General features: G+C 41.1%; 2 protein-coding genes across 2 annotated transcripts; one reads left to right on the top strand and one right to left on the bottom strand.

The window, feature by feature from the left end:
* The first annotated feature begins 23,858 nt into the window (after positions 1–23,858).
* On the top strand, positions 23,859–53,377 carry LOC133115457 (beta-1,4 N-acetylgalactosaminyltransferase 2-like). Its single transcript, XM_061225364.1, has 11 exons — positions 23,859–24,021; positions 28,413–28,469; positions 33,314–33,463; positions 42,891–42,997; positions 43,895–43,932; positions 44,239–44,419; positions 44,569–44,655; positions 47,314–47,495; positions 49,816–49,959; positions 50,380–50,602; positions 51,928–53,377. The coding sequence occupies exons 1-11, from the start codon at positions 23,897–23,899 to the stop codon at positions 52,116–52,118; spliced, it is 1,485 nt and encodes a 494-aa protein (XP_061081348.1). The 5' UTR covers positions 23,859–23,896; the 3' UTR covers positions 52,119–53,377.
* Positions 53,378–58,899: 5,522 nt separating this feature from the next.
* On the bottom strand, positions 58,900–109,775 carry LOC133114205 (beta-1,4 N-acetylgalactosaminyltransferase 2-like). The gene is made up of 10 exons (XM_061223374.1): positions 109,675–109,775; positions 105,532–105,681; positions 105,173–105,279; positions 101,013–101,050; positions 91,159–91,339; positions 90,828–90,914; positions 71,822–72,003; positions 71,186–71,329; positions 65,450–65,672; positions 58,900–59,081 (listed from the first exon to the last, which is right to left on the bottom strand). Exons 1-10 carry the CDS (start codon positions 109,773–109,775, stop codon positions 58,900–58,902), a joined length of 1,395 nt encoding a protein of 464 aa, XP_061079358.1.
* Between the last annotated feature and the right edge of the window lie 24,055 nt (positions 109,776–133,830).

Genomic DNA, 133,830 nt, shown 5'->3' with positions numbered 1-133,830 from the left:
ATTTGATATGATGTTATTACATTTCAACTTAATATTTCCAATATTTTGATATGTTATTATATTTCAACTTAATATTTGCAACACATCATGTGTGATGGTAGCCAAAGAGCTAAACAAACCATTGCTTTCCCCAAAGAATGGAAGCTACCACTGTAGGATATAATTCAAGCAATGCTAAGGATTTAATATTGCCTGGAAAACTTCTAATTCTCTTGGCCAGTCATCAGCAAACCATTGGTTTTTGAAGATATCGCCGAAACCAATCAGTGAAAGATTCCAATTTAACTGATGTTTCTACACAATCGTGTAAGCATACCTCAAAGCCTGTCGTAAACGCACACTGTTGGGAGAAAACATATTGTTCAACACTGAAACCATATCAGAACCATTTCAGATTTTAGTTATTTAGTAGAATCCAGCACGGTGCTTCAGAAATGGTATTGAAGCAACCAAAAGTAAGCCTAATAGCAAAATAAAATGTATGACGTATGATTTAATACATTGTCGTGGTCTTCTGTAGCATAGAAGACTGAAAAAGGTTCTAAGTGAATGAGGTTATTAATGTTTTGGGGAGCATGGATCTATGACAAGGCGTTTCTCGCCAGAATATTACCGAGTGGCGAAGATGGTTAGATTTTTTGTAAGTCTGGGATACCTCTCCTGAAACAATAACACAAAAAAACCCGGGGGCAGTTTTTTTCTTTTGGTGGTTGCTTTCTGCCAAGTGGCTGGAGGGGAAGATATAATCTCTGGTGGACATGAAACATGCTCTCCGAAACTGGAAAAGCTCTAGGTGCAAAAGATCCCAGGGAGGTGAATGCTGCTGCCATATACGGCAGAGAGATTTTTCTCGGTGGGCCAGTCGCGGATTGAGACATGTTGTCTAGCTGCTGACCTGGAGCTGCGTTGAGAGGGAAGAGGACCTACGCTGGTGGCCCTTCAGGACATAGCTGGGTGTCTTCCAGGAAATTGTGTTTAGCAGCAGGCTTTGCTCAAGATCAATGCTTGACATGATGATGACAAGGAAAGGGGTGAGAAACGTTTTAAATATACGATTATTTGGTAAACGCATATCGTATCGGGAGAGATAGCTGTTGTTCTCGCAAGCTCAGCAGCGAGAACAACTCTGATTCAAACACAGGAATGCTTTGATTCACAGAAAGGTATGATCTGATTCAAACACAGGAATTCTTTGATTCACAGACAGGTGGGATCTGTTAAAGAGCCAGGTATGCTCTGATTCATACATCACAAACAAGTATGATCTGATTGACACACAGGTATGATCTGATTGACACACAGGATTGATCTGACTCACACAGATATGAGCTGATTCTGTCACAGCTATGATGTGATTTACACACAGCTATGATCTGATTCTCACACAGGAATGCTCTGATATACACATAGGTATGATCTGATTTAGAAACAAAAATGATCTGATTAACAAAGGTATGCACTGATTCTGGAACAGGTATGATCTGATTCGCACAAAGGTACGATCTGATTCGCACAAAGGTACGATCTGATTCGCACACAGGTATGCTCTGATTAAGACACAGGAATGGTCTGATATTCACACAGGTATGATCTGATTCAGACACAGGTATGATCTGATTTACACAAGTATGATATGATTAAGATAGATGTATGATCTCCTAATTAAAAGACAGGAATGATATGTTACAGACACAGGAATGCTCTGATTCATACACAAGGATGATCTGATTAAGACACAGGTATGATCTGATTTCAACACAGGTATGATTTGATTTGCACACAGGTATGATCTGATTCACACACAGGTACGATCTGATTTGCATACAGGAATGATCTAATTAACACACAGGTACGATCTGATTCAGACACAGGTATGATGTGATTCACACACACGTATGCACTGATTTCAACAGAGGTATGATTTGATTCACACACAGGTATGATCTGATTCAGGCACAGGTTTGATCAGATTCATACACAGATATGATCTGATTAACACAGGTATGCACTCTTTCTGGCACAGGTATGATCTGAGATACACATGTATGATCTGATTCCCAGTGGTATGATCTGATTCAGAAACATGTATGATCTGACTGATTCACACACAGGTATGCTCTGATTCACACACAGGTATGATATGATTCAGTTAGACCTATGTTCTGATTCACACACAAGTATGATCTGATTCACACTCAGGTATGATCTGATTCATTGGGATTGGGATGATTTGATTCACACAAAGGAATGATCTGATTCAGGCACAAGTATGATCTGATTCACACACAGCTTTGATCTGATTGATAAACAGGTATAATCTGATACACACAGGTATGCTCTGATTCAGGCACAGGTTTGATCAGATTCATACACAGGTATGATCTGATTAACACAGGTATGCACTCTTTCTGGCACAGGTATGATCTGAATCAGACCCAGGTATGATCTGAGATACACATGTATGATCTGATTCCCAGTGGTATGATCTGATTCAGAAACATGTATGATCTGACTGAGACACAGCTATAATCTGATTTGCACACAGGTTTGATCTGACTCAGACACAGGTATAATCTGATTCAGAAACAGGTATGATCTGATTCTCACACAGGTATAATCTGATTCTCACACAAGTATGATCTGATTCGCTCACAGGTTTGATCTGATTCACACTGGTATGATCTGATTCTGGCTGAGGTATGATCTGATTCACACCCAGGTTATGATCTGATTCACACAAAGGTATGATCTGATTCAGACACAGTTATGCTCTGATTCAGACACAGGTATTATCTGATTTAGACATAGGAATGCTCTGATAAACACACAGGTATGATCTGATTCAGACACGGGTATGATCTGATTTAGCCACAGGAATGCTCTGATATACACACAGGAATGATCTGATTCAGATACAAGTATGATCTGATTCACATACAGTTATGCTCTGATTCTGGCACAGATATGATCTGATTCACACACAGGAACTATGATTCTGGTATAGACATGCTCTGATTCTGGCACAGTAATGATCTGATTCAAACACAGGAACTATGATTCTGGTATAGACATGCTCTGATTCTTGCACAGTAATGATCTGATTCACACACAGGTATGATCTGTTTGAGACAAGGGATTGATCTGCTGCACAAACAGGTTTGATCTGATTCACACAAAGGAATGCTCTGATTCACACACAGGTATGATCTGTGGGGCGGCCTGTAGTAGTGGTTAAGGTAAATGACTGGGACACGGAAGGTCGGTGGTTCTAATCCCGGTGTTGCCACAATAAGATCCGCACAGCCGCTGGGCCCTTGAGCAAGGCTTAATCCTTAATCCTGCATTGCTCCAGGGGAGGATTGTCTCCCACTTAATCTAATCAACTGTACGTCGCTCTGGATAAGAGCGTCTGCCAAATGCCAATAATGTAATGTAATCTGATTAACACAGGTATGATCAGATTCACACACAGGTATGCGCTCTTTCTGGCACAGATATGATGAGAATCTGATATACACACGTATGATTTGATTCACAGCGGTATGGTCTGATTCAGAAACAGGTATGATCTGATTCACACACAGGTATGATATGATTCAGTTAGACCTATGTTCTGATTCACACACAGGTATGCTCTGATTCACACACAGGTATGATATGATTCAGTTAGACCTATGTTCTGATTCACACACAAGTATGATCTGATTAACACACAGGTATGATCTGATTAAGACACAGGTATGATATGATTCACACACAGGTACGATCTGATTCACACAGGTACAATCTGATTCATGCACAGGTATGATCTGATTAACAGAGCAATGATCAGATTTGCACACAAGTATGCTCTGATTCACACACAGGTATGATCTGATTAACACAGGTATGATCTGATTCACTCACAGGTATGATTTGATTTGCGCACAGGTATGCTCTAATTCACACACAGGTATAATCTGAATTTTGTACTGTCATGATCCTCGAGTAGTCATCACCAGAAACATGATCCTGAGGGGCAAAAGGGGTTCCATCTACAGCCCTACCCTGCCATGAAGGGGCAAATCTACAGCCCCACCCTGCCATAAAGGGGCAAATCTACAGCACCACCCTGACATAAAGGAGTTCCATCTACAGCACTACCCTGCCATAAAGGGGTTCCATCTACAGCACTACCCTGCCATAAAGGGGTTCCATCTACAGCACTACCCTGCCATAAAGGGGTTCCATCTACAGCCCCTACCCTGCCATGAAGATTTTGATTTACTATGTATCATGTTTTATGTTTTGCTGCTTGTGTGAATTTGGACCCCAAATTCTCTTGATGTCACAGATTTTCCTGAGATTTTCCACAAATAAACTTCCTGTGAGAATTGGAATCAAAGTTCCCATTTCTGGGCATTTTTTATCCTCTCGATGGTTCCTTTCATGAGAAGCTACAATGTCTAAATGATACATTGTAACATAAATAAATAACAGTCATACGTCTGCACAATACTCTTATACAATAATTATTCCTTCTGAAAAGTACAAATTGAATATTTAAAGTACAATTTTGCCTCTGCTCGTATTTTGGAATGTTTCTTTTCATGGAAAAAATTCTCTGGACCTGGAAATATAACCCACACACAACACCCACCATATAATATGGCCTCAAAGGCAAAGCAGCTGAACTTTCTGTGCCCTTCTCAATGAGGTGAGAATACTCTCGGTCAGGGGTGTCAAACTCCTTTGAGAACAAGGTGTGTGGACTCTTTAACCAATTAAAGACTTTGAAATGTATCTCTCATGCTGAAACACACCAAAAACCAGTTGACCCCCCTGCTCTAGGCTGTGATTAGACCACTTGATATTTTTCTCTAAGTCTGAGCAGTAAATGATCATCATATAGATCTGCATATTTGAACCACACACGTGGGCCGAAATATGATAAATATCAGGTACCTGACCATGCAAATGTTGTTGGTTCAAATCAAATTTTTTCCCCTTGCATTTTGGTACTTGCATTTCTCAAAAGTACCAGGAGGGGGCAACAAGGCCTTTTCCTGCAAACATTGGGTGTGTTTCATTGCTCGGAAAAACATGGTAATGTACCATGGTACTACAATTAAAAATACCATTTTCTTGTTACTATCTTGGAAAAAGCTTGAGCACAGATGGAGTGAATACAATGAGATTGTTCTTGCAGTGAACATGTAAGCACGGTACAGCATGTATAAGATGCTGCTTGTCCACATCATTTTTTGGGTTTGGTGACTCGGCAGTTTTACTACTCATGTAATTACATTACATTACATTCATGGCATTTGGCAGACGCTCTTATTCAGAGCGACGTACAACAAAGTGCATACCCATAGCCAGAAAAGTGTGGACTGAATGCACTCATAAACGGAGAATGATTGGATTTAATACCTATGTAACATTATAAGCACAACACCAGCCGCATGAAATTGTTGATCACATAAATTCAAATACAAATACATTTCCCCTGGTTGAATGCCAAGCCTCCACAGGCCGCTTGGCACCTCCTCCTCTCCAAACCTCCACCTCATGCTCACGACTACTGTCTGTTCTGGCTCCACGGTGGTGGAATGAACTCCCCGTTGAGGTCAGAACTGTACAATATCTCCCCACCTTCAAGCGCAAACTGAAGACGCACCTCTTCAAGCAGCACCTCTCCCCATCCCTCCCTACCTCCCTGTGATCCTTAATTGTTGTCTTTGTGATTTACGTAGTGTTTCGGTATTTTTAGTTGGCTAGATAAGCAGTATTTGGATAGTTAAGTTTAGTCACTTTTTCTTTGTTGTTTGTTTATTTGTTATAAAAAAAAATAATAAAAAAATGGCCCTGGTCCTTATCTTTGTTGTACGGGTAGCAATTGAAATTGTACTTCCCTCTAGGGTCTTTCAGCGCACTTAGCCCTGGTTATGTGTATGCACTTTGTTGTACGTCGCTCTGGATAAGAGGGTCTGCCAAATGCCAATAATGTAATGTAATGTAATGAATGGAGAATGATCAGGATCATCCACCAGAAATTCAGGCAGCAAGCAATGATGCAGTCCTGAAACAGGAAAGAGCATTCATACACATTTCTCACTTCGTCGGAGTCCAGCGGAGGTCTTCTGTAGAACCGGTGAAAATGTTATTTTAATGTATTTTTAAGATGTTTTTTAAACAGTGGGGTGGCTCAGTTGGAAAGCTCAACAGCAATATCTGTTGGTATGTGAACGTACTATAGGACAACAGCAGGTCTGAGATCAGTTTGCGTGGAATGACGTTCAACACGACACTTCCAATGAACGGAAACTCGACCGTGTTCCAAACAGAACATGGGGAAGCGGCCACTTCCACCAGAAGTTAACGTCCATTCAATGGTAGTGTTTCTCCTGAGGAACGATTATGGTTGCTTATTGACTATCTCAGACAGTAAAATACGTCAATTGATGTGAATTGGACCAGTAATTATAGAGAAAATGACAAACAACTGCACAGCATCCCTGTATTTGGAAGACCTTGTTAGCTCACCATGGTCCAAACACCGCCATATAAGCCTGCCCGGTTTGTAGTCTCTTGTTAGCAACAGCTTCCCCACCACAATGTCACAGTGGAGCACTATTAACATGTATGCTGAATGGATCATACCAAGTTTTATGAAAATGGAAGGAATTAGACTTTACACGCACATACAGAAGAACAAAAACAAAGATTATAATTTTATCACTTAGTAATTCATCATGACAGTTGCACTGTTTGGAACATGGTGAGCTAACTTGGTGCTCAGAAAATGGCGAGTGTACATTATCACAAGCTAATGTTACCTAGCAAGCCACCATTTCTTATTTAGCAGGCTAACTACCCTAATTACGAAATATGTTATCACCTCATCTTGTCGGTTAGTACATTATCTTTATATTAACTTAAGCAGTGTTAACGTTAAACTTAAACGTTAAATATGAATGTAACGTTCAATACATTATAAAATTACATTACTTATTAATTGGCATCAAAATAATGACTTCACTTGTTTATTAATAACGTTCAGTTGATGACATTGACTGGATAGTTCAATGCAACGTGGTAGCAATACTACTTTGGGAGCTTTCACCTACACAGTCTTTTATTGAGTGCTCATGAAGAAGAGAACACAATTATAAGCAAATGGAATGCAATGGATATTATTTATATAAGTGTTATGGAACGAGAACCCATGGTATATCGTGGATATTGGCACAACTAGCGGTTAGGCACGATGTGAAGCGGAGTGCTGTAACACCCCCTAACTGTGCCATATCCATGAGGTTTTAGTTCCATAACGCTTTTATACAACGGTTATCACATTTATCTTTAAATATTTCAGAAAAGAAAGACAAGAAAAACTTGAATGCATTTTTAATGGAACTATGTTTTATGGTAAATGTATGCTTCCGCTGAACAGTTGTTTATTGGTTGCCAAGCAATGGTATTGCTAAGGTTAGTATCCCCACTAGTGAAGCAATGGTACTAACATTAGCTACTTGCAATAATGTATGCCCACTGCACTAAAGTTAGCTAGCTAGCTTGTTTATGTTACACCTGACAACACTGACATACAAGTGCAGTTATTGAAAGAACTCATAGCGTCTTTATGACTGAGTTATCATTTGCTTCGCCGGCATTTGGCGGTCTTGCTGGTATTTAGATCCAAGGATGTTGCCTTAGTTGTTAGTTATTTTCTTCATTCCTACTCCTTTCCAAATCCCCGAGAAGGTCAAAGAACACTTTAAAATCAGTCATTGTGTTTAACTTTGGTGACATTAGGGTACTTGCGGCAAAATGATTATAACGTTAATTTTGGTTACAAGGTAGATAACAGTCATCTACAAACGGGGAGAAATATTAAAAGATGTGTGAACATTCCAACTAGCGTACGTATATCATGGATATTGGCATGGCTGGAATGCAAATTGACCAATAGAGACAATAAACCAGACCTATCCGTTATATAATTCAATTACATTTTTTTTGTTGTTGTTGAAAACACAGCATTCTAAGACTGTACACTGTTGTCAGATTCTTTGTAAGACTCTGCTATGCTGTAAACAGTTGTTGATTTTTTAAAATATGTGTTGAACAAATTACTTATTTATAACAATATTCACATCACATAGGCATATTTTCAAATCTCCAGTCAGCTTTTAGCACTGACAATGTAGGGCCCTGTGGAATCTGTGTTATAGCTTTTTTAAACTCTGAATTCCACGTTATCACAGAAAGTGTAGGGTTATACCTTAATGCTGCCACCAGTCTGTCACTGGCCTGTGCTGGCCCACGCTGGCCCCTGTCAAAAGATACTTGTCACCAGGCCTAATCAGAAGGTAAGCTGGTTTTTCAGAATTAATACAATTTGACAGTAAAATACATGGAACATGTGACACATTTAACATGTAGCACCAGCGTGTAAAACCTAAAGGCAGGTGATCATTTTTGTTCTCTACAACATGTCCATGTGTTAAAAAGTGTTACCTAAGTGCTTAGTTGTATTCAAAATTTAAACATTTGCTTTTGCAGTATAGACCAAATATTGCTTAATTGATAGGCCTAAAAATAAAAGGTCACTACAATGGTTTGATTTTTATAATTTATTTATAGATGAACTCCCAATGAGGCAGCCACCCTCTGAGGCAGAACCTGGCACCTCGCAGCCAACACCTTCCTGTAGCAGTACCTTCATGCAGCCAACACCTTCCTGAAGCAGTACCTTCATGTAGCCAACACCTTCATGTAGCTAACACCTTCTTGTAGCCAACACCTTCCTGTAGCCAACACCTTCCTGTAGCCAACACCTTCCTGTAGCCAACACCTTCATGTAGCAGTACCTTCATGTAGCCAACACCTTCCTGTAGCAGTACCTTCATGTAGCCAACACCTTCATGGTGCTAAAACCTTCATGTAGCCAACACCTTCCTGTAGCCAACACCTTCATGTAGCAGTACCTTCATGTAGCCAACACCTTCCTGTAGCAGTACCTTCATGTAGCCAACACCTTCATGTAGCTAACACCTTCCTGTAGCCAACACCTTCCTGTAGCATTACCTTCATGTAGCCAACACCTGCATGTAGCCAACACCTTCATGTAGCCAACACCTTCATGTAGCTAACACCTTCATGTAGCTAACACCTTCCTGTAGCCAACACCTTCCTGTAGCTAACACCTTCCTGTAGCCAACACCTTCATGTAGCAGTACCTTCATGTAGCAGTACCTTCATGTAGCTAACACCTTCCTGTAGCCAACACCTTCCTGTAGCTAACACCTTCCTGTAGCCAACACCTTCATGTAGCAGTACCTTCATGTAGCCAACACCTTCCTGTAGCAGTACCTTCATGTAGCCAACACCTTCATGTAGCTAACACCTTCCTGTAGCCAACACCTTCCTGTAGCATTACCTTCATGTGGCCAACACCTTCATGTAGCCAACACCTTCATGTAGCCAACACCTTCATGTAGCTAACACCTTCATGTAGCTAACACCTTCCTGTAGCCAACACCTTCCTGTAGCAGTACCTTCATGTAGTCAACACCGTCCTGTAGCCAACACCTTCCAGTCGCTAACACCTCCCTGTAGCTAACACCTTCCTGTAGCCAACACCTTCCTGTAGCAGTACCTTCATGTAGCCAACACCTTCCTGTAGCCAACACCTTCATGTAGCCAGTACCTCATGTAGCCAACACCTTCCTGTAGCATTACTTTCATGTAGCCAACGCCTTCATGTAGCCAATACCTTCCTGTAGCCAACACCTTCATGTAGCCAACACCTTCCTGTAGCTAACACCTTCCTGTAGCCAACACCTTCATGTAGCAAACACCTTCCTGTAGCCAAAACCTTCCTGTAGCCAACACCTTCCTGTAGCAGTACCTTCATGTAGCCAACACCTTCATGTAGCCAACACCTTCCTGTAGCTAACACCTTCCTGTAGTAGTACCTTCATGCCGCCAACACCTTCCTGTAGCAGTACCTTCCTGCAGCCAGTACCTTCCTGTACCAGTACCTTCATGCAGCCAACACCTTCCTGCAGCCAGTACCTTCCTGTACCAGTACCTTCATGCAGCCAACACCTTCCTCCAGCCAGTACCTTCCTGTAGCTGTATCTTCATGCAGCAATACCTTCATGCAGCCAGTACCTTCCTGTAGCTGTATCTTCATGCAGCAATACCTTCATGCAGCCAGTACCTTCCTGTAGCTGTATCTTCATGCAGCCAACACCTTCCTGTACCAGTACCTTCCTGTAGCTGTATCTTCATGCAGCCAACACCTTCCTGTACCAGTACCTTCCTGTAGCTGTATCTTCATGCAGCAATACCTTCATGCAGCCAGTACCTTCATGCATGCACCCAGGTCCCGTTCAACTGCCCCACGTCTGATCTCAGATATGGTCCTGAGGCTTGTTTCACGAGTGATTTCAAAGTGATTTGCGAGGATTTTCACTTTCATTTTCACAATATCTTATCAAAACGCATTCCACAAAAATTCGTCACTTGCGAATTACAAATAAACCTGCGACGACTACATCTCGCAAGACCAATTTCCTCCCACACAAATATGCAATTTCCTCGGATAGTGCAGATACACTGCAGAGACAGGCTCCAGAAAGAATGCATTTCTATGATCTGCATGGCAGGCTATTTTTAAACCATTTACTTATGGTGAGTACAAAGAAAGTGCATTTTAAATAGTCTCTACTCTCTGGGATTTTGTTCAGAAGAAGTTCATCTTTTTTTGTAAGGGTTGACAGCTCCAAGCAACCATTTTCTTGGGATTTTCAGGCAATGGAGTATTAGTACCTCCCATCCAGATGCGTCAGTAAGGGGCCAATGTGTAAAAACTTAATTCAGTTATCACCGTCAACACAGTCAAGTGAAATCTCGCAGTACTTAGTCTCCCAAAAGACCTTCATGCTATTGGTAGTTTACAAATTCCCATCAATGCATTGACTGAGAATGCACACATGGTTGTGTGTAGAAATAGGTAGGCTACCACTCTGTAAAAATCAGCATCAGAAAAGTCATAGCATATGTGATGCCACTTATAGAGTAGGCTATGCTATTAGATGTGGTTTCAAACAATAAAAAATGTATTTTACAACATAGCTAGATATTCTTTTAATCTGACTGCAAGATTCATTTTCCACCCTTTGGATGCCCTTTATCGATGTCACCCATGACCAGCCCACTTTGCTGAGGCACGTAAATGCTGTGCACAAATGCAAAAATCCAATAGAAAATGAGGCAGACGGATGAGAACGTTAGCCAATTTACGGATTGCCTCCATGGATACGCTTGCAAAATGCATTTAAGGCTTGCAATTTCTATGTGAATCGCTCCAAAAAGTGCAGGAGAAATCTGTCACATCCCACAGATCTCAGCTCGCAAGTGGCAACTTTCGTGAAACGAGCACCTGGACAACCCAGAGCGAATGGCCCAAACGTTTATACAGATAGTCTCAACACTGGCCACAATCTCCCAGAAATTAATAAAAAATTAAAAGACAAGAAACAGACAAGGTGGCTTGAGTATATCAGAAGCCGCTGATCTCCTGGGATTTTCACACACACACACTAGTCTCTAGAGTTTGCGAAGAATGGTGCAAAAAAATAATTCTAAATCCACTGAGCAGCAGTACTGCAGAAATGCCTTGTTATTGAGAGGCGTCAGAGGAGAATGGCCAGACTGGTCAAAGCTGCCAGGAAGGTGACGGTAATGCAAATAACCAGACATTACAACAGTGGTATGCAGAAGAGCATCTCTGAACACAGAACACATCATAACAAGTGGACAGAATACAACATCTGAATAAAAAAGAAAAAAGAAAAAGAAAATAAAAAATACCTAATAAAGTGCTCACTGAGTGTATATCTAGTATCTGGCAGGGTCCCTTTTGCCGCAAAAACAGCATGAATTGTTTGTAGCTTGGATTCAAAAAGGCACCTCCAAGTTGACTTGATAGCATCATGCAGTTCCTTCAGTTTATTTGGCCACACATCCATGCTGCAAACCTTCTATTCCACCTCAACTCAAAGGTAACATTGAGATCTTGGCTTGAGATGCAAGCCATTGGTGTCATGGAACTATCTTGGGATGGTACATACTTTATGACATTGTGCATTACCTACCATTCAGCAATGGAATGGCAAGAAAGAACAACCTACACCAGGTATATTAATTGCAAGAACTTCCTGGATTGAAAGTCCCTTTCAAAAAACCATACACTCAACATGAGGAAAGGTGTGGAGAGACAAGTGGCAGAACCAAATAGAATAGACCTCAGGCAAGAACTTCTGATACAAACAGATGTGTTCTTCAATCGCTTGAATGAGCAATTTCATTAAAAGGTACTGATTTGAGAAGCTATAGCAACTGCGACTGACCGTGTGGAAATCCATCCATCCATTATCTTAACCCGCTTATCCTGATCAGGGTCGCAGGGGGGCTGGAGCCTATCCCAGCATACATTGGGCGAAAGGCAGGAATACACCCTGGACAGGTCGCCAGTCTATCTCAGGGCACACACACCATTCACTCACACACTCATACCTACGGGCAATTTAGACTCTCCAATCAGCCTAACGTGCATGTCTTTGGACTGTGGGAGGAAACCGGAGTACCCGGAGGAAACCCACGCAGACACGGGGAGAACATGCAAACTCCGCACAGAGAGGCCCCGGCCGACGGGGATTCGAACCCAGGACCTCCTTGCTGTGAGGCGGCAGTGCTACTCACTGCGCCATCCGTGCCGCCCGAGTGCAAATTAATGGACGATAAAATAGAAAGATTAAAATCAGAGCGTAAAGAGAGAGGTCAAATGTTGTTTGCAGCACAGACTGAAATTAAGCATCTAAATTGGGTATTCATTTTGAACAGCACCAGTTAGAAACTTTTGGCCATATTTCATTCCAGGGCAGCTGGATTTAAAATGATTTACCTTCTTTACCCATTCTGTTCTGTTCTATGTTCTATGAAGGTGTTTTTTACAGTATTTAAGCCATCTTTGTTCCATAGTGTGAAATGCCCAATGATGACGACAGTACCATGCAGCCAATCATGTGATTGCCAAGAGCATGTATCAATGAGGTCAAAGACCTATGACTTGTTTTCTAAGGGCAAATTTAATTTTACTTACATTTTACTGAAATCTAGTAGTAGTAGTAGTAGTAGTAGTAGTAGTAGTAGTAGTAGTAGTAGTAATTAGTGCAAGGAGCATTAGCTTAGCCGTGTTAATGATTTTATGCATTCCAATATAGTATCGACATTTGCATTGGCCAGTTTTACCTTTTCGTTCTCTCATTCTCATGTATCATAAGCTTGGATAATAGCATAGCTATCTTCTTTTCTAAAGGCAAGAAACTGCTCGAAATTGCGTATGCCATTTTACCCCTTGCACGTGATCGAATAAATCCAATAAGATGTAAGCAAATTCAACTATTCTGATTGGTTGGACATGACTGTAGGGCAGTTTTTTTTTGTTAGCTGTCCACTCAACAGTAATTTTTTGAAAGCGGGCGGGAAATGTGATATTTAAACTGGGTTTGTGTTCGTCGTCAATTACTTACGATGTCTTCTATGCACTTTGCTCCAGATGTTCCTCGGCCATTTGTGCGTGGAGGGCAGGAGGTCAGGGTAATAATGGTAGAATTCTAATTAGAGTACGGCTAAATATATCATTTAACTAAATTTATATTATTGTATACTGTAATCATATTACCAGCGTAGCGTCTCGGAACACCGCAGAGGTAGCAACAGGCCACGCTAGGTTGTCAGAAAGATTTTTTATTGTTGGCTTATGTAGCCTAATGTGGATTTTGCTTTCTCTCTTCCCCAACAGCCAGAAAAGTGTGTGTGCTCTCCGACAGCATGCTGAGGGGCTTGGAGGAGTCGATGCCCGGTGTGACCCTGTGGTTACACCCAGGCACGACCCTCTAAAGAACCATGCACCAGCACCTGCATCACTTCGCTCACGTTCAGGAGAATATCTTGCTGCTGGTGCATATTGGAAGGAACAACATCGCAAGCGGGGACTCCCCTTACGACATCCTCAGGGGAATGCTGGAGCTGATAGATAGGATAAGTGGAGTATGTCAGTATTGCTATATGTTACATTTTACCCTGGCCGGTGGACGATGCCTCTACAAAAATTACCGTAAGAGAAGCAAATCGGCTACTGGTGCATCTGTCCTTGGGTGTCATTTATCTTATGACCAGTCGATTATTTCTGAAGCAATTAGGTCACTTTACTGCCCTGACCGGCTACATCTCAGTGATGAGGGCAAACGTAGACTTTTTAATTATTTAAATAGTTTTTTATTTCTGTATTTTTATAGATAGGGCAAAATGTTTAGGTCTTAATTTTTTTTTACGAGTTGCTTCAGAATTTTAATTAGTTTTATTTTTTAGCATTTAGAATAATGCTTATCGATGTCTTGCCCCGGCGAAGCTTTGTGTCATCCATTTCAAATGAATGAATTACGTGTATTTTAAAATAATCTTCCCTATTTTAATATGCATCGCAGACCTGCATTCACACAAGGAACGCAGACCTGCATTCACACCCAGCAGATTTTAAAACTGATAAGCACTCTCCCTTAAATCAGCAATATACGTCATTAAACTAACCCCGGAAGATCTTAGCTCTTCATGTTTGATAGCCACTTTCCTTAGCTAAGGAAAGGAAGCCTGTTGTAATCATTGCATTAGTAATTGCACTGATTATTTAAAAAAAGCATTTGTTTACATGCACGCAAACAGAAGTTCCAGAATACTAATAATTCTCAAATGGAACACTTGATTGCTGTTTTCACTGCCATCGGAGTCCTACTCTTATCATTGATAGAACGCTAAGAAAATTTGCTGTTTGAAAGTCACTAAAACAGTGTGTATATCACATTAAAATGCCAAAATAAATCGGTTTTGTCCTCCCTAGTAAAAGGCACTAGTCCATTTAAAAGTAGCATGTGTTCTAATTGGGTGAGAAACTGTACAATGCTTAAAAAAAAAAAAAAAATTATATAATATACTCATTTTTGTTTACTTAATAAAAACAAACAAACAGATTTCTATGAGATTTTCAGGATTTGAATAGTGCATTTGCCTTACCAAAACCATTTTTCATGTATACTGGTCCCAGAGCCACAAAACAACGAGGCTGGTGATTTTCGTGTTTTGAATGCAAGTGTGGTTCGGACATTACGACCGTGCCTCTGTTAATACACATACACACACACACACCCACACAAACATACACAAACATTCCACTCTTGCTTCACACCTATGGTGCCGACCCATTTACAAAGAAACATAGCCAGACACATATGTGAATCTAGTCCCACCCCCCAGTTCCCATAGTGATCCATTCAAATGCAAAGGGATTTTTGTATCACTTGAACGACAACCTTAACATATGATATCCATATTCTGGTGATGTTGATAGGTAACAGAGTTCAAGAAGTCACGGCATGCAAACAATATGCAACCAACAAAACATGACTATTTTATTTGACATTATGTTAATTTGTCTCAAACATTGGAATGCGGGGCTCTGTATAAAAAGTACTGTAGATACTACACGGTGAAACCAATATGTACAAAAATATCCTTTAATAAAAGCTGACAATCTGCACTTCGACCACGTATGAATTGTTTGATTACAAACTGGAAATAAAACATTAATAGGAAAAAGCAGAAAGAGGCAAGGTGTGTTCAAACTTTTGACTGGTACTGTACACACACATAGACATGCACTAAACACAAAAAACATGCAAACTCCATATCTTGTCACCATGAATTCACTTAAGTTTATAACTTGGAACATTTGTGGAATTGGTGGACAGGCAAAAAACATAAAGGTACTTAATCATATAAACAAATTACAAGCAGGTATATGCCTTCTATAAGAAACTCATTTATCAGAATCTGACTATCATACACAATTTAATAAAATATTCAACTCTAGGCTAAGAGCGGTAGCCATTTTAATACACAAAAAAATCTAATTTGTTCGTAACAACACAATTACAGATCCTGATTATTTATCATAATAAATATCACAATAACAACCCAATCACTATTGCATGTAAATGGTAAAATGGTAAATGGTTGGCGTGTATACATTACATTACATTAATGGCATTTGGCAGACGCTCTTATCCACAGCGATGTACAACAAATGCAAAGTGCATACCCATGACCAGGGATAAGTGCGCTGAAGGACCTTTGAGGGAAGTACAATTTCAACTGCTATCTGTACAACAAAGATAAGGACTAGGGCCTATTTGATCATTGGAATTGATTTCATTGAATTGATTAATTTAAAAAATGCAACATGCAAATGTATGAATAAACTGCTGACCTAGCCAAACAAAACTAGCAAAGGTATCATCCTAATGACACAAGTAAATAACACAGGTAAAGACAACAGTTAAAGTTTACAGGGAGGTAGGGAGGGTTGCAGCTTGACGAGCCTGTGTCTTCAGTCTGCGCTTGAAGATGGCAAGAGATTGGAGCTAGAACAGACAGTAGTCGAGCAGGAGGTAGAAGCGTGGGAGAGGGGGATGTGCCAGGCATCTTGTGGTGGCCGAACAAAGAGGTCTGGCAGGCATGTAGGGTCTGATGATCTTTTGGAGGTAAGCTGGGGCTGACCCCTTAACTGCTTGGAATGGTAGCACCAATGTTTTGAATTTGATGTGAGCCATGACAGGCAGCCAGTGGAAGGAAGTAAGCAGGGGGGTGAGGTGTTTGGGAAGGTTGAAGACCAGACAAGCTGCTGCATTCTGGGTAAGTTGGAGGGGTCTGGATAACAGGGCAAGGGATCTAGTGTAAAGAGAAAAAAGAAGCGGGCCCAGGACTGAGCCCTGGGGAACTCCTGTGGCAAGGGGCCGAAGTGTCGATACTGTACCAGCCCAGGCAACCTGGAAGGAGCGACCAGAGAGGTAGGACTCGATCCAGTTCAGGGCTGTGCTGCAGACAGGGAGGACAGGAGGATGGAGTGATCCACAGTGTTGAAGGTAGCAAGAAGAATAAGGACTGAGGAGAGGGAGGCTGCTTGTGCGGCATGGAGTGATTCACTGATGGAGAGGAGCGTGGTCTCCATTGAGTGGCCAGGTCTGAAGCCAGACTGATGGGGGTCTAGCAGGTTGTTTTTAGAAAAGAAAGAAGAAAGTTGATTAGAAGCAGCTCGTTTGATTGTTTTTGATAGAAAAGGAAGGAGAGATACCAATGGTAGTTCTGGATGACAGAGGGGTCCAGGGTAGGCTTTTTTAACAGCAGTGTGATTGGGCCCTCTTGGAGGATGATGGAAAACAGCCAGGAGACAGGGAGGAGTTCACGAGGGATGAAGTCAATATGAGAGTATTGAGCCTTTATCCAAAGCGCTGTGGAATGGTCTCAGGATAGTCCTGATACTAAATTGAAAGGATATTTATGATATCGCAAACGGTACGGCCATGGCGAGGCGTACAATTTTATGGCTCGCCACGCCAAAAGGAAGTGGCCGTAATTTCAATCTAGATCGTCTGATCTGGCTGATATTTCACACATATGTTCGTTGTTGGAGTGTAATCACATCTATATACAAAAACGGCTCAAAGTTATAGCGATAGATCTGGCGATAGGAAGTGGCCTTAATTTCACTCTGCATCTTCCGATGTGACTTAGAATTTAGAAATAGGTTTATTGTTGGAGTGTAATCAAATCCGTACACCAAAAACAGCTCAATGTCATAGCACCACCATCTGGCAATAGGAAGTGAGGCTTATATTACAGTTTTATGCATTCCTCTGCTAGGGCGTTCATGACATTCACACAGAATGTAGTCAGCATGATATTATAGCCGACACACAACTATGAACTGATTTTTGATATCTTGGAATGGTATGGCTATGGTCAGGCTTACAATTAACATGTCATGCAGCGCAAACAGGAAATGGTCTTACTTAAATTCTACATTGCCTGATGTGACTACAACTTTACACACATGTTCATTGTTGGAGTGTCATCATATCCATATAGGCTCACTATTTTTGCTGGAGACTCATTATATCCAGTCTTAAAACTTCAATGCAAGTCGCAGCTGATGACTATTACTTTCCCCCATTTCTAATATGCTAATGCCATCTATTGGCAAAGGGTGATTTGTCAACGATAGGTTTTTTTATAGCGAGCCAGTATGCATAACGATGTATGAGTAACAGCGCCAGCCTACATGACAAAATGTACTGACCCAGCCCCCAGCGACGTTTTTTCTCATCTACCTTAATTATATGGATTGAATAACTAAAAAAAAAAGACAGCCTTTTACTCGCAGGAAAGTATCATATATTTAAAAGACGAACACATATAATGCATATCTTGCATTGACGTTAAATATTTTAGTTTTTTTAAACGTATTGTAGCATTTTAAGGACTATATACAAAACAGCTGTTCGGAAAGTTAGCTTGAAAACCAAGGAGCCTTATTAAGGAATTTGAGGCATTTCTATTTGACTTCATTCGAGAGAAGTGAATTCCGTAACCCATTAAAATGTAATTTGCGTCGGAATACACATAATAGCCTAAACTGTCAACGTGAAATAAAAATATATAGAGGTTTAAATCGATCCTGTATTGGGACATTTGTTTTGATGGCTGGTGCAACGGGCATTTTTGGTACCGTTGACCATAATCGAATGCTGACATTCATATCGTTCCACTGACCAAGTACCATTAAAAAGCACATTGTAGGCTCCCTTGTGGAAACAGTGAAGCTGACTACACAATCTATTCTACTCACAGACTAACTGCGTCACTGTAACTTCCCCCCATTTCTGATACGTGTATTCCATCTAGTGGTACTTTTATTTTTTTCTTGCTTCAAGTAATTTGTCAACGACAGGATTTTGTCAATATGCATAACGACGTAAGATTTACAGCTGTAGCCTACGGGACAAAATGTATTGACAATACCCAGCCCAACGTTTCTTTTTTATCTATCTTCATTAGGATATGAATGGAATAACTAAAATTAATATTAAAGACTTAAAGACAGGCTTTTACTGGCGGGAGAGTATCATATATTTAAAAGATTAACACATAGGCTATAATGCATATCTTGCATTGATATGAACTGTTCTTTTGTTTCTAAATCGTATTGTAGCATTTTAAGGACTATGAAAAACAGCCCTTAGGACAGTTTGGTTGCAAACCAAGAAGTATTTTTGTTGCGCTGAATGAATTAACTGTCAAAAAGAAACATTAACGCCTGAGGTGGATCATATCAGCTGCTCAAACGCTATGTTAACATGAGACTGTTATGTTCAACAACGGTATCGCATGCAGGTCGTTGCGAGATGACACGCACGGGCTAACATCAGCCTGTCCATTGTCCAAACTCAAACGCAAGCAATCAGTTTGTGAAAACATGAGTCAGCTACGTTGGCTTTATGAATCTAAAACTTTCAGTTAAATCGCCAGCTATGTTAGTTTATTAGGCTAGTCATTAAACACCAACTAAGAGAACATACAATCTCGCTAGAAAAGGTAATGCAAATACCGTATTGAGGGCAGAGAGTTGGCATCTCCTTTAGATTTGGCTGAACAAATCAGTTTCAGGCAGCATAATTATTGTTGAAATGGAAAAGAATGACGCTGGCTAACTAGACGTTTAAATCATGCAATATTATCTGACCCTTCGTTGAGAAATTATTTAACCAAGAAAAAAGAAACATACAACCTTTGGCCAAGAGATGGCACCCACGTATAAGAAATAGGGCAGTGTAGCCTAGTGGTTAAAGTATTTTTATGCATTCCAATAGCGGCACCAACATCTTCATTGATCAAAGGGGAATTCCTGTGCACACTATACATTGTCCTAGGAAGTAGATTCTTTCCAACTATGTCACCAAGGCGGCTGCGCCCTTGGTGCTTGGGCCTGCTCATTGCTGCTTGTAGCTATATTTATTATTGAATTTTCTTTTTTTTGTCCTCTCTCTACTGGTTTGTTTTATTTAGTTTGGTTCTGTTCTGCTTTGAATGTCTGCTTATTTTGTTACCATATGTCACCATGTCCAACACTTTATTGTATTTTATTGCACAATAAAAAAAAAAATTTTTTAATAAAGAGAAAATAAAAAGACTGAGATTAACTAAATTAAAATAAAATTGTATTGCCAAGTTCACTTTGATTCATTTTATTTCCAATAATTGTTAGGGGTGATAATAATTTAGAAACCTGTGGTTTTAGGTCCCAACTGCACACTTCCTGGGAAACTCCAAGCGGATGAACTAAGCAGTATTACACGTGTAAAGCAGGTCAAAGTTTGGCTGCTGTGCTCCAAGATATCAGCCCACAGGAGGCAGGCCCTCTGTTTCATGCACTGGGTTCCTCAGATGCATTGCGAAGCTAGCTTTTCAGCCTTTTCTGCCAAAGGAAACTATTTTTTTGAATGCGTACTAGAGTGATTATCTTGATTTACTTCAAGAGAGTGTCCTTACACTATAATAATAACAACAAGCAGTGACTCAGGCTGTTTAAATGCCAAAGGGCAAAGGCAAACTCTGGCATGTCTGAGGAATCTCAATAAAAAAACAGGCATACACAGAATTGGCACTGAAATGATGATCAGCATTCTGACAAAGTTACTAGCAGAGACTGGGGTTTAAATACGTGAGGGGAAATGACATAATAAGCGGGGCACTGAAGTGAGGAGAGCTTAAAAATAAGCAACAGGTGAAGAATATAATTGGATAATTGGGTATACAATAACAAGGGGGGAAACGAAAACGCGGACTGAATACACAAATACCGACACGTAAAACATATGGCTCCGGATTAGGCAGTGAACAATTGCACAGAGTTAGGAGACGAGCTAGGAGACGCAGAGGCAGGTATGAACACTTTGCTGAATCAAAGTAAGTCATCAGCAAACAAAGTACATTTATTAAGGACAGCAGCAATCAGCACCACACCAGTAATAAGACATAGCAAGTTGGTTTAAAATGTCGACATGATCAGACAATAATTGACTAATTATTCAAATACAGCAGAATAGAACATTGCCGAGGCCTTACCAGCATCTCATCCAAGACAGAGAAGGATCCCTGGCGGGGGCACCTCTCCAGTATTCTCACCTGGTAATACATCAGCTATGAATAGCATCAATAAACATTTTGTCTTCCGCAGCTTCATTTCAGGTTTCATAAGAAATTGTAGGCTACGAAACATTGGGAATAGTGGAAACAGTAGAAGAGCGTAGAATCATTGAAAAAAATCTGAATACTGTCACAAAAAGAAAAATTGGAATTATAATATACTGTGGGTTGTTTCAGTTTTTTTACAATTGCAAACAAGCAGTTTTTGATACTCTTTAGAACATTTTTTTTACTTTTCACAGTTAGCACAAGAGCACTGTATGTGGACCAAACTGAATAATTTTTTCCTTGCTTTTACAAAAAGTCAGGCTGAACCACCAAAAACTAGCTTCTTACAGTCAAGAGATATTAGCCCAATTAGGTCCCAACTGCACACTTTCTGGGAAACTCCAAGCGGATGAACTAAGCAGTATTACACGTGTAATGCAGGTCAAAGTTTGGCTGCTGTGCTCCAAGATATTAGCCCACAGGAGGCAGGCCCTCTGTTTCACGCACTGGGTTCCTCAGATGCATTGCGAAGCTAGCTTTTCAGCTTTTTCTTGAGCGTACTTGTGTGATTTACTTTGAGGAAGTGTCCTTACTATAATTATAACAGCGAGCATGTCTCAGGCTCCAGGGTACACTCATTCAATGTAATGAACTATTCTGGGTGGCAGAACTGGCTCTGCAACCTCACCCACACCTCCTAAATGCCAATCCCAATCAGTGAGTGGGCGAGGGAGCGGAGGACCGGCATGCCCTGGGGATGGTGTATGGTGGACTGACCGAAGAGTGACTGAGCATGGGCAAGGGAGCGGCGGACTTCGCTGGAGCGGTACAATATTAAAATTTTATTATAATATTGTACAACCCACCATCTCATGATGTTTCATTCTATCATGATTTAGATGAACAGCTAAAACTGCTAAATAGTCGCACTGAATCTCTCTTCTTTGGAGATTTTAATATTAACTGATTAGAGAGAAGTTGCAAACAAAAGTTAAAAAGGACAATGTCAAAACACAATTTTCAACAGATGGTGAAGGGTCCAACAAGAATCACCCGAACAAGTAAAACCATGATTGATCTGATCGTCCCAAACAGACCCGAACAAGTCACAAGGACGTATAATCTACTAACGGGGCTCTCTGGCCACAACATGACCCTGATAGTCAGAAAACTAACAAAACAGTGTCAACCAAATTTATTGATGAACATAAACCAGGGAATGCAGTCATTCCCAAAAATAAAATGGCATAATTTGAAAATGACCTAAATAATATTGACTGGAATGGCGTTTTAAAAAACAATGAGATAACTGTCGCAACTCCCTGATGAAAACGTTCACAGACATTTTATCCTACAGATATTTTATCGCCATGAATCAGTGACGCATATGTGTGATATAATTGTTAATGTGATGTAATTATTGTACAATGTAACTGTAATTGCTGTAACATTTGTATAGAACCTTTTATTTTTAGAAAAGCCTAACCAGGGACAGGGGTCGCAAATTAGCCTTGGCTAGAAACCCTACATGCAACACATCTGTTTCATGGTGTTTTTCAGTTGCAACCATAGCAACACCCTACACTGCATAGCTAACATTACAGTTCCACATGTTGTGACCTTTGAGTTTAAAGAATTCAGGCTCATTGAGCCAAACAAAATTATTGCAACTTTTTCTTTTTTTTTAAATTATTGCAAGATTTGCAGCATAAAAATAAAAGATGCAGGAGCAACCACGTCAATTTTCATCAGACATTCGAAAACTCATCAGGAAAGATCAGTTTACTGGCACAGGAGCTGACGCCACCGCTTTACCCTGTTGCCCTAACGTTAGTTAGCTAAACTGTTGTGTTGACAAAATAACACATTTCATTACATTACATTACATTAATGGCATTTTTTTATCCAGAGCGATGTACAACAATGTGAAAAGTGCATACCCATAACCAGGGATAAGTGCGCTGAAAGACCCTAGAGGGAAGTACAATTTAAACAATTTCTATTTCTGACCATTTAGTCAGCATCACGGGAGCGCAAAATCTCAAAATCAATATTTTGTTGATGTCAAGTTGTAGTGATGATGGCATTTCAAATGTTTTTTTAAAGGTGACAGTGAGTCATTTTGAATGTCATTAGGTGACGTTATGTTGTGGGCACATCGTTATTCCAATATGAACTGTATGTACTTTAGCTTGTTTGTAATAAAACCTGTAATTCAAAGCTGTAGAACCTGGGTTTGGCATGTACTGTAGTTGCATGCCGTTTGATGGCATTCCTTAGGATTCTAGGTTGATTTTCCGATAGCATAGAAGTAAATGCTTAACACTTACCTTTCATTTAAAATAAAAAAGTAAGAGCATATTAATTAACCAAAATAATTGGATTCAACACTGTAATTCTGTTTACAAATAAAGTTATAGTTATTATTATTAAGCCTGTTCGGGGGGTAAAAAAATTATCATCACAAAAAACCACTGTGGAGCTCCTATCTGGGTCGGAAAAAGCAAAGATATTATGTATGAGTGCATGTTTATGAATAAATGCTCAATCAAATGTAAGAAATGATCAATTCATGCCACCCATTATACGTGTTGTGTTGATCTTCTAACCAAAAAGTGCACTGAGGCCATGACTTAACAGGAACAACATTCAGCAAATAACTCTCAAGAACCCACCCCCCTTCTGTCAGGTAAATACTGTCATCCGAAGATATAGAAGGTTACTCCTGTGTGTCACCTCGGTCAAAACCACAGTTATGTCTTGTTTTAAATTCATGAGTTACAGCTGCCTGTTGAAATTCCTATTCACTCTTTCTTTATTAGCACTGTTTGCTTTATTTCAACGGGAAATAACACATTTTCCATTATCACCTCTTCAAAGGTAGGAATGGGTCTATATTTTTTTATCCACTATAACCTCCTTTTCCTTTTCCTTTTTCCATTCATTAATCTCTGAAAATACTTTAAGCTCTCTAGTAGCAGTTGTAATGCATTCTATTATGTTTTCTGTTTATTTCGAACACTGGCTTTATGTAGATCAGGCATGTGGCTAAGATCATTAAACTATTCAGGAATTATTGTTGAAGAAAATTGTTATGTATACAATTATACTGTACATATAAGTTTATATATCATTTTATATACAGTACGCAAAGGTCTTAGGCACCTACATAACATTCTGTACAGATAAGATTCTTTAAAAAATAATTAAATGAAAGTGAACAGTATGCAGTACTATACAGTAATATGTTACTTTTTTAAATTTAAATCTATCTATTTAAATTTATCTCTGTCAAATGAAATCTTTAGGAAAAAGAATATTTGGAAATCTCAAATGTGTTCTTTTATACAAACACACACACAAAAAAACAAACATATATATATATATATATAATAAAGTCTAGGGTGCACAGTACTATAACTACAGAAACTACATTTTCCGCATTCTTGTGTACATATCAGATGTCATGCCCGGGGTCCTATTTCATACGTCACTAACTGGGTTAGCCCGATTACAAGTGAAACTCGAAGTATTAGAATATCGTGCAAAAGTTAATTTATTTCAATAACTCAACTTTGAATGGCCTTTTCCTGACAATCCTCTCCAGGATGCGGTCATCCCTGCTGCTTGTGCACCTTTTTCTTCCACACTTTTTCCTTCCACTTAACTTTCTATTAATGTGCTTTGATATAGCACTTTGAGAACATCCAACTTCTCTTGCAATTACCTTTTGAGGCTTTCCCTCCTTGTGGAGGGTGTCGATGATGGTTTTCTGCACAACAGTCAGGTCAGCAGTCTTCCCCATGATTGTGAATTCTACTGAACCATAATGAGAGACAATTTAAAGGCTCAGGAACCCTTTGCAGGTGTTTTGGATTAATTAGCTGATTAGAGTGTGACACTTTGAGCCTACAATATTGAACCTTTCCACAATATTCTAATTTTCTGAGATTTTGAATTTGGGGTTTTCATAAGCTTTAAGCCATAATCATCAAAAATATAAGAAATAAAGGCTTGGAATATCTCACTTTGCATGTAATGAGTCTATATGATATATTAGTTTCACCTTTTTAGTTGAATTACTGAAATAAATGAACTTTTGCATAATAGTTTCACTTGTAGATTGTGGATGTTTTGGGATAAAGCCAAGTCATTAGGTTTCATGAAAGTATTTCACAACTTAGATGAGCTTGTTGCTGGGACAATAGTGCCTTGAGCACAAACATCCCATACCTTCAAATGCACGTCACCACAGTCACTCTGTTTTCCCCACTCTATTTACATTTCCTTTTAAATGCCTTGATTTGAGGACTAGGTGCCGATAACCATTTGTCTTTGGCCTAACCAGGAAACCTGTCAATATGAATGATCATATCTAAAGGAGTGTTTTGTCACAGAGGATGAAGCACTTCCTTTCAGCTAGTTTCCATTTGTTCAGATACTGCATATAAACTGTGTCATTCCCTATAAGGATTGTGTAAGATTGGAGAAAGCTCTGGAGAACGGAGCTCAGGAGCTTATGATTATCAATTTAATATGTACGTTGACACACAAGTATTAACTGAAACAGAAACAGCTGTGTAGGAGGGTTAAAACTGGGTGAGGAACAGCCAAACTCTGCCTCCAAGGTGAGGTTGCTGAAGAAGTTTAATGTCAGAAGTCATACACCATGGCAAGCAAAAAGACCACAGCAAAAAGACCCAAGGAAAAAGACCCTTCACCACAACAGTCCGGTGCAATGCCCGCATTACTGCTGACACTGCACTGATCCGCCTGTCGATCTCACGCTCCCTTGTACCCTCGTGAACAAGACCCCAAGATACTTGAACTCCTTCACTTGGGGCAATGACTCATTCCCAACCTGGAGGGAGCAATCCACCGTTTTCTGGCAGAGAACCAAGGCCTCGGACTTGGAGGTGCTGACTCTCATCCCGGCCGTTTCACACTTGGCTGCAAACCGCTCCAGTGCATGCTGAAGGTCACCGTCCGATGAAGCCAGCAGAACCACGTCATCCGCAAAAAGCAGAGACGCAATTCTGAGGTCACCAAACCGGACACTCTCCTCACCTCGGCTGCGCCTTGAGATCCTGTCCGTGAATATCACAAACAGGACCGGTGACAAGGGGCAACCTTGGCGGAGTCCAACCCCCACTGGAAACGTGCATGACTTTGTGCCGAGGATGCGGACACAGCTCTCACTTTGGTTATACAGGGACCGGATGGCTCGTAACAATGGCCCCGGTACCCCATACTCCCGCAGTACCCCCCACAGGGTTCCCCGGGGGACACGGTTGAAAGCCTTCTCCAAGTCCACGAAGCACATGTGGACTGGATGGGCAAACTCCCATGACCCCGCCAGCAACCCTGCCAAGGTAAAGATCTGGTCCACTGTTCCACGACCAGAGTAAGCTTTCCCGGGGAGGCTGAGGAGTGTGATACCCCGATAATTGGAGCACACCCACCAGTCCCCCTGCCAGAGATAGTTATTATTGTGTTAAAAAAAACTATTAGGGGTGGTGTCTCGGTGGCGCAGCCTGCAGAGCACTGACCGCGTGCTCATTGTGAGCCGCGATGTCAACGGTTCGAATCCGACTGTCTGACAATTTGTCGCATGTCTTTCCCTCTCTCTCGCCCCCATCCTTCCTGTCTCTATATACTGTCCAATAAAGCTGAAAAAGGCCTAAAAAATATCTATAAGAAAAAAAAACTATTAGATGTAACATGATAGCTATACACATTGTTTTATATTCGCTTCTATTTAGTAAGTATTATATTTCATTCAAAAAGACATTCAGAATGAAAATGTCTATAGTTTAATGACAACGCAATATGTTGTCACATTTTGAACACTTCATTTGTGAAACTTAACATTGATTACATTACATTACATTACGTGGTATTTAGCAGACGCTCTTATCCAGAGCGACGTACAACAAAGTGCAAATCAATCACAAGAACAAGTGCAAAAGTAGACCTGAGAGGACAGTACAGTTCCGAGTCCTAGTGTAAACATACAGAAATTCAGAACCCTTGAAGAGTACAATCAACATTCAAACTAGCATACCACTGTTGGCAGCTAGAATACAACAACAGCCAATAAAAACAACAATACCTATACAAGTAAAAATATCTATACATAAGGCCAATCACAGTGATTGTGAGTTGGGGAGGGAAAGGTGTAGCCTGAAGAGATGGGTCTTCAGTCTGCGCTTGAAGGAGGTCAGAGACTCTGCCGTTCTGACATTCACCGGGAGGTCATTCCACCACCGTGGGACCAGGACAGACAGCAGTCGTGAGCGTGAAGAGCAGGTGTGGCGAGGGGGAGGCGCCAGACGGCACAAAGTGGCAGAACGAAGGGTCTTGTTGGTGTATAGGTCTTGATAAGGGATTGAATATACATAGGGGCTGATCCTTTAACTGCCTGGTATGTGAGCACCAAAGTTTTAAATTTGATGCGAGCCATAACAGGCAGCCAGTGGAGGTTGCTGAGCAGGGGGGTGACATGTGAATGTCTGGGAACCAGACGGGCTGCAGCATTCTGGATGAGTTGTAGGGGTCTGATGGCAGATGCTGGAAGGCATGATTGATTGATCTCTCATGCCTTTAACCTTGCAAAGAAGCTCATTGTTAAGTTCCTCATAATGTCTGTCTAATGAATGTCTTTGGGAAACATTACATTACATTACATTATTGGCATTTGGCAGAAGCTCTTATCCAGAGCGACGTAGACTAAGACTGATTAGTCGATTAGACTAAGCAGGAGACAATCCTCTCCAGGAGCAATGCAGGGTTAAGGGCCTTGCTCAAGGGCCCAACGGCTGTGCGGATTTTATAGTGGCTACACCAGGATTAGAACCACTGACCTTGCATGTCCCAGTCATTTACCTTAACCACTACGCTACAGGCCGCCCCACCCATGTAATAAGAGAACGCTCTTTGATTAAGAACCTTGGTAACACTCGTTACTCTGAAGATTACACACCTCGACTTTTCACTGATTTAATAATTTTAATAAAATAAATATTATATAATATAAAGTTGCCCCAGAATTTTTCACTGTCAGTTTTCAGAACCATATTGTTTTATATTAAAATGCGCACATGTATTTTTTGTCCTTTTTGTGTTGTTTACTAGATCATTTTGGCCAAGTGCTTATTGATGTGTTGCCCGTGTGCAATTCTTGTGCTCACCATCATATTAAACATCCAATTCCAATTAGGCTAATTATTGGCAATTAGTACTTTAATATATGGTTTTCATTATTTCAACAGGTACAACAACATTATAAGACACGAAGATCTGGATGAACTTACTTCAGAAGCAGAATGGTAAGTATATATAAAATATTTAATATCAAAACTATGTATTGTTCATGTCATGTAGCAACAACTATGCTATGACTTCAAAGTGCTCGATACAATCCTTTAATGTTTATAATATTAACTTAATGAATAGCAGTTAGGTATGTCTGTTCAGATGCTGAACTAACATTTAGGACGGTTTGTTATCTTTGTTATTTTAGCTGTAACATGAATTTAAATGAAATAGTTTTCTGCCAGCGATTCTCCGTGGGTGCATCCCAAAATGTATTCTCATTTCCTCCACTTCATATTACATTACGTGGTATTTAGCAGACGCTCTTATCCAGAGCGACGTACAACAAAGTGCAAATATTGATGGAGCAGACGACGAGAGGAGGAAAAGAGGAAAAGAGGAAACATTTATGGGGACGCACCCCCATATCTACACAGTTAGCGCACTTCACGTGACAATAGCAGAAAGCTGTGTAAAACACCAAGTAGGCTAAAAGAACTAGAAATGCAGATGTGTGTATCAGCTCACTGGTACTTGAAAAAATAATATACATTTAAAGGCAGACTATGCAGAACTTCGCACTGTTGTGTTTACATACAAAAAACATATACGCCCCATTTTCAACCCCTCCTCTTCATTGCAGACTACCATGTGCCACGATAGCGATGAGCTAAAAAACCGCAGCCCATATGATTCGTAAAACTTCGCTTCAGTAGTCGCTTTCCACACGAACTTTTTAGCTAGCTAATTAACTGACATTACTCGCGTTTGCATTTAGTTAACAAACTTTAGTTAGCAAAATTTTGCTAAACATTGTGGGGGTGATTTGAATGAAACGGCAACTGTGGTTAATGTTAACACCAGTGAATTTCTAGCCTGCCTGGAAGGAAGCGTTGCACAATTCTGTAACATAATATGCATACTTTCAAACTAAGTCGTCACTTTCCACACAGGGCTTTTAGTTCGCTGTTTAACTGATATTGCTTCTGGCGATGCTTGTGGATTTCAGTCTGCTCAACCTGCACAATTATAAACATAAGCATGCATACTCACAAACGCATCAATTCATTGTTGCTTTTATTTTTATCAGACATCTCCAGTGTTCTGAAAGGCTGAGCTCTCTGCCTAGGGCTGCAACTAGGGTTGCCACATTTGATTTGTAAAGAACCGGGACATCTGACGCGCCATAATCCCTTAAGAAAAGTTATCTTTTTGCCCAGTCTGAGTTGTACGTTGTATATCGTTTTTTTTTTTTTGCTGCTGGTTGCTTGTCTGATTTTGTTCTCACGTAATAATACTGCACCCCCCAGTGGAATTACATACAAAACAGTACAGCCTGACACAATCTTTCTGTAACAACTGAGGACACATGTGAACACTTACTCTTAACAAGAACAATCCCGGGAAAACCAGAACGTGTGGAAAACCCTAGCTGCAACTAACGATTATTTTGTCATCAATGAATCCGTGTCTATTATTTTTATCGATTAGTCGATTAATGTAAAGGATTAATTTACTTGGGGTAATTTACAATTTGCAGTTGAACCTTTCAAAATGTATTGACGTAATTGAAGTACGATGTCTTACTGCTTTTAATGTATGGACTCATTATAGCTACATCTCTTTAAATAATATAATTCCCCACCAGTTACTTTGAAATTGTTTTTCATTATATACAATTTATCTATGCCTGTAGCTACATGCTGAAAAAAATTAATGAGATAATCCGATGGAGGGTATGATTACAGATTACTTGCGGAAGCTTGTATTTTTGTTTGTCTGTGCACTACGCAGTGTGCACATGGCTACTTGGCATAAGACCAATCAAAAAAAGGATTTATAATACAGAAATGTCGACCTTCTGAAAAGTATGTTCATTTATGCACTCAATACTTGGTCAGGGCTCCTTTTGCACAAATTACTGCATCAATGCGGCGTGGCATGGAGGCAGTCAGCCTGTGGCACTGCTGAGGTGTTATGAAGCCCAGGTCAGCCTGTGGCACTGCTGAGGTGTTATGGAGGCCCAGGTCAGCCTGTGGCACTGCTGAGGTGTTATGGAGGCCCAGGTCAGCCTGTGGCACTGCTGAGGTGTTATGGAGGCCCAGTCAGCCTGTGGCACTGCTGAGGTGTTATGGAGGCCCAGGTCAGCCTGTGGCACTGCTGAGGTGTTATGGAGGCCCAGGTCAGCCTGTGGCACTGCTGAGGTGTTATGAAGCCCAGGTCAGCCTGTGGCACTGCTGAGGTGTTATGGAGGCCCAGGTCAGCCTGTGGCACTGCTGAGGTGTTATGGAGGCCCAAGTCAGCCTGTGGCACTGCTGAGGTGTTATGGAGGCCCAGGTTGCTTTGATAGCGGCCTTCAGCTCGTCTGTATTGTTGGGTCTGGCATCTCTCATCTTCCTCTTGACAATACCCCATAGATTCTCTTCACCCCGCACCTGCTCTTGGCAAACAACCAGACCTCAAGTTCTGGATGCCCTCCCTCTAACACGTCATCCATACACGTCACTCTGTATCTTTCGCTTTTATAAGACGAACTAAACAGCAGTAATCATTGAAAATATACAGACAAACTAAACATTTCATTAATATTCACTTCTAATATACTTTTCTAATATACAGACATACTAAACATTTGATTAATTATTCTCTTCTAAGGGAGTAAATGTACGTAGCATTCTTTGCTCTCATTTCAACAGTTTTCACTGTGGTTTCTTGCGTTTTCATAAGCTCAGCTATAATTAAGGTTCTAGGTCAAATAGATACACTTCTGGCATAAAACACAGAGAGTCCCGGAGAAATCAGCTGTACAGTCATATCTTGCTCTGCCTGTGTCTTTGACAGCTGGCTGCTGTGTAATTCTAGCACAATTTAGCAGTTAATCAGTTTGAAACTATACAGGGTACATATCATACTTTAATACAGATATATTGATAAACTTTTAGCACACATCGTCGAGAGTTTTGGAGGAACCAGCCTGCTCACTAAGGTCACTTGTGATTTTTTATCATGCTTTTAGGAGGGAGATCTTTTGTTCTGTGAATTTTCCCCTACAAAACCAGTTACTTGCAGTTGCTGGAAGTCTTGCTGGAAAAGGAAATCAGCATCTCCATAAAGCTTGTCAGCAGACGGAAGCATGAAGTGCTCCAAAATTGGCTTTGCTTGACAATCCTGTCAAGGCTGCGGGCATCTCTGTTGCTTGTGCAACCTTTCCTACGACACCTTTCCCTTCCACTCAACTTTCCATGATACAGCACTCTGCGAACAGCCAGCCCTTTCAGCAATGACCTTCTGTGGTTTCCCTCCTTGTGGAGGATGTCAATGAGTGTCTTCTGGACAACTATCAAGTCGTCCTATCAAGTAGTCTTCCTATGATTGCCCGACCAAGTATTGAGTGCATAAATGAACATACTTTTCAGAAGGTCGACATTTCTGTATTATAAATCCTTTTTTTAAAATATTTTTTCTTATGTAATATTCTAATATTTTGAGATACTGGATTTGAGCTGTAAGCCGTAATCATCAAGATTAAAGCAAAAAAAGGATTTAAATATTTTATTTTCTCTATAATGAATCTAGAATATATGAAAGTTTCACTTTTTAAATTAAATTACGGGAAGAAAAAAAAACTTTTCCACGATATTCTAATTTTTTGAGATGCACCTGTACATAACAACAGCAAGCTAGATAACCTAGCATCACAGCTACTGGATCCTTTCTTTTAAGGCGTTCGTGCAAGGCCGTCATGCTGCTGTGATCTGCCGCTTCGTCTTTGCACAACACAGTGTGCAAAGCACCACATTATTGGGTTTTTGCTTCAAGAATTCCCACACTTTGGATGCTCTGATTTTTTGGATAAACTCTCTTTCAGCTGGTTTTGCCGCCACCATGTTCAAAACAATACGATGCGTCGGTTATGAATATCCTAATTGACCAAATTATATGGTCGACGTCATTGACAACGACATTGACATCTCTGCCTAGGAGAAGAAATACGCTGGTAGAATCTCCCGAAAATATAAGCAGTAATGTTAGTTATGTGCAGTGGGACCCAGCTGTCATGGCCAGCCAGCTGATGTACAAAGCTGAATTGAACTTGGCGATAGAGCAAGTGCAATGGAGACTGCCGCAGGAGTTAAACAAAGCTGTCGTTCACAAAAACTACTCATCATAAAAATATGAATTTGGTATGGAAATTATCAAAATACTTTCAGCTTGTCGGACATATAATAAAAATATATTGTTTTCAAAAGATATAGCTAAATTCGGTAAAATATCTTATTCCCGCAATATTATACTTAACCCCAAGAAGGAGCGTGTACTTCAAAGTACCCGGATTCCCCGGTCTGGTCTATACAGTTGCCCAGAAGAGGCCTGAACAGTTTTTCGAATAACAGATACAAATAGACAAGGAAGGTACTGAGCAGAAGTGAACACAGATTCAGGCTTCCAGTGCATCATAGTAATAACTGAGCATGTTTGTTCCATAATATCTGTAATATGAAAATCTTGCATAGTATGCCTTTAAATAACTTTTTCATTCAAATGCATTTTCAGTATATTACATTTCTGTATTGCGGAATATACTGGCAATCAATCTCTACTCCCCTTGTTTGCACCAGACAATTAATTTATCTTGTATTACTTTGACACCACAGTAGATATGTGAACCTCAAATATTCATTCAGATTACAAATATCATGTTACATGCTATGAGGCAACAAAATTGGAAAACTGTTCAAGGGGAACCATACTTAAGAAATAGGAAATATTTAGTGTATGCCATCATGAATGACGAGATGTTGTTTCTCTGAACTTTGTCACATTCAGTCAAGTTCTAATACATGCTGTGTTTTTGTAGGATCTACAACCCCATGCCTAATATCACCTATCAGCAAAAGGCATGCTCCTGTCCGAAGGGAACCTTAAATTTGAGCAGTTTCTTGAACCCAGATGAGCTGGATGTCATTATTAGACAGAGAGCTGAGCAGTACAAAAGCTATCAGACCAGGTGAGTGAGCTTTAATGTGATTGGTAGGAATAAAACAAGGTGCCCAACAGTATAAAATAGTAATGGAGAGCATTTATATAAAAGCACAGGTGAGCGGACCTGTAGAGGGCTGGGTGGTACGATGACAATAGGCCTCAAAAGTCACGTTGTCATTCCCTTTGGAAATACCTACGGTTCATCAGCATTTTCTCAACTTCCGGATCAGAAAATCTGAGGAGAAATTAATAGGAGAATCTATAGGAGAAATTAATAGTTTTTTTTTTTATCCCTGAAAATAAATGTATATGAAAAAAAGAATGCTTTTTTAAGTCTATTTTTATAGTGGTTGCTGATGGCTATTACTTGTTTGTGTAATACATTATAAGTTGTCTACTTAATGCAGTTGTATATATCGTGTGGAAGTAAGCAATGTAGGATTATGTAAAAAAAAAAAAAAAAAAAAAACTTCAGCTGTGCAATACTGAAGGACTGAAAGTAGGTGAACGGAGATACCTTCCCAGGCCAAGCTGAAGGACATTCCCATCACATAGACTGGGAACTGGTCATAACAACCCAGGGGAAGCTGGGAAAGTGAATAACAGGACATGTTCATTCAGTGGTTAGCAGAATATGGAAATGAACAACCTTGAAACTTCATCATAAGTGCCTTCTAGCATATGTGATAGGAACTGAGTATAAAGCAAGCAGAATTTCATCGGAATTGTTCACTGACCATAAGAATGCATAAGTAGAAGGGTGTCACTGTGGGTCATTGGTTCATTAGTAAGAAGGAGGAGAAGATATGATACTATATATATGTTTGTCTGTCTTTGTTCGGGGAACTCCTGAAGCCTCTGCATAGGTGAACGGACTTTCCAGGGTACCTTGTTCCATAAATGGTTAACTGGTATTCAGATAATTTCCTTCATCATCTTCACCTTCATCCTTCATCTTCATTAAATTGAACTTAATGAGGAGAAATTTAAGACCTTACATCCGCAGTCGCTGCAAGTGTTGTTAGTCTTGTTATAGCTGGTATTCTCGTTTGTAATTTTTATTGTATTGTATTTTATTGTTTATTTTAATTGTCGTAGCTTTACATTTATTTTCTGGTAGCAGTAGCATTGACTAGCCTGGGATCCCTTCACACAGAACCGCTAGCTGTGACGCATAAAACATGTGCTGTGCTGTTAGCTTTTGGTTATTGGTTAATAAAAATTTCGGTTGAAAAGTGGCATTGGAGTTATTGCTGAATGGTACGGAATGAGTTCATCTTCACTGTGACTTTAAAAGCACAGGCATTAACAATACATAGGCCACGTTAGCACGTTTTGTGATGCTACAACGCACGTTTAACTAGGGTAGCGTGCCGGTTCCAATACAGCCATGTCAAATAAGACATCAGTGAGATCATAGCTAGCTGAGGAGAAAATGTACAAAACACTGCCGTTATGAAAATCTACAAGAAAGCTTCGAAACAGCAATTTGAGCGCAGGGCAGAGCAGTATCCGGGAGATTACCATGAATCAGGTGGAATATTAATTTGCAAATGGGTCATACTAAGAAAACGTGCCATTTTGCATTCTGAAAATCAGATTTTCAAAGTATTGTTTTTGTTGTGTTTAAGGATTTATTTGGATTAAGTAGACCCTTACCTGTCAGAAAAATATGTGGTGCTATCTCAGGCTATCTTACTTATTTATTTTCTTAAAATAATCAACATGCACAAGTGTGTTTTGTCAACCCTGTTACACACATCAAATTGTATTTAAAATTATTTGAATCATACTCATAATAAATCTGGTATATTATGAAAGATACATCATCCCTGTTGACATTAAGAGTGTTTATCAATTAAAATAATGAGGAATATGTTTTTTTTTACATGGATGAATACATCCAATCTGCCCAGTCACTGTATCTTAGTTTTTAGGAAAAAATCGTGAAAACAAACTAATGTGTTTATAATCATATCCTAACTACTTAAGGGGGGTATTGTTATATTTTACTTAACATATGCAAAATGTTAAGCAAAAAAGATATATAAGGAATAAGCTTTTAGACCTTAGGATAGCATCTTAGAATTTAGCTTCACAAGATATCTATGGGCTGTTGAGGAGAGAGTAACGCAAGACAGCTGTAGTCAAGCTGGAGTGGCGCGCTCCCTCTGCGCGCCACTCCAGGATATGGATATGGAGAGAGGAGTGACGTACGCGGTGCGGACTCAGCCCAAGAGTTGTGGCAGCGGGACTGATGTCGAAGAGGTGTTCATGCGCATCCCTCATCATACAGAAAAGCTGGTGAAAGAGTTAAAGGGCTTTTACGACATGCTTGGAGCCGTGAACTGCACCTGGAGGCCAACAGACGGGACGCGGGGTTCCTCCACGCTACAGAACACCTTCCTGCTGGACCCACGCAAGAACCTGAAGCCTCCCCCCCTAACCTCAGTGTCAGTGAGGAGAGGCATATGCTGCGGCTGCACTGCAAAACCCCCGACGTGTTCGAAGACATACCAGTGCACATCCCATACAACAGGCAGGAGAAGTACGAAGTGCAAAGTCACGTCTTTCGAAAGTCTGGGTCCTGATCCTGCCCCAGATTCCCAAACCAATGCAGCTATTCAAAGAGCTCATCAACAGCAAGGAGGAGGGATCAAATCCCGCAGAAAACGAGATGGCTATATTTAGGGCATGGGTGGTAATTATAATCTATATTACTTGTAAAAGTAGGAAAAGTAGTACATAGAAGTAATACATTTTAAGTTTCCTTTCATTTTTATGTCTTTTATTTTTTAGTAAGATACTATATACGATATAAATAAGTAGTAGACTTTAGGGGTGTTCGTACCCATTGTATTAATGGAAGTTCAGTAGCTTTTATCTCCGTGATGGGGGAGCCATAAGATAAGGTAAAGGCCAAAGAGGATGATGGGTATTTGAGGGGTGTACCTTGACTTTTAAACATCATGGTGGAAAGGTAAAATTAGAAAGAGCTAAAGGGGTATATGTAACTTGCATGTGATCAGCAAACTGAAAGATGATATTTACACTGTAATCTGTATAACTCTATTCTTTTGATTGATTATAATAAAGTATATCTTACTATAATCATATGTGATAAAGATTCTTTAGAGGAATACATTGAATACAGGACATCGAATACCAGATTTGCATCACACCCTTCACTTCGAGACTGGGTTGGAAGTTCAGTAGAACTTACCAGGGCTCCAGAACGTTCGGAGTACTTGAGTTCGTCCCCGAGACACCTCATGGTGAGGTACTGCTCGTGGGAACGTGAGGTCTGAGCTTGGCAAGGGGTCCGTGGCTCACGACATCATCTTCATAAAAGGCAGAGGATATTACTTCCTGAAAATTATGTCACTTTTGGGATAGTCCATTGTCCCTGAGGGGGGTGTTTATCCAAAGTAACAGGGTTGACGCAAAACGCAGGGACAGCACTAAAATGTTATTTTTTTCAATATTCCAAAAAGGTGAAGAATGAAATAGATGCATTATAGGTTAACTGACAATTGAAGATAATTTGATTTCATCCTCCTTAAAAGCCTGTTGTGAAGACTGTTTATTTACCAAATGATACCAACTAAATTTATAAATGTTTTGTTGTTTATATAGCTTTATGAGGTAGTTTTTGTGTCAGGGATATGAAATGGCACGTTTTCGTAGAATGACCCCAATACTGCCAGTATTCGGTAGACTGGACCAGAAAAGATACGTGCAGCAACCACATTAGATCCTTGGCTCACAAAAGGAACAAAGACAAAATAACTTCAGACAACACTCCGCAGTAGCCTGAAATCATCTGATGTAAGGAGAGAATTTGGTGAAATGTGTGAGGCCAATATCCCATTACAGAAATTGCGAAAAATCCGGCCATTTATGGTGAAGCTCTGCCGGCAGGGGGGAGCGTTGCCCGCAAATGAATCCTCACTACGGCAGATTCATTTACCCAGGGTGTTACACATGGAGCAGTTTCTGACAAATGTCCGTTGTTGTTGACGAAATGACAGACGACAGAGACTACAGTGTTCTGAACATCGTCATCGGTAAATTTGCTATTCAAACTACTGTAAGTTACTACAGTGTAACATGCGTTTCAGAATTACTGTGTTGCACTCAAGATTTAAATAGTGTTGGTCAAAATAAATGTATCACAATGGTAATGTCAGTCAGAGATGTCATGTAATGTCAGTAGAAGCATGAACTTTTAAAGGACATCCCTTTCAGTTTTTCTGATTTCTTTTAAATAAATAATAAAAAAATATAATTTAACTATTGAATTATTTCGTTATTGCACTGCACTGCACTGCATAGAACTGAACTGCACTGCCACTGTTTGCAGATGTACGGTTGTTAAAAACATACTTTTGTATTATTTTTTTGTAAATCCATATGAAAAAAATATGAAATCCGAAAACGAGAAAATTCTAATCCGAGAAATACGAAAACAGGAAAATTCAAATTCAAATTCAAAAGATAAAACGGATTTCATAGGGCCCTACTTAAGAGAGAAATAAGTCTGGATAAAAACATCGAAATGCCATTTTAAATCACAAACTGTGACAGAAATGGTTATGCGAAAAGGTCATACATTTTTCAAAGGTCATCAAGTAATGTGGATGTCCCGCTGAATTGCATTTCCAGTATACTGCTAAATGCTATGCTAGTGCATTTCATCATAGATGGCAGCAGCGGCAGCTTCATATAAGCAAACAAAGCATTAAATCATTCTGCAACCACAAAATTATGTACCATCAGCAAATGATCAATATGCAGCTTTTCATTGCTTAAAAATAATAATATTGTATTATGAGTGTGCGGTCAGATTTGTGTTCTAAATGCAACAGCAAAGAGGATGTTATATATCACCGGCTGCCCAGTCTCATAGGACGTACGTGTTATGTACCGTTCTGAGAACCCAAACGCAGACCACAGGATAATCCAAAATCGTGTTTAATAGTCCAAAATCATAGCCAGGAGATCCAATACAATGACAAAAACGAAAGGCAAAAGAATAGTCGAAAAACAGGCGAGAAAATCCAGAAAATCAAAAGGCTAAAGTACAGAGGGACGAAGGCAAGAATCAAAACCAGAAAACAAAGCAGAATGTCGAAAAGCAGAAAAGCAGAAAGGCAAACAAAACAAAAGGGCAAGGCAGGCTCGGAAATCAAAAGGCAAAGGGGTGTCTATCAAGAATGTCAAGAGTTAGGCTTACGAATTATTCGGCACTAAAACTGATCAACGTTCTGACATGCACAATGGAGAGCCAAAAACACCCATAGACTGGAATGCACAATGGAGAGCCAAAAACACCTATAGACTGGAATGCACAATGGAGAGCCAAAAACACCCATAGACCGGAATGCACAATGTCTATTTGTCTATTTGTTTAGCCCACCTTTCTCCCGAGTCCTAGATTGTCACCTTCCCTCATGTATTTAAACCTCAGTCTCTGCTGTGTACTTTGTCAGAACGTTGATCATTTTCAGTGCTGAGTTCTTTGTATTATTGAGATTTCTTATGACACCCCATTTGTTTTCCGAGTTTGCCTTGCCCTCTTGTTTTGGTTACCCATCTGTTAATTTGGTTTTTGATTATTTGCTTGGTTTTTTCGACTCTGATTTTTGCCTCAGCCCTTTTGTATCTTCGCCTTTCTGACTCCCTGGATTTTGACCTTTTGCTTGTTTTATTGTACTACTGTTTTGGGCATTGTCTGTGGATCTCTTGGCTTTGAACTTGGACTCATTAAACATCTTTTGGATAATACCTTGGTCTGCTTTTGGGTTCTCAGTGTCGTACATAAGAGTTTCATGATAGGCCAGTTCCTCCCTGGTTCCTCCCCCTTAGATTACTAAAAAGGTACTGCCTGCTGCTTTTTTCCTCACTTCTCTCTTGTGCATAGCAAGAGACTGTTGACTGAACGTGTTCTGAACATAGATTAAGGATATATCTACTTAACTAGTATCATGTCATGGTGTGATTGGGGTGCATTCAAGATTGCAAACATTAGCGAATATATTCAAACTTTTTTATGTTTGCCACAAACAATTTTAAAAGGTAGTGCGCCGTGAACTGAAATGGCACCCAATGGGGAAGATACAGAGAGAACTAAAGTTGACAATTATTTTGCTGTTATAATACACATACTATAATCGCTCTGGATAAGAGCGTCTGCAAAATGCCATTAATTTAATGTACACTTTAATGAATGTAATAGTTGTTCTTACCTTAAAAAATAAATCACAAATCAGCAACGAATCAGCTAGTTGGCATCGTAAGATCTAAATTGCATTCATTTTTATTTGAAATGCGTTGGTGGCACACCAAATGAAATGTTCATTTAAAATCATTCAACTGTAACTTTGCTACAAACATAGTTTTCCTTGAATGTTTGCTGTCTTGAACGCACCTCTGGTAGGAACTATCGTGACTGGGTATTCCAGACTGAACTTTATCAGGTGTTTGTTCTGGGTTGCTACCGATAGGTTTATTAGATAGACATGCCCCAATCATTTCAAAGCATGAATGGTGGAACTACCTGGAGCTTTCTACATGGGTCAGAATTACGTAAAAAACTGTAATATCATACTTTCTACATCTGTTTGCAAATGATTAGAATTTTTAGGACTACATTTTGAAATAGCTAAAAAACATTGTATTACTGTTGTTGGTTGCTTCTGCCATCGTACTGTGACTTGTTGATTAATTCAACCACCTGGCCAAATCTTAAATACCCCTAGAAAGCGACTGTCATTGACTTAAAAGTACAATAGGTCATTTCAGTGCAACAACAGACACCCTAAAACACTGACTTTCCATGAATATCAACCCAAGAACTTCGTTTTAAAGAAGAGATAATGATTGGCAAAAGCCGAAAAAGACAGGAAATTCACATAAGCTGTAATGTTTCTGATTTTAGTCTGTTAGTTTATTTGTTCTTCTTGTTATTTATTATTATTCATATCTGGTTATCTGTCATCCACTACAGTTCATTGCATTTGTCTTCCTCTGTTATGTCTGTGTTTGTATGTTTCTGACCCCAATCACTCCCCTGTCTGCGTGCTGCACTATTCGGGTGGTTTTGGAATTTTCCGGGTTTTTGACGATTCCTTCTCAGCCTCGCTTTTTCTTACTTCTTGCATTTTCACTAGTTCATGTTGTAGATAGCACTAATTTACTAATAACAACTAATATAGATATTGCACAGTACTAATTATATTAACACACTAACTGACTAATTAGATTTAATTACGTAAACTAACACACTAACGATATCTCCAGTTTCAATTCTGCTCTGTAACTCCGCCTCTCTGTTCTATCACTGATTACTTGCATTGATTCAGCGAAGTGTTCCGGGACGGTATGTAACAGAAGCACCGAGAACATTATCTTGACCTATGCATTGACAAGGCTTCCAACACACAATGCATGAATACCTGCTATGGGTACTGTAACTATGGTGGTCTACTTCAAACAACATGTACCACTGGGCGGGATGCTGAAGAATCAATCAAATATTCTCTTTGAATCAACAACCAAATAGATTCTTTTAATTATTTAAATTTAAATAAAACAATTACTATGAAGTTAAATTGCAGACTTTTAGCTTTTGTTTTAGGGATTTTACATCCATATAGTGCAGGAATTGTTGCCATTTTACAGGACCAAAAGTAATTGGACAACTGGTTGCTCAAATGTTCATGAATAAAAGAGCTACATTTGGAGTCAACATGAGGCAACAACAGTAAATATCAGAGACATAGGCAAAAAATGAGGTGTGTCAAAACCTACTGTTTGGTAGATTGTTAAGCGAGAACACACTGGTGAGCTCAGCACTGGCAAACGACCTGGTAGGCCAGGGAAGACCAGTGTAGTGGATGACAGAAGAATCCTTTGAATGGTGAATGAAAATCCCTTTGTAACAGATCAATAGCACTCTCCAGCATGTAGGCATAGATGTGTCAAAGACGACAATCAAGAGAAGATTGCTTCAGCTTAACATCAAGGCGTTCACCACAAGATGAAGCCAGCTGGCAAGCCTCAAGGACAATTAATAATAATTTAATTAATTTCTAACTGTGTTATGGACAGATGAGACGCAGATCAACCTCTACCAGAGTGATGGAAAGAGGAAAGTGAACGAGTCATGATCCAAAGCACTTCATCTGTCAAACATGGTGGAGGTAGTGTTATGGCTAGGGCATGTTTAGTTCCCACTGACACTGTCTGTGTTCATTGATGATGTCATTGCTGATGGCATGTACAGAAATATCTTGTCTGCTCAGATCCAAGCACAAGCCTCAAATCTTTTGGATGACGTGTCATCATGAGAGCAGGATAGTGATCAAAAACATACAGCCAAAGCAAGCAAGAAGTTTTTTTTAGGGACAAAAACTGGCATGTTCTTGATGGGAAAAGTCAAATCACCTATCTTCAATCCAACTGAACATGCATTTCACTTGCTGAAGGCCAGACTGAAGGCAAATAGCCCCTGAAACAACCAGGAGATGTGATGTCTCCAGGCAATCATTAATTGCAAAATGAAATATTGAATATGATGACTTTGTGGATGTAAAAACCCTTAAAGCTGAATGTCTGCACTTTAACAACATGGTGATTACTATATTTCAAGTGTTTGCTGGAGTACAGAGCGAAACAACAACAAAAATGTGTCACTGTCCAAATACTTATGGACTGCACTGTAAATCAGGTTCATGTCTTTGTTTCCCAACATTGCAAGGAGGGGAGTTTCTATGTTGTCTTGGCACAATTTCACTAACTAATATTCACAGCTGGCTAATGTACACTTTATATGGTATTTCGATATGCAAGCCAAGCTCAGCAAACAGCTTGCTAAAGCACTGATCGAAACAATTACACTTTGCCCCAGAATACTGGTGTGCTTTGGCGGAACCTTATGCTGACACAGTGAGTCCTGACAATAAAATAAATAGTTCTGGATCAAAATGCCTTTTTGAGATACTATAAATGTTATGATTAACTATAAATTGGCACATTGATTAGCAGAAAAGGAGAGGTCCATAGAGGTCCGTTATATAATAGCGAACTGCATCTAAAAATTTGGCAAATCTACAACATACATCATATCTCAGCAAAACTATCCAGATGGATAGATTGTATTCTGGGTAAGTGGAAATATAAGATACTTTAATTTTTAAATCAGATCCTAACAAGTAACTGGCTACATGAGTAACTTTTTCAGTACATACTTTCTTAATCTTCCTCAAGTAGCGATTTGAATGACTACTTCTACTTTTAATTACTTTTTGTAATTAAAAGTAATTCATTTATGCTTATACTTGAGTACACTTTTTGTCGACTCTACCCAAGTCTGTCCAGTTTATACATTACATTGGTATATAAAACTGTATATGTTCAGGTGTAACAAAATAATTTTCTGTCTCTTACAGGAAAAAGTCAATGCTAAACCAGTTTCTGTTGGCTCCACCAAACTCCCCTCTGCAATATCCAATCCAAGGATTTGTTGTCAGTCCTCTCAAAAAGAGTGTCATTCCAGGTACTGCAACCTAATCTTTTAAGCAGGGCTACTCAAATTCACAAAGTTCAGGGAGGATGGTTCAGCTGTGTCAAAGGGCCACAACCCAATTTCTTTGTCCATTTTTGTTTGTCATAAAAGAAACTAGGCGGCACAGATGGTGCAGTGGGTAGCACTGCCGCCTCACAGCAAGGAGGGTTCAAATCCCCGTCGGCCGGGGCCTCTCTGTGTGAAGTTTGCATGTTCTCCCCGTGTCTGCGTGGGTTTCCTCCGGGTACTCCGGTTTCCTCCCACAGTCCAAAGACATGCAGGTTAGGCTGATTGGAGAGTCTAAATTGCCCGTAGGTATGAGTGTATGAGTGTATGAGTGAATGGTGTGTGTGCCCTGCGATGGACTGGCGACCTGTCCAGGGTGTATTCCTGCCTTTCGCCCAATGTATGCTGGGATAGGCTCCAGCCCCCCTGCAACCCTGTTCAGGATAAGCGGGTTAAGATAATGGATGGATGGATGGATGGATATAAGAAACTATTGTTATTTCCATGGTTGTAGGTCATCAAACTGAATTTAAAGTTTGAGTGTTGCTTGTAAATATATCTATGTCTATCATAATCTGTGCTTAATGAATGGCAATTACTTATTGAGGTTGTGTCAATTGGGATCATTGTTTGAGAAGGGACTTGATAAAGAGATTATTGTGTTCAATAATGCAACTCTAATTCAAATGATATCTGAGGACTAAAACCTTTTAGGACAGTAAACACAGTAAACATTGTAACATTTACATCACCAGCTATCAGGGTAATTTCACAATCATCAGCTAGATCTCCATTACACACTTAAACATGTATTATTTTGTACAGTGCCTGAAGCTCTTTCTCCAAGATTTAGGAAACGTATTTACATTTTCTTTGTTACAGGTTTAAGTGTAAATTCTGTACAAAAACAAAATTACCAGGTAAGCAGAAACCATCTTACTTAGTCTCATATTTGATTTTTTGGGAAAACTTGGCTAATATCATATTTAGTTGAATAGGCATTCCAACTCATGGTCATGCATGTGTCAATAATATTTTGGCTTTGAAAAGCCACATGACCTCTCAATTCAGACAATGCAGTTACTTTTGTTGAATCATAATTTGACATACAAATATAAAATGTATATTATTAACACATGTGATGATTGGAATGCTATTGTATGCCACCACATTGATTGAGACATTCATAAATTGTTAAAAATATAAACTTCTTTCTCAACGTGCAGGTGACACTGAGTGTGAGCAGTGGGGTCCTGGCAGTGGAAAGTCTTCAGGAAAAGGGCAAAGTGAAGGGGCAGGGTGAGAAGGCGCTCTCCATTTCTGCCTCCAGCCTGCAGTCTCTCAATGACCTGCTGGGTCGGGTCTCCTACAGAAGCACTGTGTACAGCATCAAGTCTGGAGATCTGGGTAAGCCACTCTCCATAACAAATCTTTGAGTATACTATTTGGATTTGGATCAATGCACTGGGTGTTTGCAACTATTGATAATCCAAAATGCTTGCTTTCAGTGTTCATCTAATTTATTAAAATAACAATTTCTAAAAATTCTTTACCAGTACACTTCACGTTTGGGCAGTACAAGGCCATCTTCCCTGTTGTGATCCAGCAGCCGACAGTACCAGTTCTGTACGCCTTCGGGGAGGGTAAGGCAATCCAACTTTACTCCTTTGCAATTAATTACAGTAATAAGAATACACAGTTCGTAAACACATTCACTTATGATTACAGATGACGTTATCAGTCAACATTGGCATTCTAAATAAAATATTCATTTAAAATAACTTGGCTTGTTTAAGGAAAATGAGGTGAATCTAGGTCGACATTTGCCATCCTCCATTTCCAGTGCCAGTGGGAAAGTAAGAGCTAAGATGGCAGCCTTCTGCCAGGCAGGAGTGGAGTGTGATAGGCTGTTTCCAATGCTGTCAGGCAGGAGTGGAGTGTGATAGGCTGTTTCCAATGCTGTCAGGCAGGAGTGGAGTATGATAGGCTGTTTCCAATGCTGTCAGGCAGGAGTGGAGTGTGATAGGCTGTTTCCAATGCTGTCAGGCAGGAGTGGAGTGTGATAGGCTGTTTCCAATGCTGCCAGGCAGGAGTGGAGTGTGATAGGCTGTTTCCAATGCTGTCAGGCAGGAGTGGAGTGTGATAGGCTGTTTCCAATGCTGTCAGGCAGGAGTGGAGTATGATAGGCTGTTTCCAATGCTGTCAGGCAGGAGTGGAGTGTGATAGGCTGTTTCCAATGCTGTCAGGCAGGAGTGGAGTGTGATAGGCTGTTTCCAATGCTGCCAGGCAGGAGTGGAGTGTGATAGGCTGTTTCCAATGCTGTCAGGCAGGAGTGGAGTGTGATAGGCTGTTTCCAATCACTAATTTTTACCTCCTTGCATCCTTCACTCATGCCTAGCTCCACCCATCGGAGGTTGCAAGTAGAGGATGCAAGGACAATGTGCCAGGACAGGTCGATCATTTCTACGTCACATGTTCCGTGTTTCCTTGCTGAAGAATCCTTTGGGAGCCGCCAAACTCCTGGCTCATTTCACGGGTTGGAATGTCGTGAAAGATGGCAGACATCTATTGATCAGGGTCAGTTATGTACCAAAGAGACAAGGACAGATAAAATAAGCCACTGCAATTCAAATTCGGCGGATGCAGTTGACAGGCCGGCACTACTGTGTGAATATCCCAGGAGATCAGCAGTTTCTGAGATACTCAAATCACCCTGTCACCCAACAATCATTCTACGGTCGAAGTCACTTTTCCCCCATTCTGTTAGTTGATGTGAACATTTAACTGAAGCTCCTGAGCCCTATCTACATGATTGTATGCCTGGCCGGTCTCCTAGTTTGTGCCATCAAGCCCCTCCAGCTGGTCCAGAATGATGCAGCCCGCCTGACCACCAGTCAGCCCAGGTCACTCCTCATTGGCCACCACTGGCTTCCTATTGCTCCTCAAGGCCCTAGTGTTGGCCTTCCAGGCTGCTAAGGGGAATGCCCCTCCTTACATACAATCCTTAATCACTCCCTACTCCCCAGCTAGACCACTCCGGTCTGCCAGCTCGTTGCTTTGTGGTTCCCTCACTACGAGCACCAGGCGGTTGAGCTGCACGTTCATGCCTGTTTTCCATTCTGGTTCCTCAGTGGTGGAATGACTTGCCTACCACTGTCAGGACAGCAGAATCCTTCCCCATATTTCGACTCAGGCTTAAAACACACTTTTTCATACCTTAGTCCTCCCTCCTGATTCCTCCCCCCTTCCGATATCCCTTTTGTCTAACCCTTAATAATAATTTTACAAATAAAGAAATAAAAAATTGCACTTATGATGACTGTTGTCTTTTTGTTTTGAATAACTCTTGTTTTACTAGTTATGGATTTGATGCTTTCAACCTGTGGAAGGCCCTATCCGCTTTTCAGTCACTTTGGATTAAAAGCGTCTGCCAAATGACAAAAAATGTAAATTGTATGCTGCCACACAATTGGCTGATTAGATAATCAAAGTAATACGTAGGTGTAATAAAGTAAAAATCCTAATATGCCCATGAGTGTATTGGAGCTTTTCTGTTCTTTTCAGAGCGTGTCGGTTGGAGCATACGCTGCTCAGTTTTTTTGTCACTGTCTTTAATTTGTTCTCTCAGATCAGTGCATTCATTCATGGCATTTTGAATAATCTCAGCAGTGTCCTCAGGTTTTGTTACGGTGCGGCCTGAACGCAACAACCTTGTTGGATTCAAAGTCAGTATTTGCTGGAACGTGTTTCAAACAATCCTTTTATTAATACTGCACTTGGTGTGCTTCCTTTATTTATTTTAAAGCATAGATTTTATATCAACAATAATTTTGCTGTTTGGAAGAGTTGGAGGCACCCAGCGGCGTGGCACCATTGTCACCCTACAATCCTCTGCTTTGTTTGTTTGAGTAAAAAACTTTTCTTTGCATTGGAAGCCTAATTTCACTTCACTGTAATTTGGGAAGTAAATAACAACAAAATAATAAACTATCTTTTTCTTACAGAACCTTGGAAAAAAACTGTTGTGTTGTTCTTCAAGGGTTCCGATTGTATCTGTATGGTCACACTAGGACTCGGAACCGTACTGTCCTCTCAGGTCCTCTTCGCACCTATACTTGTGTTTGATCTGCACTTTGTTGTACGTCGCTCTGGATAAGAGCGTCTGCTAAATGCCTTGTAATGTAATGTAATGTAATGTTCTGAAATCCTATTCAAAAGCTCCATGTTGGTAAATGAGGAAATGCTTGGCTCGTTCTCCATATTGTGTTTTTATAGAATGCAGATCTTGATTCTTGTTACAGATATCCAGTCGCAAGTAACCATCACAACAAAGACCTTCCTGAGGTACCCTGAACTGAACCATCTCATCAGAAGTATTAGAAAGTTTTACAAAAACATCACAATCATCATTGCGGATGACAGCTTCAACCCACAGAAAGTGAACGGCACCAACATTGAGCAGTACTTCATGCCACCTGCCCAGGTACAGATTTTAGAAGAGATGCTGGAAGGGTTTATACATTTAATTATGTGTGTTGCAGTTCTCTCTTTACATGCTGACAAATGTAGACCTCATTTTTATTATGCTTCCTTCATAGCATTATTTCTATTAGTCAAGTCACCTAATATGTTTTACTGTTTTATCAATACCCCAAGTTGGGAAGTTTAACATACAATACCATAACACTTCCAATAGCCCAAATAATGGTTATTTGAGCGGTTGTTTGAGCGGTTGTTTGAGCGGTTGTTTGAGTGGTTGTTTGAGCGGTTGTTTGAGTGGTTATTTGAGCGGTTGTTTGAGCAGTTGTTTGAGCGGTTATTTGAGCAGTTGTTTGAGTGGTTGTTTGAGTGGTTGTTTGAGCGGTTATTTGAGCGGTTGTTTGAGTGGTTGTTTGAGTGGTTGTTTGAGCAGTTATTTGAACGATTGTTTGAGCGGTTAATTGAACGGTTATTTGAGTGGTTATTTGAGTGGTTATTTGTGTGGTTATTTGCGTTACTGTCTCCTTCCTGCTGTGAACAGTCTGGTCCTTCCTTAAAAAGGCATTTTTGCCTGTTGAACTGCTTCTCACTGGATGTTTTTCGCACCATTCTCTGCAAACTCTAAATACTGTTGTGCATGAAAATCCCAGGAGATCAGCAGTTTCTGAGAAACTCAAACCACCCAGTCTGGCACCGACAACCATTCTACGGTCAAAGTCACTTTGATCACATTTATTCCCCATTTTGACATTTGATCTGAAAAACAGCTGAAGCGCTTGACCACATCTGCATGCTTTTAGTTGCTGCCACATGATTGGATCATTAAATATTTGCATTGACAAGCTGGTCTACAGGTCATAGAAATGTCTATGGCAAAAATGAATGGGAAAATCTCTTTCGGAACCATTGGAGTGGGCAATGACTACATCGGTACTCTATGAAGTGGATTTATTTAGCCTTGCTGAATATTATAAAAGTGATAACACATGAGCATCGCACCAAATTGGTACCCTTCAATGCAAGCTATAATCAATATATTATGGGTATTTATTTAGAAATTGTACTTTGGTTCTCGGTCACTCTATAATTATGTGCACTGATGTTTTCACGTTAGGCTACTCCTGGGTGTGGGGATGTTACGGGCTGCTGTATTGCACATACCGATCAGGTGTAATTGGCATATGCATTAGTCGGCCCCACCCAGAGCAACATACATTGTACATTGTTGTGCATCACTCTGGATAGGTCTGCTACATAAAGGTCATTCAATTAAGTCAATCAATTTTTATTTGTATAGCGCTTTTTACAAAGGGCCTTTGTCGCAAAGCAGCTTTACAGAGAAACCCGGCCCCACGAGTACGCCTAGGGCAACAGTGGCAAGGAAAAACTCCCTGGCGACAGGAAGAAACCTTGAGCAGAACCTGACTCAGTCGGGGAACCCATCTGCTGCTGGACACCGGTTTGTAGAAACAATGGTTTTAAACGAAACCAGATTAATAAAACTACATAAATGTCCAATAACTTGAAGCCCAGATGAGGTTGAGGGATGGCAGGAACACCAATGGGTGGCACTGTCAGGCAAGGGGACAGGCTTGATGCTACAGCTGAATCAGCAGTGGCAGGAGGGATTTGTACGGCTGGTCTTAGGCTGGAGCTCCGGGCCAGGAGGGGGTGCGCAGGAAAAGTTGGGCTAGTGCTCCGGGCAGACGCCCAGAGTGGGGAGAAGAGGAAAGTAACATTGTTAGGGGGTCCAGAAGGTAATTGGTCAATCAAAGGTAACGTCAGCTGTGAAGTAAACTCTTACCCTATGTAGGCAAATTAAATGTTCATTTAGGTTTGGATTGTGCTGTCCAATATGCTGCAAGATGACTTTGCCATGTTCTGTGATCTCCAACATGGCATTTTTCAACGGCAAATGCCGCTGTTCCAGTTTTTTGTAACAGTGTCGTGCAATTTTAGCTGACTACTTCATGTTAGACTACCGTTTGTCAATTTAAAAGCTTAGCTTCTTGCTTTTTTTTTCAACAAAGGGATGCAAAGCAGTAACTATGTCATTGTATCTACAAATAAAATACCACTTGTTCATTATAAGTTTTATTAAAATGCACTGTTGTTTGACTTATGTAAAATCTTTATAAACATCACCTTTCACATCACAATGTCTCAACCATTTTTAATGGCTGTCATTCATTGCCAACCCTAATTTGAGTGAATGCATACAGTATATTAGTTTTACTGTAAGGATACCCCAAATATTGGTTCATGTTGTTGAAGAAATAAAGACAACCCCCATCCTAATGCAGTTCTCTGTTTTTACGCTGTAGGGTTGGTTTGCTGGAAGGAACCTTGTCATTTCTCAGGTCACCACAAAGTACTTTCTGTGGGTGGATGACGACTTTGAGTTCACAGACAAAACCAAGATTGAGAAATTTGTAGAAATCATGGAGTCTATGCCTGAACTGGATGTGGTAAGAAATACATTTCTGCCAAAGAATGAAGTAGTGGACATCTATTCTCTTCAAACAGTGATAACAAGTACTGCTATAACAATGACATAACAATTAACCATCTTTTGCCTACAGTTGCCATATAGCATACAGTTGCCAGTTGAGATACCTGGGATGTACAGTGATAATGAGATACAGTACAGTGATAATGAGATACTGTACAGTGATAATGAGATACAGTACAGTGATAATGAGATACTGTACAGTGATAATGACATACAGTACAGTGATAGAGATACCTGGGCTGTACAGTGATAATGAGATACAGTACAGTGATAATGAGATACTGTACAGTGAATGCATTTGAAAAAAAATTACATACCTGAGCTGTGCAGTGATAATGAGATAAAAATATTTTTTAATCCTTTCCTATTTCGGCAGGTGGGTGGTTCAGTACGCTCAACCACGTTTTCTCACATGTTGGTCCTCGAGGATGGAGATGAGGAAGGTGGCTGTTTGCGTAAAGTGAAAGGGACCTACCAGCCAATTCCAGGATTCCCAGATTGCTTCTTCACTTCTGTGGTGATCAACTTCTTCCTGGCTCGGACTGACGCGGTGCGGAAGGTGGGCTTCGACCCACTGCTGAAAAGAGTGGGTCACTCAGGTAAGGCCAAGCGTCAGGTAATCTGTAAAATTTGCTTTAGTTGGGAGCCAGGGGTGTATTTGAATCTGGAAACAGCAGAGACCCTGGGCTCATTTTCTCCTTTTTCTAATCAAAACTCCACCCATTGGCAGATGCTAGGAAAAGTGGCAAGAAAAAGAAAAGAATTAGGCAGATGGAATGTCCTTGTTCCTGTAAATGTCAGTTTGAAGCCACATCAGTTACAAATGTGGCTGATGCCTAGCAGATGGGAAGAGGTGGATCCACAGGTCAATCATTTATATGTAAGGCTTTCCGGAAATTTTTTTTCAGAATGGATCCGCTGATGTTTTCTTGCTCAAGAAAATTCAGCTTTTCAGGCATTCAGGTTTTGTGTCCTTTCCGAAGCCTTGTCATTCCCTCCTGGCATTGCAAGCATGTGACAAAGGACTTCCATCTGTTGTATTTACTGTCCGCCAGTCCAGTATTTTGGATGATGTCTTCTCAGGGGCTGCATAGGCCAATCATAGCATGGCATTTCTTTTGGCTGCTTGGCACCAGCAGAAAGAGAAAGGGGTATTGATTGAGGGGTATTGATTGAGATGAATCCAGGCAATGGAGGACCTCTCGCTTGTTATGCCAATGCCACTCACTGATTAGTTGGACAAAAAGAAAAATTAAATATGTTAGTATTCACTACCTCTGTCGTAAGCTTTGGTGTTTGCAGTTATGCCTCTTTGGTGGATGTACAATTATCTTTGTTTTACTTCCAGTTTGCCAGAAATTGAATTATTTTAAAAGCTGGTTGTACTGATCTCGGTAGACTAGCTCTGCGAACCCTTGGATTTTGTGTATGGCCATTGCTAATTCGACTCTTGCCTAACCACTTTTCATGTTTGGTTTTGCTCACCCCAGTGCATCACTCGAGCCAGACCCAGTCCACCCACCCTGACTCTGCTTTGCCCCTCTGCTTGCCATGTAGTGCCTCTAGTCAGTTAGTGTATCCAGCTGAATTGCATCCTTCGATTGAGTCATCATTTGTTATTTTGCTTCATTATTTTTCCTTTAATACTTTTGAAGCCGATCCCGGACAAGCCAAAATGTATGTTACGACCCAGTCTAGGTCTAGATGTGCATAAATTGTGCAGATATTTAATTCCTGTATTTATATTTCATGTTTATATTTAACACTCAGACCACAAGAGGTAATGCTGACCATCTCTGTGGCAGACTGAGTCTGATCTTCATCTTTTTTCAGATGAGGGACCTTTCCCTACTCTTCACCACAAATAATCTCCCTTGTTTCTTTTTCCCCATCTCCTTACTCCTCTGCTGTCTTTGTTTGGCAGACTTCTTCATCGATGGACTGGGACAGCTGCTTGTGGCAAGTTGTCCCATAATCTCCACCGGCCACCAGTTTAAACGAGGGCAGATGCAACATCCCCAATATCACAAATACCGATATCCACCCAAGAGTGAGACCACCAAGAAAATGTACCTCCACTTTGTCAAGAATCACCTGAAATGCATCAAGTACTGAAAATCTGCAGAAATGATATATTTAGGACCTACACTCAATGAGCACTTTATTAGGTATTTATTCGGACTTATGGGTCGTATGCTGCTGTAGCCTATGCCAGAGGTTTGACACATTGTATGTTTAGAGGTGCTCTTCTGCATACCACTGTTACAATGCGTTACTGTCACCTTCCTGTCAGCTTTCACCAGTCTGGCCATTCTCCACTGACCTCTCTCATTAACAAGGTGTTTTTGCCTGCAGAAAAAAAGAATGCTGTTCACTGGATGCCTTTTTTTCTGCAAACTCTAGATAATGTGTGTGAAAATCCCAGGAAATCAGCAGTTTCGGAGATACTCAAACCACCCTGTCTGGCACCAACAATCATTCCATGGTCAAAGTTACTTAGATCAGATTTATTCGCCATTCTGATGGTTGATCTGAACATTAACTGAAGCTCCTGACCCATATCTACATGATTGTATCATTGCACTGTTGCCACACATTTGGCTATTTATATAATCACATGAATTAGTAGGTGTAATTAAGTAAAAATGTTCCTTATAAAGTGCTTGGTGAGTGTAGAAACCACAGAACATATTTTTTTCCGCTTGTGACCGTATAAAATTCAATGTAGTAAATGGGAACAGCTATTTGGAATAGCTATTTGGAAGAAAATGTAAAAGTTTTTTTCTCTTTGCTTTTACTTTATGTTTGTATTTTTCTTTATTTTTCTTGTGTATGTTTGTTGTCTTACCCCCAACTGAAAAGATGAGCGGTCATATTTTGTTTGTTTTTCTCAGTTGAACATAGGCAGCTTACATCGCAATATTTAATCTGTCCGGGACGTTCCTTGATCGATACCATATGATGTCATCTCTCATTGGCCAAAATAATCTGTTGGGGCCACCGGAGCTCATTGTGTTGATGAGAGCATGTTCTGCATCAATATCAATGATTTTCTTGGATTTGCAAGTTTTCTATAGGGACATGACTGGTGAGGTAAAGCATCTAGTCATTTCCACCACATCCTGGCATTACCATCACAGCCAAATTTGTGTTGGGAATGCCTGTTGTGGGAATGACAAATGTATAGTATTTGGCTAATAATGTCAAGGTACTCGTGCCGCCACCTGGGACGACTGTAGAGGGCAGGTGTCATTTGTTTTTGGAGAAAAAAGCCATTGCTTGTTTTTAGTTGGGAAAATATGAATTTCCTTGTCTTTTGTCTTTTGCTTTTTGTTGTTTTGGCTAAATATGATCAAATAAACCATTCAAATAATTTTCTTGAAACCTTTCTTGAAAGGTTTGAGTGAAATTATTGTTAATTTATGGGCAATTCCACAGTAATGTCAGTCTGAGCATGAAAATCACATCCATAACGCTGGTATCTTCTCATAAAAATGAAAGTGTATAGTCTCCCTGAAATACCTGTCTTTTTCCACCTCCATAACACAATATATTTTGTCACATTTATTCTGGCACCAATGCAGTTCGTACGCTTGAACAATGTTGTTAATTAAGAAATTTGTGTAGACTGACTATTCCTGAACTCAGTGTCATGAAAAATGGAATTTATAATGTGATGTGTGAAGAGTTTCATATCCTACCAACATTTTATATGTTAATTTAGGTTAGTTTGTGGTGTTACAGGCCCATGTCAAGCTATCTATCTATCAATCTACACTTACAATGAGGAAAGAAAAGTAGATTTATTCATAGTCAGCAATTCTTGGAGAATAGGCAACAATAGTGTGTAACTTTTTTTGAATTCTACAAAAACTTGTAGGCCTATTAAGTCCATAAAATAGGACTTGCTAGGCAAACTGAAACAATGCTAAAAAGGGGGGAAAGGCTAATAAGCTTCTTCCCCTCTCCAAGATTTCAGCTTGATACCCTATATTCATCCACTTATATTAATCCTTAAGCAGGGGTGCCAAATACGCTGATCGCAATCGCAAAGGCATCACGCCATTCAAAATAAAATGCATTCTTTATTAGCCCATCAGATTTTTCTAATTTACATCCCTCCTCCCTATGACATCTGCCACTTGACCACTTGATTGACTTAAAGACCTCTCCCCAGCAATGCATTCCAGCTCCTCCTGGGGGATCCTGAGGTGTTCCCAGGCCAGGAGAGATATATAATCTCTCCAGCGGGTTCTGGGTCTACCCCAGTTGGACGAGCCCAGAAAACCTCCCAAAGGGAGGCGCCCGGGAGGCATCCTGATCAGATGCCCGAACCACCTCAATTGGCTCCTTTAGACGCGAAGGAGCAGCGGCTCTACTCCTGGTGTCCGAGCTCCTCACCCTATCTCTAAGGCTGAGCCCCGCCACCCTACGGAGGAAGCTCATTTCGGCCGCTTGTATACGCGATCTCGTTCTTTCGGTCACTACCCAAAGCTTGTGACCATAGGTGAGGGTTGGGACGTAGATCGACAGGTAAATCGAGAGCTTTGCCTTCCGGCTCAGCTCCCTCTTCACCACAACGGTCCGGTGCAACGCCCGCATTACTGCTGACGCTGCCCCGATCCGCCTGTCGATCTCACACTCCCTTCTACCATCACTCGTGAACAAGACCCCGAGATACTTGAACTCCTTCACTTGGGGCAATGACTCATTCCCAACCTGGAGGGAGCAATCCACCGTTTTCCGGCAGAGAACCAGGCACCTCTATGAAAGCTGAGCTGTCTTAACCTTTCGCCTATATAATGATGCAGGCAAATTGAGCTGGTGATCACTAACTCAAAACATCTCTTTGCAAAGACCCACATCTCTTGGGCTGCATCACAGAGTCAAAACAGGCCGCATCCAATGCCATGGTTTGTAAACTTGGAGGTGCTAACTCTCATCCCGGCCTTTTCATACTCGGCTGCAAACCGCTCCAGTGCGTGACTGTCACGGTCTGATGGAGCCAGCAGAACCATGTCATCCGCAAAAAGCAGAGACGCAATTCTGAGGTCACCAAACCGGACACTCTCATCACCTCGGCTGCGCCTTGAGATCCTGTCCGTGAATATCACAAACAGGACCGATGACAAGGGGCAACCTTGGCGGAGTCCAACACCCACTGGAAAAGTGCTTGACTTTGTGTTGAGGAAGTGGACACAGCTCTCACTTTGGTTATACAGGGACCGGATGGCTCGTAACAACGGCCCCGGTACCCCATACTCCCGCAGTACCCTCCACAGGGTTCCCCGGGGGACACGGTCGAAAGCCTTCTCCAAGTCCACAAAGCACATGTGGACTGGATAGGCGAACTCCCATGACCCCGTCAGCAACCCCGTCAAGGTAAAGAGCTGGTCCACTGTTCTACGACCAGGACGGAAGCCACATTGCTCCTCCTGAATCCGAGGTTCGACCATCAGTCGGAGCCTCCTTTCCAGCACCCTAGAGTAAGCTTTCCCAGGGAGGCTGAGGAGTGTGATACCCCGATAATTGGAGCACACCCTCCGGTCCCCCTTCTTGAAAATGGGAACCACTACCCCGGTCTGCCACTCTACAGGTACTGTCCCTGACCTCCACGCGACACTGAAGAGGCATGTCAGCCAAGACAGCCCAACAATGTTCAGAGCCTTCAGCATCTCAGGGCGAATCTCATCCACACCCGGCGACTTGCCGCTGAGGAGCTTTTTGATTACCTCAGCAACTTCCGCCAGGGATATAGGTGCAGATTTCCCAGAGTCTTCGGGCTCTGCCTCTTCCACAGAGGACATGTTGTTCAGGTTCAGGAGCTCCTCAAAGTTCTCTTTCCACCGCCCGACAACATCCCCAGTCCGGGTCAGCAGTTCTCCTCCCCTGCTGAAAACAGCCTGAGACAAGCCCTGCTTTCCCTTTCTGATGGTTTGCCAGAACTTCCTCGAGGCCAACCGAAAGTCCTTCTCCATAGCCTCCCCGAACTCCTCCAATACCCGGGTTTTTGCTTCAGCGACTGCCAAAGCCGCAGCCCTTCTGGCCACCCAGAAACCCGAAAAAATAAATTAATAGAGCAGGTAAATACGTAAGGTAAGTACTTAGGATTTAATTTGATCTGTCAACTTTCTTTCACAAATCATGTTGAAAAACTTTTGATTGAAATTTGGTTTCTTTTATGGAAACAGGGCATGTTTTTCATTTTATGCCAGAAAACAACTTGTAATGGTAACATATTTGTCAGTGATTGATTATCAAGCATATTACAAGCATATTACAAGCACGTAAGTAAATCCTATTTAAGCATATTGGACAGTGTTTATCATGCAGCATTAAGGTTCATGACTGACTCTACTTATTGCACACATCACTGTACCCTGTATCAGAAAGCCGAACTGCCCTCACGGCCCGTAGGCAATATCATTGGTTCATTCTGATTTATAAAGCTGTCCTTGGTCAGTTCCCACTGTAATTAAGTTCTTTGCTAAAGTGGACAAACACAAATTCATATGCATTGAGATCACATGACTTAATTTTGTTTAATGTTCCAAAAGTGCGTACTGTTCTTGCTGAAAAAGATTTCAGCTATGCTGCTCCCTCAGCATGGTATAAATTCTTATACATTTTAAACTGCTTATCGGTGATATAATGGACACTGTATGCACTTGTTTTGCCTAAATGTTTTTACTCGTTTTAGCCTAAATTGTTACTCTATGGGGCGGCACGGATGGTGCAGTGGGTAGCACTGCCGCCTCACAGCAAGGTGGTCCTGGGTTCGAATCCCTGTCGGCCAGGGCCTCTCTGTGCGGAGTTTGCTTGTTCTCCCCGTGTCTGCATGGGTTTCCTCCGGGTACTCCGGTTTCCTCCCACAGTCCAAAGACATGCAGGTTAGGCTGATTAGAGAGTCTAAATTGCCCCTAGGCATGAGTGTGTGAGTGAATGGTGTGTGTGCCCTGAGATGGACTGGCGACCTGTCCAGGGTGTATTCCTGCCTTTCACCCAATGTATGCTGGGATAGGCTCCAGCCCCCCTGCGACCCTGTTCAGGATAAGGGGGTTAGGATAATGAATGAATGAATGAATGTTTCTATATGTTCTTCTGTGTATTGCTGTGTGCAATGCACAATCTATGCTATTTGTTATATTTTAAGCCATTTTGGACAGGACTCAATGGGACTATTTCCTCGGAAAATAGAGGTGAAATAAAATTAAAATAATAAAGTACCAAATAAGAAGCCGGGAACTTACCACTTCCATACGGAATGGGAGGAAAGGTTTTTTCACCATGTCCTATTACATTACATTACATTATTGGCATTTGGCAGATGCTCTTATACAGTTGATTAGACTAAGCAGGAGACAATCCTCAGTGTGGAGAGACAGGAAGAATGGGATTGAGAGAGTCCGGCTCGCAGTGAGCATGTGGGTGGTGCTCAACAGGCTGCCCCTGCAAACCCATGCAAGGTACATTCTTTAGCTACGTTCAGTTTGCCGATAGTTTGTAAATAATTTGCATATCAACAACTAAAAAAAGTGTTTGCACTTCCACCTGCCTGTCACCCTCCCCTACCTCTCCCTCTCCTTGTGCTCTCTTCAGACAGCTACAGGTTGAGAAGATTGTAAAAAAGAAGTACAATAATGACAATAATACATGCAACTGTATGTTCCCATGGTTGCCAAGTAACGTAAATTGAAAAGACATTATTTACAAGCATTGCTGCAGTTGCAATGGGAATGATGCCCCCTGGCATGGGACAGGTATATTTTGTATTAGATAATAAGATAAATAGCATACTTATATTTGTGTTGAAGTTTGATCAAAATGCCCTTATTGAAAATCAGGAATGATGAAGTTTGATTTAAATACTTTCAGAATCATCTGCAAAAATACCCTTTCCTAAATGTTACTATATATCTCTATACTATATTTCAAATGCTGTTTAGTACTACAATGATAAGCCATACTGTTTGAAGAATTATTATTAATCATGTTAAAATGAATAAGTCTTGAGCAATTAGAACTGTGTGTCTGTTAAAACACATTGAGCTGCAAAGTACAGTCTGTTTAATGAAAGTGCAGAGAACACTTAATCAGGTGTTTACAAACCATGGCATTGGATGCGGCCTGTTTTGACTCTGTGATGCAGCCCAAGAGATGTGGGTCTTTGCAAAGACATGTTTTGAGTTAGTGATCACCAGCTCAATTTGCCTGCATCATTATATAGGCGAAAGGTTAAGACAGCTCAGCTTTCATAGAGTGACAGAAAATATTAAGGCGGGTTAAGAGAGACAATGTGATGATTTATGACAAATGATTGGTTAGCTATAATGTATAAAGACTAGGATACTTCCTACTGTTACTTTGGAATTCTCTGATCTCTGGAAGTATTCTGGAGCGCACAGACTCCCCGGATTAATCTGTTTTATTTTTAACTAAAGATTTATAATGAGCAACTACTGAGTCTTAATATTTTGCTGCCAAAACAACTTCACCTACGTAAAAGGGTCGAGGAGGAAAAGAGACAAAAAATATTTCCTCAACATTTGCTTATATAAAATTTTGTAGTAAATGTCATGAATTCTATTCTTTTTTTAATTAAATAATTGGAAAACAAATTGGAAATTGGAAAACAAATATTTATGTTTTTCTCTTTAAAATACATAGTGAAAGATCAAAACACTGGGCTTCAGATAAAAACAAAACTGAGATTAGGGGCAAAAATGAATTGAAAAAGTATTGAAAATCCAGTGCAGAAAGCTGTTCAAAGGATTCTAACATGATTGTGTTGTTAACATATGCATTTTTTCAGGAAATATAAGCAAAGGACATAAAAGTTGTAAATATACAATGTTTTCAAAGTACTCATATCTATGCCTTTAATCCAAGTTTTTTTTTACCACTTCATACATTTCAGACGATTCTTGAAGAAGTGGAGATACAGTTTGTTGTCGGTATCACTTTTGGGTGGCTTCCGAAATTTGCGATATGCAGCATTCGCCCTTCGACGCTGGTGGTTAAGGCCGACCTCAGGACAAATGGCCACCAGTAATTCTCCCAGCCCATCCATGAAGAACTCTGGAGACAGTGAGAGAAAGCAGAATGAAAATGGATGTGACACTCATCGTCTGTGAATCACGGAGCCCATCTGAGCCTATGAAAATTCAGTTTTACAGGGTGTTGTGCTGCCAGAGAAGAAATGAATACCAGATGGAAACACCAGTGCAACAAAAGCACAGCAGGTATCCAATCAAACCTGGTCTCCTGACCCATTCCTATCTATTCAATGAATTTCCGATCGCACAAATGACAGACGCCTCACATCAGGTGATATAAGTTTCTCCAAATCAATACATTACATGACATTCAATTTTTGGCATTTTCCAAAGTGACGTACAACAAAGTGCATAACCATAACCAGCAAGTGCGCTGAAAGACCCTAAAGGAATTTAGGAATCTAGGAAAGATGGACCACGAAGATAAGGACTTGGGCCTTGTAGATTCATCTGATGACAAAGGATTAAAACTGTGAGGGAACACAATGCTGGTTATATACTCAGGCAGGAACAAAAATAAATGGCTTACATGAGCAAACTAAAGTAGCTACAAAAACTCTTCCAATGTACCTATTTCCACTGTCAGAAACATTTTTAGAAAATGGAATATAATTGAAACAGTTGAAGTCAAGGCAAGGTTTGGAACACCAAGAAAGATTCATATAGAATGGCCTGAGAACTGGTGAGAAATGTTCAGAAGAACACACACATTACTGCAAAAGAGCTGCAAAAAAGAGTAGCAAATACAGATCTAGCTGGTCAAAGGGCAACAACACAACATACTTTAAACAACAAAGAGATTCATGGCAGAGTTGCCAGAAAGAAGGACCTCAATACAAACAATAAACAATATTCAACGCATCTGAAGTATGCAAAAGAAAACTTCAGAACCGGACTGCCTGAAGCCTGAAGCTGTGCTTTGGACTGATGAAACCAAAATGGAACTTTTTGGCCACGCCCAAAGAAGTTATGTTTGGAGAAAAAGGGTGAAGGCTTTTGGAAAGAAGAACACCTTGCCAACTGTGAAGCATGGAGGTGGATCCATAATGCTTTGGGGTTGTAGCGCAGCTGGGGGAACAGGAAATTTTGTGCGAGTGGAAGGAAGAATGGATTCCACCAGATATCATAAAAGCTAACGTTCAAAGGCCAGTCCAGACATTGAAGTTGGGTATTCCAGCAAGACAATGATCCAAAGTACCACCAGGAAAGACGGATGAAGGTTTTGGAATGGCCACCACAGTCCCCAGACTTGAATATTACTGAAAATCTGTGGAGAGATCACAAACAATTTGAGGAAATGTGTCATGTTTAACTGATACCACACAGAGGTTTGCTTCTGTTCACCAAGATATGAATTGTAAAAGGCTTTTTGACTTGGAGTGCCCAAATGTTTGCATACTACTGTATACACAATTGTGAGAACTACAATAACAGGTAACATAGTCAACTAGAAATTACAGGGGGGTAGGGAGAGGCAGGGAGAGGTGCAGCTTGAAGAGGTGCATCTTCAGTCTGCACTTGAAGGCGGTCAGAGAATAGACAGCAGTCTTGACCGGGAAGTGCAATCCATTATATTTGTAGAGTCTATGGAAATTGCGAATGCGACCTGCACAATATTCATGGAAATTAAAATAATGAATTTGATTGGATATAAATTCATGAAGGTGCACTTCATCCACTGATAATATAGTCAGCATAGGTTTTCAACCCAAGTAATAATTAAACAGGTATACACAATTGTGAGAACTTCAACAACAGCTAGCATAGTCAATTAGAAATGACAGGGTGGTAGGGAGTTGTGGGGAGAGGTGCATCTTCTGTCTGTGCTTGAAGGCATTCTGTTCTGATCCCTACAGGGAGGTCGTTCCACCACCGTGGGGTCTGAATAACCAGCACTCGTGACCGAGAAGTGCAAGTGCAGATGCGGGGTGTCACAAATAGACTATCTGGAACTAACTGCAGACTGGTAGAAAATAGATTTATTTTCAAGGTTAGATAGTCCAGGTTCAATCGGCAGTAAACGGAACAAGACAGGATAAACAGTTCGTCATGAAGAGACAGGCAAGGGTCAGAATCCTGGGAGACAGGGCAATGGAGAGCAGGCAAGCGATAAAGTCAGACACAGGAGAGGCTCGTAACCAAGAGATCAGTCCAACCTCTCGGCAGGAATGGAGATGGGTAGAGTACCATGGGCTGGGAATTAGGGACTGGATCAGGACGAATGAGTGAGGAGCGGGCTAGGAAGTGGACAGGTAAGACAGGAACAGAAATTGGGAAATAAACATCAGAGAACAAGATGCAAGCATGAAGGCAAGGAGCAAGACAATTGGCAAAGGACAAAGAAACAGGCAAGCTTAAATACAAGACTAGTGAGGAGACGATGAGGATCAGGTGAATGTAATGAAACATGAGGAAACACAAATCAGGTGCGGAGGGCGTGGTACGCGAACAGGGCAAACCCAAAACATGACTCAGAAAATAAATAGAAACGGGGAACCAGGAAAGTACTAGGAAGCAGAGACATAGGACCTGACAGGGGGATGCGCCAGGCATCCTGTGGTGGCAGAACGGAGAGGTGTGGCAGGCGTGTAGGCCAGCCAGAAGTATATGAGCCAGGACGATAATCTGCCATTTTTCTTTCACCAGTCTTCTCATCATGCTTCCGGAGGTCGAAGCTCCCAAACACCTGGCGCCGTGCTTCCATCATAGCCTTGCCAAAGCCGAACAAACCCGCCGAAGACCCAAAGTCCTACAGGCCCATCTCTCTGCTCTGTGTCCCATATAAGATCCTGGAGAGGCTGATTCACAGCCGCATCGAGCCAGTGGTGGACCCACAACTCCCACCGGAACAAGCCGGCTTCCGCCGAGGCAGGTCAACAGTGGATCAGGTAATGTTACTCACTCAGGACATCGAGGACAGCTTTCAGGACAACGAAAAAGCTGGAGTAGTATTCCTGGACCTGACAGCCGCCTATGACACCGTGTGGCACCGTGGACTACATCTGAAACTGTTGAGGACAATCCCGGACTGGCACATGGTGAGGTTCATCATGGAGATGCTATCGAACCGTAGCTTCATCCTACAGACCAGCGATGGCCGGACCAGCAGGCTCAGAAAGTTGAAGAACGGTGTCCCGCAAGGCTCCGTCCTCTCACCAATGTTGTTCAACATATACATTCACGACCTGCCGGATACAACATCTACCAAGTATGGCTATGCGGACAACTTGGCCATCATGCTTCGACGCCCAACATGGAAGATGGCCTCAACCGAGACATGGGCATCCTGGCAGACTACCTCCAGAAGTGGCACCTTCAGCTCAGCATGGGCAAGACAGTGTCTGCAGCTTACCACCTTAACAATCGGGAAGCAAGAAGGGAACTGGACGTGCATGTTGGCAACAACCGCCTGGAGTTCCAGCAAGCCCCCAAGTACCTCGGCGTATGCTTTGACCGGACACTGTCCTACAAGCAACACCTGGATGAAGTGAAGGCCAAGACAACAGCAAGGGTCTCGCTCATCCGCCGCCTGGCGGGTTCGACTTGGGGAGCTTCCCCCCCGACCCTACGCATATCCACGCAAGCCCTGGTCTTACCCGTAGCAGAATACTGCGCCCCAGCCTGGAGCAGAAGTCCACATGTGAACAAGGTAGATACTGTCATCAACAGCGCCCTCCGTATAGTTACTGGTTGTCTGAAACCCACCCCTGTGTCCTACCTGCCAGTCCTAGCTGGAATCGCCCCAGCCAGTCTCCGACGGGATGCGGCTACCCTCGCCCTGGCAAGAAAAGCCCAGAAGCATGACTGGCACATCCTACACAAAGCCACAACAACACCGGCACAACCATGCAGGCTTAAGTCTCGCCATCCCTACAACAAGGCAGCACAAGAGATGCTACAGTCTATCCCTGAGGACTTGTCCAGAGACGCCTGGCTGGCAGCATCCTGGAAACAGACGTGGGAGACGGCTGGGCCCTCCCGCATGCAACGATACATCCGGGACCCAGGAGGCGGTGTAAAAGGAGAAGACATGCCACGCCATATATGGACCTCACTGAACCGTCTGCGCTCAGGCGTCGGACGCTTCAAGTCATCTCTGAAGAAGTGGGGCCTATTGGACAGTGCGGCATGTGAGTGTGGCGAGCCTGAACAGACTGCTGAGCACATAATCACCGGCTGCCCCCTATACAGCCCACCCCCAGAAGCTGGCCTTTTCGACTTAGGACCGGAGACGAGGGCGTGGCTGCATGACACTGAGTTGGCCATCTGACGATATACGAAAGAAGAAGAAGATAGAGATTTTAAAGTTACCTGACAATTCCAGAAAATAGGTAGCATTTACGTATGACAGCCAAATCTTAAAATATCTTTTACTTTACTTTTGAAATGTAATTAATTTAAACATTGTACTGTACAATATCTATGTTAGTTGTTGCTAGTGAGTATGGCTGTACAACATGAATTAGCCAGAAAGCAGGAAGTAAGAAAACGCAAGGTTGAGAAGGAATCGTTGAAACCCGGAAATTTCCGAAGCCACCCGAATAGTGGACCACGCAGACAGGGGATTGACTTTAGAACGAAAAATAAGAAATTATAAGAAATGACAATCCTAGGAATGTGTGCGTGTGCGTGCGTGCAAGCGCGTGTCCCTTGAACAAAGGAAATGTGGGAGTAGCTAACACTGGCTGTGCCTGAATGTTTGTTGAGTCTTACTGAGTCCATACGCATCGCTGGATCCATAAGACGTGCTGTCCTTGTAGAAGCGGCGATGGTGTTGTGAATGATGTCCTGGAGAGGCGCGCAAAGCTGGGGTGTTCCCGTCGGCTGTGTGTTGTCACCTGGTCTGTTCGGCTCTGAAAAATGTCCGCTGGTCCGTTTTCCGTGTAGAAAAGTTTCTTGCTGGAGTTTGTTGGTGAGCTGATCTGGTGAGCTAGCGGTTTGCATACACCAATTTCCTCTCACTATAGGCCACTAAGTTACGGCGAGGTAAACTAGGTGTGTCCGTAGGCCTGGTGGTGTGCTGTGCAGAATTCAGCCTCTGTCCAAGTGTCGGAGCAGATGAGTTGAAGAGAAGGACCAAAGAGCAGTCGAGGGTCGAAAGAAAAAAGAGGTGCGTCGAAAAAGAGAGGGTGTCCCAAGAGCATGCCTTGCTCTTATACTGGGAAAGTTTATTGCTCCCGCCATTACAGGATTGGCTAAACTGAACTAGACGTCATGCGGGGTGGACGTCGTGGAATTGTCCTGAGGGATTGTGGGAAATGTGGTCCCTACCCTGTACTCCAATACAAACGAGGCAGCCTTCAGAATAAAAAAACCCCAATTATATTTGTGTGTCCTGGGTGTTCAGGACACAGCAGGCCATTACATGTATTTAATAGATGTGGCCTTTATCTGTATTATTATTTTTAGTTTTTTTAAGACAGCAGTGGAAAATATAGGGATTGTGACTGTTTTTAAAAGACAGCATGGTAAATTGAATCATGAGATTGTTTAAAAAATTGTTTATAAAAGAATGCGGCGTGTGTTATCTTTGCGTTTCCCTTAAGTGGTAGGTGTAAGCACTGGGGGAAACCCTAGCAACATTAGATATGTGCAGAGAAATGGTTGGGTTATCGTCGTAAGAATAATGGGAGTGCGACATTGGACCATCCGTGCAGATAAACGGTTGAGCCACCATTGTAAAAACAAAGGAGTGCCACATTGGGCCATCATGGTTGGGCCAACATCGAACCAATGAGCAAAAACAACCATTGGCCAACCGTTGGAATGTGACATTGTGCCAATGTTGGACCCACACAAATTGTTTACTGGGTTCTTGTTAGCTATCAACAAAAAGTGTTTATTTTAACACTACACTTACTCAAACTAGTCATTCATGGACAACACCCTGACAATTCTCAAGTTCGAAGATGCTCCAACACCCCTTAAGACTGTGTTGAAAGTATGATATTGTACCAGTTTGCAAACAATTTGACACAAAAAATAATTTTCCACAGCTTTATGTTGATGCACATTAATTTGTCTGTGATTATACTCCCTATACTTCATAGCAGGGCCGATATAGAAAATTAGCACATCCCTCCCAGCCAATTAGAATTGAGTATTGAACCAAGCTATTGTATAAAGTTATGTAATGTGCATCAAATACAATTCAATACAATTACCAAATACAAAGCCAATAGGCTACATTATTTGAGATGTTAATGAAACATACACACTTAGCAACTGAGAAGAAGTTCTATCACTGACAGTATAAATGCTATGGTTTGTCATGCTACACAGCCTCACTAGAACTGTTCAAACTGTGCACAAGAAGACACAATTCACTCAAAAGAAAGGGCAGATTGAAATATGTCTGTAAATAATGAAGGTTTCCAGATCTAACTTTACCTGAGTGACCCACTCTTTTCAGCAGTGGGTCGAAGCCCACCTTCCGCACTGCGTCAGTCCGAGCCAGGAAGAAGTTGATCACTCCAGAGGTGAAGAAGCAATTTGGGATTCCTGGAATGGGCTGATAGTTGCCTTTGACTCTGGTCAAACAGCCACCTTCCTCATCCCCTTCCTCATAGATGAGGGTGAAGGAATTTGCCAATTTGCCAACTGACCCAGCTACCTGCCAACATAAGAAGATTGCCATCATTCATTAAAGAGCACAAAACCTGCACATCTACCTGAAGGCCATCACAAATAGTTTGGTTGTGTCTGCAATTTGTTATCTATTTTTATTTATTAATCTCACCATAGCCTATAGTTCAACCAAAGTCATATTTAAAGCCATTGCGATACAGTACAGTCCATAAATATTTGGACAGTGATACAATTACTGTTCTTTTGGCTCTGCACTACAGCACATTGGTTTGAAGTTAAACAATTAATATAAGCAGAAACTAGAAGAACAAGAACAAGAAGAACAAGAAGAACAAGAAGAATCCAACACTGCAGGGGAAGTTTAACATAATTGATTCTTGAAAATCCAACTGGTTATGTAATGTTACCAAACGGCAAGTCATGATGAACAGTATGGATAACATAAGTTGGACCCAATACGCACTGGGTCATTAATAACAGACCGATGCCATTCCTTCCTTTTCTTTCAAAGGTACTTGAATGTGCAGTTTCTAAACAACTTTCTCAGAGGAACCTGCTGGACCCTACTTTGCTAGGACTGCCCTCCTTGCAGTCACTGAAACCCTCCCCTCCCCATTAGAGCTATCTGTCTCTCCTGTCCTCATCCTTCGAGACCTTTCTCCTGCCTTTAACATAGTTACGCACCAGCTAGTCCTCACCACCACCCTACTCCTCACCACCACCACCCTGCTCCTCACCACCACCCTGCTCCTCACCACCACCCTACTCCTCACCACCACCACCCTACTCCTCACCACCACCCTACTCCTCACCACCACCCTGCTCCTCACCACCACCCTGCTCCTCACCACCACCACCCTGCTCCTCACCACCACCACCCTACTCCTCACCACCACCCTGCTCCTCACCACCACCACCACCCTACTCCTCACCACCACCCTGCTCCTCACCACAACCCTACTCCTCACCACCACCCACTCCTCACCACCACCCTACTCCTCACCACCACCCTACTCCTCACCACCACCGTACTCCTCACCACCACCCACTCCTCACCATCACCCTACTCCTCACCACCACCCTGATGTATCTGGGAATCTCTGGGCCTGGGTTCTCATCAGCCTCCTACCTGTAAGACAACAACTATCCGGTATCCTGCAGGGGGTCTCTGTCCACACCATGTACTGTCTCGACTGGAGGGCCCTCAGAGCCTGTCCTGGGCCCTCTCCTCTTCTCCCTTTACACTAAAGAGTTGCTGCTCTGTTTTTCCTTACATGTTGCAGGAATGCACAAATCAAATGTATGCTTTCGGCCACAATCTTCGATCCAATTTACTGATATACACTCACTGAGCACTTTATTAGGAACACTATAGTAATACTGGGTCAGGCCTCCCCTTGCTGCCTCAATTCTTTGTGGTATGGATTCCACAATATGTTGAAGACATTCATTTTAGATTCTGTTCCATGTTGACATGATCGCATCACACAAATCCTGTCAGCTGCACATTCATGCTGCAAATCTCCTGTTCTACCACATTCCAAAAATTTCAGATCCAGTGAATGGGAAGGCCACTGAAGAACACTGAACTCATTGTCATGTTCATGAAACCAGCTTGAGATTAATTTTGCTTTGTGACATGATGCATTATCATTCTGGAAGTAGCCATTAGAAGATGGGTACATTGTGGCCATGAAGTGATGCACATGGTCAGCAACAATACTGAAATAAGCTGTGGCACTCAATTGATGATTGATTAGTAATAATGGGCCCAAAGTCTGCCAAGAAACATTCCCCACACCATTACACCACCGCCACCAGCCTGAACTGTAGACATCAGGCAGGTTGGATCCATGGATCCATGACCACCCAGATCAATGCAAAAGGTGACATTTTCAAATTAAAGAACCAGAAACGGAAACTGCCCATCTCGGGCAAACTGGTAAAGTAAAGCAAGGATAGTCAAGCATGCATCAAAGATGCACAAATATAAACTTACGACAGAGTCACAACACCCCCACCTGTGATGTTGAGGATGGGCGGAGAGCCAGACACGACTAAAGGTAAACCCCTAAAAAATCCCGGAAGAGAAAGGAACTGGGATGTACAAATACAAATGGGGAATACTCCCGGAACAGAGGGAGGAACAGAAAATACCACGGATAAAAACTCTGTTCGAATTAGAAGATAAAGCCCCAAAAAACGGCTATGAGAAAATAAAACGACCCTTAAAAAACAGGGCGACTACCCAACCAAAATAAGTGCGTAATTAGAGCACTGAAATCCCTGGACCGGGGATAAAATAAATGTACAACCTAGCAAAAGACTAGGCACGAAAATAAAACCTTGAGTCGCAGCTCAGGAGAAAAACACAAACCAAAATACATATACCGGGGACACCGTCCCTCTACCACCAGCTCACACAAGCACGAAAAATAAAAGACAACAAAAACAAAGAACCTATAGGAAGGTGTCAGCCGTGAACACACACTAACCAACTAACTGAACCTTACCTTTTCTTTTCTTTTTTAAGATTGTCAGAAAAACTAACCAGCACATTACCTGACTCAACCAGCTCTGAGTCTACCTTGTGCATAGCAGCTTTGTACCAGAGCGAACAGTGGACACCAAAGCGTCCATCGAATGTCAGCACTGCCCTTAAAGGGGGAACGCTTCCCTGGCACTAATGAGGGCCAGGTGAATGCAATGAGCCCCCTGCCCCATGGTGGCCCCAAACGGCCACTACCCCATGACACCACCTTTAAAAGAAAATCGTAGGGACTAGGTGAGAGAGCATCTTTACTATCAGCATCAGAATGCACAATAGTAGCTTTAGACACAGGATCATAACGAATGTTCTTGTGTTTGATCTGCACTTCATTGTATGTCGCTCTGGATAAGAGCATCTGCTAAATGCCTGGTAATGTAATGTAATGAAAGAAATTCGGGTCTGAAAATTTGCACTCTTGTGACATAATCACAGAACAGTAATGCGCTCTCGAGCATGACTGTGCAGCTCCTGTATCACTTCAAATGTGAATATTACAGAAAATTAAACCATTCCCTCAGTGACAAAGGGCTTAAAAAGGAGGTAGAAAAAACTTTATTCATTACATTACATTACATTATTGGCATTTGGCAGATGCTCTTATCCAGAGCGACGTACAACAAAGTGCATACCCATAACCAGGGATAAGTGCACTGAAAGACTCTAGAGGGAAGTACAATTTCAATTGCTACCCGTACAACAAAGATAAGGACCAGGGCCTAATTTTTTTTTTTTTTTTTTTAAACAACAAATAAACAAACAAACAACAAAGCAAAAGTGACCAAACTTAACTATCCAAATACTGCTTACCGAGTTAACTAAACATACCGAAACACAAAGTAAATCACAAAGACAACAATTAAGGTTCACAGGGATGTAGGGAGGGATGGGGAGAGGTGCTGCTTGAAGAGGTGCGTCTTCAGTTTGCGCTTGAAGGTGGGGAGAGATTCTACAGTTCTGACCTCAACAGGGAGTTTGTTCCACCACCGTGGAGCCAGAACAGACAGTAGTCGTGAGCGTGAGGTGGAGGTTCAGAGAGGGGGAGGTGCCAAGCGGCCTGTGGAGGCTGAATGAAGAGGTCTGGCAGGGGTGTAGGGTCTTATGATTTCATATCCAAATATCAGTTCTAGGACACTTCTAGGAGCAGATTGTGACTTTCATTGGACATACAGCAATCAAGTTTCAATAAGACTACTCACAAGCTCACTTAGGTTTGGTTACCTCTGCATTGGATCACTTTTACTTTGTGAATTGCCAACAAAATCAATTGACTGTGAAGGCGAAAACATTTTTGTAAGCACAAATTCATCAGCTAGGACAGCTGCCATGCTTAACATGTGTTATGTGCAGTTCCGGAGACCAAAACGCAGACCAGAGGATATTCAAGAATTGTTGTCTTTATTCAGTCCAATATCAAAAGCCAGGTGATCAGAGAACACAGTGCCAAATCAAGTTGCAAAAGAATAGTAAATATAAAGTCCAAGGTATTTGGTGCATTTGGCAGACGCTCTTATCCGCGGTGGGATTTGAACCCCGGCCTCTCACTTGTCCAAATATTTGTTGAACGAACGCGTTACCAGTCTGCTAAAGACAAACTCACCTCTAGCCAAGGGCAACAACGTCCTTTTGAATTTGAGGGTTACGTCATCGGGGAGTGTTGTCGCGATAACCTGCTACCAGCCTTCACTTTCACTGCACTTCACCATGCTTACTAGCGAACCTAACCATGCTACACTCACCCCCCTTTGACTTCCCCTCCATGTGAAACTCCGCAGCAACCATTTTATTTTATTTTTTACTCCCACCCAGATCCGGGTCACAGCACCAATGTAACAGGTGAGAAATTGCCTGAGTCCGTGGTGGGATTTGAACCCCAGCCTCTCACTTGTCCAAATATTTGTTGAACGAACGCGTTACCAGTCAGCTAAAGACGAACTCACCTCTAGCCAAGGGCAACAACATCCTTTTGAATTTGAGGGTTACATCATCAGGGAGTGCTGTCATGATAACCTGCTACCAGCCTTCACTTTCACTGCACTTCACCATGCTTACTAGCAAACTAGCTGAGCTAACCATGCTACATAAGCAGGAGACAATCCTCCCCTGGAGCAATGCAGGGTTAAGGGCCTTGATCAAGGGCCCAACAGCTGTGCGGATCTTGTTGTGGCTACACCGGGATTAGAACCACTGACCGTGTGTGCCCCAGTCATTTACCTTAACCACTACGCTACAGGCAGGACGGTAAACTACCCTCTCTGGCACTAACAATCATTCCACCTTCAAAGTCACTCAGATCACATTTCTACCATATTCTCACATTTGGTCTGAAAAACAAGCTGAACCTCTTGACCACGTCTACATGCTTTTATGTATTTAGTTGCTGCCATATGATTGGCCGATTAAATATTAGCATTAACAAGCTGGTGTACAGGTCTACCTAATACAGTGGTCACTGAGTGCACATTTTCTAATATTAATATGGCCTGGATTATTAACGTTTACACTAACGACACGATTGTAATTTCTTAATCGAATAGTACACCGCGATGATGAGGCTTGTTGGTTTCCAAACTCACTTTCCAATTAGTGGTTTTGTTTTGTTTTGTTTTGCAGCAAGACCTTTCTTAACGCCTGTTCACAATACAACCACCACAAGAGCTGGGAAAAGTTTGCAACGTTGTAGCTTCAGGCTCCTTTTCTCTTTTAAAATGTGATATACACGCTTGTGTCTGATTTGCACTTTTCAGAGGAGGAAATCACAATCTGCCACCTTTCTGAAAACCCCAAACAAATCTGCCACCTTTCTGAAAACCCCAAACAAAGCACTTTTTTGCCATTAATTGATCGGTAACTGTCTATCGTTTACAAACATTCTGATTCACCCTATATGTTTCTAAATCTCAAAGTCACTGCAAGGCAATATCTTGGTCTCAAAATATTTGTAATGAAAATAACACTTTAGGATAGGACAGTAGGATTGTCTTTCTTACCACATCCAGTTCAGGCATAGACTCCATGATTTCTACAAATTTCTCAATCTTGGTTTTGTCTGTGAACTCAAAGTCATCGTCCGTCCACAGAAAGTACTTGGTGGTGACCTGTGAGACAGCAAGGTTCCTGCCAGCAAACCAGCCCTACAGTGTAAAAACAGAGAACTGCATTAGTGAACAAGCAACACTGAACCCTACAGGGTAAAACAGAGAACTGCATTAGTGAATAAGCAACACTGAACCCTACAGGGTAAAACAGAGAACTGCATTAGTGAACAAGCAACACTCAACCCTACAGGGTAAAAACAGAGAACTGCGTTAGTGAACAAGCAACACTCAACCCAACACTCAATGAAACATATATATTTCTAACAGTCATCCTCACTATTTTGTATAGTGTAAAAGACCTACATTATTTGGCAGCCCACGCAAGGACCCTACAGCTATGTCTCAACATACTTTGCTGAGAAATATAGGGGTTGGGGGTTTTACAACCACATATTTACACTATATTTCAGTGTATTCCACTGCAGTAAGGGACATAATGGGTTGTTTCAGTCCAACACTACCGAATGTCTCTGCAATATGCCACCACATGCACACTGTTACTAAAACACTCTCTTCTAAAATCTGTACCTGGGCAGGTGGCATGAAATACTGCTCAATGTTGGTGCCTTTCACTTTCTCTGGTTCAATGCTGTCATCCGCAATGATGATTTTGATGTCTTTGTAAAACTTTCTAATACTTTTGATGAGATAGTTCACTTCAGGGTACCTCAGGAAGGTCTTAGTTGTCACGGTCACTTGGGAGTTGACATCTGAAATTGTAGAAATAAACATTCAAATTATAGCTCACTAAGCCCACTTCTATACCAGACCAGATCTATAACATTTATCAAGATGATTTGAAATGAAGAAATGAATAAGGCATAATTATTCATATCTTATAAAAACGCAACATGATTCAAAATGAAAATGGGTGATGTTTCATTCCCATAATCCTGATTAATTCATGCTTAAGTGGAGTGTAATATACTAAATTCCAAAAAACATGTAAAAAGTTTGCTATAAATAGGGCGTAGCCTAAAAGTCTAAAAGTTTGCTATAAATAAGGCGTACCCAACTTAGACCTTTGTTTATATGTCTGGCCTCTCTTAAAGGTACAATAGGTAAGATTTTTGTGTTAAAACATTGTTACAATCCCTTCCTATCATTGAAAAAGGCTTTTGATTGGACTGAACAACGTGGACCTTCTGTGAATCTTATGTACAGGATAGTACAAGCAAGCTTCTGTAATCAATCACACTTCTGTTCATAAATGTTTTCAGTAGAACTGACACTTGAAGACTAGATTCTAGATCAGGGGTCATCAACCTTTTTGAAACTGAGAGCTACTTCATGGGTACTGAGTCATACTAAGGGCTACCAGTTTGTTTTGTCACGTGCACAATACTGACCTTTGAACTAGAGTAGGTCAGAGTTCACCTAAACTTATCTAAACTTCATGTATAATAAACATATTTTTAAGATATTGTCATTTTTAAATCTATATAAATGCAAGTGTGATAAAAAGAAAATAGCAACAGAATAAAATTAAATTTTAGATGCAGCTCACTAGTGAGTTGTGCTATTTTTAGAACAGGCCTGCGGGCGACTCATGTGGTCCTTGGGGGCGACCTGGTACAATACAATCCAGATAAAAATTGATATTCTCCTACTATATTTACTGTTATAAGGATATGGATGGGATTGTAACTATTGTTTTACAGGCAAGATAGAACCTACAGCTATTCTCAAAATGTTTTTGTCAAATTGGCATTCATGTCACTGGTTCATGGTAACAAAAAATAGCAGTAGTAGTAGTTGTTATTATATTAATGTCACGTTTCAGGTCTGTCTCGCCATGTTTTATGTTTATTCATTTTGTCTTAGTCTTGTATTGTCTTATGTATTATGTTAGTCTAGGTTCGTCATGTTGTTTAGTTTATTTCTTGTTACGATTTATTTTCTCGTCATGTCTAGTTATGTTTCGTTACGATTATATTACCTTGTTATGTTGAATGGTTATCGTCTTAGTTTCGTTTTGTGTTATGTTTTGATTTATGTTTATTGTTACGTAGACTGGTTACTGTTTAAACATACACTTTTACATGTCTTTCCGCAGGCCTTGCGTTCCGCCTTTTCTCTCTCTCTTTCTGTCATTCACTCCCTAATTGTTTCCATTTGTCTATTTACTAAAACTACTAACGCTAGATCAGGATTGGGTAGAAACTAACAAACTAATCATGTGTTCATGTTACCTTACGTTTTTCGTGCATGTAATTTACTAATTTACTAATGCTAGGGCAGGATAGGTTTATTACTAACGATTACTAATTACCTTGTTAAACTTGTCATCCATCGCACCTGTTTTCCATTTCCTTGCTACACTCTAACTAATTGTCTACACCTGTCTACACCTGCATTTATATCCCAGTCGCGCTACTGTTCACTGCAAAATTGTCTGGCACTAGTTTACTACGCAACTCTTGAGAATTATTTCTGATTGAGTCACGTTAAGAGCCAAGCCTGTTTACCGACTATTGTTTATTGATTTCTGTTTTGTTGACCACCGCTTGTTTTTGACCACGTCCTCGCCTACCGTCTTTGTACTTTTGCTTCACTGATTGTTTTATGGTTTCGACTTCCGCATCGCCCTCGACTATGACTCTGCCTGCCGTCCGCCTGTACTTCTGCCCCGCTGACAGCTCTCCTGCTACCGGACCTCCCTGCACGTCTACCGACTACGAGTTTGCCTCTTCCCTCGGCACCGTGCTTTTTGTTTGTTTAATATTTGTTTGGCTGGATCTACGTGTATGGACTTTGCTTGTTGTGACTAGGCTCCTGGGATTCGTCCCAAATAAAGCTCTGACGGGACTTATTCCTCTGACAGGGATTATTGTTTCTGAGTCGTGCATTTTGGGTCCAATCCCCATGCACCCGTCTCAGTTAATAGGTATTTATACATGTGTTTAGTTTTGTTTTCATAATATACAGTGCATCCGGAAAGTATTCACAGCGCTTCACTTTTCCACATGTTATGTTACAGCCTTATTCCAAAATGGAATAAATTCATTTTTTTCCTCAAGATTCTACACACAACACCCCATAATGACAACATGAAAGAAGTTTTTTTGAATTTTTTGCAAATTTATTAGAAATAAAAAAACTAAAATCACATGTACATAAGTATTCACAGCCTTTGCCATGAAGCTCAAAATTGAGCTCAGGTGCATCCTGTTTCCACTGATCAACCCGTGAGATGTTTCTACAGCTTAATTGGAGTCCACCTGTGGTAAATTCAGTTGATTGGACATGATTTGGAAAGGCACACACCTGTCTATATAAGGTCCCACAGTTGACAGTGCATGTCGGAGCACAAACCAAGCATGAAGTCAAAGGAATTGTCTGTAGACCTCCGAGACAGGATTGTCTCGAGGCACAAATCTGGGGAAATTACAGAAAAATGTCTGCTGCTTTGAAGGTCCCAATGAGCATAGTGGCCTCCATCATCCGTAAATGGAAGAAGTTCGGAACCACCAGGACTCTTCCTAGAGCTGGCCGCCCGTCTAAACTGAGCAATCGGGGGAGAAGGGCCTTAGTCCGGGAGGTGACCAAGAACCCGATGGTCACTCTGTCAGAGCTCCAGCGTTCCTCTGTGGAGAGAGGAGAACCTTCCAGAAGGACAACCATCTCTGCAGCAATCCACCAATCAGGCCTGTATGGTAGAGTGGCCAGACGGAAGCCACTCCTTAGTAAAAGGCACATGGCAGCCTGCCTGGAGTTTGCCAAAAGGCACCTGAAAGACTCTCAGACCATGAGAAACATGGTCTCGGGTCTGATGAGACAAAGATTGAACTCTTTGGCGTGAATGCCAGGCGTCATGTTTGGAGGAAACCGCTCATCACTTGGCCAATACCATCCCTATAGTGAAGCATGGTGGTGGCAGCATCATGCTGTGGGGATGTTTTTCAGCGGCAGGAACTGGGAGACTAGTCAGGATTGAGGGAAAGATGAATGCAGCAATGCACAGAGACATCCTGGATGAAAACCTGCTCCAGAGCGCTCTTGACCTCAGACTGGGACAACGGTTCATCTTTCAGCAGGACAACGACCCTAAGCACACAGCCAAGATATCAAAGGAGTGGCTTCAGGACAACTCTGTGAATGTCCTTGAGTGGCCCAGCCAGAGCCCAGACTTGAATCCGATTGAACATCTCTGGAAAGATCTGAAAATGGCTGTGCACCGACGCTCCCCATCCAACCTGATGGAGCTTGAGAGGTGCTGCAAAGAGGAATGGGCAAAACTGCCCAAAGATAGGTGTGCCAAGCTTGTGGAATCATATTCAAAAAGACTTGAGGCTGTAATTGCTGCCAAAGGTGCATCAACAAAGTATTGAGCAAAGGCTGTGAATACTTACGTACATGTGATTTCTTATTTTTTTATTTTTAATAAATTTGCAAAAATTTCTAAAAAACTTCTTTCATGTTGTCATTATAGGGTGTTGTGTGTAGAATTTTGAGGAAAAAAATGAATTTATTCCTTTTTGGAATAAGGCTGTAACATAACAAAATGTGGGAAAAGTGAAGTGCTGTGAATACTCTCCGGATGCACTGTACACTGTACACTGCACACTTAGCTTGTGCATTTAATTTAAATTTGTGAATGACTTCCCAAAGTTATTCAATTTTTTATGCTTACATCCAATTGATGTTTGCCAACAATTCCAAAAATACATGTATAGCAGGTTCTTGAAGAAATATCATCCTTGTAAATCATATCAGTTTGAGTTTTGCCAATGTGAAAGAGTTGTCATATATTTTTAAAAATTCAAATAATTTTTTAAAAGAAGCCCTTGCAATAATGACAAAATGAGAGTCGTACACACAATCTGAAATAATAGTCTGAAATTGGTGCATTTCCTTAAAACAGCAAAAAGACCAGGTCAGACGGTAACAGGGTAAAGGGTAGGGAAATGGAAATAAAATCTGCAGACTGACGAGTAACTATGGCCTGCCTAACTGAAACAAACTAAAACTGGCAACAGCGGTTTTGAGCATTACCAAGGCAAGTGAGGTTTGAACACTGAACTCTTACACACTTAATCTGCAGGCTGCGATCAAGAGTCTGAATAGTGTACCCCCAGAGATTTAGAGTCACCTGGTGGAAGGATGTGTAATCCATCTGGATTATCGCAATTTAAGTATTAAAGTAGTGCCTTTTCCCAGTTTACTTCTTCTTTTTTTTGCACTTTGCTTGGAGCAGTCATTAAAGTAAGATAATTTTTAGGTTGTTTTTCACACAACTACCACCAGGTGGCAAATGTCAGCACTCTACTCCAGAGCAGTTGTCAGCCCATGCCACACGGTGCCATGATGGAAAATACATTACCATCCACCGTCTGGCGGCAAACTTACAGCTATACAAGCTGAAAACTCAGCAGTAACAGTGTGCACCACATAGTTGGTTCAAATATGTTTTTTTTATAGTTTTTATTCACATTATGACCTAGGCACTTTTTTTAAACAATATCGTAAATGTGTGGGTAGTCCAACTCCAGGATTCTACCATTTATTTTGGTTGCATAGATAATTTTGTCAGAGTTAGTGTTTTGCAAACTCTAGTTTTGTAAACTCTAGAGACTGTTGTGCGTGAAAATCCCAGGAAATCCCAGTTTCTGAGATACTAAAACAGGGTGGTCTGGCACCAACAGTCATTCCACGGTCAAAGTCACATTTCCTCCCCATTCTGACATTTGGTCTGAAAAACAGCTGAACCTTTTGACCACATCTGCATGCTTTTATGCATTTAGTTGCTGCCACATAATAATAATAATAATAATAATAATAATAATAATAATAATAATAATAATAAATACATTTAATTTATATTGCACTTTTCCAGGACCAAAAGATGCTTACAATGCATACATACATACCTAAATACAAACGAACACATAGATACATAAAGCGATGCACAGAAGAGGGGGAAAGACAAAGACATAAGGCAGATGTAAAGATGCAATAAGTCTAAGGGAGGGGTCAATTGTATGCCTAAGAGAATAGGTATTAAGATGGGGTTTTAAGATGGTTGAAGATGCAGAGTGAGAGAGAATCTCTAACAGATTGAGGCCTATTCCACAAAGCGGGTTTTCAGCCAAATTACCGAACATATGGCGGATATTCTAATTATTAAGGAACTGTGATGCTGATCACATTAATCCTAAATACCAGAATATGGAAAAGGTTGAAATTACAATTAAATTTGGATTGAAAAGTAAAATGCAATTAATTATTTAAATTACTTTGATAAAGTAATTATAATTAATCATACAGTACGGTTAATAATACTATTATTGATAATACGTATTATACCAGAAAATGAATGCAAATTAATGCATTAGTTACTGCCTAAGATTACTAATGTAATGCCACAATATTACACTAGGGGGAAGTGTATTGAGAAAGCTGCTGATGCAGGCTTTCAAAAATGATACATGGGTGACATCTATTGGTATTTTACAAGAATTGCACTTTGTGGCTATTTAGCTGAGAAAGCCAAAGAATGGCAGGAATTCACAAAACATGAAATTTCAGCCAAAAGCAAGTCTTCCTCACACGGGGCGCCAAATTATGTCGGGTCCTCGCATGGGCCACCAAATAAAGTAAAGATTTTACAATCTACGAAATAGTGAGAATTACTATTTGAGATGTATACATCTCAGTCCTTACACGGGGTGCACAAATTGTGTGGGATACACCCCTCCCTACACGCTAAGTGTAGATTGCTAGGATTGATACATTTTGTGATAATAGTCCTCATGTATGGTGTCGATTAATGTTATGTAGCAGTATAACTGCAAAAAGTAATCAGTCTCATTAATAATTAAAATAACCAATATCAATGATTAAACTTACCAATAACCTGAAGGTTGGAAGTTCTTTGAAAGACTGATTTGACTCGGCTTTCATGTCTATGTGACACCAAAACAGACACTGGGTTTAATAAAAATGTATTAAACAGACATACAAACACAGCTCCCGTTGAACAAATGGGAAGTTAATAGGATAAGGTATGGTAGGAGTGTGTGTATCCCTTGAACAAGGGAAAGGTAAAAGTAGCTATCTTGGTTGGTAGTTAGCTAGAGTTCTGGGTGGGCGTGTTAAGAGTGTTAGCTGTGAGAAGAGAGAGACTACTTGTGTAGGTTAACTCTATACATCCGCGAAAGATGGCAAATCTATTGACGTAAACAGCTAACAGTCAGAATGCATTCTAATGATAACACAAAGCAAATATGAAAACACAGATCCACAATATCAGTTACGACTAAGCTAAACATTGGCTATGCTTGGGATGCCTGTGTAGTCCTACTGAATCCACCGCATTGCTGGATCCAAAAGGAGGTGCTGTTCTTTCCAGTTCCATTTGCAGAAATGCAGCCCCAAACTTGCAAGGAACCTCCACCATGCTTCACTGTTGCCTGCAGACACTCATCCCAGTTCCTGTGTTTTCGTGCATAGTTGAGTCGATTGGCCTTGTTTCCATGTCGGAGGTACGCAATTCTTCAAAGAAGACCACTTCTGACCAGACTTCTCTGCACAGTAGATGGGTGTACCTGGGTCCCACTGGTTTCTGCCAATTCTGAGCTGATGGCACCACTGGACATCTTCCGATTGTGAAGGGAAGTAAGCATGATGTGTCTTTCATCTACTGCACTAAGTTTCCTTAGCCTACCACTGCGTCTACGGTCCTCAACGTTACCGTTTCTTTGTGCATCTTCAACAGAGCTTCTTACATTCTTACATTAGAGCATTTTCCACACCTGCCTTAAAGTTTTGCAAGTACTGCATGTGAGTTATTGCGAGTGTTCACATTGAAAAACAACTATTTCCCACTGTAATATCTGTAACAAATGTATCGGTAATAAATATGCCATTTGGAAACGTTTGGTTGAATAAATTAATCCATGCATATTTCCGTAGCTGCTGTGCTTATTAAAAGTCCTGCTGGTTGTATATACCAACAAACCTTCCCAAAGTTTCCCTGGTTTAAATTGCCAAATTTGTTTGTTGGATATGAGCCACAAAAACAATCAATTCACAATCTGGGTAGGATGATATGCATGATAATAACGAGACCAAAATTGGCTCCCTGCCAAAAAAAAGTTCCCTTTCTGGATCTGGACAGTGCCAGATTTTGTGGGTTGGGTTTTAATAGTATGTGGGTGTGAGCATGATGAAGTCACCCAGAAATGTAAAAAGACTACTGCTGGAACATATATCATTGTACACTATGCTGTGGTAGTGGAGGAGCGCAGGGTTGTTGCAGTTTTGTTTGTACACTTCGGAAATGGGACAGCGGAGGGAGGAAATCCACAAATATTGGTTTCCAGGACACAGAGTGGAGGAGGGTGGTAGTGGAGTTAAGGAGTATGCACTTTCCAGCTAATGGGATGGAGCCGCTTCCAAGATGGCAGTTAGCATGGCTAACATTAGCTATTGATAGCTAGCTAGCTAGTTAGTTAGTAGTAACTAGCGATACAACTGTACAAAGGTAATAATTAAGCTAGTCAACTTAAATATATATGTTACCCCAACTAACGTAACATTAGTTGGGATGTTGGTGGACAAAGCAAAGCAGCTAGCTAGCTAGCTAATGTATAAGCTGAGCTAAAATCTCTGCTAATAGTTATTGTTCTAATTAGCTTAGCAAAATTAGCTAAATTCCCAACAGCTAGGTTACTTACCTAGCTAGCTATCTATACTTCAGGATTAAGTTGCCCTGCTGGTCTAGGATCTGATTTGCCAAAATAACTAAGTAACATTATGTCTGACCCTGGATCAATGGGTAACCACAAACAGCATCTGTTTATCCTGTAGCTATTCTAGCCCCATGTTTAGCTACCTAGCCTATATCAGCTTGGTGGTAAAGTAACGTTAATGTTTCTAACTAAATCTCTTCCTCACTGAAAAAGGCTCAACTTTCTTTGCCCATCAACAATGATGGAGTCTACAAGCAAGTGATCCTTATATTCTACATCTCCTGTGGTAAAACCAAAGAAAATGAGATCTATGCGTCGTGTGCATAGCGACAAATCTTGGGGCGTGTTTAGCTAAACCTATTTTTGTCTAGGGGTGATAGTGGGTCAGGAGGTAAGAACAGTCATTGGAGGGTTGCCGGTTTGATTCCGCCCTGGGTGTGTCAAAGTGTCCCTGAGCAAGACACCCAACCCCAATATGCTTCTGACAAGCTGGTTGGTACCTTGCATGGCAGCTAATTGCCATTGGTGTGTGTGAGTGTGTGTATGAATGGGTGAATGAGAAGCATCAATTGTACAGCGCTAGTGGATAAATGACAACCATTTACCATTTGTTTCAAACTGTAAGTTATAGTTGCATCATTTAGCTACGGTAGATTATCATAATTTAGTTATGAAGCCAGCTAGTTATATAGCCAAATAACATGCTTGTTCGTTATATAGTTGGTTATCTAAAGTTAAAAAGTGTAGCATATTGTGTAGCATAATAAAGTTATCATTTTCGTAAAGTCACCATCAAGTCACATGTTCGGCGAACATATACATACAGTAAATCCTCAAATTTTGTCCGGGATTCTATTTGAAGCCGGGCCTCGGATTTCATTTAACTCAATGAAATAAAAGAGCTCTTCTTAATATTTTATATTGTTGGTTGGTTTAATACTGTTGCCAATGAAAAGTCGTTGTCCTACACCATGGGTCTCCAACACGTTGCTCTCAAGCTACCAGTCGTTTGCCGCCCCCTTCTAAGTAGCTTGCCAAAGGCTGAAGCAGTATACATTTAAACACAATTATTGACGTGAGGCATTCCAGCCTAGGAATTTAATAAAAAGTAAATCAGGCAAAATTAAAAATTAACTCAATTTAGGCTACTTGGCTACGCAATAAGGTTTCCATGTATTTACAGCACAGTGCACGTTCAATGAATGAATGAAAGTGGCTGCCTTGGCTCGCAATAAACAGATGGGTGGAAATCCCGACACTCTTTCAACCACATAAAACTTAACAGTGAACCATCAAATACCCCCCAGATTTCAGTGCCCATCAGTCCCAACATTTAGCAATAGAATCAAACAGTCCAAAAGTAAATTAAATCCCAAACCAGAGCGAAAATCTTTTGATAGTCTACCGGTATGCTGCTCCAAACGAAACGCATGTCTCACAATAAAACGCACTTTAGGAAAAAAAGATCCTTAACTTGCTGTAATCTAAGCGAATTTGTTATTGTTCATGAAGGCGTGTCTGGCAAGTTGTTATTTTATGGATTCTGAACTTGCATGTGATTTATTGTGTTTGAGAATATTTGCAATAAACTAAGTCTGTTAAGACTTACACTATGACTTACCAAACGGTGTTTCCTGATTAGCCTACACTAACTGATTTCTGAACGGTTACAGGAAGTGTTGAACAGTGTTGGTCCACTTTAAGTGTAGCCTTTTACTTTATTTCTAAGAATAAAATTCTACAACAGAAGCCTAATAAGAAATAAAGGCCTGTCTCGAATACAAGCCTGCCCCAAATAAAGGCCTGTGCTTTGTGCAGCCTAAGTAAATAAAAGACCCCGGACACAATTTGAGGATTTACAGTACACTACAAAAAGACAGCAGGCTCTGTTGCATTTGCCACTGTCAGCTTTCCAGAGAGGCCCTGGCTGACTGAGATTCAAACCCAGGACCTCCTTGCTGTGAGGCAGCAGTGCTACCCACTGCACCAACCATGCCGCCCAGTTAGAAGACAGAAACAAATACATTTTTTGATTCAGTAATTTATTGAGGCGGCACAGATGGTGCAGTGGGTAGAGTCTAAATTGCCCGTGGGTATGAGTGTGAGTGAATGGTGTGTGCCCTGCGATGGACTGGCGACCTGTCCAGGGTGTATTCCTGCCTTTCGCCCAATGTATGCTGGGATAGGCTCCAGCCCCCTGCGACCCTGTTCAGGATAAGCGGGTTAGGATAATGAATGAATGAATGAATGAATGAATGAATGAATAATTTATTTAAATCACCACACAAACAACATACAATGAAGATGCCATTCACAAACACCTCAATCTTTTGAATGCCATTTTTCAAAATTGTTTAGCTGCTTGGGTGTCTCAGTGGCACAGCCTGTAGAGCACTGACCGCATGCTCATTGAGAGCCGCGACGTCGGGGGTTTGAATCCGACCGTCTGACATTTGTCGCATGTCTTCTTAGCTAAGTTATTTCAGCTTTTTCCTCAAACGTAGATACAGTATGCTAATATCGATTGTGCGAGGACACCCAGTTTTAGAATCCTGGCTATACCACGACATCACGTATGTATTATTTTGAGATGCAATGGTTAGAGTGAGGGAATTAAAAATGTGCATATTGCTGAATATTGAAACGAAGCTAGAGAAGTTGCAGTAGACACAGAAGAAATAATAATAATAATAATAAACTTTATTTATAAAGCACATTTAAAACAATCATGGCTGACCAAAGTGCTGTACAAAACCAGGCAATAAAATTAAAGATAAAATGAAATAAAATGAGATAAAAAGAAATAAAATGAAATGCACTCATTCATGACGTCCAGTCATCCGTGCCATTTTCCGTGATGAAATGTGTTCCGTGATGAAAAATATTTACCTCAAAAGAAGTGAATAGCCTATGTTTCTGTATGTGATTGTATTGTGCTTTACAGGTGGCGTTCTCACACATGGCATTACCCCTCCCCAGCCAGAGAATAATTATCACCTTGTTTCAATTTGAATGAGATGGGCTGGGAATTTGCACAGGGCGAAACTCACATATTAATGAGTAAAGATTAAGAAATCACAGTCCATCTCATTTTAAATGTTTTAAAACTATTAATATTATGTGTCAATAGGGAAGTGCATTGCGAAGTCAAGATTCTAAGGTTTCTGTCAATATGTTCGTTGCATCTGTATGGTAAAATATAACTAAGTGAATCATCCAAATAGAAAGGAAAGTTTATCTGATCTTGTCGGTGTCACTGGCGACACCACCGACCCCAGAAGGTCAAAATGTGTCTTGTTACTTTCTAGTAATTCATGCTCTGTAAAAGAAACTAAAAGAGGTAATCACTGCCAAATTACATAAGTACATAGTGTATATCTGAACTAATGGTAGCAGATAAGATGCTCAGACAACTGTACAATTAGATCACAGAAGAGAAAATTTGTAGAATTTGTATTTGATTGATTTTACTTTTAAATTGTATTAGTTTCTATTCTTAAATAGAAACTAATACATAAAGCCCACAAGCAGGAAACCCTTGGTTCCCATGCCTCCCAAGAGCACCCTTTGCATTGTAACAAAACAAAAGGGGCTAACAGTCATCCACAAATGGACACAATTACCAAACGCCATGTTTACAACAATCGTGGTAACTGTAGGTCCAGAGGTAAAGGCAAAAGGTCAGTGCCAAACCTGTGTGACCACATCAGACCTGAATCTGACTCATTTGACTTCCACAAGAGCTGTCTGGCGATGCCAGGACATTATCAGATGACAGTTGAGACATCTCTGATTACCTTTTGGATTCAGATTGTAGCTACCAACCATGAGGCTACTTCTACGTTCATAGGAAGTAGCATAGGAAGTAGCAACAACCACGATTCCCAACCTGACGCACACTGCAAACAAAGTCTGGCTCAATATTATTCCTACCTTAATTCTGCACACCCACCTGAGTAAAGAGTGCGTAGCGGGTTACCCAGGTTCACTGACCGCAGTAGAACCTTAAAATGCATGCCTACTAATAGCCTGACCCATTCTGCTATGCCTCAATAAAAGCAACTCTCAAAATGGCTAAGCCCTCGCCACTGTTTAGTCCCTTGTCATTTTCATTTCCTTGGTAGTGCTACGTAGTACCGCTAAGGGAAACTGCGACCTTGGAGATGTTCCAGAAGTGACCTCCCACAAACATAATGGAGATCATGTCACATGACCATCATGATAAAGCCATTAGGACCTTTCAGGCATTTAAATGCTAAGATGACACCCTTCCACAGCTGGAGGGACTAAAACCGCACTGCTGGGACCAGACTAAATCGCTAAACACTGTAGACTAAATTATCATCCGATCCAGAAGAGTACCTTCACCGTAGCACTCTCGGAGCTCTCCACAAATAGCTGTCCCATCACATCCAGATGCCTTTCATAAGCTTAACTGAAGAATATGTGTTACATAACATTCCTTTTTCTCACTGAAGAAATTCTTGTTTCTTCTTCTTAATTCTTAATTCTTAATGAACTTTTAGACTATGGACTGTACTGGACTCATGTGTTCTCAGGGATCTCAATTACTAGAAAATATTTCATGAGACCTTTTGTAGAAGTATATTCCACATAATTGGCACCATACCACTGGCTGCCTGTCATGGCTCACATGAAATTCAAAACATTGGTGCTAGCTTTCCAAGTAGTTAAAGGGTCAGCCCCAGCTTACCTGCGTTACACGCCATGTATTTGCATGGTACGGTTTTATATTTAAAAAAAAACATTGATAATCACATAAGCCCTCATCCTTATCTTTGTTGTACTGTTAGCAATTTAAATTGTGCTTCCCTCTAGGGTCTTTCAGCGCACTTATCCGTGGTTATGCGTATGCACTTTGTTGTACATCGCTCTTGTGTGTTGTCCCCTCATCACTCACACCTGATGACTTTATCTCCTTCTTTGAAAAGAAGGTTGATGCCATTCGCAATTCCTTCTCACAACCCTCTCCCCCTGCTGATCCTCCTACCTTCCCCAACTCCCTAGCCTCCTTTTCTCCCCTCTCTGACGCCAACACATTGAAACTCCTTACATCCCACCGCCGGACCACCTGTCCTCTTGACCCCATCCCCTCTCCCCTCCTACAATCTATATCCGATGACATTCTCCTTTTTCTCTCCTCTCTAATCAACACCTCCCTCTCTTCCGGCACCATGCCTTCTTCCCTGAAGAGGGCCAGAGTCACTCCCCTCCTCAAAAAACCTACTCTTGACCCCTCTGCCCTGAACAACTACCTTGTCTCTCTTCTTCCCTTTCTCGCTAAAACTCTGGAACAGGCGGTCTGCTCCCAACTGTCCACTTATTTTCTCCAGAACAATCTCCATGACCCCAACCAGTCTGGCTTCAAGAGTGGCCACTCCACTGAGACCGCCCTGCTCGCGGTCACTGAGGCACTCCACTCTGCTAAAGCCAAATCCCTCTCCTCTGTCCTCATCTTCCTCGACCTGTCGGCCGCCTTCAATACAGTCAACCATGAGATTCTGCTCTCATCGCTGTCTGGGATGGGTGTCACAGCGTCTGCACTCGCTTGGTTTTCCTCCTACCTCTCTGGTCGCTCCTACCAGGTGACTTGGAGGGGCTCAGTCTCCGACTCACCCCCCTACAAACTGGAGTCCCGCAGGGCTCAGTTCTTGGGCCTCTCCTCTTCTCGCTATACACCATATCTCTTGGTTCTGTTATCTCTTCCCATGGCTTTTCTTATCATTCTTACGCTGATGACACCCAACTCTTTATTTCCTTCCCCCCCGACACCCAAGTCACCACACAGATCTCTGCTTGGCTGATATCTCTGCGTGGATGACTTCCCACCACCTGAAGCTCAACCTTGCCAAAACTGAGCTTCTCTACATCCCTGCTAAGTCCTCTCCGTCAATCTACATCTCACTGACTGTTGAGGACTTTGTAGTTTCCTCCTCCCGTACGGCAAAGAATCTTGGGGTGACTCTTGATAACTGCCTCACCCTGGCTCCACAAGTATCCTCCACTGCCAGAACCTGCAGGTTCTTTCTGTATAATATACGCCGTATCCGTCATCTCCTGACGGAGAAAGCAACCCAGCTCCTAGTCCAGGCGCTCGTCATTTCCCGCCTGGATTACTGCAACTCCCTCCTAGCCGGTCTCCCAGCATGTGCCATCAAGCCCCTCCAGCTGGTCCAGAATGCTGCAGCCCGCCTGATCACCAGTCAGCCCAGGTTGGCTCATGTCACCCCGCTTCTCATTGGCCTCCTATCGCTGCACGCATCCGTTTCAAGGCCCTAGTGTTGGCATTTCAGGCTGCTAAGGGGACTGCCCCACCTTACATACAATCTTTGATCACTCCCTACTCCCCAGCTAGACCACTCCGGTCTGCCAGCTCTGGTCACCTTATGGTTCCCTCTCTACGTGCACCTGGCGGTTGAGCTGCACGTTCACGCCTGTTTTCCGTTCTGGTTCCTCAGTGGTGGAATGACTTGCCTACCACTGTCAGGACAGCAGAATCCCTCCCCCTATTTCGACGCATACTCAAAACCCACCTTTTCAAACTCTACCTTAGTCCTCCCTCCTGATTTCCCCCGCCCCTCCTTTCTGTTATCCCTATCCTTGTCTAACCCCCCCCCAAAAAAAAAGAAAAAAAAACTAATTTAAAAAACGAACTAATAAACTAATAAGGAATTCAGCAGATGGGAAGCATTTTAAGCATTTTTGCATTTGGCGTGTTGCTGCCGATAGTTGAGTTTGACAATGACATTTTGAAGAGTAATAGTTACATTTTCAATACTCACAATAGTTTTTATTTGAATTTGATTTTACTTATGTCATAAAAGTGTTGGGTATGAGAATGGACATGTCATGCAATTGACCCATATATATATATATATATATACAGTGGTGTGAAAAAGTGTTTGCCCCCTTCCTGATTTTTTTAATTTTTATTTATTTATTTATTTTTTGCATGTTTGTCACACTTAAATGTTTCAGATCAAACAAATTTAAATATTAGACAACACAAGTAAACACAAAATGCAGTTTTTAAATGAAGGTTTTTATTATTAATGTAACGGTCGGAATTATTACCGCCGCCTTGTAGGGGTTACACAGTCCTTAGTCTGGGGAGGACTGAGTGGGACAGGATCTAGGTCCCCCACACCCAATACCTATAGCCTCAATGTTCAGGTGAGTGAGCAAGTTGTTTACTGTTTAGCAGCTTGGGCTAACGGCAGCTTCTTAGACGGGGTAAAGTGGGCTTCAGTAGATGATCGTCTGAAGGGTGTGTGCAGTGTGTGCGAGGTAAGTGCTAAACTGACCTGACACCACCCCTACTTTCCCCAGGTCTAGCTAAACAGGTGAGGCGCCCCTACCCCCAGGTAAGTAAATTAAATGGACAATTATAGCTGTTGTTCCCTCTAATGTTTACTCAAGAATAAACACAGAGCTTACAGAAAATTATTCAAATACAAAATGGTTAACATCCTCTTGGGTCAAGAAATTCAAGATGGTAAGATTCCGGTGACACACTAGTCATTAGCAACAAATCCCATGAATGACATATCAAGATGCATAAATCTGTTTTAACTCACCATCAAACCTTGGATGCTTGAAGTGACGCTTAATGAACCATACCCTTACCCTTATACATGTAACATTATCATTGAACGAGCTCTTATAACGACTGAAATGGCTCCCTTTAACCAGGCCGGAAACCTAACTGAAAATACAGATTACCTCAAAACAGGCATTTCACATTCCATAGAATTGTAACAAAAAAACAGTGTTTCCCTAAACGAATTACATTCAGCAGAAATTCCAGTACCCTTCTTACTTTCACATTAAACAGTTACTCAGCATCTGCTCTATCGGTCTGGATGAGCAGACCGTTTCACTCCAGTGTATGTGTGTTAGTGTACCAGCACCGTTGCTGTACAGTTCAGTTCAGTTCAGTTCAGTGGGTGCTGTTAACGTTTGAGTGTGTGTGGGCGCACAATGCAGCGTTAGCTAGTTCGTTCAGTTCACAGACAGTTCGGTTCGGCTGCGCACGACGCCTGTGTATTTGTGGATCACAGTGTGTTAAAGTGTGGTGCAGTGACTACCCATACAACAGCCGAGATCGCACGTCCAGGATGTCCGATGGCTGGCCGGGTAAACTTCCAAAGAAACTCGTTGCACTCACGCCGCACGTTTCTCTTCTGCGCAGGGTAGCGAACAGCAAACAGTAAAAATGAATAGGCTAGCTCCTTTTCCCTCAACGTTCACATACGGAGTGGGGAAGGGGTGAGCATAACGTTTAGCTAACACTTTACACTTCCCGATATTGACGACGTTCAGGCTTGCTCTTCCAAAACAAAATCTTTGAGAGAAAAGTTAAGGTATCGCTCTTAGTGACCTAGACGATCTAAATAACTGCACTAGGCTCACACTTGAATGCTCTTCCAGCCGTCTTCATCTGTGTAGCCTATCTGTGCATCGCCATGTAGCCCCAGCTAATAGCAAAAGTTAACTTTAGTTTAATGTAGCCCGACTTCGGCGCTCGCACTATCAAAGAAAACGAAAACACAAACGTAGCTGCGTTACTGATTTCAACCGTGTCACTTTCTATGACGACTCGATAATAACTACACATTAAAACTGTTAAATTTAGCACAGCAGTGGAGCTCAAACACTGTTGCCGCTCCGTCCACACTGCTCATACCATCTCTCTCCTTTTTTTAAATTCTCCGGCGCGTTTATGTGAGCCTTAAAGCCGCAGCACATATTTGTACCCGCTACATTAAGGGAGAAAAAAAATCCAAACCTGCATGGCCCTGTGTGAAAAAGTGATTGCCCCCTAAACGTAATAACTGGTTGGGCCACCCTTAGCAGCAACAAATGCAATCAAGCGTTTGCGATAACTTACAGCGCTGTGGAGGAATTTTGGCCCCCTCATCTTTGCAGAATTGTTGTAATTCAGCCACATTGGGTTTTCGAGCATGAACCGCCTTTTTAAGGTCATGCCACAGCATCTCAATAGGATTCAGGTCCGGACTTTGACTAGGCCACTCCAAAGTCTTCATTTTGTTTTTCTTCAGCCATTCAGAGGTGGACTTGCTGGTGTGTTTTGGATCATTGTCCTGCTGCAGAACCCAAGTTCGTTTCAGCTTGAGGTCACAAACAGATGGCCGGACATTCTCCTTCAGGATTTTTTGGTAGACAGCAGAATTCATGGTTCTATTTATCACAGCAAGTCTTCCAGGTCCTGAAGCAGCAAAACAGCCCCAGACCATCACACTACCACCACCATATTTTACTGTTGGTATGATGTTCTTTTTCTGAAATGCGGTGTTACTTTTACGCCTGATGTAATGGGACACACACCTTCCAAAAAGTTCAACCACAGAGTATTTTCCCAAAAGTCTTGGGGAACATCAAGATGTTTTCTGGCAAAATTGAGACGATCCTTAATGTTCTTTTTGCTCAGCAGTGGTTTTCGTCTTGGAACTCTGCCATGCAGGCCATTTTTGCCCAGTCGCTTTCTTATGGTGGAGTCATGAACACTGACCTTAACTAAGGCAAGTGAGGCCTGCAGTTCTTTGGATGTTGTTGTGGGGTCTTTTGTGACCTCTTGGATGAGTCGTCGCTGCGCTCTTGGGGTAATTTTGGTCGGCCGGCCATTCCTGGGAAGGTTCACCACTGTTCCATGTTTTCGCCATTTGTGGATAATGACTCTCACTGTGGTTCGCTGGAGTCCCAAAGCTTTAGAAATGGCTTTATAACCTTTTCCAGACTGATAGATCTCAATTACTGTCTTTCTCATTTGTTCCTGAATTTCTTTAGATCTCGGCATGATGTCTAGCTTTTGAGGATCATTTGGTCTACTTCACTTTGTCAGGCAGGTCCTATTTAAGTGATTTCTTGATTGAGAACAGGTGTGGCAGTAATCAGGCCTGGGTGTGGCTAGAGAAATTGAACTCAGGTTTGATAAACCACAGTTAAGTTATGTTTTAATAGGGGGGGCAATCACTTTCTCACACAGGGCCATGTAGGTTAGGATTTTTTTTCTCCCTTAATAATAAAAACCTTCATTTAAAAACTGCATTTTGTGTTTACTTGTGTTGTCTTCGACTAATATTTAAATTTGTTTGATGATCTGAAACATTTAAGTGTGACAAACATGCAAAAAAAAGAACCACTGTATATTACATTACATTACATTATTGGCATTTGGCAGACGCTCTTATCCAGAGCGAGGTACAACAAAGTGCTGTGCTGATTTTTGCACAATTTATATTGGGGAAAAGCTGTGACAACTTACCCCAAAATAATTGAGACAACTTGCCCCAAACTGATGTGTGCTAATGATGTGATGGTGAAGTTCTCATCCCAATAAAACCTACCACAGAAACAATGTGATGGTGCACGTTCTCATTCCAATACAAACAACCACAGAAACAATGTGATGGTGCAAGTTCACATTCTAATACAACTAACCACAGAAAGAATGTGATGGTGCAAGTTCTCATCCCAATACAACCAACCACAGAAACAATGTGATGGTGCACGTTCTCATTCCAATACAAACAACCACAGAAACAATGTGATGGTGCAAGTTCACATTCTAATACAACTAACCACAGAAAGAACGTGATGGTACAAGTTCTCCTTCCAATACAACCAGCCACAGAAAGAATGTGATGGTGCACGTTCTCATTCCAATACAACTATCCGCAGAAACAATGTGATGGTGCAAGTTCTCATTCCAAGACCACCAACTACAGAAAGAATATTGAGCTGCCAGCTGGCCAGTAGATTTCTACAAATACATTTGATTAAAAGTTCAGCAGACTCACCCTCTCCAAGGTCATACAGAACTGGTACTTTAGGCTGCCGGATCGCCACAGGGAAGATGGCCTTGTGCCGCCCAAACGTGAAGTGTACTGGTAAAGGAAACACATGGAAAAAACAAAAATATTAATCTCAAGAAATAAGGTTGATACTTAAACATGTGTTCTGCTTAATCATTGGTTGCAAACCCAGTGCATTGGTCCAACTGCAAATGGTATACTCCAAAGTTTTTTGGCATATAATGTGGAAATATCTAACCCTGTGATTTCAGAGCTCATTACATGCCATAAAGCAAGTAATGAGAGAAAAGGGACAGTGCTCAAGAGAGTGGCTTACCCAGGTCTCCAGACTTGATGCTGTACACAGTGCTTCTGTAGGAGACCCGACCCAGCAGGTCATTGAGAGACTGCAGGCTGGAGGCAGAAATGGAGAGCACCTTCTCACCCTGCCCCTTCACTTTGCCCTTTTCCTGAAGACTTTCCACTGCCAGGACCCCACTGCTCACACTCAGTGTCACCTGCACGTAGAGTCAGGAGTCCACAGTTACACAAAACAAGTGACTTACCGGTTTTCCTCAAGTTATGAACCTTCCGATTCTCAGTTGGGTAAAGTGTTCTGAATCCATGCTGTAACAAACCAGTTCAGTTATTCCCTGCAGTCAGGTGAGGGAGGATTCCGAGAAATACCTGACAATAAAAATCCGTCAGGTACACGTCAGGCATCTCACTTTTGGACTTTTGGTATCTATGATGCTGCACTAACCAGGCTTGAACAGTTTGGATTGAAGGAGAAGAAAGAACGTAAAAAATTTTTTTTTTTTTAAACGTGATTCAGAAGACTGTATCCATGGCTTGTACACAGGTGTCCACCTTTGGCTGCAAGCAGGAGGCAGCCGTGGGCCTTGATGCTAGGGGCACATAATACAGGTTGAAATACGGACTCTCAATGCAGCTTTTTTTCTTTGCTGTCTTCATGTGAAAAATTAAATCCAGACACCTCCTCGAAGGCCTTTAGAATCCTGATTGAATCCCTCTGCTATCAAAATTAACAGGGGTCTGACTTTCAGCTATTAGACTAATTAGCCAATCATATTTTGATTTGTAGGTGGGTGGGAGTATTCATTCACACTTTTGCAGTGTCACAGTGCTTGACTGCTGCGACACAGTGTTTGAACCCGCAGATTCTCTGCACTGGAGCAGCAGTTGTGTACACTGCACAGTATGTTCGTTTTGAGTATACAAGGCCATGTTAAAATTGTATACTATTTTATTTTTGAAAGCATTCTTATTTTACATGATTTTTTCACACCTGCCTAAAACTTTTGCACAGTACCGTACACTGTATATTAGGTGATCGAGTGATCCAGATTGTTCGCGATCTCGTAAATAGGTTTACGTGCAAATCTATATTCACGGATTACTTAAGGGAAAATGCAATACTTAAGGGTGTTTTTGAGGGTTTCCAACATTTCACTTCAGGAAAGCCTTAAGAGACACTTAAGGGTTTGTTGTGCAATTCTCTTAAATGTAAGGGAAACGTAATAATAATAATAATAATGCATTTTATTTATAGTGCACTTTACATTTGGAGACCAAATCTCAAAGTGCTACAGGGTAAGAACAGGGAATAAAACACCCAATGGCATGTATAAAAAATAAAAACTAAGAAAAGGCTTTAGTAAAGAGGTAGGTTTTTAGCCCTCTTTTAAAAGCATCAGTGGTCTGCGGTGCTCTCAGGTAATCAGGGAGGGCATTCCACAGGCGGGGAGCAGCCGAGCAGAAGGCTCGGTCGCCCATGGTGCAGAGCTTGGTCTTGTGAGGACGGAGGCGGTTGGTGTTGGCAGAGCGAAGGTTTCGAGTGGAGGGTTCTGGGGTAAGTAGTTCTTTGAGATAGGGGGGGGCATTTCCATAGATGCACTGATGGGTCAGAAGGGATATTTTGTATTCAGTCCGGGAGGTGATGGGGAGCCAGTGAAGTGAGTGGAGGATCGGTGTGATGTGGTCGTACTTACGCACTCTCATCAGGATCCTAGCAGCGCTGTTCTGGATATATTGGAGCCTCAGGAGGCTCTTGCTAGGGATCCCGATGAGAAGTGCGTTACAGTAATCCAGCCTGGAGGAGACAAAGGCGTGGACAAGTTTTTCTGCATCTGGGAGGGTGAGTGTGGGACGGAGTTTAGCAATGTTCCTGAGGTGGAAAAAGGAGGTTTTGCACAGGTGTTTAATGTGGGCCTCAAAGTTTAGGTGGGGGTCAATTTTCACACCCAGGTTGGTGACTATGGATGAGAGGGGAAGGACTTGACCGGAGAAAGAGATGCTGGTAATGGAGGATGAATGAATCTGATGGGGGGTGCCAATTAGGATGGCCTCGGTTTTGGAGCTGTTGAGTTGTAGGAAGTTAGATTTCATCCACGCCTTTATCTCCTCCAGGCAGGTAGTGAGTGTGGATGATGGAGATGGTGACGGCGGAGCTGCAGAGGGGGGTGAGTCAGTCTTAAGGTACAGTTGTGTGTCATCAGCATAGCAATGGAAGGAAATTCCATACTGGCTGATGACACGGCCGAGGGGGAGCAGGTAGAGGGTGAAGAGGACGGGGCCGAGGACGGATCCTTGGGGGACACCACAGGTGACAGGATGGGACCGGGATTTTTTCCCTCCCAAAGAGACGTACTCGGTTCTGTCGGAGAGGTATGATTTGAACCAATTCAGAGCAAAGTCAGAGAGGCCGATGGAGTGTAGCCGGTTAAGGAGGATGTGATGGTCAATGGTGTCAAATGCTGCGGTTAGGTCAAGCAGGATGAGGAGTGAAGGGGAGCCAGCATCAGCCGCCATCAACAGGTCATTAGTGACCCTGACTAGTGCTGTTTCAGTGCTATGGGCGGTGCGGAAGCCAGACTGGAACTTCTCTGCAATGTTATGGAGTTGGAGATGGTCCTGGAGCTGTGCAGCTACCACTTTTTCCAGGACCTTGGAAAGGAAAGGGAGGTTGGAAATTGGTCTGTAATTGGCAAGGACTGCTGAGTCCAAGGTGGGTTTTTTGAGGAGGGGTGTAATGATGGCAGTTTTTAGAACAGAGGGAACGTGGCCAGACTGGAGGGAAAGGTTTATGGTTTTGGTGATCAGGGGACTTATGGCACAAATGCTTGATTTAACCAGAGCGGTGGGAACGGGGTCCAGGGCGCAGGTGGAGGATTTCATCGTATTGATGATGTCCTCAACCTCTCGCTGTGTGATGTTGGAGAAAGAGAGAAACCTTAAGGGGAAATTACACTTAAGGTGTTTTATGCAACTGGGCACAGGGCCTATTTGATCATCTGTTTTGTTTTGTTTCCAACTAAATTATCCAGATCTGTTCTCATACTCAGAAGTGGGTGTGACATAACTTGGAAGTGGTTTAAACAGTCCCCCATACTACATCGCGATTTGCAGTAAAGTGCATTGTAAAGCCAAGACTTTCACCTGAAGCACAACTATTACAATTTTGCACTCAGTTATGCAGGTAAATCTCTATTAAATCTGGTTAAACTTTTAAATCTGGTTAAAGCCGCTGGCTTAGGTGGAGGGGAGGTCAGACCAATAATTGAAATAAGGAGAGCCACAGTCAAGCATAAAATTCAAAGAAAGGCAGATTTGTGTAGGTGAGGGATTAATGCAACATAAATCCTTATTAGCTTCGCTCAGCCTAGAGAGAGAGAGCAGAGGAGAGAGGGTGAGAGTTAATGTGGGGTGTCTAGGCCAGGCTCTCTGGCCTTCTTTTAGCCCTAGTCCAGGCTTGGTCTCCAGCTCTTCCTCCACTGTCCTTTAGACTGCCAAACAATCTATGATATGAATCTTCTGCTGTACTTGAATTCACCCTGTCCACACAATCTTCAATGCCAGTAAATTCAAATATTCGGTTCACATAATCTTCACTCCAATAATTATTTCACACACACTCTTCAGCAGATTACTCATGCCCCGGGTTTTTAGCTCAGTTTCGTCCAGAGGTAGTGGAGAGCTGCTTCTTCTCCTGTGTCTCCTCTCTTCGCCAGTTTTCCTCTGTTTCAGAGCACTCAGCATTGGGCCTTCTCAATTAACAGATTGCAGCTGACCTGTTGCTGCTTGCTCAGGCTGTTAGCAGGTAATTAGGGAAATACTTGCCCTCAATTAGCTTCCCCAGTAGCCTGCGCTGCGGGAAGGGTCTCTGACCGTGCTGCTGAAGGCGGCTCTGATGCCTATCCCACTCTGCCAGAGGCACTGGGGTGCCACAGTACGTGCGTGAATTTTACAATTTTACAATTCTACAAGGAACAGTTTTGGCTGAGCCGTATAAGTCTGCCCGGCTTTATCAGCAGCACTAACTGCGTTGTCATTGAATTTCAAATGTCAGTTTTGGTATTAATAATAGTCTACAAGGGAGTTTTTTTAATTTTTTTAAATGAACACAAATGAGAGAGCTGTGTACTGTGTGTGTGTGTGTGTGCATGCATGCGTGTGTGTGTCTATATATGTCACTGTATGCGCAAGGCTCAAGCTGAGGTAGGATAATGATCAGTGGCGGCTGGTGGTCATTTTCCTGGGTGGGGCACCATACAATCTACAACTCTGGCCAACAGATATACAACAAAATAAAGATGTATAAACGGGCAAAAAAAAGAATCACAAACCATCAAATTGTTCTCACAAAGATAATACACAGACCTGTTCCCTCAAATGAGGAAGTAGTTCATGATGTTCATGAGGAAGTAATGATGTTACATCATACCATACCTGGGTAAATAAAGCTATTTGCATTTAAAAATGCATTCTGGTGAATGGTTTTTGTCAGGTTCTGTGTTTTCTGTTTTCATCCTTAGTGTTTCTGTTTATTTTTACCCTCTGTGCACACCCTAGCCTGTATGTCAGTTCATTCATTCCCTGTCATTTGTTTCACCTGTCTCTCACTTCCTGATTGTTTCCCACACCTGGTTGTCATTTCCCTCTCGTTACTGGTGTATGAAAACCCCTGTTTGCGCAGTTCGCTGCCTAACACTAGTTACGTGTCCCGATTTCAGATTGATTTCCATTATTACCTGTTTTGTCTCAGACTTCTGCCTCTTGATTTATCCTTCTGTTCTGCTTCGACCCATAATTTTTTGACCGTGTTTGGCTTATTGTCTTTTGTTTCTGGATTCTGTTTTTGTTTGGCTTGCTTGTTTGTTATCGACCCTTTGCCTGTGACTTCGACTTCGTATTGGATTATCCCTGACATATCTGTTTGCTGGTGTTCCGACCCATTACCTTGACTATCGTTTATGAACTGCCTGACCTCTGTTATTACGGATTACTGGTTATCGACCCTTGCCTGGTTATTCGGCTGCCAAGAAAATAAAGATTTGAAAGCTTACTCCTGTGGTCTCGCTACTGGGTTTTTGTTCTGGTCCCTGGCAGGTTTTGTGAAGTACATTAACATTACATTGAGATATTAGCCAGCTCTCTTAATGTGTTGGTAGTTTGCTAATGTTATGTGACATCCTGAAATGGTGGTTTGTAAACAAAAAACTCTCAATTGGCTATAATATTTCCCTATATTGGCTATCACCATTACAAAATAGAGAAGCTGGCTATGTTTGCTAAATTGTGTTATTTGTGTAGTGTGGGGTCCAAGACAATTATGGCATTTAAAAACTTTTCTGAAACTGCGAACAGGCAGTTACAACACTGGTGTGACAATGTAAGGTGGACCGGGAATTACGAATAAGAAATTGCAAATAAGAAACCAATCTATGCCTAAAACCTTTAATTTAACAAAGATAAAAAAGAATCAAAACCAAACTTACTCATCTGGCAAGCTTCTCTATTTTGAGCAGAACATAACCAACATATGCAACCACAGCAACATGTTGAAATAGTAGCCACCTTATTGGCTTGAAGTAAAAGTATTTTGAGCGTGAATTTCCCAGAAATATTAACGACCCCTGCTTATATTTTAATCTTTGGTACAAGTCCAAGACCGCCCTCTTGTTTTTAGAAGTTTGCATCCACATGCAGTATCCTGCAGGCTAAGGAGTAAACTAAATAACTGTCTGGCTAGCTAGCCAAGGAAATACACACAGTATGGTGCATTTTAAAAGAATTCAATAACTAAACGGCATCGCTAGTTAATATTTACAAATACACATAGTAAATTTACTCAGTTTATAGGGGAGCAGCATGAAGCCAGAAATGCTTGCAATGCAGCTGTAGCAATCTTCACTTTTTTTATTTTGGATAGTTTTAAAAAGGAGATGTCCACTCATAAGGCATTGGTTTTCTATCCCGCCTTTAAGCACATTGCTCTTGTCATGTTTGTATTTGAACTACGTTTTACATCATCGACTTTACAGTTACCTTTTAGGCTACACAAAATATTAAAATAGTGTGCTGATGGAAGGACTTGCAAATCCAGTTATTTTATTCTTCTGTTGTTTTTTCACTATCTCCTTTTCTCTGAGGAGGGCGGGACAGGAAAGGAGGGTGGAAGATGAGTGCTGCCACTGGTCGCTGTCCTAGTAAAGGCAGTGGGTGGGAATAGAATGCCTGTTGGCCAGGGGCACTAAAATGTGCACCCTGCCAGGTTTCTGACAGCAGCCAATCAAGTGGCACAAAAACGTCACCCAACAGAGAAAATACTAGGGGTGAGCGAGTAGTGCATTACTCGTATCCGTTTCCGTATACGAGTAAACCCATTCAACTATCTGTTACTCATTATTCATACTCGGAAGTGGGCGTGACGTAACCAGGAAGTGATTTCGTTTAAACAGTCCCCTTACTACATTGCGATTTGCAGGATATTGAAGACTTTCACCTGAAGCACAACTACTACAGTTTTGCACTCTGCTATGCAGGTAAATCTCTATTAAATCCTCTTAACGTCAATTAAAAACTGAAACCGTTTATCTAAAACAATGTGCGAGGAACACTTTTCTCTGAGCCGCCTTCCCGTTCCTATCAGAACCACTATCCTTGTTGCCATCACACTTGCCTCTTTAAACACCCACATTTTCCTATTGCACTATACTCTTAAGCAACACATCACAATTTGTTACATAAAATGTGCACAAAATCGTGACCGCATCCTCCGTCCTTACGAATAACTTTTTAATCCTGGATCATTTATATCTAAAGTTAGCTCTGTACCATAGCTTGTTTGAAGCACATGACTGTGTGTTTACAACAGGTCACATCTTCCCTTTCAGATGCCAGTCTCTTGACATGCGCAAGAGAGAAGTGGGGAAAATATCAGCAGGCAGTAGTTTTACTGATCCAAGGGGGAGGAACCAGGGAGGAACTGGCCTATCACGAAATAGTGTTAACTTTATGTTACCATTTGTCACTGATGTACAGCTACTGCAGCCAATGTAAAAATAAATAAATAAACCAGGCCAATTCTCTTATCACAGATACAGTGAAAATTAGACTTACTAAATAAATTAACGTTAATGAATACTTATTATTCACACAAGAATTTCAATTGAATTGCCAGCTAGATCGCTAGACCGTTACATTGAGAAAGTTGTGCAGCTTCAGAGCAGTGGACCCAATAGCGAATACCCAATAAAATTTGGCCAGGTAAAACAGGTTGGCAAAAAATAAATGTAGAAGGCAAAACCGTTCGTAATCGATAATCCAAGCAAGGGTTCGATAACGAGGCAGACAGGCGCAGGAAAGGAAATCAAAAAGCAAAAAGGTCACAAGCAAAAGTTTGATAACAAGGTCCAGACAGGCAGGTAAACAGAAAGGAAATCCAAACAAAGTCCAAGAACAGGGAGTCAAACAGACCAAAAGGAGAATCCAAAAGGCCGTTAGATGTTAGATGTATATGGAACAGGTCAGACCACAGGAAAATCAGACAGAATAAACGCTGGAGAGAATAGCAGGAGCACATTACAATCCTGCAACGAGTAGACAGAACAGACAGGTTTAAATAGAACATATAACAAGGGAAACAAGGATCAGGTGTGCATGACAGTCAGGAAGGGAGACAAAGGTGAAACAAATGAATGAACAGAAAACAGAACTACGGTGGTCACGAAACGCTAAGGACTAAATGTTATGATCCTGATTTCTGTCTGTTAGTTACTCTGTGTTTTTGTGAATTTATTATTTTTCATATTCATGTCTGGGCGGCATGGATAGTGCAGTGGGTAGCACTGCCGCCTCACAGCAAGGAGGTCCTGGGTTCGAATCCCCCTCTGAGCAGAGTTTGCATGTTCTCCCTGTGTCTGCATGGGTTTCCTCTGGGTACTCTGGTTTCCTCCCACAGTCCAAAGACATGCAGGTTAGGCTGATTGGAGAGCATAAATTGTCCATAGGTATGAGTGTGTGAGTGAATGGTGTGTGTGCCCTGCAATGGACTGGCGATCTGTCCAGGGTGTATTCCTGCCTTTTGCGCAATGTATGCTGGGATGGGCTCCAGCCACCCTGCAAACCTGTTCAGGATAAGTGGGTTCAGATAATGGATGGATGGATGGATATTCATGTCTGGTTTTCTGTTTACATTCATTAGTCTTTGCACTCGTCTTCCCCTGTGATGTCTGTGGTTTTATGTTGTTCAGAGCCCGAATCACTTACCCGTCTTCGTGATTCAATATTCAGGTGGTTTCAGAATTTTCTGGTTTCCCACAATTCCTTCTCAGTCTTGCTTGTCTTACTTCCTGCTTTCTCTCTATTTCATTTCATGTTTGTAGACAGTGCATCCGGAAAGTATTCACAGCGCTTCACTTTTCCCACATTTTGTTATGTTACAGCCTTATTGCAAAATGGAATAAATTCGTTTTTTTCCTCAAAATTCTACACACAACACACCATAATGACAACATGAAAGAAGTTTTTTTGAAATTTTTGCAAATTTATTAAAAATAAAAAACTAAGAAATCACATGTACCTAAGTATTCACAGCCTTTGCCATGAAGCTCAAAATTTGGCTCAGGTGCATCCTGTTTCCACTGATCAACCCTGATATGTTTCTATAGCTTAATTGGAGTCCACCTGTGGTAAATTCAGTTGATTGGACATGATTTAGAAAGGCACATACTTAGGTACATGTGATTTCTTAGTTTTTTATTTTTAATAAATTAGCAAAAATTTCTTTCATGGTGTCATTATGGGGTGTTGTGTGTAGAATTTCAAGGAAAAAAATGAATTTATTCCATTTTGGAATAAGGCTGTAACATAACAAAATGTGGGAAAAGTGAAGCGCTGTGAATACTTTCCGGATGCACTGTAATAATCCCACCTAACATAGAATTTGTACAGTACTAATTATTTGTAATTTAATAACGTGACTAATTCTACCTCTACTTCAATATTGCTTGCCTTGATTCAGCGAAATATTTGCACCTGCTCTCCCCCATCACTACCTTAACTCTGTGCAATTGTCTACTCCCTATTCTGGAGCCGTTTGTATTACAGGTGGGTCGTTGTGAATCCAGTCCACATTTTGTGCCTCCCTTGTCATTGTATTAATTACCCGGTCATGTTTCTCACCTGATGTTTATTTGTTAGCTCATCCTCACTCCCTTGCCCTGCCAAGTTTGTCTCATCCCTCTGTGTATTTAAACCCTGGTCTCAGTTGTATTCTTTGTCAGAACGTTAATCTACATACTCAGCTGATTAGCTGATTACTTGTAAGCCTGTTTCTTAGACATTCTTGAGACTTTGACTGTTTTCCGAGTTTGCCTAGCGCCTTTGATTTGTTTGCATTTATTGTTTTGGTTTTTGATCTACATTCGGCCTTGCTTTGCCCTGTTGCCTTTCGGCAACTCTGGAATTTTGACCTTGTGCTGTTTACTCACTATTCTTTTTCAACTCGATTTGGCACTGTGTTCTCTGATTACCTGACTTTTGCTATTGGACTGAATAAACAATGATTTCTGAATATCCCCTGGTCTGCATTTGGGTCTCCTGAACAGTACATAACTAATCATTACTGTGGTCCCTGGGTTTCATACTGAATAAGTAAACATTACTAACCATTACTGTCATCCCTAGTTTTTGGACTGAATAAGTAAACATTACTAACGTTTACTGTGGTCCCATGTCCTTCGGTTCTGCCCCTCGCAGTCACATCCTGCCAAGAAGAAACAAGAGACGACAATGCATCCCATTTACAAACTGTCCACCAAGCAGAAGTCTGTCCCACCACCAGATTTCAAGTGAAGTGTGAGCTGAAGTGAATTTATTTCCACTAACCTGGTCATTTTGTGTTTGTAAAGTATGTACACTTAAACCTGTAACACAAATTGTACAATAAAAACAGTAATTATTTAACAAAATTCTGAGGACAATCTCCTTAAAAAATGCTGTCAAACATTATACTCTGTCAATAAATATAAAATAAATATTAATATTAATATAATTGTAATTACATCCGTCACCCCCTGCATGGAGACCACAAACCTTTTTTTTTAGGATAACATACGACACAAATTTTATAGAAAAAATGAAGAATAGGGTATACAGATCCATATTAGATGATCTTTGTACGAATTACAGCATTACTACAGGAAGAAATAGTAGATGGTCAGCATAAATTTTGCAGTACTTGACAGGGGTTGCGTGGTGTGTTAATATTGTCAAGGAATGGACCTGAGGGTATGAGGGGTGTAACCATGGTTATGCCTGTAACCAGAACTTCTAGTACCTGTCGCATGTCCTTTGCATTCAGCTAAGATGATTCTGTATGTTTCAGAATTAATTTTGCTTCTGCTATCAGCAGTTACATCATCAATGAAGACAAGTACATGCCCAATCCACTCCCCCCACCACTAGGTTTCACAGATGAGGGCAGGGTGCTTTGGACCATGGGCAGTTCCTTTTGTCCTCCACACAATGCTATCATTCTAATAAAAGTGAATGATGGTCTTTTCAGGTATATACAAACTGTAGCCGGGCTATATCCTGCTGCTGTGTAGTGTAAGCTTCTTTTAAGTCCCTAGACCCATCTCAAGGCACCCAGTCCACTGTATCCTGACAGTGTCCTACAGTATCCAACCCCCCCCCCCCCCCCCCAATGCAATGCTCCACAGCATGTATTCAAGAAACCCACTAATCAGTAACTGAACACAGGGAACTGAAAAGGGAATGGGTGGACCAGGTATGTAGTGCTTCCTGTTTTAAAGAAAAGAAGAGAGGAGTGGCCATTTTATTTATTTTATTTATAAATCTGTATTTTCTGCCAAAGAAAAGTAAATAGCAGATGACGAGGGTAGGATATGTCATGGTCATGGGGTCAATTGGAGGAATATATCTAACTTATATATATGATATATATGCACCAAATGAGGACTTCCCTAATTTCTTTAAACACATAGCTTCACTTTTGGCTGGTAATGCTAAATGAATTATTGTTATGGCAGGAGATTTTAACTGTGTAATAAACTCAAAATTAGACAAACTCCCTGCAGATAGTGGTCCCATCTCCAAAAAATCTAGATCATTGATTGCATTGATAAAAGAATTTGGACTTATAGATGCGTGCCGTTTCCATCACCACAGGCAGAAAGATTTTACTTTCAGGTCGGGGGTCCAGGAGAGCATAGGTCGAGAACTGAAATGTTATTTTGATCTTTATAAGAATGTGTATAAGGAGTGTTTATAAGGAGTGTTTCACCATCAATTTTATGGGATGCAGCAAAATCTGTAATGAGAGGTAAAATTATTTCATTGTCATCAGCTTTAAAGAAACAACGACTTGAAAAACAAATGAAATTAAAACATTACAAAGAAAACATAAACAGTTTAATGACAAGGAAAATTGTAGACAAAAACTAGATGAATTGTTGACGTAAAAAGCTGAAGGGGCCCTTAGATTTACTAGTCGTACTTATTATGAGATGGGAAACAGGGGAAGCAAGCTGTTGGAATTTCAGCTCTGCAAAATACAGCCAAACTCAGTGGTAATTCTACCACAATAAATGTTTTATGCCTTTTCAGTGTTTTGGGTTGCCTTAAAAAGACCTGTTTCGTTATTTTCAAATAAGGCATTATGTCATGATGGGAAGTGGGAAGCAAGGGGACCTCAAACGGGTATGGAACGGTAATTTTTGAAATATTTTGAAAGAAATTTGAAGGAAAGAAAATATATATCTAATATCTTAAGACATTATAAGAAGATGATTCAGGAGATACCTTTCATATTAAAGAAAAATATGAGTGGGAAGCTAATGTGATAATAGAGGATGAAGAATGGGAGGAAAGCCACTTAAGTAGCCAAAAGACCACAAATAGTCCTATGTGGAGAGAGTTTGAATGGAAAGTTAAGGTGATGTATTTTAGAACCTCTCAGGTGTTGTCAGGGTTTGCTGGCGGTTCCTCGCCATTATGCTGGAGAGGATGTGGAATGATTGGGGATCATACACACATGTTTTGGGACTGTCCAAAACTGCAGAAATATTGGGAGAATATAAAAGGGAGATAACAGCCATTCTGAATATTGATTTGCCTTTGAATCCACTTTATTTTATGTTGGGATGTTTACCAAAAGGTCTACTCTATGGAGATAATTAGTAGTCCCCACTCCCCTTGTTTTATGCTGAGTCTTTGTCTTCCCCATGAGACTGTCAGCTCCCTGTGTCTCCTGAGTAATTTTCTCCTCTCCAGTCCCTCCAGTGCTCTTTGTTCGCTCCTTGTGTCTTGTTTCTGACCCCATTCCTGCCTCCTCCTTTCTGCATTTGTCGGGTTTTCACTTCAACACTAACAAAGCCAAAGCTTCAGATCTCATTGAGCTACTTAGTAGGTATTAGTAGAATCAGGTGTGCCAAATTAGGGTTGAAGTGAAAACCTACAGGATGGTAGATCTCCAGGAACAGGTTTTGGCAGCCCTGTTATAGAACAACACATACACACCGCTCTGGGCACTGTAATTGGAAGTCACCAGTACCGATTGCCTGAGCACAAAAAAAAGTAGTTCAGGAAGAACTGGGCAAGATGCTGGAGAAGGAGGTAATCGAGGAATCGCATAGGGATTCATGCTTCTTCCCAAGCCCGATGGGTAAACGCAGATGAACTGCTGGATCGGTTGGGCACTGCTCATTTTTTCCGACACTGGATTTAACGAAGGGCTACTGCCAGATTCCCTTGTCTCCAGAGTCCAAGGAAAAATCTGTGTTTTCCACGATTCATTATGCCGTAGTTCGGGTTATATGGTGCTCCAGCGACCTTCCAGCATCTGATGAACAGGTCGTTAAGACTGCATGCTACCTACGCCGCTGCATATCTGGATGACATTATCATCCACAGTATTGACTGGCAACAGCATATGTAGCATCTGCAGCATCTGCGAGCTGTCCTGAGGACGCTGTGAAGGGGGCAGTCCAGGGATGTTTGCAATTGGATGGAGGGAAGTACGATGCCAGGGGTTCCTCTTGGGACAGGGACAGATCAGTCGCCTGGCCGATAAAATGGAAAATGGTAAATGGTTGGCATTTATATAGCGCCTTCATCCAAAGCGCTGTCCTATTGATGCTTCTCATTCACCCGTTCATACACACACTCACACACCAACAGTGACTGGCTGCCATGCAAAGCACCAACCAGCTCCTGTGACCTACGGTTATTTCAGCATGTCCCCAACCCAAGTCCAAAACACATGTGAGATCATTCCTGGGGCGAGCAAATTACTATTGCCGGCTCATTCTGGATTATTCTAGTCCCGCTAGCCCCTTGACTGATCTCACTTGAAAGGGAGCCACAGATCCGGTCCAGTGGACGGAGCAGATCGGGTCCAGTGGACGGAGCAGTGCCTGGTGGCATTTAAAGCGTGCTTGTGTGGCCATCCTCTTTTGATTATCCCGACTGACTGTAAACCTCTCCTCCTGCAGACCAATGCCTCGAGTAGAGGACTGGGAGAGGGATTGTCCCAGGAGGTGGAGGGGGAAGAGCGACCAGTACTCTCCATCAGCTGGTAGCTCAGCCCCAGGGAGAGTACCATTGAGAAGGAGTGTCTCGTCATAAAATGGTCGCTGCTGACTCTCTGGGACTCCCTCCTGGGGAAACACATTGTCCTCTATTCGAATCATGTCCTGCTCCAGTGGCTGCACCCAATGAAGGAGACCAAAGCCAGCCCCTCCAGCCATTCCACTTTCGAGTAAGCCACTGGACGGGATCAGCAAACGCTTGTACCGATTTACAAGGGGGTCAGCCTTGGCTGCATTCTGATGAAATTCTCAGCTCTTAAAGTCTAAATTGTCAAAAGATGCATTTTGAAAGTTCCCTCTTGTTTTGATCTTGTATATCCTATATTCCAATTAAATAATACAGAACAATATCCTTCAATATTTAATATTTTCTAATAAAATGACATTACTCATCTGCTGGCTAAAAGATTAGGCTAAAATAATAGGCTACAATACCTGGAATTATGCCCTTTTTGAGAGGACTGACAATGAATCCTTGGATTGGATATTGCAGAGGGGAATTTGGTGGGGCCAACAGAAGCTCATCTAGTATTGTCCTTTTTCTGTTGAAAAAACAGAAAGCAATCAAGTGCACATACAATCAACTACATCCATGATTTGCAGATGTTTCGTTGAAGTGGGGCTTTCACTGCATGGATAGGCTTGCGATAGCATTTTACAATAACTAGAACTAAAACAGTGGAAACTGGTCTAATTCCAATTTTCCAAACCCGCACCATTTCCACATAACTTTTAATTTGTGTTTCATTTCACTCCATCCACTCCATCCAGTGTTCATCCAAGTGTGACCTCACCTGAGGTGGTCCTTTTCATACTCTTCAGCTCTCCGTTTAACAATTTCACTGTATTTATCCTTCTTCACAAATTTTTTTAAATCAAACCCGGACTTGGGACAGCTACATGATTTTTGCTGACGAGTGACATTAGGCATGGGATTGTAGGTCCTGCACAAAAAAAAAAAAAAGGATTTGCATTAACATAACGCCAGGCAGAAACTTGAATTATTTGCCAGCCACTGTCCTGGTATTCCTCAGAGCACCACTTTGTTTGCACATGCAGAGCTGTGAAAGTATATAACCCATCCCAATTTTCTCAATTATTGAATATTTGTCACAGAAGACCCTGATCACCCCTGTGAAAAATGAATTACCTGCTTCCTGATTATCTCTATTATTCCATAGTTGTCACACTGAATGGTTTCAGATCTTTAGACAAAATGTAATAATAGACAAAGGGAGCCTGAGTGAACACAAAACACATTTTTTAAATCACAATCTTATTTATCTAATCCAAATAGTTATCATACACCCAGATCACTCCTGTGAAAAAGTAATTCCCCCGTTAAACTTATTAACTGGTTTCGGCACCATTGGCAGCAATAAGTGCGACCAAATGCTTCCTTTAATTTAACTTCAGTCGTTCACATCGCTGTGGAGGAATTTTATCTGACTCAAGGACCCTGAACTTTTTTTTGGTACCCTTTTGGGGTTTCAAAACACTACTTTAACAGTGTACAACTGGTGGCAAATCCTGTAGGCACTGTTGCAGTGTGTGGATACACCCTACAGTTTGATGTCTGTTTAGCCTATCAATTAGACAGCATAACTACACAGCACACAGTAAAATGTAAAACTATAACATAAAAATACGAGTTCAGTATAAGTATTACATAAGTCTCTGTAATAGTCGATTTAACACTTTTTATTTTGTATTGTCAGTAACTATGATTATCTCAAATGACGTGCCATCATATCTGTTCAAAGATCTGTTCTTTTGTGATAGTTTCAGAAGTTACTAACTAATAATTTTCCCATTTTTACAGTTATATGGTGAGGCGATATAACTCCAGATGTGAGCAACAGAGAGACATAAATGAAGGTGGAAAAGTGTACCATATACAATACTAACTTAATTTAGTTTGTTTTCATAATTTAACATTTTGTTTTTATTCTGCAATGAAATACTGAGAGTTGCAAAAAGGAGATACATTACATACATTTCCTGAATCATAAACTCCTTGACCATCAGTGTCCAAAAATTTAGGCTGATATGCAGAACTAATAAAGCAAAATGTAAGTAATTTACCCTGGTGTCCCTTGTTTACAAATAATCAGTCTGTTTGTCAATGGCCATTGCTTTAAAATGTTCTGTTTACAACAAAAGATTTTTTAGTCAGCAACATCTTTCACTCAATGTATCCAAGGCACGAGGCCCTCCCCGCTCTGAACCACAGATGTTTAAACAAGCATAATTAAATTAAAGTCTCTAGGTAACAGAAACAGTTTAAAGGCTTAAAAAGATCTTGGTATTAGTAACCTGTCTACAGTAAGTGTACTGGATCATATAGTTACCAAAAACAATCAGTATGGACATGGCCATTGTACATGGGTGGTGCATACATGCATGCAAACTGTCCTTTTAAATTAACGGGCTATGTTTAAACTTGTTTAAATAATAAAACATTATTTAAAATAACAACGTGAAGCTTTTTTGGGAACGTCCTACGATAGTGATAGCGGCACAGGTTCACGCTTCAGAGGACGACGAAGGTGCTGAGTATGACACTATTCAAAAAGTATTGTGAATATCCATTTTTATGACATTTTCTGAGCTGGGTTTTTTTATTTTGAAGGTCTTGAAAGTCGAGTAGAAGTGGTCACAGAAGCCACAAACACTTATTTCAAGACCGATTCTGGGGCTGATTTAACACAGAAGAGAAAGCGAGTTATGATTAATTTATTATTATTATCGGGTCCGTCTTATTTCTTAAAGAATTATTTTCATATAAAAAAAATATTTTAAAAAAGTGAAATGTCTGATTTTAAATGCATGTTTAATTATGATTTTATTTCTTTATGCTACAGAGAGCAGAATATCCGACTTGGAATCGGAAACCCTGGAATTGGACCGGGATATTCTATTGTCTGCAATCGTTCAACCAGAGGTAGCGGCTCATACCATCACCACCAGCGAAGGTAGAGACACGCCCAACATCCAGGCCAAGGTCGGCTCATACCATCACCACCAGCGAAGGTAGAGACACGCCCAACATCCAGGCCAAGGTCGGCTCATACCATTACCACCAGCGAAGGTAGAGACACGCCCAACATCCAGGCCAAGGTCGGCTCATACCATTACCACCAGCGAAGGTAGAGACACGCCCAACATCCAGGCCAAGGTCGGCTCATACCATTACCACCAGCGAAGGTAGAGACACGCCCAACATCCAGGCCAAGGTCGACTCATACCATTACCACCAGCGAAGGTAGAGACAACCCCAACATCCAGGCCAAGGTCGGCTCATACCATTACCACCAGCGAAGGTAGAGACAACCCCAACATCCAGGCCAAGGTCGGCTCATACCATTACCACCAGCGAAGGTAGAGACACGCCCAACATCCAGGCCAAGGTCGGCTCATACCATCACCACCAGCGAAGGTAGAGACACGCCCAACACTTAATGTGAGTAGGACACACGGAAATGTATAGGTTACTGTAGGTAGGCTTTGGGAAACACTGAAAATGGACATCTTCCAATCTATGCAAAAGATAATTAATATTTTATTTACATGTCTATTCCTGACTTGCCTACCACTGTCAGGACAGCAGAATCCCACCCCCTATTTCGACACAGACTAAAAACACACCTTTTCAAACTATACCTTAGTCTTCCCTCCTGATCCTCCCCCCCGCCTTTCCGATATCCCACTTGTCTAACACCCCCGGCCCAAAAAAAAAAAAAAAAAAAAATATATATATATATATATATATATATATATATTTATAGCAGTTACGATGACTGTATTTTTGTTTAGAACAGCCCTTCATGTGTATTTTACTAGTTATGGATTTGATGCTTTAACCTGTGGAAGAACCAATGCACTTGTAAGTCGCTTCGGATTAAAAGCGTCTGCCAAATGACTAAAATGTAAATGAAAATGTGTTCATGAACACCACTACATACCAACATATTTAAATAACAAAACAATGCACCCCCCGCCCCAATGAGCTTACAAGTTTTTAATTTAAAAATTTAACTTTTGAATGTATTCTCTTATGATTATCTGCTTATATAAGTAAACATATCATATAATGAAATATTAAGTGTTTATAGACAAGTAAAGCATTTTTAATCATGAAAAAACAGGGTTTTTTTAAAGACAACAGAGATATGATCAACCAAACACAAATGTCTTTTTTTTTTAGGAGTTTATAATCTTAATGTGAGTAGGACACACGGAAATGTATAGGTTACTGTAGGTAGGCTTTGGGAAACACTGAAAATGGACATCTTCCAATCTATGCAAAAGATAATTAATATTTTATTTACATGTCTATTCCTGATATTGAGAATTGAATTTTAACGAGTCAAAATAGTTCTTCTTGATATCAATAATTTTATGTTAACTAATTACAATAGGAATTCTTGATAAAGAGCCCATATTTAAAGTTTCATACTTCTGGACCCATTCCGATATATATTGAAGTAGGCCTATACATACGAAAAACATTTTCAGATACTGAAATTACTTGCACCAAATGGCTTCCCATTTTAAATTCACGTCATAAGCACAAGTATTCCTGTCCCAAACTCAAAATTGTGCTCGCTGGAATATCTGGAAATATCGCGGTCTGAATTATTGCCTACAATGCACACTACTAAAACGTCCAAGTAAAATATTTCGCTGTTTGGATTCTATTATTTGTTTTATAAATCACTCAGATTAAATCGGTTGCTTCAGACTCATGGAAGTTTTTTCTGAAGTCCAGCATAAAAAAAAACGTACCTGTAAAAAGGTGGTAATACCTTTTGTCCAGTTTCCGTGTAAAAGTAACATATTAATAATATCGTTACCGCGGAACCAATTAATATGAATTTCGTCAAACTCGGTAAAACAGACATCGTATACTCCTGTTCTGATTGGGATTATCTCACGGTCGGTACAACTGCGTCCCCGTCCGCGCGCACTCTCGCTTTCGTGCAGGAGGCCGGGAATACACGAAAAGCGTCACGCGGGCGCCAGGCGGGCGAGCCATCAGCGCTTCACTTTCGCTCCCATGTTAATGGTCGTTCGCTGTTCACAAAGCTAAATACACTCAATATCTGCATTATTACCACACATATAGACGTTGTTCAACCAACTAATCAATGTCTACTATAGAGCAGGGCTGCCCAACCTTGACCCTGGAGATCTATTGTCCGGAAGGTATTCCCTCCAATGCAAACAAACACACCTCATTCAACAGCTACAGGTGCATCCCCCCCGCACCCTACGCTCCACCAATACCCACCTCCTGCTCACCCCCACTGCACATCTCCGTTCTATGGGTGACAGGGCGTTCAGTGTAGCTGGTCCCAAACTCTGGAACTCCCTCCAACTTGCACTACGGAATATCACCTCACTGTCCACCTTCAAATCCAAGCTCAAAACTCACCCTTTCACTCTTGCTTTTCCTCCCTACTCCTAACTGACCCCTCCATCTCACTCTCGCCATGTACCATCCTATTGTTGTTTGTTGTTTTATATACTCTATTTTATTGTCTACATTTTTGTATAGTGTCTTTTAATAAGTGTACAGTGTCTGTCCCTATATGTTGTTTTATGACTGCCACTTGCCACTACTGTACAGTGTCCTTGGGTGACGTGAAAGGCGCTTGAAATAAAATAATAATAATTATTATTATTATCCAAACGTTTCACCATAAACTTGCCCTGGGGCAAAGTATCTCTCTTCCCATATACAGTACACGGTACTAATAATAACTTTGTTGGGGACAAAGTTTCAACCATTTGATTGTTTATGGCTTTAACCCATGGGAGTCGTAGCTAGACATGTAAAGTCCAAAGCCCAAATACATACAGGTTAGCTTAATTGCCCCTCTGTGTGCTCCTGCCGTTGCCCTTCACCAAGGCACTTGCCTCAGTACTGGAGTTGGCCCTGCTCGAGTAATTAGGATGGCTTGAATTAGGAATAAAAAGATAAATAAATAATGTTGATGTGCGTTCACCATTGTGTGTGGAAAAGCAGGGGGTGGGAGTGTGCCTCTGTGGTCAGGGGCACCTGGTGGTACGATTTTATGTTTTCAGAGCATTGCTACATTTGATCATTTTGATTACTTCATCCTTTACTCCTAATTGTCTGCACAGTACAACTCCTACAGCTTTGAAGCTAGACATGCCATTCCAACTCAATAATATTCACCCTGGGTCAGAGTAGATTGCTTGTGTAAAGCTTGAGTGGTCTTCCATTTCCATACACCAATCAATGGCTGATATATTCAACACTTAATTCGTTTTTTTCTGGATGTTTGCAAGTTAAAAAGGGTACAATTTGGCCACATAATGTAGACAATAGTGGCGCTATGCAAGTTTATTCATAAACTCAACATTCTAATGTCAAAATAAAAATGTGTGATTTGTTTCAGTTTGATGCTAACCTTTTTCTGGGAATCACTGTAGCCTTAACATGTAGGCTATCTATTTACCAATGAATTAAGAAATCAAATAGAAAATCGAGAAAATCGTCAGTGTCATTGGCCAGCTTCAGGAAGAATAAATAGGCTTCAAACAATGTATAATGTAGCTTTAAGTGCAGGAGTTTGGGCGCACTCGATAGATCGATAGATAAATAGGTTCATGAATGTGACATTTTCTCACTGTCATACACCATTGTACCAACCTTGTGAGCGAAACCTTGCGAAGACACAGATATATTTTTTGGACACCTACATTTTCAGATACTGAAATTACTTGGACCAAATGGCTTCCCATTTTAAATTCACGTCATAAGCACAAGTATTCCTGTCCCAAACTCAAGTTTGTGCTCGCTGGAATATCGCGGTCTGAATTCTTGCCTACAATGCACACTACTAAAACTTCCAAGTAAAATATTTCGCTGGTTGGATTCTATTATTTGTTTTATAAATCACTCAGATTAAATCGGTTGCTTCAGACTCATGTAAATCCAGCATTAAAAAAAAACTTACCTGTAAAAAGGTGCATTTTGTCCAGTTTCCGTGTAAAAGTAACATATCAATAATATCGTTACCGCGGAACCAATTAATATGAATTTCGTCAAACTCGGTAAAACAGACATCGTATACTCCTGTTCTGATTGGGATTATCTCACGGTCGGTACAACTGCGTCCCCGTCCGCGCGCCCTCTCGCTTTCGTGCAGGAGGCCGGGAATACACCAAAAGCGTCACGCGGGCGCCAGGCGGGCGAGCCATCAGCGCTTCACTTTCGCTCCCATGTTAATGGTCGTTCGCTGTTCACAAAGCTTTTCGCTTTGGTTGGAATTTGAGGCGGGCGCCACGCACATTTTCACAGAAATACACTCAATATCTGCATTATTACCACACATATAGACGTTGTTCAACCAACTAATCAATGTCTACTATTGTTATGAATAATCATATCTATTATATGCAAATTTATGTAAAAAGTGAGGCAATCAACATTGTGTATTGAATTAAGTCATATTTTATTTTCTCCCACTAAAAAATCATTAATCTATAATATTTACTTTTCCTTATTCAATTGATAATTCTGTTTTTATATACTATGTATTCATTTATTTAACATAAAAATGAATTGGAGCACCAACAGTGGAAAGTGTATGATCCCAATGTGCAGAACATCCCTTGGCTAATCCAGTGGGTGCACATTCCTGGAATGCATGACCAGATGGACTAAAACTATTTGGACCGCGTTTCCCCATAACGGTGTCTCTTAGCATTTTACGAAGACTGGAAAGGTATACCTTACTAAAGGTGTTTACTTTTCTAGGCTTGATTATTCACTCCATGCAGCGACTGCTTGACTGCGCTATGAGAGAAAGTAGTGTTCTTTATGAATGAAACACTGCAGGAATACATAATTAGATTGCATGCATCATGACTGGTTACTGATATCATTGAAAACTTACAAACTGAATTATCCAACCGTATATATCATTTTCCACTACGCCATCTAGCAATACGCCTTCTTTGGCATGTCATGTTTTATTTACATTATTTTAATATCTTTGTCATTGTGCTTTAAATGACTTTGCAATCAGGGTTGATTTGGCAGAAGTGCATTACTGCTGTAAGTCACTATTTTCTGTGATTGGCTGATGTTTTCAACAATAACCGCACCAACCAGCAAACGCACCAACACGGAAACAACATGAGCTATGGGGGAAAAAAAACAACTTCATAGCAAACAAAATGGATATATAGTTAGTATTGTTAGAGGAGGTGGCTCTGAATAAAGTAACATTATTTTCCAGTTTTAGGACTACGGTGTCCAACAAAACAAAGAAAGAACTCTGGTTAAACATTGCTTCAGCCGACTGAGAGAGTGGGAAATTGTCTGTTCATGAATATCATTTAAAAGGCAATTAGGCTACATATTCAATAAAGTGCAACATGCATTCATCGTAATGTACAATTTCATTATTTGCATGAAAGCACTCCCATTAATGTGGCATTTTAGTAATATTATTAGCCAACTACAACTCTAGAATTATTAGTGTACATTTTGCTTAACAGATTGAGATGTAACTAGGAGCTACAGTTGATTTCAGAGGCTTGCGTTCGTAACAGTGGTGGCCACTAGCGAAGTGAGCTGAAAACATCGATAAGGTATAGGAAAGGTATACGAAAGTATCACTTACAGAAGGTATACTTAGCTAAGAACGTTTCGGGAAACATGCTGAAATGTTCAGGTACAGCTTAAGGTATAACTTACGAACGATGTAGCGTTAAGAAGGCTTCGGGAAACGCAGCCCTGACCATTTTACATTACATTACATTACATTACATTACTAAAACTGGTTTAAGCAGGTGGGTTTAATGTTTGCAGCTGACTGGAGTATGTAACACACGATATATATTGATTACAGACATCTTTATATCAGTGGTCACTTTATCTTGCTTTCCAAACAAGCATATATTTTGAGGATAACTTTGTTGTATTAAAAGGTACTGATTTGAGAAGCTACAACAACTACGACTGACTCGTAGTTGTTATGTGGAATAATTGCTGCCACACACACACGCACACAGACTAACCCTGTGTAAATATCTGAATGTGTTTTTCAGCCGATCAGCTTTCGGCATCTAGCATGTGCTGTCATTAGTATCATAATATTTACATGGTCTTGGGCAGCAAGTTATAGAAAGTAAAGCGCATGCATCTCTTTCATCTCTTTATATGATTTTATATTTAATTATTTTTTTGGCCTTTCCCCTCAGTCAAGTGGGTGTTATGATAATATGCATTGACCTTTTTTATCATGTAAGAAGTGCTATTTTTCTCAGGGATATTGTTGTCATTTTGGGTCCATAACATTGGAATTCCCAAATGTTTCATGTATGTATCTTGTTTTTCTTTTGTTATTAAATCTAGCGTTTAAATTAATATACCCCATGTGCCATCTCCCTTATTTGTTGCAAACGACCAAGCCAATTTGTAACACCTGCTATTCTCTCATTTGTGTTTAGAGAATCCTCCGACTTTTGTTTTGGGTGGTTTGTGGAGTGGAGGGCTGACTTCTTCATGTCCCTTTCCGCGTTTTTTTTTCCTACATAAAAATACCTTGTGGTTACCCAACTGTAGCATATATGCTGTTATGTGCTCCCAATAAATACAATTACAAAAAAAATACTTAAAAAAAGAAACAATATGATTACGGAGATAAACCCAAAATAATGAACAACACTGTATGCTATTAATGTGTCAATGGAACCAACCAAAATCTAAGTTAATAAAAAATACATTTAACCAAAATCAAGGTTCCATAATTATTGGCACCCCTGGTTTATTACTTGTGCATCCACCTCTGGCAAGGATAACAGCATGGAATCTTTTCCGATAATACTTGACAAGGTTAAGGAACACATTTGGAAGGATTTTGGACCATATCTCTACACAGATCCTTCATATTCTTCGGTTTGCGCTTATCAACTGCCCTCCTCAGTTCAGACCACAGGTTTTCCATTGGATTGAGATCCATCACCTGAGATGGCCACTGCAGATCATGGATTTTTTTGTTTTGGAATCGTTTCTGCGTGTATTTTGAGATCTGCTTTGTGTCATTATCTTGCTGGAAAGTCCACCTACAGCCAAGTCTCAGCCTTGTGGTAGAGGCAACCAAATTGTCAGACAAAATTGCCTGATCCTTGATGGAATCCATTATCCTATTGATCTTATCTCATCCAATACCCCTGGACCTCTAGAATTAAAATAGCCCCATCACTGACCCACCAACAAATTTCACTGTGGGTATGATGCAAATCTCCTTTTATGCATTTCTTTTTCAAAACCACATATACAGATTCTGTATCTGACCGAAATGTTCAATTTGGTCAGACACAGCAATACAGATACAGATGCCAATAATTCTGGAGCCCACTGTATATTTAGTTGTATTGATGTCTTGCGTTTCAGATAGAAAATAATGGGATGACAAAATATTCATCAACTACATTCTATAATAATTTTGCAAATACATTGTTATTATATTATAGAATTATATAAATGATATAATTATCAAGGTGGCATGGATGGTACAGTGGGTAGCACTGCTGCCTCACAGCAAGGAGGTCCTGGGTTTGAATCCCGGATGGCCGGGGCCTCTCTGTGTGAAGCTTGCATGTTCTCCCTGTGTTTGCATGGGTGTGAGCGAATTACATTGTATATTGACGAGTCTGAAATAATTTTGTTAAAATTGCTATGTAGCCGCCTTGAAGGTCAGCATGATGATTCACTGGAATCAGGAATTTGTCATTTGCTATAAACAGTTGTGTTTATTGCAGTCAACAAATAAAATACATTTGTATTTTTTATATGTGGCCTTTATTGAAATGAAAGTGTAGGGTAGTCTACTTTAATTGTTTTTTTTGTTTTTTTTTACATTTTTTTATTAGCCTTCAACATAATCAGCTGTGCTGCTCATCCCACAAATGCATGATCCTTACAAATGGAACATTATCGTAAAGGATAATGAACAGGCATTCCAATGATATAAGACACAATGCTAATAACACAGAGACAACAGAGATATGATCAACCAAACACAAATGTCTTTTTTTTTAGGAGTTAATCTTAATGTGAGCACACACAAAAATGTATAGGTTATTGTAGGTCGGCTTTGGGAAACACTGAAAATGGACTTTGAACATCTTCCAATCTATGCAAAAGATAATTAATATTTTATTTACATGTCTATTCCTGATATTGAGAATTGAATTTTAACGAGTCAAAATAGTTCTTCTTGATATCAGTAATGTAATATTAACTCATTACAATAGGAATTCTTGACATCAAGAAAATGTATGACTTAAAATAGGAATTCTTGATAAAGAGCCCATATTTAAAGTTTCATACTTCTGGACCCATTCCGATATATATATAGAAAAAATAACATATACAATAACATATACATATGAAAAAAAAAAACAAACAAGTTTGATACAAACTTTACTTCTGTACAGTTTTACAAAAAATGATTAAGTCTGGAGCTTTATTCTGTATGGGACTGAGCCATTCGCCTTCTGCTAACCCTGGTCCTGGAGATTTACTGTCCTCTAGGTTTGCACTCCAATGCTAACAAAGCACACCTCATTCAACTGGTAGAGCAGGGCTGCCCAACCCTGACCCTGGAGATCTATTGTCCGGAAGGTATTCCCTCCATTGCAAACAAACACACCTCTTTCAACAGCTGCAGGTGCATCCAAACGTTTCACCATAAACTTGCCCTGGGGCAAAGTATCTCTCTTTCCATATGCAGTACATGGTACTTATAATAACTTTGTTGGGGACAAAGTTTCAACCATTTGATTGTTTTTGGCTTTAACCCATGGGAGTCGTAGCTAGACATGTAAAGTCCAAAGCCCAAATACATACAGGTTAGCTTAATTGCCCCTCTGTGTGCTCCTGCCATTGCCCTTCACCAAGGCACTTGCCTCAGTACTGGAGTTGGCCCTGCTCGAGTAATTAGGATGGCTTGAATTAGGAATAAAAAGATAAATAAATAATGTTGATGTGCGTTCACCATTGTGTGTGGAAAAGCAGGGGGTGGGAGTGTGCCTCTGTGGTCAGGGGCACCTGGTGGAACGATTTTATGTTTTCAGAGCATTGCTAAATTTGATCATTTTGATTACTTCGTCCTTTACTCCTAATTGTCTGCACAGTACAACTCCTACAGCTTTGAAGCTAGACATGCCATTCCAACTCAATAATATTCACCCTGGTTCAGAGTAGATTGCTTGTGTAAAGCTTGAGTGGTCTTCCATTTCCATACACCAATCGATGGCTGATATATTCAACACTTAATTCGTTTTTTTCTGGATGTTTGCAAGTTAAAAAGGGGCCACATAATGTAGACAATAGTAGCGCTATGCAGGTTTATTCATAAACTCAACATTCTAATGTCAAAATAAAAATGTGTGATTTGTTTCAGTTTGATAGGCTATTTATTTACCAATGAATTAAGAAATCAAATAGAAAATCGTCAGTGTCATTGGCCAGCTTCAGGAACAATAAATAGGCTTCAAACAATGAATAATGTAGCTTATGAATGTGACATTTTCTCACTGTCATACACCATTGTACCAACCTTGTGAGCGAAACCTTGCGAAGACACAGATATATTTTTTGGACACCTACATTTTCAGATACTGAAATTACTTGGACCAAATGGCTTCCCATTTTAAATTCACGTCATAAGCACAAGTATTCCTGTCCCAAACTCAAGTTTGTGCTCGCTGGAATATCGCGGTCTGAATTCTTGCCTACAATGCACACTACTAAAACTTCCAAGTAAAATATTTCGCTGTTTGGATTCTATTATTTGTTTTATAAATCACTCAGATTAAATCGGTTGCTTCAGACTCATGTAAGTCCAGCATTAAAAAAAAAAACTTACCCATAACGGTCTTAGCATTTTACGAAGACTGGAAAGGTATACCTTACTAAAGGTGTTTACTTTTCTAGGCTTGATTATTCACTCCACGCAGCGACTGCTTGACTGCGTTATGAGAGAAAGTAGTGTTCTTTATGAATGAAACACTCAGGAATACATAATTAGATTGCATGCATCATGACTGGTTACTTACAAACTGAATTATCCAACCGTATATATCATTTTCCGCTACGCCATCTAGCAATACGCCTTCTTTGGCATGTCATGTTTTATTTACATTATTTTAATATCTTTGTCATTGTGCTTTAAATGACTTTGCAATCAGGGTTGATTTGGCAGAAGTACATTACTGCTGTAAGTCACTATTTTCTGTGATTGGCTGATGTTTTCAACAATAACCGCACCAACCAGCAAACGCACCAACACGGAAACAACATGAGCTATGGGGGAAAAAAACAACTTCATAGCAAACAAAATGGATATATAGTTACTATTGTTAGAGGAGGTGGCTCTGAATAAAGTAACATTATTTTCCAGTTTTAGGACTACGGTGTCCAACAAAACAAAGAAAGAACTCTGGTTAAACATTGCTTCAGCCCACAGAGAGAGTGGGAAATTGTCTGTTCATGAATATCATTTAAAAGGCAATTAGGCTACATATTCAATAAAGTGCAACATGCATTCATCGTAATGTACAATTTCATTATTTGCATGAAAACACTCCCATTAATGTGGTATTTTAGTAATATTATTAACCAACTTCAACTCTAGAATCATTAGTGTACATATTGCTTAACAGATTGAGATGTAACTAGGAGCAACAGCTGATTTCAGAGGCTTGCGGTCGTAACAGTGGTGGCCACTAGCGAATTGAGCTGAAAACATCGATAAGGTATAGGAAAGGTTTACGAAAATATCACTTACAGAATGTATACTTAGCTAAGAACGTTTCGGGAAACATGCTGAAATGTTAAGGTACAGCTTAAGGTATAATTTACGAACGATGTAGCGTTAAGAAGGTGTCGTGAGCCACGGACCCCATGCCAAGCTCAGACCTCACGTTCCCACGAGCAGTACCCCAAGAGGAGGTGTCTCGGGGACAAACTCTCTTTTCCTTTAAGTACTTTCGAACGTCCTGGAGAACTGGTAAGTTTTACTGAACTTCCAACCCAGTCTCGAAGTGAAGGGGTGTGATGCAAATCTGTTATATGATTGCCTGTATTGACTGTATGCCTCTAAAAGACCCTTTCTCAGATATGATTTGGATCTTAACGTGAATCAATCAGTAATAATGCTCAAGAGTTGTGTAGTAAACTAGAGGCAGACAATTTCGCAGTGAACAGTAGCGCGACTGGGATATAAATGCAGGTGTAGACGGGTGTAGACAATTAGTTTAGAGAGCAGAAAGGAAATGAAAAACAGGTGCGATGGATGACGAGTTTAACAAGGTAATTAGTCATCGTTAGTAATAAACCTATCCTGCCCTAGCATTAGTAAATTAGGCAGGTGCAGTACATGGCTCCAAGCATGTCGTAAAATCACTTAAACTCTTTCACCAGCTTTTATGTACGATGAGGGATGTGCATGAACACCTCTTCGCCACCAGTCCCGCTGCCACAACTCTTGGGCTGAGTCCACACCGCGTACGTCACTCCGTTCTCCGTATCCGTATCCTGGAGTGGACTCCAGCTTGATTATAGTTGTCCTGCGTTGCTCTCTCCTCAACAGCCCTTAGAGATCTTGTTAAGCGAAATCCCAAGAGGCTGTTTTCCTCTTAACGTCTAAAAGCTCACTCCTTATATATCCTGAAACTTATATAAGAGTGTACTTGTTTTGATAAGAAATGTCCCCATTATCCCGAGTGGGAAAACCCTAGCTCTTATGCAACTTTTTTAATGAGCCTATTCATCACTGTTATCTGTCTCACTGTCATAGTCTCTTCTTGACTCTCTCCACACTTTGACTTCATACAAGCCAGCAGTAAGTGCCTTCCACCAGCTCAATACATTCTTCAGGTGCTCTTTCTTGTGGCGCCTTAAGGAATCTACAAAGGACATCCAATTAATAGCCGAGTGTAATTTATCACCCATACTCTTTCATTTCCCAATCGTCCACATTGTTTTCCTCATCTTTTTCCTTAACCAGGCATTATGCTCCTCCCCTGTAGGAGCAAGCCCACACTTCTCAACCAAGAATGTTATTATATTTACCGTTTCTTTGAAAGCCAGACTCCCTGGGTCACCAATTACCAATTTCTGCAACCTAAGCCCATTCATTTTTCAGACCGCTCTCAATTAGGCTTGTGTCTTCCTGAGTTTGAATGAACTTCACTACCATGTTTCAGTGTATACTTAATATATGAATTTCGGATACTGTCAGTCCATCAGTCACTGATACGGTGACTGATGGACTTGTCGTGAGCCACGGACCCCTTGCCGAGCTCAGACCTCACGTTCCCATGAGCAGTACCTCACCATGAGGTGTCTCGGGGACGAACTCAAGTACTCCGAACGTCCTGGAGCCCTGGTAAGTTCTACTGAACTTCCAGCCCAGTCTCGAAGTGAAGGGTGTGATGCAAATCTGGTAATCGATGTCCTGTATTCAATGTATTCCTCTAAAAACTCTTTATCACATATGATTATAGTAAGATATACTTTATTATAATCAATCAAAAGAATAGAGTTATACAGATTACAGTGTACATATCATCTTTTGCAGTTTGCTAATCACATGCAAGTTACAGATACCCCTCTAGCTCTTTCTAAATTACCTTTCCACCATGATGTTTTATGTACGATGAGGGATGTGCATGAACACCTCTTCGCCACCAGTCCCGATGTTTAAATCAAGGTACACCCCTCCAATATCCATCCTCTTTGGCCTTAGCCTTATCCTATAGCTCCCCCTTCTGGACGTTTTAAAAAGAAACTATTTCTAGAATATTATATTTATCTAACTATGATAACTTCTCTACATTTTTCTACCTTATATAGTACCTTAATGAGAAATAAAAGATATTAAAATAAAAGGAAACTTATAATGTGTTACTTTTCCTACTTCTACAAGTAATATAGATTATAATTACCACTCCAGCTTGGTTATAGTTGTTCTGCGTGGCTCTTTCTTCACCAGCTCGTAGATATCTTCTGAAGCCAAATTCTAAGATCCTGCTCTAAGGTCTAAAAGCGTATTCCTTATATATCTTTTTTGCATACAAAAGTGTACCTTTTTTGATAAGAAATGTCCCCAATATGTCAAACGGGAAGACATTTATCTCTTAAGTAACTTGTCTTTTAATGATCATATTAATTATTTCTGTTTTTCCAATTGTCATTTTCTCATACCTCAAAAGAAATTTCCCCAATATTTTATTTCATGGGCCCCTCCGGTTTGGGAATTTCCACCATCTTAATATACGAGTGGAAAAACACTAGCTCTTATGTAATTTTTAATGAACCTATTCATCACTGGTGTCTGTTTCAATTTCATAATCTCTCCTTGACTTCCTCCAAACTTTGATCTCATGCAAGCCAGAAGTTAAAGCCCGCCACCATCTCAACACCCTCTTCAGGTGCCCCTTTTTGTGGCGCCTTAAGGGATCTACAAAGGACATCCAGCTAATAGCTGAGTGTAATTCATCATTTAACTCCTCTATAGTAAGTCCTTTGAATCTATTTGATAAATTATTTGTCTTATCATCAGGAAGGCCCTTGAAGCCTCTTAATCTTCTTTCGGTATTGACGTCCTTGCCATTTTCCTTATCTCTTTTACATTTTTCAATCTCCTCCTGCTCTTTGATCTCCCAATTATCTTCATTGTCTTTCTCATCCTGTTTCTTTAACCAGGCCTCATGCTCCTCCCCTGTAGGAGCCAGCCCACACGTGTCAACCAAGTATGTTATCACATCTATCGTCTCATGCAAAACTCCCTGGGTCTCCAATTTTCCGTTCTGCGTGTTCAGCATCTTCCATGGTCATGCTAGAACACATTCTACGCATGGCCTCAGTCAGGCCTTTAGCCGTGCTCTCTAAAACCCTGAATCTAAGTCCTCTGACTTCAGACTCCTCAGTATCCATATACGGTTGTACATTTATCTTGTACCATATACTTCTCCTCTTACGGGAGCTTTTACTCCTACCCCATTGGCGTGTGCGAGGGGTTAACAATGCATTCCTGCCTAACCCATCTTCTGTCAATCTCTCATCAGGACGGCCTAGGGCCGGGTCCTCGACAGACTGACAGTAGCTACATTCTCATTTGATGAAAAAACTGCCTTACTTATACACCATCGGTAATTGAAGAATAGATGGTTCTAAGACTGAATGTGATTATATCAGGTTTGTAGAACAACAGACCCAGTAGCGAGACCAAGGCGTAGCTTTCAGTACAAAAAATTGTAAATAATAGGATAATGGAAGGATATAAGGATTATTGTAAGGATATTCCGAAATGAAGTCGTGGTCACAGGTGAAGGGTCGATAAGGAGTGGGTACAGTGAACAAAAACAGAATCCAAAGACAGAAGTCGATAAACCAGAACAGGTCAATAAACAGCGGTTCAAAACAAGACAGACAGAATAAGCTGAAGGCAGAAGTCGAAAACAAAAACAGTCGTAACAGGTATCAATCAGAATATAACGCTGGAGAGTATGGTCGGGACACATAACAATCTGCCGAACAAGACAAACAATACATTGGTAACAAGAGGGAAATGGCAATCAGGTGTGGGGAAACAATCAGGAAGTGAAACACGAATAACGAAGTGAAAAAAGAATGAAAGGGAAGAGGTAACAATGAACAGAAACGCAAAGCACTTATAACGAAAAACAGAACCTGAGAGAACCATCCCTGCCTTATGGGCGACACCCGGTGCCTCTTGTGAACACAGCAGGAGATGACTTTGCTCGAGGTCAGGGCAGACAGGGGAGTGGTGACAGAACTGTAGTTCCTGATGAACCTCCGGTAGAAATTGGCATTGAAGCTCCTTGCGGTTGGTGGGAGGAGGCCAATTTGCTACCGCAGAGGTTTTTCTCCAGGTCAATTTTGATCTGCCCCCAGGAGTAAACAAAGCCGAGGAAGTGGTTGACATGTTCCTCAAGGGTGGCAGAGAACATGAGGAGGTTTATCAGGTTCTGGAACAATACTACATTCTATAATAAAAGTTTCCCAATTGGCCAGTTGGTGGTGCTATAGCGTTAATTAATTTTTTCAATTTAAATGTTAATAACTTGTGAACCATTTATCTTAGAAAGACAGGAGTAAGGTTATTATGCTGAACAAAATGGCTCTGCTGCCTCTTGACATCAAGTAATGTCAATAGCAGGCAGTGTTTTTTGTGTCATTTAGCTTGTATGTAATTCAAAAGCATACCTTGCTATCTCGATGGGCTACAACCAAACTATACCTGGTCCGTACTGCAATGTATTTGGAACTAGCATTATAGAGAAGTGGATTTTTTTTTACCTTTAGAGTGTTTTTGTTACCTCTGTTACCATAGCCACCCTGTCAGTTCATCTCACTTCATTCATTCGTTTCACCTGTTTCCCCACCTGATACCCATTACCTCTCGTTACCTTTGTTATTTAAACGCCTTTGTTTGTTCAGCCCAAAGCTACAAAATTGTAGGTTTCAAAAAAACAAGTTGCTAACCAAATCCTAACCGTAACCATTAGTAAATTAAAAAAGCAACAGACCCTCGATCACAATGAAAAGAAGTCTGATTTTTTTGTTTTTATCCTTTTCATTTAAAAATGTAACTTTCGAACCCAATTCACTTATTATTATGTTTATAGACAGGTTTATGCAGTTTTAAGCAGGTGGGTTTCATGTTGTGGCTGATTGGTGTATGTAACACACTATATTTACTCATTACGGGGTGAGGTTGGTGTGTGAGTGTGTGTACAGCGCTTTGGATAAAGGTGCTATATGTGGTCACACTAATGCAGTATTCTGCATGATATATGCAGGGGGAAAAATGCTGATTAAAATGTATCTTGCATTCCAAACAAGCAGATATTTTAAGGTTATCTGTGTCATATTAAAAGGTTGTAGAACCCCAAGCTAACCAAACGACGGAATTTAGCGAGGGCTGAAGGTATCAGCGTGCTCGTCCTTCTGGTGTTGCTGAAAGAATACTAATAGGGTTAAAAATTAGTGGCCCCTATGCAGACAGTCTAGATCAGCCAATAAACAAACCACGATACAAAGGCAGTAGTACTGTCTTGGCAAACTCCACAGAACAAATCCTGCACAAAAATAAATGAATAAATAGATAAAAAAAAGAAGAATGCCTCTAGAGAGGAGCTCAGCCATCTCAACATGGGTTCGCTCCCCCCAGTGGAGAAAAATATATTAGCAAAGTCAATTGCCTAAACAGCTGAAGGAAATTCACTAATCACCCAGCCCCTCACCTGAAACACTCAGCACCCATTTTGGTCTGCAGTTCCACAGAGAGAAATGAGTTGAACAAACACACTGGTGAAGGAAAGACCTGCAAAGAACAATGGTGCTAAATCAACTGTGCAAAGACCAGAGTGACTGACGGTGAGAATGGACTTCCTTATTTATTGTTTGGTGCAATTATTTGTTTGAAATATCCAATTCAGTTTAAGGCAATTGATTGTTTGATTCAAATTGTTGATGGGTTTATATATAATGTGTATATCCAACTCAGGATGGCAATTGATTGTTTGATTTAAAGTGTTTGATGGATTTCATTTAAATGTTTGACATCCAATTCATTCTTATGGTGAAGAAGCCAAGTGCTTAAAGGGGCAGTACATACTTAAAAAATGTATTCTTTACTTTTATACAATGTTTGTACAATAGTGTATATGTATTCTTTCATAACTGCCCATCTTGTGTTTTCCACCATTCCAAAGGTTTTTTACCTACTGCTGCTGCTGCTACTGCTGCAGCTACTGTTACTGCTACTTCAATCAATGAAAGTGACTCAACTCCAAAATAAAAGGAGAAAGAAATTTTCTGTCTGGTCATTGGAGTAAAGAGTAAAGTCCCAGTGTAACTCTGGTCAAGCCCAGTCAAGCCCTTTCAAGTTAGGGGAAAGCACAGAAAACTCTGCCTTCCGCTCTTTACTGGTCTGGGCTGACCCAGAATCTCCACAATAGGGCCAATAGATTCACCTTTGTTTATCTGACTCCATTTTAGAATAATAATTTAGATTAGTTATCCACATTTAGTGGATGTCTTATTTATAATTTTGACTTGATCGCTATAGGAATCCTGTACTGAGAAGAACTCGCTGAACAATCCTCTGCTGGTACCACCGTATGTCACATCGCGCGTTATGTGCACGTCTCACGAACTGACTAGATATCTGTAGTCATTACAGAGGTCGCAGGAATAGCTACTCTCGGGTATATCTGTTTACAGCCTAGGGACCCAAGCAGACCAACATAGCTACGGCTGTGCTCGACATGAATGAACTACCATGCGGAGGCGAGGGATTTACCAACATAGGTCTATGGGTGCTATACGCCGTGATACAGTAAGTGGAAATAATCATCCTCCCTAGACCAGTTTGAGGGGGTAAACCACGCATTCCCTGTGTAACATTAAGTGTCAGTAAGGAAAACCAAACAGATCAAGTTTTAACAATTTTATTTTACCAGGCAGGTTACATACATAATTACACACTAGTTTCAAATCAAAAAACATTACAATGGAAACCAAATTACGGAGTCTTAAAAGTCATACCTGGTAATAAAAGCTACATACGGGAGTCTGGCTACAGACACCCTGTACGTAGAAATTACGTGCACGGAGTGCACGGGAGGCTGATTGCATTCTCCCAGATTGCTTAGTTTGCTGTCCTTAAATCCAAAATCTGGCCTTTGATGTTAACCCTAAAAATGGGTCACCCATCTGTAATTTGGAGCCACGCCTCCCCAGGAAGCGCAGGGGGGTTGAGGCACATGGCTTTCACTGGGGCAGAGCTCCACACAGCTTCTCCTGGTTGGTTATGATGTACAGGGTTTGCTGTTGCAGAAATAAAACCATTGCACCAGTCGCACTGAAACAATCAGAATAATACCAAACATGAATATTATCTAAACTGACTTTGTCATGAAACATCCAATGCTGTACACATCATTTAGTGACTGAGTAAAAGAGGGAGAGAGCAATAAAGGGGGGTTCAGGAGAAGGTCAGGGCCTAACAGGCCGTGCCCTCTGAAACCTTCCTGTGCCGTAAAGGATGTTGCCCCGTCGTAACGAGTTTTACGGCTGGAGGCCTGAGTCTTCCCCCACAGGCTCCTGCCCGTATGGATGCGGAGATAGTGGGGGTTAATGATGCATGCTCCTGAGTTGTTATTATTAAATTACTTTACAGCCACATATTCCACAATACCAGAGGAAGCCAGCAAGCTGACCAGCCCTGAGTGATAATGCCAGATGTCGGCCTTACAAGGTGCTGATTTGAGAAGCTACATCAACTGTGACTGACCCTGTGGAAATAAATGCTGCCACACACACACACAGACTGACCCTGTGGAAATAACTGAATGTGTTTCTAAGCCGATCAGCTTTCGGTATCTAACATGTGTTGTAGTTAGTATCATAAGATTTACATGGTCCTGGGTAGCAAGTAATAGAAAGTGAAGTGCTTGCATCCCTTTCTTCTCTTATATTTTTGCGCTAGCTTAGTGACCTAGCATTTAGAAATGGTTTACTTTCTGAAAACACTAGATATCATCGGTCAGGGCAACCACTGTTTATATAGATATGATTGCATTACCTTCCGGTAACATTTTACATTTACATTTTAGTAATTTGGCAGACGCTTTTAATCCAAAGCGACTTACAAGTGCATAGGTTCTTCCACAAGTTAAAGCATCACATCCATAACTAGTAAAATAGACATGAAGTGCAGTAAAAAAATATTCAACGCAAAAATTATGTTTTAAGTGAGAGATAATGTCATAATGGTTGGAAAAAGATGAAAAAGACAGGACATTCACAGAGGCACCAAGAACATTATCTTGACCTATGCACTGACAACAACACAATATGCATTAAGACACATAATTGGTACATTTAAGTACATATAACATCAAAATACTTATCTAATTTATTTCTAGAAATTAATAATCTATTTGTTCGTTGATTCAAAGAGAATATTTTATTGAATCCTCAGCAGCTTGCCCAGTGGTACATGTTGTTTGAAGTAGACCACCATAGTTACAGTACCTGTAGCAGGTATTAATGCATTGTGTGTTGGAAGCCTTGTTAGTGCATAGGTGAAGGTAAAGTTCTCGGTGCTTCTGTAAATGTCTTTTTCGGCTTTTGCCAACTATTATGACATTATCTCTCACTTTAAACATAGTTCTTGGGTTGAACGTTATTATACACAACTTCTTTCTTTCTTTTTTCCCCCCTCCCTACTACTGTACTTTTTTATTTAGAAGTTTTTTTTTTCTGACGTGACCCAAGGGTTACTGTTAGTACAGAGTTTCACTGCCTTTTTGACAATTTCTGAGTCCTCACCCGAACGAATGTAGCCAGAAAGCCATTAATATCATCAATTACTTTGGGAAGTGAAGTTAAGTGAAATATGGTTAATTTCCAAATCCAGCAATTTTAACCTCAACACCCTCATTTAACGTTTGGCACTCTGAATACCAAACACAAGTGCATCAACTAAAATGCATTTATTTGATTTAATGTATTCATTATTATCAAAGATAGAAATCACCAATTTTTTTGACAGGCTGAGCAACCTGTTGGATCAACCTTTATCAAGATGTACAACTCACAAGCATTTACTCGACCCAGCTCCTGGTCCAAGCGATGGTTCTGTCCCGCCTGGACTACTGCAATTCCCTCTTGGCTGGCCTCCCAGCATCCGCCATCAGACCCCTCCAACTTATCCAGAATGCAGCAGCTCGTCTGGTCTTCAACCTTCCCAAATACTCACACGTCACCCCCCTGCTTACTTCCCTCCACTGGCTGCCTGTCATGGCTCGCATCAAATTCAAAACATTGGTGCTAGCCTTCCAAGCAGTTAAGGGGTCTTCCCCAGCTTATCTACAAAAAATCATCAGACCCTACACCCCTGCCAGACCTCTTCGTTCAGCCTCCACAGGCCGCTTGGCACCTCCCCCTCTCCGAACCTCCACCTCACGCTCACGACTGCTGTCTGTTCTGGCTCCACGGTGGTGGAACGAACTCCCCGTTGAGGTCAGAACTGTAGAATCTCTCCCCACCTTCAAACGCAAGCTGAAGACACACCTCTTCAAGCAGCACCTCTCCCCATCCCTCCCTACCTCCCTGTGAACCTTAATTGTTGTCTCTGTGACTTGCTTTGTGTATCGGTATTTTTTAGTTGGCTAGGTAAGCAGTGTTTTGATAGTTAACTTTGGTCACTTTTGCTCTGTTTGTTTGTCTCTTGTTTAAAAAATAATAATAATAAATAAAAAAATTGGCCCTCGTCCTTATCTTTGTTGTACAGGTAGCAGTTCAAATTGTACTTCCCTCTAGGGTCTTTCAGCGAACTTATCCCTGGTTATGGATATGCACTTTGTTGTACGTCGCTCCGGATAAGAGCGTCTGCCAAATGCCAATAATGTAATGTAATGAGTTACAACGCAAATCCACATCAAATCTAGAGACGTGGACCTACCTTAACCCTCCTATTATGTTAAGGGTCTATGACCGCTTTTATGTTTGGGGGCAAACCTGCACGTTACATCTAACTGTTAGGGAAAAATGGCCTTTTTAACATTTCAGAGGTGAGCATCGTCTGTTGAAACAGATCCCAGTTAAAACAACGATAGCAAAGAAATAACAGAAAGTGAGAACTTACTGGCTTTCTGATTTGAATCAGACATAGTAACACACTTATACACACTCTTCCAGAAGAGGGGGCTTTACCAAAACAAAAAAACATGAAGCTGTCTTCTGAATACCCCTTGTTGACCTTGCTGTAAGACCAGAATGTGCTAGCTACCCCCTTCCAGGAGTAGCAGACACATTAATGTCAAAGGCTGTCTGTCTCCTGGGAGAGAGACAGAGAAAGTCTCATAGTAAGCACTTAATTCAGAAAGTGGTCTAATACTAATAAGGATTCCAAATGTTATTAAAAGGTTATTTTTAACCACATAATTGTCTTCATGTTAACACACATTGTCAATGAAAATGACCATTACATCCCTTAACAGACAGATGCGACGCCAGCATTGTATTTGATCATATGACATTTTTCAAGACACATGACCGTTGAAATGCATTTTGATTCCCAAGCATTTCTATGGATTGTCTCCCACTTTGTGTGACGTCTTATTATTGTCTCCCAAATTACTAGCCTTTTATCTAGGGGCGACATGGCTCAGGCAGTAAGAGCAGTCGTCTGGCAGTCGGAGGGTTGCTGGTTTGATCCCGAAGTGTCCCTGAGTGTCCCTGAGCAAGACACCCAACCCCCAAGTGCTCCTGACGAGCTGGTCGGTGCCTTGCATGGCAGCCAACCACCGTTGGTGTGTGAGTGTGTGTATGAATGGGTGAATGAGAAGCATCAATTGTACAGGTCTTTGGATAAAGGCACTATATAAATGCCAACCATTTACCATTTTATCCATAAATATGAAAAATGTCATTTTAGAGGTACAGGAAGTGAAAGTCTGGCACCAGTATGGGAAAGTGCCACCAGAATCATCCACATACACAAAAAATCTGAGATAAAAATAAAAATGGTTCTATATTTTCTGACATTTTATATGCACTGCTTAAAAAAATTAAGGGAACACTTAAAGGACACATCAAATGTTGATGAATGATTGATTCAAGTTTAAAATCTGTACTGATGTACATTGTATAATTTGTTGAGAACAAAATGATGTAACAACAGTCAAAGGAAACGAAAATCATCAACCAACTGAGGGCTGGATTCAAAATCACAACAAAAATCTAAGTAAAAAATGTTAATCACAGGCTGATCCAACTTGCATGAATGTGACTCAGTAGTGTGTATGGCCCCGCATGCCTGCACGCACTCCCGACATGTCTGGGCATGCTCCTGATGAGTCGACGGACGGTGTCCTGGGGGATCTCCTCCCAGACCTGGATCAGGGCATCAGTGAGCTCCTGGACAGTCTGTGGCGGTACTTGGCGGCGTCGGATGCACTGATACATAACGTCCCATAGGTGCTCAATTGGATTTAGGTCAGGGGAACGTGAGAGCCAGTCAATGGCATCAGTGCCTTCCTCATCCAGGGGCGGCCTGTAGCGTAGTGGTTAAGGTAAAATGACTGGGACACGCAAGGTCTGTGGTTCGAATCCCCGGTGTGTCCACAATAAAATCCGCACAGCCGTTGGGCCCTTGAGCAAGGCCCTTAACCCTGCATTGCTCCAGGGGAGGATTGTCTCCTGCTTAGTCTAATCAACTGTACGTCGCTCTGGATAAGAGCGTCTGCTAAATACCAATAATGTAATGTAATGTAATGTAATGTAATGTAATGTAATGAACTGCCTACACACTCTGGCCACATGAGGCCGGGCATTGTCCTGCTCCAGGAGGAACCCAGGGCCCACTGCACCAGCGTAAGGTCTGACAATCGGTCTGAGGATTTAATCCCAGTATCTAACAGCTGTCAGGGTACCGTTGGCTATGACATGGAGGTCTGTGCATGGTTACTATTTAATCCCACCAAAATAGAAACAAATCATACAGTATCAAGATGAAAAAAAGGTTAACTGGGTTTTAATAAGCGGAGGGGGACTTCCCTTGGCCCATGCATATTGACCAATGAACGGAGGCTTTTAGGGAAATCAGTCCTCTCCAAGTGAGCATTATGGTGACATTGAATATTAAGGACTACTTTTGGGAGTGACAGCTATAGCTATAAATTAAATGTTTGTGACCACTATATAGATCAGCCAGTGATTACACCACATTATGAAGACAGCAGTGACACTCTGGCTTCTGCTAGTATGAGAGCATGAGAGGTGCTAGTGTGAGGTTTGCTCGGCCACCCCCATTAAGACAGACACACACACACACACACTCTAACACTCCAATTGACTGACACCCTTTTTACTCCATTTCTTATCTGCCAACCACTGTGAGGAGGCCATTTTAAGTTCCGTATGGCCAAATGGTGAATAAGGAATTAGTAGTTCCCTGAGAAGTTCATGCCCTCTGTATCCATTCCAGTCCATTCAGCTTGGCCCTGTTCATTCCCTAGTGATTGTGTGAGTAATCCATAACAAATGTGTGTGTGTGTGTGTGTGTGTGTGGGGGGGGGGGCGGGGGGGAGTGCATCTGGAGGGGGGGCAAAGGCTGCATCTGGATCATGGCAACTCCTCCTATAAGGTCAATGAGGACAGCTGAAAACTGTTTCTGTGTCCCAACATGAAACGTTTTATTGCGGCTAATTAACGGCTGACAGTAAAATAGCATAGAGATACGCACATGGAACAAGTTGCAATATAGGGCAGTAATGATTCTAATTCAAGTAGAGCCTTAAAGTGCAGACTGTCACCTTTAATTTGAGGGTATTTACATCCATATTCAGTGATGCATGTACTCATCCTTTTTTATACATAGTCCCCTCCATTTGAGGGGACCAAAAGTAATTGGATGGTTGACTTCTCAGCTGCTTGCGAATAGTCAGGTGTATTCCTGCCTCCTTAGTGCAGGTACAAGAAAGCATTCAGTATATTCTCATTCTTGTGTCAGGTTCTGTGTCTAGCTTCCCCGTACCTGTGCCCTGTTATTTTTCTGTCTAGTTTTGCTCTGCTCTGCTCTGTTCTGTTTTTGGATGTTTCTGGTTTGATCTCTGCCTGGTTTTTGTTTTTTGTTTTTGTACCTTTTCCTGTCTGTCTTCTTGGTCTTGAACTCTGCCTATTTTCCCAATAATTCTCTGCCTGTCCTGTATGTACCTATCTGCTTGGATTTTGACCATTGCCTGTTTTGGATCTGCCTCTTTGTCATTAAAGCCTGCCTGATTACGTTATCCCTGCGATTTGTTCCTCTGTCCCGAACCCTGATATTCTTGTATCTAGAATATATAAATATAGATTAAAAACGCACCTGCAATCAGGCTTATAATCAGCTATAGCTTGGAGGAGTGGCATCATAAGGAGTGTTTCATTCTGGAGATGGGTGCCAGATAAGGCTAGTGGTGACTGGTAGCACTGAGCATGCATCAACGGTGCCAGTGGGGTTAGCTATGTGTGGTACATGTACTAATACATTTTACTGCTTCTTTGTTACTTTTTCCTGCCAGTCCCCCACTCGGAGGCTGTGGACTGCTCTTCCCCCAATTTGACACGTCCTGGAGCTACAGATCCATCCCCCTACCATCTGAACTCCAGACTCTACATCCTGGAGCTACAGATCCATCCCCCTACCATCTGAACTCCAGACTCTACATCCTGGAGCTACAGATCCATCCCCCTACCATCTGAACTCCAGACTCTACATCCTGGAGCTACAGATCCATCCCCCTACCATCTGAACTCCAGACTCTACATCCTGGAGCTACAGATCCATCCCCCTACCATCTGAACTCCAGACTCTACATCCTGGAGCTACAGATCCATCCCCCTACCATCTGAACTCCAGACTCTACATCCTGGAGCTACACATCCATCCCCCTACCATCTGAACTCCAGACTCTACATCCTGGAGCTACAGATCCATCCCCCTACCATCTGAACTCCAGACTCTACATCCTGGAGCAACAGATCCATCCCCCTACCATCTGAACTCCAGACTGTACATCCCTCCACATTCATTTCTAGTTTATTAATAAGGTCAATACATCAAATTGTTACCATCTTAATTTATAGGTCTGCGGAGGATGGATACATCCCTATAGCCGGGCTCCTCCCAAACGGGTTTTCTCACCACTGTTGCACTGGGTGATAGAGTTTCCAGGTCATTCATTTGCGATCTTGTAAATAGATGGAGGTGCAAATCTATATTCAAGAATGAATTTCTTGTCTGTAATGTAGTCTAGAGGATTTTCTCTATCACAAAAAATTAGCTGAGGGACATTGAGGGTCCAATGGCTAAAAAAACTCAGCGATTTCTTAGTTTACTGAGAATTAAGGTGTTACAACTTGGTCTTAGGCAAGCTATACTGTACGACTATACAACCTTCATATGCTTCATTAACAGAAATTGAAAGTACTGGAAATAAAAACTTCCACCACCATTGCAAAATTATTAAGAAATAGAATATTTTGACAATTGGAAATTTCCTTTTCAAGGCCAACATCTGTTTGCTGCAAAAGATTTTTCATGGCCTTGCCCCAACCCCACCTTTTAGTAATTTGTAGCACATTGCAATACTCTCACAATGACAAAACGATCAGCAGGACAGCTTAATCAGGTAAAGCAGCCGAGTTGTGGAACTCATTGCTGACTATTGGAGACTGCAGTTGCAGTAGTTTTGAATCCCACATGAAAAAAAAGCTGAAGGAAAATCAATTGTACTTATTAGTTGATAATTAACATGATGTTTGTTGGCTTGCTGTTCGTATGAATTTGTGTACATGCACAAAAAGTGACACTAAAGTCTTAAGGAACTATATTATGTCATTCCAAAGAATAATACAGTTCTTGACATAAGCTTTATCTTTTCCTAAAATTTGTGAACACATTTGGAGGGATTTTCAACCATTCCTCCATGCAAAACCTTTCATAATCATTGATATCATTGGGATACTCCACTCTTCAGTTCAGATCACTGGTTTTTCATGGTTTTTCAGTCTGCAGACTGAGATGGCCATTGCAAATCCACAACTATTTCTGTGTGGATTTGCATATACAGTATGCTTGGAGCCATTGTTCTGCAGAACAATTTACCTATGACCAAGAGAGGCAACCAGATTTTCTGGTTCAGTACCAAGATTCCCTGGTACACTGGTGTGTTACACTGTGCTGTGAGTGTGTGTTACAATGTGCTGTGAGTGTGTGTGTTACACTGTGCTGTGAGTGTGTGTGTTACACTGTGCTGTGAGTGTGTGTGTGTGTGAGTGTGTGTTACACTGTACTGTGTGTGTGTTACACTGTGCTGTGAGTGTCTGTTACACTGTGCTGTGAGTGTGTGTGTTACACTGTGCTGTGAGTGTGTGTGTGTGTGTGTTACACTGTACTGTGTGTGTGTTACACTGTGCTGTGAGTGTCTGTTACACTGTTCTGTGAGTGTGTGTTACACTG

Source organism: Conger conger, chromosome 16 (genome assembly GCF_963514075.1).
Source record: "Conger conger chromosome 16, fConCon1.1, whole genome shotgun sequence".
Taxonomy (NCBI): domain Eukaryota; kingdom Metazoa; phylum Chordata; class Actinopteri; order Anguilliformes; family Congridae; genus Conger; species Conger conger.
The sequence above is the reverse complement of the archived record's forward strand: the minus strand, read 5'-3'. Positions and strand labels throughout refer to the sequence as shown.

Bases quoted from the DNA above. Each gene is read 5' to 3' on its own strand.
- LOC133115457 (XM_061225364.1), top strand. From the start codon at position 23,897: ATGTCTTGTTTTAAATTCATGAGTTACAGCTGCCTGTTGAAATTCCTA. The intron at 28,470-33,313 runs GTAAGTATATAT...GTGTTTTTGTAG, and splicing joins CTTACTTCAGAAGCAGAATG to GATCTACAACCCCATGCCTA. The intron at 44,420-44,568 runs GTAAGCCACTCT...ATTCTTTACCAG, and splicing joins CATCAAGTCTGGAGATCTGG to TACACTTCACGTTTGGGCAG.
- LOC133114205 (XM_061223374.1), bottom strand. From the start codon at position 109,775: ATGGCTCGCCCGCCTGGCGCCCGCGTGACGCTTTTCGTGTATTCCCGG. The intron at 105,682-109,674 runs GTGAGATAATCC...TTTTTTGTGCAG, and splicing joins GGGACGCAGTTGTACCGACC to GACCTACAATCCCATGCCTA. The intron at 71,330-71,821 runs GTACAGATTTTA...TTTACACTGTAG, and splicing joins ATTTCATGCCACCTGCCCAG to GGCTGGTTTGCTGGCAGGAA.